We start from the raw sequence: 127,937 nt of genomic DNA on the forward strand, positions 1-127,937 counted from the left end.
GAGTAGCTTGTGGAAGAGGTATGACTTTGTGAGCGGAGTCTTACTGGCACTATTTTTACACCACGGTTGTTGTTGTTCTGGTCAGCCAGTTTGGGCTAGTGGCAACCAGATAAATCTTTTTTTCAGGCACAGTTCAGCCAACTGCAGACTTAAATAAATGTGTTTTCAGAGTTGGTTTTTTAAAGATCATCAGTGTTGAGGTCAAACATATCTCCTTGTTCCAAAGCTGAGAAAGTCCTGTTCTTGTACCCAACAGTCTCATTGCTCTTAGGAGAGGACCAGACAGCAGGGCCTCAAAAGCTTCATGCTTAGGCAGACTCACTTAGGTGTAAGTAGGTCATTAAGATAGCATGGTCTCAAGCCATTTTTGAGGTAGAAATGTCACCACAATATTATTTCTTTCACAAGAGTAGGTGGTATTCTGGAACCGCAGGCAGCCAATTAGCTAAAGTGCTTGGAAACAAAAAAAAAATTGAACTCAAAGACTTGCTCATGAGTATGTGACATGGCTTTGGGGTTTCTCCCACCCACCCACTCCAGTGCACCTGTCCAGCTGGTGTGCTTATAAAAACTAGTACCGTATTGGCCCAAACAGAAGCCACACTTTCCCCCCAAATTCTGATTGTGAAAAGTTAAAGTGTGGCTTATATTTACTACCTTACGGTATCGGTGCTAAAACAGCTGCCCACGAGGGCCGTCAGGGGTGCCGGACAACGGCAACCATCTTGACCGCATCTCCCAAGCCTCCCCCAAGCCACAGTAAGGAAGGGGGAAGGGCAAGAGGCCACCAGCAAAGCAGTGCAGCACCCCCCCCATGAAGCAGCCCAGGAGCATGGGGCAACAGTGCACAGTCCACCTGCTGCTCCCAAGCCTCCCTCGGTGCCAGTTTGGGGAGGTAGTGCCGGGAGGCAGGCGCAGAGCGTGCTCGGAACCAAACACCAGCACCAGCCACCCCCCTGCCCCCCGTTCAGGGTGGCAGTGCCAGGAGGCGGGCCGCACCCACAAATAAGCCTTGAATTTTAAAGATGCCGCTTATTTGCGGATGTGTCTTATATTTGGGGCAATACAAGAACTTCTAAGCTTGTGATTTTACTGTTTGGGGACGCTTTCGCTTCAGGTGATTCCCATACCTCAAATGCTATCATGTGACTGATAGCATTTAATGCAAGTAATGTCCTTGGTTTAAGGCAGTGGTGTTTTTTGGTGATCAGCAAGCAAAAGGTGAACGACAACAATGGGGACTTGAAACTTTAATTTCATCTAAGGGCAAAACTAGATGTTACACTCAGATGAACATGGCATTACTCGGGTTGCCCTCTTTATATTTAAAAGATTATTTCTAGAAATGCAGTCAAGACTGGTGAAATGGAGAAACTCAACTCACACCCCGATTCAAATGATGTCCTCTCTCTACAACTTTCCCAACTGCATCTGTGCCATTGCAAATGGACATTAGAACTTCCACAAGGGGGAAAATCCAAGGTGGAGGTGATCTGCAGCAGCGTAATGGGGCGGGGGAGCAACCTTGTCCAATCCCAACTGCCCTTCGAAAAGCTGCTTTTTCTGCTCAAAAAGGGGCATCAGGGAAAAGGTTAAGGGACCCCTGACCATTAGGTCCAGTCGTGGATGACTCTGGGGTTGCGGCGCTCATCTTGCTTTACTGGCCAAGGGAGCCGGCGTTTGTCTGCAGACAGGTTCTGGGTCATGTGGCCAGCATGACTGGCGAAGCAGATCAGTGCACGGAAACGCTGTTTACCTTCCTGCCAGAGCGATACCTATTTATCTACTTGCACTTGACGTGCTTTTGAACTGCTAGGTTGGCAGGAGCAGGGACTGAGCAACAGGAGCTCACCTCGTCATGGGGATTTGAACCACCAACCTTCTGATTGACAAGCCCGAGGCTCTGTGGTTTAGACCACAGCACCACCTGCATCTGGGTAGGAATGCACAAATTTGCTTGATTTGGCTGCTCTTGGTTTCTAATTTTTCCACTCTTAAATTCAGTTCTCCACACACACACTAGCATTTTTTATTAGTCCTTATGAAAATTCAGCAGTATTTCAGTGTGAATGTATCATAATATACAAATCTTTGTATGCCTAAAATACACACTTTTGCGAAAGTTTCCCAAATATAATCTATTGTGTGCTATTTTCACTATTCCATGCATTTTTTTGCACGTTTTAGTAATGTCGTACCTTTAAACAGAATCAAAGTGCAGCTTCTGATTGACTGCAGGAAGTTCCTGCACCCAATTGGAAGCTGAGGAAGCCCCATCAGACATTCGGCTTCCAAAAATAGTTCGCAAACTGGAGCAGTCACTTCCAGGTTTGCAGCGTTTGGGAGCCAAAACGTTCAAGAACTAAATTGTTCAAAAACCAAGGTACGACTGTACATGCATTTTTGTAAACATAGGTTGGCTAGAGAACCACACTGCAAAATTCAGAGAAGTGCTAATTTCTAAGGAAGGCCACATTTCAGTTTGTGTATTGTTTCAGAAATTGTGGATTAAGATATCTAATTAAGATATTACTACTAATCCAGAATACAGCAGCTAGACTTGTGGCTGGGAGTAGCCACTGGGACCATATAACACCAATCCTAAAGGATATACATTGGCTCCCAGTACATTTCCAAGCACAATTCAAAGTGTTGGTGCTAACCTTTAAAGCTCTAAGCGGCATTGGCCCTGTATACCTGAAGGAGCGTCTGCACCCCCATCATTCAGAGTGGACAGAGATCTAGCTCTGAGGGCCTTCTGGCAGTTCCCTCACTGCAAGAAGTAAAGCTACAGGGAACAAGGCAGAGGGTTTTCTGGGCAGTGGAGCCCTCCCTGTGGAACACCCTCCCATCAGACGTCAAGGAGATAAAGAACTACAACTTTTAGAAGACATCTAAAAGTTGCTTCCTGTATCAGGAAGTTTTATTATGTTTTTATGTGTTGGAAGCTGCAAAGAGTAGTGGGAGAAACCCAGCCAAATGGATGGGGTATAATAATAATAATAATGATAATAATAATAATATCTCACACCCCTACATCAGGCTACTGTTACACATCTGCACACATGTCTTGGCCTTCACAGTCTTGCATTATCTGTTTGGCATAGCCCCAAATTCCTGGACCTTCCTAAAAATCATTTGTTAATGTACCCTGTAGGTCTCTATAGTTCCTGATCAAATTATGTCGAACAGAGGTGATTGCCTTAAGTGAAAGCATCACATGGGTGCTGCTGCCTTGTGGAAGAACTGTTAGTGGACATTTGATAGGAAGGGACTGCTTCAGAGCACTCCAAATGCAGTGGGGTGGTGCTATCTTTGAGTTACACTAAGGGTGGATAGGTAGACTCTAAGAGAGAAAATTGAAGACTTGCTTAAGGGACATTTGTATTCAATGACTGCAGAAGCAGCGAAAAAGGAAATGCTTTATGAATAGAAGCAGGTGAAAGTTATGAGACCTGCTCAAGAAAAGAAATAGCAGCTGCATTGTACCCTGATCTACAAGTCAATTGCCAGAATCTCCCACAGAAATGCTGGGAATTGGGAGAAATTGAAACGGAGTGGTGGGTGTTCCTTTTCCCTTCCTTCTGCATCTTGCTCCCAGTGCCAATGTGGCAAACATCAGCAGGTGCAGAATCATGTGCTGGACAACCAGATGATACGTACCCCACAAACCTGCTTTTGCAAGCATTAATTTCCATTTTGCACACACCAGAAATGCACAACCCATGACCCTTATGACACAGGAGGAAAAGAAGATGAAGCTTCATACCGAGCCAGACCATGTAGCTCAGGATGGTCTACACAGACTGGCAGCAGCTTTCCAGGTTTTCAGGCAGGGAGCCTTTCCCAGCTTTCCCTGGAGATGCTGGAGATAGAACCCAAGACCTCCTACATGCAAAGCAACTGCTCCACCACTGAGCTCTGCCCCCTGGTTGTACGGGTTATTCAGATACAGCAAATGGGGAGTTGGCAAGTGGTTTTTTCTTCTTTAAAAAACTTACTGGATGTTTTTGTGGAAAGAGTAAATCTGGATTAAATGTGGGGAAATCTGGGCTGGCAATGATGTTCATGTGGACACTGAGAAAAACGTGCATGCAAGATAACACTAATCCCACAATAAACCCTTGTCTGGAAGCACTCTTCATTTACGGATAAAAGCCTTTAATTTACTACAGCTGCTAGAGACATTGATTCACTTTGCACATACACTGTAGAACCAACATGCTAAAATCTAGATTATTTCATATTCATATTGTTATTTCTAAGAGAAACTTAGCATTTAACAATGAATAAACAACAGCTAAAACCAGATTTTAAAAAATTGAAAATCTGATCTATTTTTTTAAATTTAAAAACCTTACTTTTTAAAAAAAAACCTGTGATTTTTATTTATTTGTCTTAGCAGAGCTTGCAGGAGGCTTCCATGAAAGGTGCACATATATGCACCCTGTAGTCTCAAAGTTGTGCACTGGGACTGAGTTGGATGTGCTCCTACACGGGCATATTGCTGGTGTAGCACAGTGGCCACTGAATCCTGTAGCCTCCCGAGCTTCAGCACAGAACGGCACAGTTACTTATCCAAAGGTTAGCTTTGTAGCATTACAACTAAATAATATATGATAATTTATTTCCTTTTGTGAATAGCATTCTATTATGAGTAACGGACGTTCTTCCTATTCTTTCCAGGAGGCTGCTTTCCCCCCCTGCAAAAGTGGAGGTTTTTTTCTTTTTAATCAAACCATTAAGCACATTACCTAAGTAAAAGAGGATTTCAACTATTGGGATGGAAAAGTTAATTTTTCACAGATTAGAGGTCAAAGGTTTATGTTTAACTCCTGGTAGTCCTATTATGTACAATAAATTTAAAGGTATTACAGCTGGATCCTGAGTTGCTTTGTAGGTAGAATCCCATTTCAGTGGCTCTCCTCTTTCCCACGGACCAAGGGGTTTTTATTGGGGGTCACTCTGTGTCTCCTCCCTACACTTAGCATTTTGATTCCCCTAACTCTTAGGCTTAAGGAGACAAGTCAATCTGTAAGCCCCTTCTTCCCCAGCAGAAAAAGCAAAAAGACAAAAATAGGAACCCAGACACATGAAAGGGAAACCTTCCCCAACCTGGCGCCCTCCACGTGTTTTGGACTACAACACCCATCAGAGCTGAGTTGTCCACAGCAACTGGAGGCTATCAGGTCAGGGAAGGCTGCTATAGAGTGTGCTCACAATGGAATCCAGAAACTGGCTTCACATACGTACACCCACGCCCCACTGGTATATTGAAGCAAAGGCTTTCTTTGAGACTCCTTTTTAAGCATTATCTCAGAAGTTGTTTACAACGTCATGATTACAAAATGACATGGAATACAATTTGGTAGCATTGCCCTTCACAGTTTACTTTTGCATAACAGTTTTGTGCAATTACATGATCATTTGGCTTTGCATGTCTGGTAATGCTATTTGATATAATATGCAGATGCCTTTCATTGTTTGCCTGTATTCCATCAGCGAAAAACAAATAAAACAAAACCCCAAACCCGGCAACATCATTATGAAGTGATGTGTTAACTAAGCCTTTATCCTTTGTTTCTAGTACTGAAATGATTATCATACAAGTTAATCCAAGAATAATATGGAACTCTCTGAAATGACACCTTTTCTTATCTTTGTGTAAAGCATTTTAAACAAAAAATATATATTAAGCAAGGACTGTATTTTAAAATGTAATAGCATCTTAATAAATTCACATTTTGTTTTTAAAAATTTGTCATGGAAAATCACAACTCACTTTGTTTTCTTAGCTAGATGTTGAAGGGAAGGAAGATAAAAGAGTATATGGAAAAATATATCAAAGTTCTCCAGGCTTCAGGCTAAAAATAGGTGAGGAAGGAGGAAGGAGAGGGCACAGAAGCTGCACTGGCATAAGCTCCCATTGTGGCAGGGAAGACCTTGCTCTCTTCCTGGTGCACATACAGAATCTGGCCAAACTGGTAGAATTTAACAGGGGTGATGGGAGTTCTTCATTCACTGTACCTAAGCACAGCAGGCTAGCTTACAGGAACTAAAGGAGCAAGGGGTAGTGGCTGCCACCCACAGCATCTGCCACCTGAGGTAATTGCCTTCATCTGCTTAATACAGTGGTACCTCTGGTTACGTACTTAATTCATTCCAGAGGTCCGTTCTTAACCTGAAACTGTTCTTAACCTGAAGCACCACTTTGGCTAATGGGGCCTCCCGCTGCTGCCGCGCTGCCGGAGCACGATTTCTGTTCTTATCCTGAAGCAAAGTTCTTAACCCAAGGTACTATTTCTGGGTTAGTGGAGTCTGTAACCTGAAGCGTATGTAACCTGAAGCATATGTAACCCGAGGTACCACTGTAAAACTGACTATTAAGCACAAGTTAAGTTTAACTAGGAAGAAAATGCCTTACCTTCACCCAGGCATGCACACCCACCCTGTGTTTTCTGCCATGTCCCCTCCCACACTTTGTGAAGTACAGCCATAAGAAAAATGCTTCCCCACATGCTACTCTGGAAAGGCTCTGGTAATTCTTTTCTGTGGAATGAGGATCACAACAGCCAGCATTCTTGCAGAGATAATTTTCTCCCCTAAAATAAGAAAAGGTTTGAAGCCTAAAAGGGCAAAGGTTGGAGAAACTGGGAAAGGCATAATTTACCACTGTGTGTTTAAAACTGTTAAACAAAAACTCTTAATGAGAAAACACAGGGTGAAATTGAAGTGCATCTATGAAGGTGAAATGTGGCCTATATGCCAAAGTTTAATCCAAGGAGACCTCCAGTTAACGGTTAAACAGAGGGATGAATTCTGTGCTATCCGCTGTGTTCATACTGACTAATAAGCAACCTGAAAGTGCAATGCTTTTGAAGCCAATATTTGTCTTAACACTACAAAAACAATACATACCAGTAAATTCAAGAAATTCAAGAAAATAAATGTCTAATATGCCAAAAGTACACTTTCCTCAATAAACATAAATGTAATAAAAGAAATGAATAAAAAGGTAGTAAAGGGAATTGTTTCATTTTGCTTCTCTAATGTTTGAAAATTCACCAACATCACAAAGATAAAATTTTGTTGCACCAAATTCAGATACTTAGGGATACATATAACCAAAAACCTCAACAAACTATACATCCACAATTACAAGCCCCTGTGGTGAGAAATTAACAAAGACTTCAGGAAATGGAACACCAACTTCACCCTCTCAGACAAAATAGCCGCGATCAAAATGATCACTCTCCAAAATTAACCTACCTATTCCAAACCTTCCCAATCTGGATTCCCCCAACCCAACTCTGTAAATGGTAGAAAAAACTACACTCGTTTATTTTCTTGCACAAAAAGCCAAGAATAAGCTCCAAATATCTGTACCTCCTTTCTTCAGAAGGAAGATGGGGAATTCCCAGCATAGAACTACATTGCCAAGCAAGTGCACCACATAATCCCATATAAAGAGATAAAACAATGAGTCCACTGTGAGAGAGACATATTCAAAAAGACCCCCATCACAGCATACCCATTCCTCCAAAACAAAGGAAAATCCCCACAACGCTAATCAGGTTTACACAAACTAGGGGACACCCAAATGCCCTGGGCTAACACACCACCAACTGCACGCCTTCTTAAGACAACCCAGCAGTTAAATCAGCTGCCACTAGGCCCTTGACCACCGCCAAAACCTCCTCCTAACAGCAGAGGGACACGGCAAGGGGCTGGTGCAGTCAAACCTCGGTTTTCAAACGTCTCGACTGCCAAATGTTTTGGAAGCTGAATGCCGAAAACCTGGAAGTGAATGCTTCTGTTTTCAAACGCGCCCCGGAAGTTGGAACAGCTCCTGAGGCACCTTTTTCTTTTTTTCCCATTGACTTTGCAGCCAGCCCGTTGATCCTTGGTTTTCGAACGTTTTGGAACGGATTATGTTCAAAAACTGAGGTTCCACTGTATCCACAATATAGAGAATGCTGCCCCAGAATCCAACAAACCCCCTCAACCCAATAAAAAAAACCAATGGGAGTGTGTCCTAGGCTACAAAATAAACCCTAGGCAGTGGACTAGAGGGGAGCTGGCAGGCAGCCCTGCCCCAAGTGAGGGGGCAGAAACTTGCTTTATTTTCTGGATACATTTCCCCCTTAAATTATGGAATAATAAAACATATAATCTATGGATTTAAAATGTTTAAGGTATTTTGTTAAGGTTCAATTTCTTTGATGAATAAAAATGTCTTTTACGATCATTTAATTCAATAAATGTTTGCCTATAAAAATGAAATAATGGAAAATATAAAACCCTTATGATTATTTGGTTCAACAATTTTTTGCTCTAAAAATTAAAATAGTTGAAAATAAAAAAAACCCCCCGAAATTCAATGCATGTGTGCCTTAGCAATGCTTTCCTTGATTGAAAAGGTTTTTTCAACCTCCCGATTATTTTATTCAATAAATGTTTGCTTTTAATTAAAAAAAAAATGAAAAGGAAGCCCTCCAACGGCCAGGCTGACTCCGCAACGCCTTTTGCGGCGCCTCCTGGAATGGCCGCTGGCCGAGCCCGGGGGGGGGGGAGAGAAGCCTCCGTTCTCGCGGAGCGGCCCCACCGCCCGACACCTCCCTCCCTTCACCACGAGCGTTGCTAGGAGACGAGAGGCGAGGGAGGGCGGGGTGGGAGAGGAAGAAGCGGCTGCCCCCCTCCCCCGTCACGCCCCGCCCCGCGGCGTCTGGCTCGTGCCATTGGCCTTCCCCGTGGGCTGCGGCTCCTCCCCTTCCGGGGCGGGGCGCCGGAGCCCCTAACTCCCGCCTTGGTAACCTTCAGCGCGGCGTGAGGATGGCGGAGGCGGGGTCAGGAGGGAGGGAGGAGCAAGCAGCGGCAGCCGACGCGACGACGGCCGCGGAGGGAGCGCGAGCGCGTGACGTCGGGGGCGTGGCTTCTCCGGCGTAGTAGCCGCCGCCGCCGCCGCCGCGGGCGTGAGGTGGGGCCGAGAGGCGAGCCCGGAGCTCCGAGGGAGAAGGAGCCAGCGAGGGGCGAGCGGGGTCGGCCTGGCTCGGGAGTCGCCGCCGCCGCGGTCATGTTTCCTCTCAAGCCCCCCAAGGCCACCTTCAAGTCCTACCTCTTGCCTCAGGTAAGGCGCGCGCGCCCGGGCGGCGGCGTCTGTTCCCCCTCCGAAGTCACTTCGGGTCTGAGGTGCGAGGAAGCCCCTTTCGAGCTCCGGCTTGAGCTGGAGGGAGCCGCCGCCGCCGCCGCCCTCGCCCTCCTGCTGCTGCGCGCGGGGCTCCCCGCGAGTCTGGGGCAGGAGCGAGGGCGCCCCCTCCACCTCCGAGGGGCCCCTAATAGAACAGCGCAGCCCTTGTGTCTTGCGCGGGGGGGGGGGGGTCCTAAGCGGATGACGGACCGTCTGCAAATCCAAGAAATGACAGCGATGATAGTAGGGAGCCTAGATTCATGCATGCGCGTGTTTCGATGTCGTCGCTCGCTCTGGGACCTTGGAGTGGAGGATGGGAAATAAATAATAACAATAAGTGCAATTCGCACTGAGCTCAGTGGGACTTCTTTCAGTGGGTATCATGATTTGGTTTGTTTTTTTACAGCTGAAGTCACCCGCTCCTGTCTTTGCTTGGTGGGACTTGAGGAAACACTGAGTAATACACAAGTTTAATAACAACAACAACAACAACAACAATAAACAACTGCAGAAGTTGCTTAGCTAAACATCCGCACTCTGAAATGTAGCAGGTGCTCCAGTGCAGCAGCATTCTCTGCACTATGGAAGCTTCCTTGGCAGCAAGTCAACTCCATGGGCTGATTTCTGGGAAAACATGTCCTGGAGCAGGGCTGTCACCTTGCAGTCCTAATGCATTACTTTGCAATGAGCCCTCTTCCCTCCTTTCCCTTAGTGCAACTTAACTTTTGAGGAAAGTGTGTCTAGGAAACCAGCTTGCAGTCTTGTGGGATTGACTTTTGCATTAACATGTTTAGGATTGCTTTCTTATGCCCTGGTAAAGAATGCTATCCTACACATACCTCTTCTTGGAATAAGCCCCGTTGGGGTTTGAGTCTGCATAGGCATGCATAGAATGGCCATGTGTGAGGCATGCAGTTTGTTTTACTGTTTCCTCAGAAGCAAGCTCCATTGTGTTCAGTCTGTGTGGGCTTGTTTGTTAATAGCCTGAAGGATCAGAGTACAGTGGTACCTCGGTTTACAAACTTAATCGTTCCAGAAGTCCGTTCTTAAACTGAAAACATTCTTAAACCAAGGCACGCTTTCCCTGATGAGGCCTCTCGCCGCCGGTGCCCTTCCACCGTTCGGATTCCGTTCTTAGACAGAGGTAACGTTCTCAAACCAAGACACTATTTGCGGTTTTGCAGAGTTCGTAAACCAAATCGTTCTTAAACTGGACTGTTCTTAAACCGAAGTACCACTGTATCACAGTCCCACTTTCCCAGAAAGTGGGCTGTGGAGATTCTAAGAACAATTGTGCTAATAATTTTAAATACAATGTTTCAGAAATATATATGGAGCTTGATGGATGACTCTTATTTCAAGCAATACAGTACTATAATCATGCCAAATTTGGAAGAATAGGCTTGTTGGTTCTGTATCATCCCCATGAAAGTGGCAGAATAACACATTCCTTAAAACTCACAACTAACTTCTTTCTCTTTTGTAAAGCTCCAATTTTGCTCCTGTAGTTAGTGAAATGGGACAGCAGCCAAATGGCTCCTTAAACTAAGGTTACAGTCGCCAAAATGGGATGTCTAGTTGCAATTTTTGAGCAGGACGGCTCTAAAGTCTTGTTTTTCAAATAATGCACTGACTGTGCTTGATTATCAGTTAAACATCTGACTAGTTCAGATGACAACCTTGAGCTAGGTTAAGAACTTTGAAAACTGAAAGCAGAAAAATCACTTTATCCAGGGACAGTCCACATATATTCCCACCTCTTTTTCTTAATGGTGACAATCCCATTCACAATGTAAGAATATTCTTCACAACTTTGAGCAGGGCTGTGGGGTGGGGTAAGTGAAGACAAGCTACAACAATTGACTATACTGTTGTTCACTGCTCTTGCTCAGGCTTTACAGAAAAAGCATTTTGGTTCATGAAATTCATTCTGATTGTGCATGTAAAATATAACAGATAGAATTCTACAGGATATGGTGTGAAAACAGTCAAGATCCAATGATCCCTAGACATGCACCTCCAGATGGTAGAGATGTCAGGTGCCATTCTGGCACCCAGGCATCTTCACTTGGTTGCAAGTGGCCAATAGCCAGGTGCAAAATGCGCCTGGTGTCTGGCTAATTTTGAGCACTGACAAGGAGCCAACAGTTGCAGGGTGAAGGTCAGGCAGACTGAAGCTCAGAATGAACACAGACTTTAATCTTTGAGAATTCTTGGAAAAGAAGTGATGTCCCTGCAGACTGGAGGTGTTGTCCCTCTCTTCAAAAGGGCGGGGGGAAACCCAGTAACTAGTGAGCTTGACATCGATTCTAGGAAAGGTCCTAGAACCTATAATTCAACAGTCAATCTGTGAGCACATAGAAAATGAGTCTTTAAGACCCAGCATGAGTTTCTCAAAAACAAGTCATGTTAGACGAATCTCATTTCTTTTTCCCCCTTCTTTTCTTTGATGGAATTACAAGCTTGGTGGATCAGGGAAATGCTGTGGAAATATTGTATCTTGATTTCAGTAAGGCTTTTACTATTATATATTTTTTGTGAGGAAGCTGGTAAAATGAGGATTGAACAAGGTAACTGTTAGGTGGATTTGTAGCTGGTTGATTGACCAAACCCAAAGAGGACTCATTAATGGTTCCTCATCACCCTGGAAAAAGTGACAAGTGGGGTGCCAACAGGGTTCTGTTCAACATCTTTATAAACGACTTGAATGAAGGAACTGAGGGGATGTTCATCAAATTTTCAGATGACATCAAATTGGGATGGGGGAGCTAATGCCACAGAAGACAGAATCAGGATTCAGAATGACCTTAACAGATTGGAGAGGTGACACTAACAAAATAAATTTCAATAGGAACAAATGTCAGGTTCAGCTCTTGGGCAGGAAGAACCAGCTGCACAAATATAAGATGGGAGACACCTGTCTTGTTAGTAGTACATGTGAAAAGTATCTAGGGGTCTTGGTGGACTGCAGTGTGATGCAGCAGCAAAAAAGCTAATGCTGTTCTAGACTGCATAAACAGAATTATAGTGTCCAGAACAAGGTAAGTAATAGTACCACTCTATTCTGCCTTGGTCAGACCACACCTGGAATACTGTGTCCAATTCTGGGCACCACAATTTAAGAAGGATATTGACAAGCTCAAACATGTGCAGAGGAGGGTGACCAAGATAATCAAGGGTCTGGAAACTAAGCAATACGAGGAGAGCTTGAAGGAGCTGGGTGTGTTTAGCCTGGAAAAGAGGAGACTGAGAGGAGATACAATAGCCATCTTCAGATATCTCAAGGGCTGTCACATGGAAGTGGGAAGAAGCTTGTTTTCTTCTGCTCTGGAGGGTAGGGCCCAAACCAATGGCTTAAAGTTGCAAGAAAGGAGATTCCGACTAAATCTATTGGGGGGGGAATTCTGTTAGTTAAGAGCTGTTTGACAGTGGAACAGATTCCCGAGGGAGGTTGTGGACTCTCCTTCCTTGGAGGTTTTTAAGCAGAGGTTGGCTGGCCATCTGTCATGGATGCTTTAGCTGAGATTCCTGCATTGCAGGGGGTTGGACTTGATGACCTTTGGGGTACCTTGCAGCTCTACACTTCTATGATTGTTTGTCACCTCTTTTTGTGTATAATGCCTCTTTGCATACTTCCCTTTCCCCATTATTTGGCAACTAGTTTAAATATGTGGCCTTCTATATACTTGGCAAAATTTGTATTTCAGTGTTACAACAAGAAATAGAGTTGTCTGGCTCTCCTCAGACTATCCCTGCTTCTAAATGTCCAGTTCATAACTTGGAGGAATGGCTAATATGTTTATAGGGATTACTTTAATCACCCTTTTATCATTAGACATTCTTTGCTGTTAGCAACTACTTGCTGTTAATAGCTCAACAGGTACACAATTTTATATCACAGTATCTTGAAGTTTAATAAAACCTGCACCTGTTAAGTGCTGAAGGCACAAACTGTAGCAAGACAAAAAAATATCCACCCTGGAGCTACTTTAAATTGCCTTCAAAGTACAACAATTTGAGTATAACATTGCTTGTATCTTGTATTTCTTACTTATTTTTAAATTTAGCTGTTTGTTAAACGAACTTCAGCCTGGACACTGAGATCCAGCTCTGAAGTGAGAGGTGAGGTTACATTGAACCAGGCCAGAGGCTTTTTTGGTAGTCGCTCCCATCTTCCCACTAGATGTCAAAACAGATACACAGTTATGTGATTTTTTAAAAGACATCTGAAAGCAGCCCTGTTCAGGGAAGTCTTTAGTGTGATGTTGTATTGTGCTTTACTATTTTTTTGTTGGGTGGGGCTGGGGCAACCCAGTCAGATTGGCTGCTGCTGCTGAATAATAATAATAATAATAATAATAATAATAATAATAGTAAATTATCATTATTATTTTCTTATTTATTATTATTATTATATAAAAAACCAGCCTGATTTTTTTTCTTTTTAAAATTCCTGTTTGAAGGATTAAAGTTAAAATGCTACTTGATTCATGTTACTGAGAGATCTGAGGTTAATTTTTTTGGTACATCTAACTCTGATACAACCAATTTTAAACTGTATTTTAAACAGGAGCTTTTTAGCAAATGTGAAATACCCTGCTTTCAAAAATGATTTGCCATTAAACTTAAAAGTTGACTTCCTGAAGCAAAAAGGTGTTGGTTAGTGAAATTAAAGGGCTGGGAGAAGTTACTATTTTTTCACTGTGACATCAGATAAATTGGTGAGTAAAGTAAAAACCCTTGGGGTGGGGGTTGCTCATTTTTAAATAGGGTGAGTCCTGTTTCATACATGCATGGATGGACACAACCAGAAAATGAATGGAAAAAGAAAAGCTGACACATATGTCTGTCAAACCTGCTTACCTACTTTCCCACCCTTAGGAGTGAACAAAAGTCTTCAACAGGGAGGGGATGTTCCCTCCCTTGCTTCCACCACATAGAGAGGGGCCTGGCAGTGTGCTTCATCTGCCTCTGTCACCTGAGTTCTGTTGCATCAGAAAAAAAGCCAATGTAGTTCAACTTAGTTCAACCAGATGATCTGGGAAGCGCCCCCCCCCCAAGAGCATGAAGGCAATAGCTCTCTTTTTCTATTGTTTCCCCGCAAATGGCATTCAGTTGCATGATGCCTCTGAATTGTATGGTACACATAGCAATGACATTCCCTGGAACTCACTCTCATGATGCCATCTCTTCTTGGCAGATGATAGATCTTGTGGAATATTGTTTCTAATTTTGCACCATGCGACAACACCATGTTGCTGTGGCAGAGCTTTTGATGAAAACTCTCCCCTGATATCACAAAAATTGAATCCTGCCAATTACCCATTCCTGGATCAAGGTTAACCATCGTAATTACTTTTTTTAAAAAAAAAATCTGTCCCACTTCTTGACATAAAGCTTCTTCTTTTCTCCATCGTATTGCTAATCAAAATGATTTGTTTTCCTTTTGGCCAAGCACAATTGAAATGCATTTGCTTAGATTTTTACTCAGTTTTGGAATTAAGCTTTTTTAAAAGATAGATTTTTTAAAATCCTTGTAAGAACTGTGGAAGAAAATGCAAAGAAATAGAACATGTGACTAAAAACAGCATGCCAAAAAATCCCAGTAAAAGTAAGGCTGTTCCAAAGGGCTTACACCTTCTTCTTATGCCTGAGAAAGTTTTTTAAAATCTTCATGGCATGCTTTATGCTGCAGCAAGATGTCCAGGAGGGTTACTCACAGTTGCAGCATGTGCAGTTGCACATGCAAAGTTGATAAGACTTCCCATATTAACCCACTTGCATAGAAGCCAGTTGTTCTGATACTGCAGATAGTTGCCAGCCTTGCTGGAAGCATTATGTTTATACAGCAGCGGTCATGCACTGTATTTGCTACAGGCAGTTATGTCTGGGCCATAACAGTCTCAAATTGAGAGCTAAGGGCAGCTACCTATGTTTCTTTTATCTTTCTTTAATATCCTCTCTCCTTCTCTTCATTTGCTGTCTCTCTTGGTCCTTTTCTTTTCTTCTTTCTGCGCGCATACACACACACACACACACACATATCACGAGAGCGAGCTATGGGTTAGGTTAGAATATGTATTTCAGACTAGGATTCCACAAGCAATTTAGATTAGTTCATGTATATTACATCTCTCTTTTATCACTATTGTGTTTCAGACTGAAGACAAGATAGCGCCGGAGCCTAGACTTAAAAAATTGGAGCCAGTTCTTTTGCCAGGTAAGCATTTTCTCTCTCGCTGTGTTTTGGGGCCCATATGGGTATATGCAGGAACATGTTTGTCAATCTTTAAGATACCTCTTCCTTATTCTGACATCTGATCCTTTTCTACTCGGTGTTAGAAACTGGGGTAAAAAGGCTATTTGCCCCAACCTGAGCACTAAAACAGTATGTCTAGTTGCATTTTTAAAAAATTCAGCAATACTTTTTATATGTTTGTTTTATTCATTCAATTATTCATTCAGCCTTTATTGGCATAATTTAGACAATAAAATCATAAGAGAGAGAAATCATGCATGAAACATTGGTAATCCAGACATACTAAACATATAAGACATATAAAAGACTCAGTAGCCACCATAAAGTAAAATCAAGTAGTTTTAAATTTGACTTTAAAAATTTTGGCTAAATATCCTGAATAATGTTGAAGAGAGGGCAACCCAAAATTATATGGTATATTGTATCTGGTGTATTCATACCACAAGAGCAAAGTCTATTCTGGAAGGGTATTTTTTGGAATGTTCCAGACAGTACAAATGGGGGGGTGTTTGAATGGGTTCACAAAAAAAGCTTTATGATACAAAGGGGTATCTAAATTATAAAAGTAGTTGGGTAGCTTTCCATGACAAGGCTGCACACCTAAGTAAGCAGATGTGCATACAGAGGGCTGAATAGGATAGTCTTTGAAATTCATGATCTAACAGCCTCTGCTTAATGATAGAGCAAATATGTAACTCATCCAGTAAGAGGAGAGAATCTATTGCAGTCCCTATTTGTTTTAGCTTAAAGGTAATTGCAGAAAACACGTAAAATTATGTGAATCTCTCAGTAAATAAGTTAGGCTTTCAGAGTGTGTACTAAAATGAATTTTTAACCACATTTAAAAGTCACAACTCAACCCCTAGATTTTAAGAGATGCTGATCTAGCTCAGTACATATTGTTAAAAGAAGGATGCCTTAATACCCTCAACTTTAAAGTCTGTTATCCATAAATGCAGAAACTGATTGATTGATTGATTGATTGATCAATCAATCAATCTTTATTGTGGTCAAAGACCAGACAGCAAAATTAACAGCAGCAACGTACGCTTCATCAGCATCAAGTGGCGGATGTAATTAAAAATTCCCTATTAACTTATTTATCTTAAAAAATAATACTCCTTCAAACTAAAATCAGTGTTCCAAAGTTTTTAAAATCAGTGCTCATTCATCAGCCATCACTGTCACCACACTATCTTGTCCTTGTTGCCATAAAACAGAATTTTGTGACAGGCCTGGTGATACTCAGATAGTTGTCGGCAAGAAAGTATTTAATATAGGTTTCTTCAGAGCAGCCAGGTAATTTTCTTAATAATGGCAAAATTAGCTCTCTTCAGGTATCATGATACAAAGGGCAGTATAGAAGAACATGCACAATGGTTTCAATCTCATCAGAGTTGCATTGGCATAATCATTATTCAGTTGGGATGCTGCGATATCTGCTCTCTAATAATGCTGAAGGGAGAACATTAAAATGGGCTCTGGAAAATGCCCAATGATGTTTAGGGTTGTCCAGGCCACTTAAGTGGGGACGTGGGTGGCGCTGTGGGTTAAACCACAGAGCCTAGGACTTGCCGATCAGAAGGTTGGCGGTTCGAATCCTCGTGACAGGGTGAGCTCCTGTTGCTCAGTCCCTGCTCCTGTCAACCTAGCAGTTCGAAAGCACTTCAGAGTGCAAGTAGATAAATAGGTACCGCTCCAGCGGGAAGGTAAAACAGTGTTTCCGTGCGCTGCTCTGGTTTGCCAGAAGTGGCTTAGTCATGCTGGCCACATGACCCGGAAGCTGTACGCTGGCTCTGTCTGCCAATAAAGCGAGATGAGTTCCGCAACCCCAGAGTCGGTCACGACTGGACCTAATGGTCAGGGGTCCCTTTACCTTTACCTTTTAGGGTACTTAAGTAATTTGCTGGGTGTGATCTTTGAGGTTCATGTAAGGATTTATAAATTTTAGAGGACTGGTTAAGATCATTTTGGTATTCTATATCCCAGATTCGTGCTTTAATTATACCATATTTTTGCTCCATAAGACACACTTTTTTCCTCTTAAAAAGTAAGGGGAAATGTCTGTGCATCTTATGGAGCGAATGCACTGGGCGGCAGAGGGATCCCTCGGCTACAGCTGCAGTCGCGAGCTGAGGGATGCCTCCGCAGCCAGAGCCATGGCTGTGCAGCTATTGCTCTTGCTCTGCTGGCTTCTCAGCACAGCGGGATGGGGGACAGAAGGGGCTCTGTGTAAGGGCTCCCTTGTGTCCCCCATCCCGCTTTGCTGGGAAGCCAGCAAGAGCAAGAGGCACTGCACAGTTATCGCTCTTGCTCTGTTGGCTTCACCAGTTCCAGCAGTTCATTGGTTAAAAAAAAAGATACCAGCCCTAAGAGCCCTGCCTACCCCATCACGTGCATGTGCCTTCCAATCCCACTGTACTTGGAATGGAGGCATGTGTCCCATGAGCCAGTACAGGGTGCATTTGCTTGGAAGTAAGCCCCACCAGGATGCGGGTGGCGCTGTGGGTAAAACCTCAGCGCCTAGGACTTGCCGATCGCATGGCCGGTGGTTCGAATCCCCGCGACGGGGTGCGCTCCCGTCGTTCGGTCCCAGCACCTGCCAACCTAGCAGTTCGAAAGCACCCCCGGGTGCAAGTAGATAAATAGGGACCGCTTACCAGTGGGAAGGTAAACAGTGTTCCATGTGCTGCGCTGGCTCGCCAGATGCAGCTTGTCACGCTGGCCACGTGACCCGGAAGCGTCTGCAGACAGCGCTGGCTCCCGGCCTATAGAGTGAGATGAGCGCACAACCCTAGAGTCCGTCAAGACTGGCCCGTACGGGCAGGGGTATCTTTACCTTTAATCCCCACACAAGATAATGATGCACAAAAAAAGCATATTGAATGGGGCTGCTTGGGGGGCTCCCTCCCACCCCCAGCATTAAGAAAGAAAGGAGAGATGAAGGGTAGGTGGCAAGCCAAGAAGGGCGGAGGGGATGAGGAGGAGAAAAATAGATCAACCTTTTCCCTAAAAAGCAAACTGGGAAGTGGGATGCAGATGAAGGCTGCCTACTTTGTCTCTTCCCACCCCCGACCATACACAGCCTACATTTTTAACAGTTGCTATCATGTGGAGTAGATGAATATTTATTTCCCAGAAGGCTCACTGTGAAGCTCCACTTTTTCTCCAGTCCTATAACTTAATGTGAGATTAAGCAATAACTGATTGCCACACTTGGATGCTGATAAAGCAAGTGATGAAGCTTGCCTCTAAGCATGGATTTTCCTTTTTACTTGGGCTTAAGGGTGAAGAGAGCACTTGAGTAATGGTCCGTGTTTGTTGCTCATGTATTGTGTGGGAAGGGGCCAGAAATTCATGGTAGAGCACCTGTATGTAAATGGTCCCAGGTTCAGTCTGCAGAAAGGGCTGGAAATGCATCCTTTCTGAAACTGTAGAGAGCAGCTGCCTGTCGTTCTGAACAGTCCTGAGCTAGATGGACCGGTAGTCTGCTTCAGTTGAAGGCAGCTTCCTATGATGTTGTTCCTATGTTGTCTGTACAGCACCAGTGACATGCACTCAGTCCAGGACCGCCACTGAATTGTCTAAAACTCTGTATAAAACATGTAACTATTAAATCTGTAAAAGATAACTGGCAGTGCCCCATCTGTGGGTATAGTAATCTAAAGTAACTATGGCCTCTTAATTTGACTAATTCTGTGCTGAACTTTGGTTTACAGCCCAATGGGTCTTTCTTTTATCAGTCAGAAGCACAGAGAGATGCTGGCTTGTCCTGCACACAGCTCAGCTGCATTCTACCATAGTCGTTGCACAAAGCTTAGTTTTCCACACTTCATGATTTATTGGTATTTGAGATTTCTCCACACTTGGCAACGGACTTGCTGTTTCAACCTACTTGAAGGGTAGGAATAGTTGCCGGGTCATGAACTGCAGAGAACATAAATAAATATCATACAGGAGGCAGCACACTGCCCCCCCCCCCCGGGAGCTGCTCCCAGATTATTTAAGCATACATTGCAAACAGATAAAGCAACCCCCTCTGTTAGCTTACAAGCTTAAAAGTGCCTCACATCCAAGTTATCAGAATTCAGTTTTCCAATTAAAATAACAGCATAACTTTCGGTGTGTGTTTTCACTGAAGCTTTGACCCATGGAATATTTTTGTGAAACATTCTAAAACTGCAAGCAACATGGGAGGCAGTTGCTGATGTGGGCTGAAGAATGAGTCATTATTGAGGCCAGCTGATTCTGCAAAGGACAGTCTGACTAAAGAGGAATTAGAATGTCACATCAGAAAATAGAGAATTTAAGTGTAGGGGGACTGAAGATTGATATACTGTTAGGATATATAGTGAATATTTTGCATTCTCTGTATAGTGGGAGTGCGTCCAGAGTACAACAGTGTCTTACTTCCCTGTTAGAGGAGAAAAAAGGAGTTCCACCTCTGTGCGATAGTTCTCTATCCTGTTGAATGCAGCTACAACAGGGGTAGGGGAACGTCCAGCTTGTGGGCATGTAACATTGGCCCTCCTTGAATCCCAGGTTGGCCTGTTAGGCCCTTCCTTGTTGGAGTATGGCACGTTCTCCCCCCCCCCCCCCTTTATGGGCAATGCAACTTACCTTGCTCCAGGATCTTGAAGGAGTGTGCAGTGAAACTAGCTGCAGTGGAGGAGAAAAATTCAATTTTAGCAGAGGTTTCACTTCAAACCCCTTTGTGTTCCTAGAGCAAAGCCTCCTTGAAGCTTCGGAAAGCTGTCGGGACAAACGCTGGCTCCCTTGGCCTGAAGCGAAATGAGCTCTGCAACCCCATAGTCACCTTTGGTTCAGGGGTCATTTACCTTTTACCTTTACAGGCAACAAGCAATTTACTTGTGTCCAATTGACTTGCAACTCTGCACACAAACATTGCGGTGACGCAGAAGTGGCCAGAAAAGGGTGGAGAACAGTGGCTGTGTGGAGCGGAGCATGCAGTTACCCAGAACGCAACACCCACACAAATTGGGGGTTGCCTGTAATGTCAAGTGCTTGGTGGGTGGGTGAATTTTTCAAATTTGGCCCAGAAGGGGTCGGTCAGATATAACTGGCCCACCACACCCAAGGTTCAAGTTTCATTTTTGTCTGTACTAGAAAGAATATCATAGCAATGAGGAAGGTTTTTAATGCTTCAACCCCATTTTCTCCTCACTTTCCAGACAGCAAATTATACAGTGTAAGTTTGGGATTTCCCTCCAGTTGTAGGAAGTACCAGTAGTTATGAGACTTAATTGGTCATCGTTAGTAGGAGCTTACCCTCCAGTGAGTTGATATTGCTGACAGCATAGAAGTGAAATAGGCATATTGACTGTGACTTGTAACAACACAGGTTTCTATTGAATTCTGCAGAAATTTAGGGTGGCATTTCCATGGGAAAGCTATTGCTAAAGTCCTAACAAACTTTGGCCAAAAAGAGGCCTCAGTTATTTTTCATGTTTCATCTTTCACAACCAGTGTACAGAATGCATAGTTAACCAGCTAATTCAGGTTGCAGGCAGGTAGCATTGTTCCCTGCTAGATCTTCTAATTTCGTCCTAGCTACATTCCATTACTTATTCTATGCTTAATTCTCTATCTCTAAATCAGAATATTTGAAGAATAAACTTCGTTAACTTTCTATCTATGAATGTTCTGAAATTTGCCCATTTTATCAGAACTCTGCAACTGCCCTTACTAACATCTTGAAAAGATGTAAACTCTGCTGCTGACACACTTCAGCAAGTTTAGTTGCACCCTGCTTGCTTGTATTACTGTTCTGATCAGAAGTGAGTTAGTCACTGTCCCTATTTAACATGCTCTGTTCTCCTGCTCCCAAAGAGCTAATGTAATTGGGCAGAACCAACTGATGTATGTAGTTTAGTTAATTGGTTAGAATGTCTTGATAGGCAACATTTTGTAAATTCAGATAATAAATGTTCATCTTTTGTTACCCTTTCTTCGCACACTCTACTTCCTTCTGTTGTGTGGGTGGGATCAACGAAATGTCCTTTATTTACTGTTCTCTCACCCCTCTTTTCTTCCCACATTGTCAAGATGGTAGTGCTAGATTCATAACAACAGTGTGGATTCCTGTACGTTAAACACTGAACCCCAAAACATGAAATTTTAAGCCAAGTTGGAGTTGTACTGCTGTAAGTTTTGGGTAGTGTTTTTGTGTGTTGTATGTTTTTAAAAAGCACAGATTTAGAACGTTCTCTCTTTTTATATTCCTTCCCCATCAGTTGCTAGATGCATCATCAAACACAAATCACAGTATTCTAGAAGTATGTATACAGTTGAGTTATGCTATATTTCCAACCACCCCAAACCTGGTTTCTGTGATGCTATTATTATTATTTTTTACATTTATATTAAAACACTTGCATTTAAAGGAGAATTTAGTTTCAGAAGCATTGGCATGGCATGTGTCTAGTTCTATATTAAGCACTAAAATAATTTCTTACATTTGTGGTTCAGTGCAGGAAGTTCAATGACTGCTTTGGTTGTTCTGAGTTAGGAATGATTCATGTGCTAACATTCTACCCCTTACGCTTAAAACTTTTATGCAGGCTCTGTTAGAGGAGGTTGCATTTATGCATAGATGGGTAAAATTATAGGTAGGAGCTATCATCTCTAAACTAAGCTTGGACTAGTACAAATCACTGAATTATCTGAGAATACCCATGTTCCTATTTATTGTATACTTGATATAACTCATTTTTATAGACATACGGGAAATATCCATAACAAAAGTTTTGACTGAAACTGAACCCATTTTCAGATTATTGTGGTTCTTTTCCTTTCTCTACTATTAAACCTGTGAACCTCTTTCTTCAATCAGATGAGAGGAGTCATACATATTTTATGCAACTAATTGTGGTCTGGATTTGGAACTGAGAGGTTCTTTGTGCATATTTATAGTGGAGATCCTGACCTTAAATGACATGCAGATGATGGTTGGTTAATTTACAAGTGCTTGGAAAGGGGCATTTGTTCTCATCTGAGCCAATGAATGGTCAATAGCAGACCAGGTTGGGATACCAGTTAGTGTATGCCATGGTTTGCTTCTTTGGTTGTGCTGGAACAAGCTCTTACTTGGCACAACCAAATGTAGATCAGAGCTTTAGGAGACAAGCAGTTAAAGGACATTCTCAGGGTAACAAAGATGATCATGAAAATCAAGAACAGTGTGTGTAATAGCAAGCCTTCTGGGGCTTTGAACTGGTTTTCTGAGTGGACATTTTAGAAAATGATTATTAATCTTACTATGAGTTTATATCATGTGTATATTTGGCTAATAAAACAATCTGTGGCCTTTTAAACTGTGGGGGGTATTGTTTTTGTTTGTTACTATGCTATGTATTTTTGGGTTTTATGTTGTAAATTGCGCTGTGATCCTAGGATGAAGGGTGGTATAGAAATTTAATAAATAAACAAAATAAAATATCCCACATTTCTCCCAGGTTGGAATTCAAGGTGGCTTCCAACATTTTAAAGTAGTAGTATCAGATACAAAGTTTTTATTTATTTTAAAAAAAACTAGTTAAAAACAGTATTTAAAATATATTAAGACCCATTAGAAAAAGGGTTTGGCCTGATAGCCAAGTGATCAGCATCGTCTGCAGCAGGAAGGTCTTAGCTTGCGGGCAGAAGGATAACAAACTTGGAGCCAATCTAATCTCTCTTTCGAGGGAATCCCACACTATGGGAGCTGCTAAGAAAAGGCTGCTGACTTGTTTTGATCCATTAGGCAGGTGAGGGGATGAGGGAAGAGGAAAGGTTGGGGAGTGGGGAGCCTTGTGGGTGCCTCATTGGGGTATGGCATTATAACTTCAAAGTAGGGGCTTGATGTATGTCTTCTGGTTTGTTGTGTGTTGTGGGAAATGCTTGACTTATCTGGGGCAGCGATCAACATTGCATAATATTAAAAAGTAATTTTTGTGACCAATCTGAAAAGCCCTACTCTTTTGCTCATTCTTATCACTTCCATCGTAATCACTTCTCTCTCTTTCCTGTAAAAATTAAGTCATCATATCAAGAGATCCTACTGAACAATGTAAACTGTTACTCTTTCTGCAATGTCCAAATACTTTGGTTTCCATTCTTAATTATAAAATTACCTCATTTTGAGCCTAGCCCCATGTAATCTGCCATTAGCGTCAGCATCTTAAGCATTAATTCACAGGGAAGGATATTGAATAAAATCTGAACAGGTGGCAACAGTTAAGATAACAGCATGCAATTACTTCTAGATCTCTTGTGGGACCACTAACACATTGTAAGAGCTCATGAAAATTCCCTTAAAGGTTTGTCAAAAAGCACTTCATGAGTTTACAAATAGAATCTCACCAGAATGCAGTTTTTCTCTTTTGAACTTTAAAATAGCTACTGAGCAAGCTGAACAGAAGATTCATTTAAACATGGATTAGAGGAAATTTACATATAAATGCTTGGTGCATGCTAACAAACCCATCCTGTTTTAATATTCCACTCTTCAGTAAGAACTCATGTGACTGAAAATGCTGTGAGACCATAATCAGGTCAGAAAGCAAATTTATTCAAGGTTTTTTTCAGTTTAATATACTAGTTTGCTCTCTGGGTATCTGTTTATGTACAGTGCATGTGTAAACCATTATATGGTTGAGAACTAGTAAAAGGTAAAGGTAAAGGTACCCCTGCCCGTACGGGCCAGTCTTGACAGACTCTGGGGTTGTGCGCCCATCTCACTTAAGAGGCCAGGGGCCAGCGCTGTCCGGAGACACTTCCGGGTCACGTGGCCAGCGTGACATTGCTGCTCTGGCGAGCCAGAGCCGCACACGGAAACGCCGTTTACCTTCCCGCTGGTAAGCGGTCCCTATTTATCTACTTGCACCCGGAGGTGCTTTCGAACTGCTAGGTTGGCAGGCGCTGGGACCGAGCAGCGAGAGCGCACCCCGCAGCAGGGATTCGAACCGCCGACCTTTCGATCAGCAAGTCCTAGGTTGAGAACTACATCCATCTAAATATGCTATAAGCTGCTGCTGCTGCTGTACCATAAGTGCACTAGGTGCTGGGAGAAATTGTGAGAGTTTTCCCTAGAGAAGTCCTGTGCCCGAGGTAAGACTGAATGATTTGCTGGGATGATGTGCTGGAAGTTCCTACTTCAAGTCACTTCACTTCATGGGTGGCCTTAGCAAACCACTATTTCTGATCCTCACTACTTTTTTGCCCGCCCTCCCCCAAGCTACAGCTGTCTTGTGGCAGTAATGGTATACAGGTTGATATATTCTGGATTGTTTTATTTGATGTTTTAATGTGTTGTAAACTGCTTTGAGATGGTTTTCTTTAAAATATTGAGCAATATAGAAATGATGATGATGATGATGATGATAAATAATGTAAATGCCACCACAGAAAGAGTGCCTCGACATTCCGTTGTGGTGACAGCAACCTAGGTTTAAGGTGCCATTTGGAGATAAGCTTAGATATCTGCGTTTCTGATAGTGGCAGGAAGGCATCACAGGGCCCACCTCCAATTCAATACTACAACTTCTTATTTTTCCACGTGCCTATATCCTTTCCCCAGAATATATCCTAGGACATTTCCCATGTCAGCTGAGTGCATGCATTGGTGCTGGATTCCTAAAATGTACTGGAACAAATGAGCTTTTACATCAGAAATAATCCAGTTGTAGAAATGTGCAGTAAAAAAAAATTCTTAGTCAAAGATTTTGAAGTTTTACAGCAAACATAAGCACGTGTTTAAAAGCACAGATACTGCTAATATGACAAGCAATATGGTACCCACCCTTCAGCCTAAAAGAAAATCTTGCCCAGCTTTCAGAAAGACAAGCCATGTTCAGGATGCAGCTGTTGAGTTTTGCTCCTACTTGACTTTCTTGGTTGCATTTCCCTTTGATACTTACATGACTTCCTTCCTGTTTTTGTCACATTAAGTAGACTTATTACATTACAATGCTTTTGGTACCAGTTAATTTTGCTGGCAATTTGCTCAACAAAACCTAAACACAGAACCCTAAAACATCAGAATACAATGCAACATAGACATGGGAAAGGGATCTCCAACAAACAGTTGACGATCAGGTGTGTTTTTTTAAAGGTGTCCCATTCAGTCATTCATAGTACAGTATTTACGTGGCTTCAGTGCTCACTATGTGAAGTAACTTTCAGTGTTATGTCTCTGCTGTTTAATAAACGATAAGCTTTCATACTATTCTTCTATTAGCTGTTAACATGTTGAGAAGGCATAGGATTTATATATCTGTAGTTTACTCTTCAATTTCAAGCCCAAGAGCACACGACAGGTGCCAGGTTCTTCATCTGGCTTTGCCCTATTTGCACTACATCTGAGGACCTTGTTCAGCAAATTCTTCCCATCTGTACAAGTTGCTATGTTCAGTTCAGCAGGTGACTTTATTCTATTTCAAACGAGAGAGAGAGAGAGAGAGAGAGAGAGAGAGGTAGTATATATTGAAAATACCAGATTGAAATAAAAATAAACAAACCTTAACGGTGGACAACATAAAATAAATCTTGATTGAGGTGGAAGCCCAAGTGTTGGGGCTGGTTTCTGGAACCTAAAATCATACTCTCTGCTTTTTCTTCTGGCCTCCCCCCATCCCTCCTCATCTTTTTATAGCATGCTGTTGCATAGTGATATTTCCTGTTTTAGCATTTTATGCTGCCTCACTTCAGAAAAATACAGTGCTCACTTTCATACAGTGAACTGAGGATAAGCTATGTATAAGATTTTGAAAGTTGACATTAGAGCAAGATGCCAGCTAGCAAAGTGTTCATGGGTGTACGTTAAACATAATCTTTTAATGAAATCAAATTGTTGCATGTGTTTTCTAAAAGTATTTGAAATGTAACTCAAATTTGAGAGAATGTAATTTGGATGTAATCCTCTGGCTGGATTAGTGAGCATGGATCTGTGAATGTCTTCACAGTAATGTGGTGGGTGGGTTGTTTTCTAGTTTCTTGGCACTCGTCTCTTGTTTCTGCTCTTTGACTATTCAAGTCACACACAAGTGACTGTCGTTCTGCCCTCAGAACAGCTTATGCCACGGAAAAGGAAAGTGAAGGAAACTGCACTGTTGCTCACTTTAAACATTATAGAGAGCAAATACCAGCTTTGCTGCTTACCTTTCCCTAGTGAAGCCAAACTCCTGAACTGTATTATTTGGCAAATAAATAAGGTTGGTGGGGTTTTTTGAGTGGTTATTGCAAGTCAATTTATCGCTTGCTGGATCATGCAGATTTGGGATGGGAGAGTAGGACAACAAGTGACCTATCTTCTTTCTACCTTTTTGGCCTTGATGGTTGAATAGAAGATCAAACATCTTCCCCCAGCCTTGCAAATAAGGATGGAGGATGACCATACTCCCCTGTCCAGTCTCTTATTGTCATTTTCTGTTGGGGGGGCATAGACACAAAAGCCATTTTTCTTTAGTCTGGCAGCAAGCAATGCAGAGTACTTTTCACTGCCACCTCTGCATACTCTGCTGTGGTCTTGTGGTTGTATCTGTCAGTATATTTCTAAACAAATCTGATGATCTCTTATTTGAAATTGAAGTCTGCAGATCTGGATTAATTAACCCATTAAAAGTGGTGTGATTGTCTAGAGGGATGGAATGATCCAAGGGTTGAAAGGCTTTATAGAATGACCTAAGAGGAACAGTGTTGTGAAAGGAATAGGAACTCTCCTTTTTTTATTAGCTATTGTAAACAGCCATTGAAAGATGATGTATATATTTAAATAAATTTTATATCATGATGAGGATGCAGTTTAAAATATTTGGAGGGCTCTTGGTGTATAGAAGAGAAAAATAGTTTTTAGTAACTGGAGATGAACATCTTGAAATTCAGATTTTGCATTGGATTGAGATGAGGAACCTGTGGCCTTCTAGGTGTTGCTGGACTCCATTTCCCATCATCCCTGACCATTGAATACGTTGACTGGGGCTGATAGAAGCTGGAGACCAACATCTGGAAGACCACAGGTTCCCCAATACCTGTGTAAAGATACTTGGGTATCATAAAGTTTTTTATTCTCCAGATTGGGATTACTTGATTAATAGGTTCTATTTAGTAATTCTTTATGACCCAAGCAATACATGACCCAAGCAATACATACATTGAAGTAAAGCTTAAGCTCCTCACAAAGGAGATTCAGTATTTGCTTCACAGCTAATTCCCCCTCCCCCCAAAAAATTACTTCGTAAAATCACAGATTCATGGGTGTGAATTTTCTCCTTGCAGGTTGCTGTGATTAAGACATTGAGTGAATCTTCTTTTAATCTGCTTTCCCCCCCCTTTTTAAAGGTGAAATTGTGGTGAATGAAGTGAACTTTGTGAGGAAATGCATTGCAACAAATACAAGTCAGTATGATTTGTGGGGAAAGCTGGTTTGCAGCAACTTCAAGATATCCTTCATTACAGATGATCCTTTGCCACTTCAGGTTGGTTTCTACACCTCTTGAGTTCCATAATACAATTGCCCTTGGCTGACAAGAGGACCCAAGAGACAGACATCCATTGTGGAGGTCCTTGTACCCATGACCTCCTGCTTAGATTGTCTGCTGTAGCAGGATTCATCCGTAGCCAGTGCACTTGCAATCCTGAGTCCATACATGTTCCAGGAGTAGGCCTTTTAATTTCCCGAACCCTTCCAGGTTCCTTATCTTGAACCAAGCTTAATACCTTGGCTCAGAATTACCTGCATTTGCTGGGAGGGGTGTGTAGGCAGGGAGTGTGTGTAGGCTCCTCCTGATGTTAGCTACCATATGTTCTCCTGGATTCTTCATTCAGCCCTAATGTGCCAGATTTTGAATGCTTAATATTACGTTGCTTACCCTGACCCCAGTGTGTTAAAGTGGATAGAGTGTTGAATTTGCATGGAGACCAAGGTTCATACGGTAAATCTTGCTAAGTGGTCTTGAATAAGTTGCAATTTCTTGGCCTAACCTACCCCACAGGGCTTCTGTGATGGGAAACTGTGAGTAAAAATATGATAAATGAGTGACCTCAAGGAGTACCCTCACATCCATCCTCTTCTTACTGGCCACTGCCAGCTCATGCCAAAACTGTTGGTGATGCACTTTTCTTGACTTGGCTGCAGCTGCTTTAATGGACAGAAACTTGGCTGTCATTTTAATGGCCTCGGCAGTGTGCAATACCAGGGAAAGACAAGGCTGAAACAGATGGATCTGCTTCCTAGTACTGGGCACTTCCCTTGGTGGGTTTGCACATCCACTGAGAGCTAGGTAGCTCATTGATACCCAGATTCAGGTGGATAGCCATGTTGATCTGTCATAGCCATAATAAATAACAAGATTGATTCTCAGGCATACTTGGCTTCTTTAGATAGCTCTGCTTAGAAGCTGGAGAACAGGGACCTGGCCTGGCAATGAGGGGTGGTGTTGGTTGAGAGATGGGCCACTGCTCGTTCCTGACCTTGATGAAGAATGCTTCTGCTCTGATAATAATAAAGATTAATGTATCTAACATAAGAAGAGCCCTTCTGGTTTACTTAAAAGGCCTCTCTGTAGGCCAGGTTATAGAAGTCTTACCAGGTGAAGCGGCCTTGGAGGGGAAGAGCCAGAGTGCCAGTGGTCCCAACTCTTACTGTGTACCATGTGCTCAGCATCTTAAGAGAGGCACACCCTCTCTGTTTTTTAAAAGAAAAGATAAATAATTGCTAAAGCATCAGTTCTTTCCCACACTCTTTGAATTTGAAAATCCAATCCAAATAACTTCATTGCACTAGCCATTGGCCATGACAAATCTGAATAAAAATTATGAGAGTGCTATTAAAGAATTAGAAATGGTGCAAAACCAATTTCTCGATTTGAAAATCGGTGCAAAACAAAGTGCCTGGAATGAAAATAAATTTGATGTAACTTGCCATGCACTTCAGCAACAATGGTTACCATTCATCAGCTCTTGTGTGCACTGAGGCTTCCTGATTTTCTTACATAAGGAGATAGACATCTGGTGTGTACAAAGTGGGGAATCGCCACATGTGCAAAGAGCATTTTCCTAGAAGAGAACAGCAAGCCCGGGCTTTGATCAAATTTACATTGCTTATTTTGCAAATGTAGTCTTGTTTTGTTTATAAACTTAAAAGTAGACACTGGAGTTTGATAATGATGCAGGTCCTGCTGATTTGCCTACTTGCGTGTTGAAATTTTAGCAGGGAATGTTATTGTCATACATCTAGATTATTGTTTTAGTTTACAAGAAAATAGGAGTAGTTTGGAATGAAATTCCAAAGGCACACAACAATATGATCAGTGCATTATGAATTAAAGTTCTTTTAGGGCACTCCAAATAGTAAACATATCTAGCATAATACAGTAGTACCTCGGGTTACATACGCTTCAGGTTACAGACTTCGCTAACCCAGAAGTAGGCAAATAGTACCTCAGTTTAAGAACTGTTCTTCAGGATGAGAACAGAAATCGTGCCCCAGCGGTGCGGCAGCAGCGGGAGGCCTCATTAGCTAAAGTAGTGCTTCAGGTTAAGAACAGTTTCAGGTTAAGAACGGACCTCCAGAACAAATTAAGTACTTAACCCGAGGTACCAAAGTACTATCAAAACAGTTGCATAGTATAAGTTAAAACTAGTATTAAAATATCAATAAAAGAAGGAAAGAGACAGCAGATATTTTACCAAATGCAGAAAATACTTATATGGACATTAAAAATATACAAATAAGAACTAGACCAAATGAAATTTTAAAACTGCCAGATGATAGTAATGAGATACTGCCCTAAAAAAGCTCACCACCATGTTCTTTGGTGCAGGTTAATTCTGTGTCCAGGACAGCTGTCTACCAGCTCCACTTGGTATGACGGCTAAGACCCTACCTACCTGCACCCTGCCTTGCTAGAGTGGTACTTGCTCTGGGGCTACCTTTGAAGGTGACTTGGAAACTACAACTGCTCCAGAATGTAGCAGCTAGACTGGGAGTGGCTGCCAGGACCATATAATGCTGGTCCTAAAGGCATGAGCACAATTCAAAGTGTTAATGCTGACTTTTAAAGCCCTAAACAGCCCCTGCCCTGTATACCTGAAGGAGCGTTTCTACCCCCATCATTCAGCCTGGACGCTGAGGTCCAGCTTTGAGGGCCTTCTGGCCCACTGCAAAAAGTGAAGTTACAGCGAACCAGGCAGAGGGTCTTCTCAGTTGTGGTGTCCACCCTGTGAAACACCCTCCCACCAGATGCCAAGGAGATAAACAACTCAATGACTTTTAGAAGACATCTGAAGGGAAGTTTTTAATATTTGATGTTTTATTGTGTTTTTAATATTTTGTTGGGAGCTGCTGCTGCTACTGATTGCTGCCCCTCCTTTGGTTTCTCTAATGTAGTTTGCAGGAGAATATTTTTAGCTTAATGTTACGCTGAGTGGCGATAAAATATTGACCCTCAGCCCTCAAGATGATTGCATCTAACCAAACAAAGCATACATCATACTTCATCTTCACAATTATTAGGCCAAAATATAAAGTGAGTTGTGGTATTTATCATGAACTTATCTCCTGTATTCCAGAAATTCCATTACAGGAACCTTCTCCTGGGAGAACATGATGTTGCTCTAACATGCATTGAGCAGATAGTGACAGGTACGTATTAAGGAGCTGGATATGAAAGATAGTATTTTTTGGCTTTGGAGGGGGGTAAATTTATGTTTAGGAAATTAAAACAGAATCGTCAGAATTCCCAGCTTCCAGTTTTGCCTGTGACTATGGTGGCAGCTCTCTGGGGCTCAAGAGAAGCTTTGATGGAGTGGAGGGGGATAACTGAGGTGCTATGCATCCCAAAACGTTTTGAGAAAATTCCAGAGGATCTGTGGTCCCCATTTGTGCCTGCTCCCTGCCTCCACGAGGGACAGGGAGGGTGAGGCACTGGGTCTTAAGCTTTCCATCACAGAGTCAGCCTCCATGTCTGCCCTGGCAAATGACAGATTTCTTTTTCAATTTGGATAATTGGATATAAGTTAAAGGCACCCTATGGAGAAGATGAGAACAGTAAGCTGCAAACAGTTTGGCTGTTAAGACTGAGGTTTTGTGAAGAAGGTAATTCCTGCCGTAGATGAGAGCTGGAAGCGCAGAGGGGTGGATGTTTATATTTTGTATTAAGGTTTGCAAGCTTTTTGTCGCATCTATGCCCTCTTGATTAATAGAATAAAAGTTAACAAGTCTAGTAAACTTCTAGTAAAAGAGAATAAATCTGGGATTTGGTTGGAAAGAAACTGTGTATGTGAGTTGGTGGAGTAATGGCAATGGGGAAGGGACGATCTGCTTTCTTTTTCTTTACCAAGAGAACACTACCTACTTCACCTAAGAATGTTGAAATATAAAGAATTTAAAGTAAATAAGGATCTCAGGACACTGGAGTTGAGCACATTTGCTGTGAACAAGGATTGTTGGAACATACTTAAAACCTGTGAGGAAGGAGTGGATCCATTTGTGCATTTGACCATGAAAGGGGAGAGGTGGGCATGGATTTGTTAAAGTTTTCAAGATATTGCAGTATACCCCCCTCCCCACTTGGCTTCATGGGTCGATGTCTGTCATGATTTTTGTTAGACTGCATGGTGGGCCAGATGGTTGTCCTTGAGAACTCAACTTAATAATTGATAACAGACCACAAGCTTTGTGATATGAAAATATATCTTACACCAGTGATGATTTGGACAGGAAATGGCTTTGGTTAACAAAGATTTCAAGGGCACAATTGAAATTTGGGATGTTGGAGCTGAGTGTATTTACTATAGACAAAGATTGTTGGAATATAATTAACCCTGCAAAGAAGGAGCAGATCTTATTTGCCTAAAAGGTAATCTGGAATTCCTAATGGTAGAGTGCAAGAATTGTGATTTGACTATGAAAGGGGAGAGGTGGGCTTGTACTGGTTATAAAGTTTTCAAGATATTACCATAGCTGTCAACGTTTCCCTTTTTTAAAGGGAAATTCCCTTATTCCGAATAGGAATCCTCGCAAGAAAAGGGAAAAGTTGACAGTTATGGATATTACAGTACATCTCCCTTGGTTCTTTGGGTTGATGTTTGTGATGATGATTGTTGGATTGCCAGATGGTGAGCCAGATGGTTGTCCTTGAGAACTCAACACAATAAGTAACAACAGATTACAAGCCTTGTGATGTGAAAATATACCACACACCAAAGAGGATTCAGACAGGAAAGGACTTTGGTTGAATGGACTGTGGAATTGGAAAGTAAAGGCAAACAACTAGGGAAAGGATAATGCCAGGTTTCTATACATGCAAGATGTAAAGGGATTAGTGACCTCACTTGTTGATATTGGAAATCTAATTGTTAAATAAATATACATTATTTAAATAAATAAAATATATAAATTTATTTAACTGTATATTATAAATAAATTGATAAATGGACAGCTGATGGATAATGAAAAAATATTATTTTTAAGAAATGGAATGTGAATTAGAGTAAATATGCAATATAATGCAGCAACAGGGAAAGCTATGGACTCATCCAGGAAGTAGGGCGGGAAGTCACAAAAAATTGTATTTAATTTTATGTAATTTGATATTGATTTGTAAAAAAATTGGAAAACTAATACAGATAAATTGGCAAAAGAATAGTCAGAATTTCCTTTTTGAATGTCTCTGTGGCCTGTAAAAATGGTAAAAATGTAAAAAAGTTGGGTGGCCATCTGTCATGGATGCTTTAGCTGAGATTCCTGCATTGCAGGGGGTTGGACTAGATGACCCTTGGGTCCCTTCCAACTCCCATTTTCTATGAAAATATGTGTGCCAGTTAATGTGGCAGGCAGCCTGATTTAGATCTGTTCCATGCAGCTTACACCCATGTAAGTGTGCATAGGGGGTGCACCACACCTTAGTGTTCTTCCCAGGCAGTAACCATCGTTCAGCTCAGCAGGACATGTGTTATTAGCACAAGTCTCTAAGAGGCTTGCAAAAGGGGCTTGTATACTGTACAGTGGTGCCCTGCAAGACGAACGCCTCGCAAGACAAAAAACCCGCTAGACGAAAGGGTTTTCCGTTTTGGAGGCGCTTCGCAAAACGAATTTCCCCATGGGCTTGCTCGGGAAGGCAGGCAGGGGGGAGCAAAGACTTTTGCCCCCTGCCAGCCTTCAGAAGAGGTCCAGGACCTCTTCTGAAGGCTGGCAGGGGGCAAAAGTCTTTGCTCCCCCCTGCCTGCCTTCTCTGCTCTCTCGGGAAGGCAGGCAGGGGGGAGCAAAGACTTTTGCCCCCCGCCAGCCTTCAGAAGAGGTCGGGGGACAGACTGTCCCCGGACCTGGTCTGAAGGCGGTTTCCATAGGAACGCATTAATTGATTTTTAATGCATTCCTATGGGAAACCGTGCTTCGCAAGACGAAAAACTCGCAAGACGAAAAGACTTGCGGAACGAATTAATTTCGTCTTGCGAGGCACCACTGTACTAGGACATTTTAGAAGTTGCTATCTCTGGTCAACAGATTTGCATGCCTTCTAAATGAAACTGAACTAAGAAATAGGAAGCATTTGTAACCCAAAGCAACAGGGACACCATGCAAGAGTTACGTGGTTTGGACAGCATGTATAGTTGACTCTTGGGCCTGTAGTTCCAAATTATGCCAAATTATGCCAATAGTACAGAGGTGGGTTAGATTCTGACCAGAGGTGCAGTTGTTAGTGTTGAAATTGAATGAAGGAAACATAAGGGAAAAATTTATTTGTACACCACTTGGAAAACTTTTATCACGTTATTTATACATTTTCTAATTAAATCGAAATAAATGAATAGTAAGCAGGTCAGTGTACTCTTCAGATGGGAGCTGTTGTATATCACTTTGTTTCTGTTAAGCATTCATAACATGGTTATTTGTTATATGCATAACTGTCTCCTTTTTATTTTTAAAAAATCTCTCTCTTGCAGTAAATGACACAAAGAGGAAACAGAAAGTTCTCGGCCCCAACCAAAAGCTTAAATTTAACCCAACAGAATTAATAATTTACTGCAAAGACTTTCGTATCGTCAGATTTCGTTTTGATGAAGCAGGACCCGAAAGTGCAAAAAAGGTATTGCAGCAGGTCTGATATTTGTCTTGAGCATTGCCTAGATGGAGAATTAGCCAACAATTTATGGTTTTTCTTTCAAAATGAAAACCTGCCAAATAATTAAATACCATTCTGGTGTATCTGAAACTGGTTACTTGTGTTTCATCCATGGGTTAATCGTTCCATTTACCACCATAAACATCAGTGAATAACTTTGAAACTATAGAGGTAAGATGATAGTACATGCTAGAATCTTGAAGTTGCTTGAAGTGACAATGGAAATGTGTTTTTACTTAGACCTGGCTCTCATTGAGGTGGTGGATTTGTGTGTGAACTATAACACTTGCCTCTGCAGATGGGGACTTACATAATGGAATGTACCTTTGTATTTTAAAAAATTCCTTCCGCATAGCACATCAGGGAGAAGCTAAGCTTGAACCCTTGGAGGGAATTGGTTTGGGGGAGATTCAGTCTTGTGATCCCCCACCTTCATTCCAACACCAGTGGTGCAGCCCAGACCACAGTGAGAAGGAGGTCATGGGGTCCTACTCCCTTTCACTCACATTTATACACATCTGGCTTACAAGGAGGAATAGTAACTCTTATCATAGGCTGATTCTGAGGAGGAGCTAGCTAGCTCTACTGTATCCCATATAGACATGAAGCAAGTAATTGAGTGGTGAAATCTTGCTTAGCCCATTTAATGTAATGTTATGGCTTATGGCTAAATAAATTTCCTTGTTTATCTTAAATGTAACTTGCGTATCATTTTCATGAATCCTGCAGTTGCTAAGCCAAGTCGCTTAATAGGAGATTAAAGATTTTGGGTAGTGTTTTTAAAAGCTGGTGGCATTTGGAAAAACATATACTGGCTTACTGGCTTATTCAGCCAATATATTTGCAAGCCTTTTGCCTGCATATACAGTCATTTTGCTCCATCTTTCATGGTGTGTAGCAGCCAGACCAATAAGTTTGTGTTATATCCTGGCTTGTTCCAAAGTTGGTAACTATTGTTTGTAAGAAAAGAAGAAACCATGGTTAATTAAAGACTTAATGGTTTGATTGCTGTGCACTGCAAAGGGGTGGTGCACTCGAGCAAAAGACTTGTGTATCCATTTCATAAGCAAACACAAAAATACAGTCATCCAAACCAGGCCTCTGTGTTTTTTCTAACCCTTGAAAAATATTTTTCATCACCACCATATTAGGTTTTTTTCTGGTTCTTGCAGTTGCAGAATGTATTCCTTGCCTGTCTTTGCAGCAACCAGTCTTCTAATATCTTTGTTCCTTAAATGTTTAATACACAGTAAAAGGGGCTTCTGTTTTTTTGGAACCGCAATTCAGGTAAATGAACACTTGTTTCCTCTCACTCAGGCTTGAGTCCACCTTCTAAAATGTCACTCGCACACCTTCTGTGACCTAAGGCCCACCATCTGTTTTGGTGTCTGTTCCCTAAACTGCTGAGAGCCAAACTAGATGCAGTATGAGTTCATGATGGGATTGCCCAGAACCTTCCGCTTTAGTAAAAAATAGCAGTGTTATTTATCTAGGTTTATTTCCCCATTTGTCAAAGCAGTTGCATGGACATGGTAATTTAAAAGAAAGAAAGCAGGTAGGTAATTTGGGTCATAGGTTTCCTACATCTACTTTGACCTCTAGTTTTGGTGCATTAGTCTTCAGCCAATAAAACCCACTTCTGGGTCATCGCCCAATCTAAAATGCACCCCATTTCAAACTACAGTTTGCAAGTGTAGGGATTGAAGACTCAAATACTCTGATGGTTCATTTTAAACCCCCTGAGACTTCACAGTAGAGGTTTTGTTGATACTAGAAATGGAAACCGTTGGCTTTATGCTGACAGTGGCTGTCCTTTGAGCTGCCAGTAGCCAAAGGTTAGGACATGAAAATTTACACGTAGCTCCTGGAAAGTTGAAGTCAGAGTTTTCTCTGGCAGATGCTTAGCATTTTGCACTTGTTTTAAAAACTATTGGATGAATACTTAGGCTTGGTTAAAGAAAGAACAAGAAGTCCATTCAATGTGGCATCTGCTGTTATATTTGCTATTTTGGTTTTAAATTTCTCATAGAGCTTTATGTAGAGCCAAGGGCTTTACTCAAAAACAAATTTCAAGTGAAAACTGTAAATACTTAATATCCAGAAACCAATACAGAGACTGAATCAGCCTTAAGCATGCTTTCTTGTGCGGCACACTGGTATTTTTTGTATATGAAATGCTTAAAATTTCATTTCCATAAGAAGTAACTAGGAGACATTTGGACTTTGAGATCTTTGAAGATCTCAGTATATACATTGCAATATAAACATTGCTTATATTGATAGTATTAGCAGAATCTGTACTTGAAATGCATGATTTGGGACTCAAACTTTGTGCATGTGTGATTGAGGGAGCAACATGACCAGCACATTGATAGTGAGATGCAGAATGCCGAATCTCCTAACCATGATTAGGAGATCAAGAACATGCCAAAGGCTGAAAAGCCACTTATCTATGCCCGTCCCATTCTTCAGCTTGCTTTAACCATAATGTAGCATTATGTTATTTTAGTGCTAAATATGGTATTGTATGTATTCTTTTGTGCCCAAGGCATGTAAGGCCACTTCCAACCCTGGTTTGGCTACAAAAGCAATGCTTGTTAGCGTCAGCCAGCAGAGGTGAGAATTTGTGCTATAAGAAGGAAGCAATGAATGCCCACAGTCTGCTCCTGATACCTTAATCACAGTTCAGGGGGCCAGAAAGGTTAAAATCTGCACCATCTGAGCCTTTACCATCTTTCTTCTGTTTTTTGGGGGGTTTTTTTAAGAAGTTGAGGGGTTGCATAGTACCAATGGTGGGAGCCAGTTCATGCTGCTCTCTTTCTTGGTTGGTTGTATTGATCACAGTTTCTCACTTAAGAGGCAGATGTAGATTTTGGGAACTGGCCGGTGTTTGAGCTGATCTCTACACTTCTGCTTTCGCCATAGTATTTCTCTCTAAGCATTTGTAGCCTTGCGTTTTAAAATCACATTCCTATTTCCTTCTGAAAACGGAGGAAGCCCCCTAGGCTTTTCTCTGTTGCAGAAGAATTCCTGATAAGTTTTGTAGCTGTTTGCATGGGACTAATAAAGTAATCCAAAATATTTATTGGTAATTTTCCTTAGCATTTTTTCTGTTCTGCTGAAACAAACCTAACCGGCCTGGAAGGAGGTCCCTGTTACAATCTGTGGGAAGACAGAAGAGGAATGCTAATGGTTTTTCTTTCCTACAAATAAAGCTGACTGTGTTTGCACACTTGGTTCAAGTCTCCAAAAGTACATCAAATCTTCCATTGCTTCCTTCCTGAGTCTCTCCTCTGGAATGTGACATGGGGAAGAATCCCCGGTAGTAGTTGCCAAGGGAGTGTTATTGTTCCCTGGTCAAATCATAAAGGCTGTATGTAGCAGACTGCATCTTCTGTATCTGGTGGACTTCATATCAAAATGGGTGAGCCTAGTTGCATACCATCTGCATGCTGCAGCTGGGGGGAGGTCTTGCCTCCTCCCTCTCCAGAACCCCTTTATTTAAAAGCAAATTAGAACATGAAGATTTAGAAAATAACTTCTACTATATTTGCTTTTTTTTTCTTTTCTTGTCATACTAAAAGAATTGGAGACAATGTCCCATAACCTACTGAATAATAAAAAAAAATCCATCTGCAGTGAATTAGCCCTTCTGTTTTCAGTTTCCCTGACCATATGTGTACATGTTCATAGTGACTAATTTGCTTGAGCTATAAGGTGGTGACTAAATAGGGGTGGAGGGACAACACAAAACTCTGTGTTGCTTAAGTTTGTTATTCAGTTGTTTTTGCTGTCAAACTACAGCTGAAAATTCTCAAGGAAGACAAATAAGGTGGGTGTGGGAGGAAGTGAAGGGAGGGGAAGGAGAAGATAAGCGGAAGCAACTAGAAGAAGTCAGCAACTTCAAAGGAAATGGTGCATTTTTAAGTTGCACTCCAAAGCAACAGTTTCTATTGAAATTGGGGAGATGGTTATCTGAGATTGGTACTACTGTACAGCTAAAATTTCTGAACCTTGGCATGGGCTAATGATTAATATATCAGAAAACTAGCTTTTATTTTATTCCTTGCATTTTTAATTTTGGGAGCACCTGTATCTGCTTGGGTTATACAGGTTGCTCTATAGAAAGGAAACAAGGGTTGTTCAGTAGCAAAGTGCAAATGTTATTGTACACAGTGCCAGGAAGCTGTGGGTTTTTTGGCTGTGGCCGTTTCTCCAGCGGCCCTGCTTTGCCTGACAAAACTGCCTGTCTTGAGCAGGAAACTCTTTTTAAAAAACAATGTTGCTTGTTATACAGGGTGCTCTTGATCTATTCCCATTCTCTGATGTGAGTGCAGTTGAAGATAAAAACCTTCCTCTGCTAGTTTCTAAGAGGAAGAGCAGAGCATCATTACAAAGAAGAATCAGTTGGGTAGGATGGGAAAGAGTGATTGGCCGACATGCAAAATCTGTATTTAGTTTTTGTGGGGTGTTCGATGGCTGTTCTTCTACTTTTCCCAAAAGCACATTGCCAGTATAAGACATTAAAGCTGGCTTGCATGCAGAAGGTCTCCAAGTAGAGCTGGGAGAGTTTAAAAAGTTTAGACAGTGCTGAGATAGATGGACCATTGGTCTGATTTGGTAATAGGGCTGGGCACCTACCTGGGAGTCAAACCCATTGAACTCAGTGGGGCTTATTTCTCAGCAGACATATATACTGTATAGGATTGCTTGGAAAGTGGTCTTACCAAGAAGAGTTATGACTTCTATATATTTGGCTTTGATCCAAGTGTGTCTTCACCATTTTATCACCCATGCTGCTTCCACACATTTTTAAAGGGTTCCCTCAGGAATGACTTCAGGAGACAGCTGTAGCAAGAAAGGGTAGGGGGTTCTTTGGATCCAACCCTTGCTTATTTTTTGTTTAACAAAATGCTCCCAAGAAAAGGGCGGGCAGTGGTAGCATATATCATCTGCCACATGGCAGTACAGTAAACCTTAAGCGGTGTGGATCAACAAAAGCTAACCTATACGTAGATATCTTATTTGTTCATTGCTACGTGGTGAAGGTAGCTGGATTTAGGGGAAAGAGGGGCCTTTTGTATATGAAAGCAGACCTCAGCACTGCTTTTGCTGCACTGTGAGCTGATTTCAAGAGCTTTAGCTTGTGTATCCTAAAAGTTTATTCTTTGCCCAGTAAGCACTTGGGTGGGGCAGTGTGTGCAATGAAATAGAGAAATGTTTTCTCATGGCAGACAGAAAAATCTTGAACTTTCTCCTTTTCCATGACATTCTGTGTAAGTTCAAGGAATTTGCCATTTGGCATTAAGAAACTGCTTTCATTAAAGCCCTGGACAATGGCACCACTATGTGTAGTTTCTGTTTTAGGCATAAATAGCAAACAAACCAGGCGTTTTGTAGAAAAATAAATCAGGATTTCCAGGTAGATAGTAATTTCTCTAGTCAAAAAATCCATGTGGCCATTGTTTTCAACAAAATCCTGTGGACTGTTTCTGTTCCTTTTCCCCTTGTTAAAATGCAAGTAAGGATTTATAGGGGAAGAAAATGTGCAACACGTGTAATAACAAGGCAGAGGTATTAGGCCTTGCCTATATTTGTCTGTATGTTGCTTTGGTCAAGGTGAGAATGAATGGACTTCGTGCAGATTAGAACTGTTCCATGGGATAAAGTTAGCAATTTGATATTTTTTTAAATCAATGGAAATGTTTTTTTCAGTGCCTGAAATGGAAACTATGGGCAACATTTCTTCTCTTTCAGAATGAGTGGGAATATGTTTAAAGTGGAATTTTAAAATAATATGGTAATGCAGCTAATTCACACAACTACAAATCTATTCAGAGATGATAATAGCATTGCTGCAGCATCTACCTAGGTATCAGTTCTGAGTAGAAAAATAAACTTATGCTGGTATTTTCAAATGGAGATTATATTCTGGGCTGAAACACAGTATAAAACAAATGAACATGGCATCAGGGTAGCTAATATTGTCTACAGGTAATATGAAACATGCAAAACAACCACCACCACCCATATTTGCTTGGAAACAAGTCCCAGAGTGGGGGTTATTCCTAGGTAAGTTCATTGAATTGCAGCTTTACTGCTCATTCACATCATGGCATAGCATGGCCACTTGGTATGCTGGTTATTGCTGAATAAAACCTAGAGACCTATGCATGTTAATTTCATAAATATACTAAACAGTACATTTTCCCCAGGTTATATACATTATATACATGTTCTTGAAGTAACACAGTAAATTTATATTTGAAACATTGTGAATATGTAAACTAGTTCCCCAGATTCCTTAAAAGTTTTTTATTTTCAATTTCCTGCAACTTCAAGCCTTACTGAAACTGTATATCAAGTTGCACAGAAGGCCCTCAGGATAAAGAAGGAGTGATGCTTCCCTCTGAAAAATGTCGAGAGCCAAGAATAAGCCATGGCTGACTCTAGCTGCCTAGCAAAAAAAATAGTCATCTTTCTGTTTAATGAAATTGGAAATTGGATTTTAGAAAGCACATTAGTGACAAAAGCTGGGATTCAGATAACTGTATAAGCATTTTTCTTCACCCAGGGAGGGTTCAGGCTTGTGTCATGGTTTATTTTACGACGCCTGGTGTCCACTGGATATGGCACAGCCCTTGAGTATGCCTAAGGAGCTCTTTTGATTATGATCACTGTTAGTGAAAGCCAAAGTAGGTGATGGCACTTGGAAGTTGGAGGGATACAGCTCGCCCTTCTTTGACAAAATCACATAGTTTTGCTTTCTCTGGTCCGCCATTTCCTCATGCAGTCTAGTCTTTTCTAGTAAAGAGTGCTTGGAAGCAGCTCAATGCACCCCAGTTCTTTTTGTTTTCCTCTGTTCAGGTGTGCCTTGCAATAGCTCATTATTCCCAGCCAGCAGATCTTCAGCTCCTCTTTGCATTTGAATATGTGGGCAAGAAATACCATAATCCAGGTAATGCAGACATTTACTTTCCCTCATAGCCTTTGGAGGGGCCTTTGGAGTTAGAGCATGGCTGCCAACTTTTATGGGAGCTTTTTGGTGAACCCAGGGGTTTGTTTTGGAGGGTGTCATATAAGCAGTCCTACTTGAGTGGTAGTACATGTTTACATGCATAGAAAAGCTCACTAGAAATGTATCTGTGCCTAAGTGTGCTGGGGGGTGATTGCAGTTCTAAAGCTAGAAGAGAGCCCTTTGCTCGTCAAGATGCACCATGAAGGCTGAGCTTTCATCTCCCCTTGCTGTGTTCTGGGTTTGCCAGAGGAGAAACAAGCTATGTTCAACGGAGTTTTGGAGTTCAAGGTAGTTTGGCTGGAAAAGAAGAACCAGCTTGTGTCACGTGGGAGTGTTACAATGGTGCCCTTCCTACCTTTTCTTCCCAGTCTTGGGTCCTTGGCTGCAGTGAGATAATAGATTTGCAACACCAAGCTCTACTAATAAGGCTAGAGTCACTTCCACGTAGACTTTTTGTAGCAAAGTAATCTGTAGGGGGAAATATTTGAAGGTTGCTCATTTAAAGAACCTCTCAAGAATTAAACCGCTGAGGAAAGGAGTGGTAGTTTTCAATATGGTAGTTGGTTTAGCCTCAAAATATTGGGAATCTAATCCTAAATCCATTGAAACTTATGAAAGTTTGCGTTAACAGAAGCATTCCTTAAAATGGCATAACATGTTGTCACAGATAGATTAAACACATTAAATTAATTTGACATATGGTAGGGGTAGATCAGAACTTCTCTTTGTTTCCCCATTTAGTGCAAGTTCATTTCTGTCAAAACTTGGCCAGACACACAATGGAAAATAATATGCTTTGGGGGTGCTCTGGCCCCTACACAGCTGTATTTTCAAGATAACTTCACAGTTTTATATAAAGCAGCATTGGAAGTTTGGAGGTCTGTTTGTTTCCTGCAAGATATTGTACATCTGTTTATTTGCATGGCACAACTTGGAAAGTACTTTTTAAAAAATCACTTCCTTCTAGCAAAAAAAGTGAATGGAATAGATCCTGGAGGAGGAGGCGGTGGTGGCCAGCTGACTCCATTGTTTGAGACATACTCTGACTGGGATAGAGAGATCAAGAGAACAGGAGCATCAGAATGGCGTGTATGTTCAGTGAATGAAGGCTACATGATATCTACCTGGTAAGTTTGCTTTTCTTTTATAGCCAGGAAACCACACTGGCATTGAGAGGCAGAGTTGGCCTCAAGGCACAATTCCATTCTCTAGCAATGAGCCTCTTCTCAGTGATCTTTTGCAACCGGATTTTGATGCAGTTTGTGAAAACAACACTGCCATGGCTGCTGTTATGAATTGCATTGGTACATAGCTAACCACTCTGTCTGTGAGCCACTGGTTGGTAAAACTCTGGTGCTTTTGAAAGAGGAAATAGTTTTTTTCAGATTGCAATTGAAATAATGTAGTTTAGGTTCCATTTCTTAGTAAAGAATAAGCTAGCTCTGCATTGTCATTAGAGATAATAATGACCAGATTAAGATTTCTATGGTTGATTTCTAAACGAAAGTAAAACATTGACACTTCAACTCTTGGCTTTAACATTCTAATCAATGCTGCATATAAAAAGACTTGACTTGTATGACATTTCCCAAGTAACTATTGTGAGTGTATTTTGTCTTGGCTCCAAGTCTTCCAGAATACTTTGTTGTGCCATCATCTTTGGCGGATCAAGATCTCAAGCAGTACTCCTACTCCTTCACTGGAAGACGGATGCCAGTAAGTGTGAAGCTGACATTGCTGCTTAATTGGTAGCGTTGCATCCCTGCTAGAGTGCAGCCCACTCCGCTACACAACTATGCAAAGAGATCTGCAACTATTGAGTTCCAAACCCTTCAGGGTCAGAAAGGAAAGGTTCAAGGAAAGTGTAAGGGCAGCCCCGGTGAATCAGATTGAGGACTCACTGGGCAGCCAGACTCGCTGGAAGCCTAGAGCCCATGACACAAGACCATTACCCTTCCTTGCTATTGCACCCTAGCAACATTCAGAAGTACACTGCCTCTGAATTTGGAGATTTCATATAGCCATCATATCTAACAGCCATGGAAAGTCAGAGTCGAGGAATAAATTTCAACTGTCATCACCACATCTTGTGGCAATTAATTTCATAAATTATTTCTTGGACTAAGAAATCTTTCAGTCTGTCTCAAATCATCTTCCTATCAATTTCATTGGGTGACCCTGAATTCTAGTATTATGGGAGATGGAGGGGGAATCCCCCTTTCCACCCAAATGAAGTGTAGGGAGGGGAGGTGGCAGATGAGGATATCATAGCAGTAAAAGAGCTAACGGAGTGTGATTGTGCTCATGTCCTGCTTGCAGGTTAACCATAGGCATCTAGCTGATGGCTGAGAACAGAATGCTGGATTTGATGGACTCCTGTTCTTAAGATATTGTGCAGGGCAGGAAGGGAATAGAGTTCTGTAGGGTTGTAGGGTGGGTGGTAGTAGCCATAGGGTAGGAGGGACACCCCTAGAAACTATTCCAGATATTTTAGCCTTGTGAAGGCCACACTTCACAATGTATTTCTGGCATTTGCAAAAAGCATGCTTTTTGGGTGGCGCTGTGGGTTAAACCACAGAGCCTAGGACTTGCCGATCAGAAGGTCGGCGGTTCGAATCCCCGCAACAGGGTGAGCTCCCGTTGCTCAGTCCCTGCTCCTGCCAACCTAGCAGTTCGAAAGCATGTCAAAACGCAAGTAGATAAATAGGTACCGCTCCGGCAGGAAGGTAAATGGCGTTTCCGTGCGCTGCTCTGGTTCGCCCGAAGCGGCTTAGTCCTGCTGGCCACATGACCCAGAAGCTGCACGCTGGCTCCCTTGGCCAATAAAGCAAGATGAGCGCCACAGCCCCAGAGTCTGCCACAACTGGACCTAATGGTCAGGGGTCCCTTTACATTTAATAAAGGTAAAGGTACCCCTGCACGTACGGGCCAGTCTTGCCAGACTCTAGGGTTGTGCGCTCATCTCACTCTAGAGGCCGGGAGCCAGCACTGTCCGCAGACACTTTTGGGTCACGTGGCTAGTGTGACAAGCTGCATCTGGCGAGCCAGTGCAGCACACGGAACGCCGTTTACCTTCCCACTAGTAAGGGGTCCCTATTTATCTACTTGCACCTGGGGGTGCTTTCGAACTGCTAGGTTGGCAGGCGCTGGGCCGAACGACGGGAGCGCACCCCACCGCGGGGATTCGAACTGCCGACCAAGCGATCGGCAAGTCCTAGGCACTGAGGTTTTACCCACAGCGCCACCCGCGTCTCGCGGGTACATTTAGTACCCGGTTGTATTTTTCCCTGGCTCCTGAATGCTATCTTTTAAGATATTGTTAATACCACGCTAATTTTATTGTGAACCACCTTTAGGTTTTTTAAAATGAAAGATGGTATAGAAATGCTTTAAATTAAATGCTGAAGATCGTTTTGCTTTCTGGAACTTCAGCAGCTACAACCAGCAGCCTGTGACCTTTCCTTCATGAACACAAAAATAGTGAGCTTCTTATGGTCGTTTAGAGGTGCTGTAGGCTTGTTGAATATAGTCCTTTTCATGACTTGTACCCTGCCTTGTATCCACAATATAAAGGATTCACTTTCTTCTAGATGTGGTGCTGGAATCACTCCAATGGAAGCGCACTTGTGAGAATGGCCAGCATTAAAGACCAGTTGCAACAGCGAAAAATAGACCAACGGTAAAGATGGTAGTATTGTTTGCTTAGTGGGCAAAATCAGATTCCCTTTGACCCTGAGTTTGGAGATTTTTGGAAAATCTGTGTGTTCTTAATGTAGCATAGAAGCAAGTAGGAAATATGTTAAGGTGCAAGTGAAGGGTAAGATGCTTAATCTTTGTGAGAAGTATCTGTGGGGCAGAACCGACGTCCTTTCACCTAACAGTAGGACCTTTGGCAAATGTTGCCTGTGACCCTTAAAAACTCGCCTTTCTGCAGAGAACTTAGTGATCAAATTCTGCACCATGTGCCACATCTACTATCTCATATTCTGTTGACAGAGGAGATGAATATCCCCAAGTGTTGAGTTAGATAAGCTAGTTGCTCTAAAGCATTGTTAACTTAATCCCACTTGAGGGTCGTGATCAGATTCTCTGTTGGTTGTTGAAGGCTATGTGGAGATGGGGAGGTGCTAATATGAAGGTATGTAGTTGTGCTTTCTGGCCCCCATAGGTAAGGGCATCATCGTGCCAGTTGTTCCCTGGTTACAGGGTTCTTTCATACCTCATACCCCCACAAAATAGGAAAGCAGTAGCTTGCCATTGCAAAAAACACTTGCAACCATGCCCAGTCAGCTGGTGAAAATGCTTGTTATCAGTTTTTAGGCCAGAGGATCAGCAGGGGAAGGAAATACTCTTAGGACACAAACTTTCCCTTCATGACCAACTTTGCTTCAGTACTTTTTTTATGCTAGGATTTGCAATGCTGTCACTAGAAGCCATCCACAAAGAAGTGATGTTTACAAATCTGATTTGGACAAGAGTCTGCCAAATATCCAAGAAATCCAGGCTGCCTTTCTCAAACTCAAGCAATTGTGTGTCAATGGTATGTTCTTGGCTGCTGTTTTCTGTGAAAAGTGTGCAGTTGGGTATCTCAAGACAGGAATTCCAACCTTTCAGGGTCTGTGAGCACATCTAAAATTTTAAGAATTGCTTGTAGGTGCAGCCAGAATAGCTGGCTGACATGGGGGGGGGGGGTGACTGGTTTCAAAATGTTCAGAGTGCCTTCTCTATGTCTCCATAAAGTTGAAAGTGTAAGGGAAAAGATGCAGGCAGGAAGATGCCTGTCAAGTGGAGCTCACCCTCCACCAAGGACCCAGTTGCCCAAAGGTCCTTGGCAGCGACACATCCCTCCTTGTCCCCTGCATTTAACCAAGGAGCTCTGTGGCTCCCATCATCTTGAGGAGGTGCACATTTTAATACCCATCCACCCAAAATGCATGACCCGATGTTGGGCTGCATCCTGAAAATAGGAGCCAATGCTCCTATGGTGAAGGACTTGTGCTGCCGTCCACTTGGATGAGGATATCCAGGAGAATACAGAGCCTTGCAGGCCCTGCATTGAGAACACTAGCACTAACTTTTTTCAGAAGAAGCAGTGGGTAGGATGTGTTTCTAAATACATATGGTACAATGTATGTGTCTGAATTCACATGCATGTCCCTCACTAACATGTATTCATTCACACACTATCCAGCTGTTTAGGATCTCTTTCTAGAGTTATAAGATGTTTGTTATGATTGTGTGTTTACCCTTAACACACAAGAAAAGCCCATAAGCAGTTCTCACACAAACGGAATAAAGATTGGTCTATGACATGAAATAAAAGTGACAGAATATATTAATGCTGCTTCAGACAGCAAAATTACAATTAAAGCAGTGTTGAACTTTTACCTAGATGAGCAATTCTTATAATTCCAATATTTCTGTTGTCTCTTCCTAGAGTTTCCTGTCTATTTCCCATTTTGTTTATTCTGCTTGATTGAAAGTTAAAATAATATAATCCTAGTGAGTGATGACTAAACTGATTATCCTTGATTGTTTCCTGTTAAAGATATTTTACTATTATCTGTGTGGAAACCATTCTTTTACAGGTGCTGGTAACTAGATTACATGTGCTGATCTTTACATTACGAGTTCAGGATGTCTCGTCAATGCCTTCTAGAACATGTTTGAGATAGACTAGTACCAAGGTCAAGAAAAGTTCATAATGAGGACCCCCCTTGCATATTAAGCTATATTTACACGTGCCATGATCTACAATAATAAACCACAGAAAAAGTTCAGATTGCCACACACCTATTTACACATTCTCCTTGTTGTTGTTTAGTCGTGTCTGACTCTTCATGACCCCATGGACCAGAGCATGCCAGGCATTTCTGTCTTCCACTGCCTCCTGCAGTTTGGTCAGACTCATTTTAGTCGCTTCGAGAACGCTATCCATCCATCTCGTCCTCTGTCTCCCTCTTCTCCTTGTGCCCTCCATCTTTCCCAACATCAGGGTCTTTTCCAGGTAGTCTTCTCTTCTAATGAGGTGGCCAAAGTATTGGAGCCTCAGCTTCCTAGGGACCTTTAATTCTGAAGACCTGGAGAATACTGTCTGTGCCTAAAAGGCTGTTCATACATTTCTGGAGTAGAATAGGGACTTTAGGCTGGTTTGAAAACCCTAATTAGCAGGGTGATAATTAATGGCAGAGTTAACAAACTGTGGATAAATGGTGGGAGAGGTTGTGCTGTACCTTTGAGGGGAACTAACCCATCCCTGATGCCTTAACCATAGTTAAGAGACATGTGGCATCTCTCCCTACTGTACTAGTCCTGTGGCCCAGCTAGCCTAGTAACCTGTTCTCACAGGAACTACAAGCAGGACCTGAGCAGAACAGTGCACTGCGCTCCTTTGATTCTCAGCAACTGGTTTCCAGAAGTATACTAGTTTGTTCCCAATGAATGGTTCCCTTCTAAGGGGAGTATTTCCCTCTTCAAGAGTGCCACTCTCCTTGCCTAAGACGCTCATTCTCCCTGACAGTAGAGGAGCTATCGTCGTGAAGTAGGATGCAACTATAACAACCCTAACAGGATGTTTGCCTCCCTTAGCTTTTTTAAGTCTACCACCGTGGCCTCAATGGAATGAACTTGTTCCTGCACAGCCAGGCACTCATTGCACCTCAGACACACCCACGGTTTCTCCAACAGGGAGAGTCCTACATGTGACACAGTGCAAAACACTAGAAAGCCTCCAAACCCTCCTGGCACTCAACCCATGTAATTGTTTTTGTCATTTAAGATACTGTATTGAGAGTATGGCTTTTATTAGATCATAGAAAGAAGGGGCAGATCATTGCATCCTGGCCTGCTTGCCCTGCCAGGGAATGCACATATCTCCTTAACACACCTTGGCGTTTTGTCATGGGATTGCATTGGGAGTGAACAGGAGGTGTTGATTAAGTGAGGAGTGGAGAATGGGCAATTGACTTGAGTCTGCTGGGAGTTGACTCCTCTAAAGACAGTAATATCACTATACGACCCTCATCTTTCAAATATGGGGAGCATGATTTCTTACTTTTCTCTTCTGGTCACAGAACCTTTTGAAGAAACGGAGGAGAAATGGTTGTCTTCACTGGATAATTCACACTGGCTAGAGTATGTGAGGTATGTGCAGAAGCTGCAATTAAAAATCTCTGTTGACAGATTTATTTGCATCCCAGATCAGAGGTCGGCAACCTTATCTGAGGATGGGCCAGTCGATGCTCCGTCCGTCAGAAGAGGGTCTGTGCACACACGTGCTCTTCCGGGTCGCAGGAGCGCCAGTGCGCCCATGCTATTTCCGGCGCTCCTCCGACCTGGAAGTGGGCCAGAAATAGCATATGCGCATGGGCGCCTCTACGTCCCACACGTGTGCGCACACACTATTTCCAGTGCACCTCCGGGTCGGCCCGTGTGCATGCATACAGGCGCCATCAACCCGGAAGTCGGTCGCCACACCAGTAAGAGCGGGGGGCGCAGGGGTTACCATGGGCCGGTTAGACAAGCCTCATGGGCCACTACTGGCCCATGGGTCTTAGGTTGCTGACCCCTGTCCTAGATGTACAGAAGATAAAATATTGACAAGCACTGTGTCACTTTGAAGTGAGAGACTCAATGAGATTCTCTACACAGTTTGTAAAAAATGTTGTTCTTGGACATATATGATTCCGGGAAACTAAATTTCACTAGAGATTTAAAGTGAGTTTCCCTCTGCAAATATCTTGCAGTGCACAGCTTATTCCAAAATAAAGCTAATAGTGGACTTGCTTGAGTATTGAATATTTCTAAATAATTTAAATAAATTAATATAGGCTTTTTTTGTCTTGGTCTAGACTTTTCCTGAAACATTCCGCAGAGCTTGTATACATGTTGGACTGTAAGCATGTTTCGGTAGTTTTACATGGTAAGCTGCTCAAGTGTTTTTAAGCATGTTGATGCTGCTGCAGACATTATACCAGTATATTTAGGAATAATTGTAGTAGCTGTTATCCACTACTCAAAGTGTGGACACCATTATTAAATTTATCCTTTCCACTGTGTTTATCTCTGACCTCTTTTTTAAATTATTATTAAATTTGTATACTGCCCTTCATCCATATATCTCAGGGCGGTTCACAGTATAAAAATACAAGATAAAAAAACACAAAATACATAATAAAAATATGAACAAAACAAAACCAATAACCTCCACCCCTTCCTCTTCCCTCCTAGCCAGTTCCCTTCCTGGTGCTTGTCTGGTGTGCCTTGGCCTCGTGGCTTCATGACCTGGGCAGTGCAATAGGTGGGTTGTGCCTGCCAGGCAGCTGTGCAGGCAGACTCCCATTCCCCTCACAAGGAGACCTTTTCTGCTATATTGTCCACAATAGTCTTAAAAAGCTCCCAGAACCCAGTAGCAGGTTAGAATAGGAGGCTTTGCCTTTATGATTTTTGGAAACTTTACTGTTCAGATGTGGTGTTAAAAAGGTAACCCTTCTAATAATAATAATAATAATAATAATAATAATAATAATAATAATAATAATAATAATAATAATAATAATAATTTATTATTTGTACCCCGCCCATCTGGCTGGGTTTCCCCAGCCACTCTGGGCGGCTTCCATAGAAACCAGAAAACACTAAAATATCATACATTAAAAACTTCCCTGAACAGGGCTGCCTTAAGATGTCTTCTGAATGTCAAGTAGTTGTTTATCGTTTTGACATCTGATGGAAGGGCGTTCCACAGGGCGGGCGCCACTACCGAAAAGGCCCTCTGCCTGGTTCCCTGTAGCTTTGCTTCTCGCAATGAGGGAACCACCAGAAGGCCCTCGGCACTGGACCTCAGCGTCCGGGCAGAACAATGGGGGTGGAGACGCTCCTTCAGGTATACTGGGCCAAGGCCGTTTAGGGCTTTAAAGGTCAACACCAACACTTTGAATTGTGCTCGGAAACGTACTGGGAGCCAATGTAGGTCTTTCAAGACCGGTGTTATGTGGTCTCGGCGGCCGCCCCCAGTCACCAGTCTAGCTGCCGCATTCTGGATTAGCTGTAGTTTCTGAGTCACCTTCAAAGGTAGCCCCACGTAGAGCGCATTGCAGTAGTCCAAGCGGGAGATAACTAGAGCCTGCACCACTCTGGCGAGACAGTCCACGGGCAGGTAGGGTCTCAGCCTGCGTACCAGGTGGAGTTGGTAGACAGCTGCCCTGGATACAGAATTGACCTGCGCCTCCATGGACAGCTGTGAGTCCAAAATGACTCCCAGGCTACGCACCTGGTCCTTCAGGGGCACAGTTACCCTATTCAGGACCAGGGAGTCCTCCACACCAGCCCGCCCCCTGTCCCCCCAAAACAGTATGAAGAGGTGCTGGTAATATAGGCAGCCCATTACTGACCTCCTCTTCTACAAAAACAAACACTGTACTGATTAACAACTAAATAAACACAGTTCTGAGCAAGCAGGTGTGTTACCATTTTATTGTAACGTTCAAAAACTGATGCTTATAGGATTGATAATATTTTGTAAGTGGCTTTGAGGTCCGTTCGAAAAGCATTATAAAAACAAAGCACATGACCCTGTGCTATTTGTATTGTTGTTAACATCTCCCCCCCCCCCCACTCACTTCATATTTCTTTTTTTATATCACTGTTACAAATGTCAACTACAGAGGAAGAAGGGCGCGACCTGAGCTGCTGTGTGGCTTCGCTCATTCAAGTGATGCTGGATCCCTATTTCCGGACCATTGCTGGTTTCCAGAGCCTGATTCAGAAGGAGTGGGTCATGGCAGGGTACCCGTTTCTAGATAGGTGTAACCACCTGAAGAAATCTGACAAAGAGGTACTTAAGCTTAATAACGTGTGGCGCTGTGGTCTAAACCACTGAGCCTTGAGCTTGCCGATCAAAAGGTCAGCAGTTCGAATCCCTGCGACGGGGTGAGCTCCCGTTGTTTGGTCCCTGCTCCTGCCAACCTAGCAGTTTGAAAGCACGTCAAAGTGCAAGTAGATAAATAGGTACCGCTCCAGCAGGAAGGTAAATGGCGTTTCCGTGCGCTGCTCTGGTTCGCCAGAAGCGGCTTAGTCATGCTGGCCACATGACCCGGAAGCTCCCTCGGCCAGTAAAGCGAGATGAGCGCCGCAACCCCAGAGTCGTCCGCGACTGGACCTAACGGTCAGGGGTCCTTTTACCTTTACCTTTTTTATACATTTGAAATGGACTATTCCAAGGAAATAACAGGATTTGGGGAAATCTCTGAGGGAATAGAATCATAGAATTGTAGAGTTGGAAGGGACCCCGAGGATCATCTAGTCCAACTCCCTGCAATGCAGGAATACGCAGCTGTCCCATATGGGGATCAAACCTGCTACCTTGGTGTTATCAGCACAATGCTCTAACCAACTGAGCCATCTGGGCTGACAGGAGGGCAGGAGGCCAGAAGAGTGATGGATTGGGAAATGCACAGAGAGATGAGAAGATGCACTTTTCTTTCAGGGCTGTAATTATTTGAGAACTGGTTTTAAGTTTGGGAGATGCTGGAATGTGCTGAAGGGAATTATTTGAATTGTCAAGATTTGGACTGTGCCTTCAGGTCAGGAATACAGTTGAAACCCCAACTACCTTGGGCAGCTCTGGCTGGCAAAAAAAGCAGGGAGAATTGGCCTCCTTTTGGGATGCATAGCACCATGTTAAGAGCATTGTGCTTAATGAAACAAATCCACCCCCCTTTTAAAGATTTTTTAAAATTTATAGTCAGTAGTACAGAACCTTCCCTCCAGTGAGTATGTTGGAAATATATTTAGAAACCCCACAGAGGGGCCAACAACATTTTCTCCCAGTTTTATTCAAGTGAACATTATTATTATCATTATTTATTGTATTGGCATACTACCATCTGAATATCACAGGGCAGTTCACAACGTAAAACTGTAACAGAAAAGGCCCCATTCTTGTGCTGCCACCCTCCAGACCTCTCATGAATGAGGTACACAAAGAAGGGCCTCCAAAGATGATCGCAGGGTCTGGGTCAGCTTCTTTGGCAAGAGACTGTCCTTGAGGGATTGCTCTCCTGAGCTGTTTAAGGCTTTATAGATCAAAACCAGCACTTAGAATTGGGCCTGGAAACTAACTGGCAGCCAGTGCAGTTGGGCCAAGATCAGTGTAATACGCTGAAACAGTCTTGCTTGTCCCAGTGAGCAACCTGGCTGCTGAATTCTGCACCAGCTGAAGTTTCTGGGCCATCTTTAGAGGCAGCCGCATATATAACACATTGCAGTAATCTAACCTAGAGATAGGGAATAAATCATTTGAAGTCCATAATGTGATATCGGATTCATAATTTTTGACCTGGTAATATTGTGACTCATATGTGTGCACGTGCAAAAATCATGATGCAGGAAAAACCATGAAGCCAGCCAATGCCTCTACATAGCTCCATCCTTATTTCAGACATTGTGATATATCAGTGTGTTGTGATCTTTAGCTGGTGATATATCATGGTGTTGAAAACCAGATATCACCCAGCCCTAATTACCAGAGCATAGATGAAAGAAGTTGGTCTATCCTTGTCTAGATATGAGTAGCACCTGGGCCACCAGCCAAAGGGCTGATGGAAAGCGCTCCACACCACTGAGGCCACCTGAACCTCAAGCGACAGCAAAAGATCCAGAAGGCCCCCAAGCTACATACTTGTTCCTTCAGAGGCAGTGTAACCCCATCAAGAGCAGACAGTCTCTCAGCCATCCAGTCTAGGAAATCTCCACATTGAAGCCAAAGAACATTCCCCTCTGGAAATGACATCCATGTAGGATCAGAACCACCGCAAGGCGGTGCCACCCACCCCTAACTTGGACAGCCACTCTAGAAAGATACTGTGGTTGATGGTATCAAAAGCCCTGAACAAGCATTGCTAATTTGAGGTTTGATTTACATAATCAGAAATTATTACCTTCAGGTTGATACTACAGTGGTGCCTCGCAAGACGAAATTAATTCGTTCCGCAAGTTTTTTCTTCTTGCGAGTTTTTCATCTTGCGAAGCACAGTTTCCCATAGAAATGCATTAAAAATCAATTAATGCGTTCCTATGGAGACCGCTTGCCAGGCTGGCAGTGCAGAGAAGGGCTTTTCTCCCCACCGCAAGCCTTCAGCACAGGTACGGGAACAGAGGGGAAGGCGCACAGCGCTTCTCTTCTGTTCCCGGGGCTTGCGGTGGGAGGAGGGTTTTTCCTCCCCACGCCAACATTCAGAACAGCATTCTGAATGTTGGCGGTGGGAAGGAAAACCCTCCTCCCACCGCAAGTCTTCAGAACAGCCTTCCGAAGGCTGGCGGCGGGAGGAGGTCTCTCCACCCCACCGCCAGCCTTCGGACAGGTACGGGAACAGAGGGGAAGGCGTGCAGCGCTTCCCCGCTGTCCCGGAGATTTCCCTATGGGCTTTCGTCTTGCGAAGGAAGCCCATAGGGAAATTCGTTTTGCGAAGCGCCTCCAAAATGGAAAACCCTTTCGGCTAGCGGGTTTTCCGTCTTGCGAGGCGTTCGTCTTGCGGTGCACCACCGTAAAGGGTTTTATCCTAGATGGCCCGTCGACACAAGCAAAGAATTTCAGGATGTTCTCATATTTCTGACTGTCCTGAGTCTTATGGTTTCTCTGTGGGACTACAAATTCCACCCTGTGACTATTGACATGCTCATTGGTGTCTTATCTTACCAAAAGTTTTCAGCTGTTTCATGAAATTTTAAACAAATCTGTTTCAGAAGTGGCTGTGCAGCCCTATGAAGAATCAAAAGTCCTGAAGCTTACAGAATCGTGTGGGATTAGAACTAGACTTTTTGTTCTAATGGAATTGGTAGCTAGGTATAAGCTTTGTTGCAGCTAATCTTAGAGCCATGCAAGACAGAGAATTACAAAATAGAGCCTAAAAGCCCAGTGTTGGCTGAAACAGTGGTTTAGCAGAAATTAAAAAATGCAGCTAGTTAAAATCAGGGGAAGAGTGATTTGGGACCCTAGTACATTGGTGCTTTGAAATAAAATTCTCTCCTCCCAAGCCATGAGAAATCTGACACCACTCCTAGCATAGGCTTCAACAAGCACTATTTTCACAATAAAAATTAATTAAAAAAATTAATTAACAATGACAGACAGAATCTTAATTTAAGGAAACATTTATGTCCTCTAAAGAAATCTGAATGAAGAGCTGTCTGCCAGGCAGAAAACTACATTTCATGGTTCACTATAGTTCAAACTGCTAAGTTACAGACTACTGGCTCTAGTCAGAGGTACTTGAATGTAAAGTAGGCATTTCCATATACAGTGGTGCCTCGCAAGACGAAATTAATTCGTTCCGCAAGTCTCTTCGTCTTGCGAGTTTTTCGTCTTGCGATGCACGGTTTTCCATAGGAATGCATTGAAAATCAATTAATGCGTTCCTATGGAAACCGCCTTCCCCCGACCTCTTCTGGCGGGCGGCATTTTAAAATCGCCCGGGACAGCGGAGGACTTCTCCGCTGTCCGGGGCGATTTAAAAGCCCCTGGGAAGGCAGGCAGGGGGGACAAAGACTTTTGCCCCCCCCCCGCCTGCCTTCAGAAAAGGTCCAGGACAGGCGCGGACCTCTCCGCAAGCAGCGCGCTCCTTGCGGAGAGTTGCAAGAGCGCCCAGGCTTTCCCGCCCCGCCGCCGGGCTTCGGGACATCGTTCCGATGCCGGGCGGCGGGGGGAGGCTTTCTCGCCGTCGCCCGGCATCGGGACGATGCCCCGAAGCCGGGCGGCGGGGGGAGGCTTTCTCGCCCCGTCGCCCGGCATCGGGACATGGTTCCGATGCCAGGCGGCGGGGGGAGGCTTTCTCGCCCCGTCGCCCGGCATCGGGACATGGTTCCGATGCCAGGCGGCGGGGGGAGGCTTTCTCGCCCCGTCGCCCGGCATCGGGACGATGCCCCGAAGCCGGGCGGCGGGGGGAGGCTTTCTCGCCCCGTCGCCCGGCATCGGGACGATGCCCCGAAGCCGGGCGGCGGGGGGAGGCTTTCTCGCCCCGTCGCCCGGCATCGGGACGATGCCCCGAAGCCGGGCGGCGGGGGGAGGCTTTCCCGCCCCGCCGCCGGGCTTCGGGACATGGTTCCGATGCCAGGCGGCGGGGGGAGGCTTTCTCGCCCCGTCGCCCGGCATCGGGACATGGTTCCGATGCCAGTCGGCGGGGGGGAGGCTTTCTCGCCCCGTCGCCCGGCATCGGGACATGGTTCCGATGCCAGGCGGCGGGGGAGGCTTTCTCGCCCCGTCGCCCGGCATCGGGACATGGTTCCGATGCCAGGCGGCGGGGGAGGCTTTCTCGCCCCGTCGCCCGGCATCGGGACGATGCCCCGAAGCCGGGCGGCGGGGGGAGGCTTTCTCGCCCCGTCGCCCGGCATCGGGACGATGCCCCGAAGCCGGGCGGCGGGGGGAGGCTTTCTCGCCCCGTCGCCCGGCATCGGGACGATGCCCCGAAGCCGGGCGGCGGGGGGAGGCTTTCCCGCCCCGCCGCCGGGCTTCGGGACATGGTTCCGATGCCAGGCGGCGGGGGGGAGGCTTTCTCGCCCCGTCGCCCGGCATCGGGACATGGTTCCGATGCCAGGCGGCGGGGGAGGCTTTCTCGCCCCGTCGCCCGGCATCGGGACGATGCCCCGAAGCCGGGCGGCGGGGGGAGGCTTTCTCGCCCCGTCGCCCGGCATCGGGACGATGCCCCAAAGCCGGGCGGCGGGGGGAGGCGTTCCTGCCCCGCCGCCCGGCATCGGGACGATGCCCCGATGCCGGGCGGCGGGGGGAGGCTTCAAAAGCCGTCCGGGGGCTTTTAAATCGCCCCGGACAGTCCCGGGGCGATTTAAAAGCCCCCGGTTAGGCAGGCAGGGGGGGCAAAGACTTTTGCCCCCCGCCCGCCTTGGGAAGAGGTCCAGGACCTCTTCCCAAGGCGGGCGGGGGGGCAAAAGTCTTTGCCCCCCCTGCCTGCCTTCAAAAGCCGTCCGGGATAGCGGGAAGCGCTTCCCTGCTATCCCGGACCGCTTTTAAAATGCTGGCGGTGGGGAGCAAAGCCTTTCGCCCCCGCCGGCCTTCCTGGACCTCTTCTGAAGTCCGGAGGGGGGAAAAAGGCTTTGCTCCCCACCGCCAGCATTTAAAAAAAGGTCCCCGAGATTTCCCTATGGGCTTTCGTCTTGCGATGCAAGCCCATAGGGAAAATCGTCTAGCGAAGCGTCGCAAAACCCGAAAAACCCTTTCGTCTTGCGGGTTTTTCGTCTTGCGAGGCATTCGTCTTGCGGGGCACCACTGTATGTTACTCCAGTTTGTACACTTGCTTTGTAGTGCATTATATTTATGTAATAATAATCTCAGCATTGATTTAATGGTGACTGCAGTAAATGTAGGGCTTGAGCAAATTTGCATAAGTCTTCTGTGTGTAACATCTTCCTATCATTTCCCTCCCACTCCAGTCTCCCTTATTTTTGATGTTCCTGGACTGTGTCTGGCAACTGCTTGAGCAATACCCATCAGCCTTTGAATTTTCTGAAGCTTACTTGACGATATTGTACGACAGCACGCGGATCTCGCTGTTTGGTACCTTCCTCTTCAACTCTCCACATCAGAGAGTGAAGCAAAGCACGGTGGGTGCTAAACATTGTCTGACCTCAAGTAGAAGCTACAACACATGGTTAGGAAGCTGGAAAACCACCTCCAGTAGTCAAGGTGGAAGCCTCTTAACTGTTGTGCCAACAAGGGATTGCAGCTCACAGCTATGAGATGGAAGAGCAGTTGGCACATTAAGGACCAAAAAATAGACTCTGCTGATTTCTTATTTGTATATTGAGTTTTAATTAACAGTAGTGGTATTTGTCATCAACATTGCTAACGCCACATGCGAGGAACAAGTTGCACTTTGGTCCTGTGGTATTCTTGCCCTAAATTGTTAACCATCAACTTGAGAGAAACCTTCAGCAAAACCATCTAGGAGAAAGCCATTGTGATCAATAGATTTCAGTATAGGTAGAAAGTTTGGGTTTTATTTTGCCTTTGTTCCTTACCATTTTTCTAGAATTCTTCGAGCAAAAATAAATGCAAAAATACCTTTTTAAAAAGTTAGGATTCTTATGGGATAGGTTGAGACACAGCCACATTTGTATACTGGGGAACCGTGGAAAATATTTTCTCTGAATAGTTCTGGGGTCTCCAATGCGGAGGCCTGCAAGGCACTTCCTCCCTAATGCTGTGCATGATTTCTGTACTTTTCCTTTTATTCTCGACACACAACACAGTGGGAGGGGGGTATGCAGCTATAGCTGTGCCATTGGAGCTGGGGGAGGAGAAGCAAGGAACAGGCTTTGTCACCTTGCAGTTCCCCTCTGTAACAGACAGGGAAAGGGAAAGTAGCATTCCTCAGGGAGAAGGCTCATTTGACAATATATTGGTCTGGCTCTAGAGGAAGCCAAAAGGGGCTTGTTAGGTTGCCTGCTGTTGATTTCAATGAGGTCATTCAGTTGAACTTAATATCATAAATTAGAAAGAGACTGTTTCAAAGTTGAAGAATTTCATTAACCTACTTCAAGAAGGCTTTTAGCAATTGGAAGAATTGTGTTTAAATTCTGGCAAAACTCTTTTAAGGCATCACCCAGTAACGTGGCTTTCTTCTCTCTCCTCAGATGTCCATAGATGCCACAATGTTTGGCCTCATTCATTTTAATAATATAATATAAATATAACAAAATCTCTAAGCAGTTCACAGAAGCTACAATAATAAATTCACAACGAAAAGAATCAGTTCATATCAAAATCCAATAAATCATTAAGCAAAACATCACAAAAAAATCCTTTGTGTTCCATTACCATAAAGAGAGGGGGGAATGCAGGATCTTATTTTTCTGCAAAGAAAGAGTTTCATATTTATTGGTGAAGTGGGGTTGTGTGTGTATATATGTGAACTTATCTGAATTTTCTTTCTTTCAGGAATTTGCCATAAGCAAAAACATCCAGCTAGGTGATGAGAAAGGCCTCAGATTTCCTTCTGTTTGGGATTGGTCTCTTCAACACACTGTGAGGGATCGTATGCTCTTCCACAACCCCTTGTACATTGGGAAGAGTGCACCGTGTGTGCACAATGGGGCTGTGAAATACTTCAAGCGATCAAAGGTAAGAATGGACCAGTGAGTCAGTCCAGCTATGCCAGTGGTGCTGCAGTTTAGCTGCTGCAAAGATGGTGCCTCATTGCTGTTGGAACGGGATCCATTTTCAGTGCACTGGGCCAGCAGTATCCTGCTGGAGAAAATCAAAGAACTGAAACAGGGGCAACACTTCTAGTCCCAACTCACTGGCCAATGCAGGAAATCCAGAATGAGAGCATTCCCAGCACTGGGCTGCCCAGTCGCCGTTTGAAAATCTCCAGTAAGGGAGATCCCATCTATGTAACTGGCTCAAGAAACTTCTCCCAATGTTCAACTCAAATCCTGTCCTGAAACAAGTCCATTAGATCTTGCCTTGCCCTCTGGGACAAGTGAGAACAAACAAGTCTTTGTCCTCTCGCAGGATCTTCAGGTAATGAAGTGCCGATACTTGCATTTATTTCATACTACATTGTTCATGAGAACTCTGCTTCAACTTTCCAGGTAAAGCAGTTTTCTAGCAGGTGATTCCCCACCCTCAACATGGTTAGTGGTTTTGACCTTAACTACCAAGGAAAGCAGTGTATGCTTGGTTGCCTCCAATCACCACATGATTCAGAGATAGTGAATGAGGGAATCTGAGGGCTGCCTACCTACTGACAATGTCTGATAGGAGAATATAGTTAGAGGAGGGAGAAGGAAACTGATGGGTGGCTTCCCCAAATCATTCAGTCCCAATTGGTGGGATGTCGTAATACATACAGAGCCCATGAGCTGGGTGTTTTGTTGCAGTGTTTCAGTCAGTGCTTTTCTTCTGTTTTTAAGGGCAGGTACTGAGTACCCCCAGGAAAAAACCACTGGTTTCAGTGATTTTTCAGAGCAGTCTTGCCTCTTATGCAGTAGTCCACCAGCCAGAGCTCACACAAAAGCCCATGTCGTAGGTGAATGAGCTTGCGGGGGGGGGGGGGTGGTCTCCCTGCCTCCTCTGCACCCAGCATAGAAACAAAGCAAGCTGCTGGAAGAGAGCCCTAGTCATCCACATCCAGTAGAGAAGTTACTTTTAGGGCCCTATTTTCAAGGTTTCTTTGTGTGAGTACTGCATTTATTGCAAAGTTATTTCTCAGAACTGTTTCTTAGGTCACGGGATAATAGAAAAATAAGGGAGATAATAGTATTGGACCAGTTACTTTTTCAAGTTCACACATATCTTCTGCTGACATAATAAAAGGGTAGCTAGTTTTTACCTTACATGTGTGTGTTTTTAATAATGGAACCATTTTTTTTAGCAAGCAGACAGATTAGACACAGCATTTCAAACACTGACCTGCATGAAATTCCATATTAGTGTGGTTATCTTTTAGAACCCTCTACTAGAAAAAGAATAGTGGAAGTGACTAAAATACTTGCATAGATAATTAGGTTTGCTCTCCATATAACCAGGAATTATCCACTATTTCATCCTACCTAATGAAGGACGTACTGCTGGCGAAGGATTGCATATGCTCTTGCTAATGGAAAGTTTCACATTTCCACATGCAGCTTTGTCTCATTACCTTTTTGGCCCCAGAAAAATACTTCATTATTATATGGCATCTGTTATTGCAAATTGTGCTGATTTTTCCAAAGGAGATTTGACAAATTCATGGAAGAATAGAAGTCCATAATTTTGGGCTATATTAATAGTATCTAGAAGTAATTATTCCAGGGATGGGGGTGGGGTCTACTTAACTGTAACTGGAGCTCCGTGGAGATCAAGTTGAACCTGATGGGAAACTGAAGGTATTTTACTAACTTTTCCCTTCCCAGAAGAACTACAGTTCAACACTCAGGGGCCTCCCGCCCTCCCTGAAGAACGGGATTATCAGCGAGCAAGACTTTCTTCCAAGAAGAAATTCCCTAATACTAAAACTGAAACCAGACTTTCTTCACCACACGGATACCACCACCAATGGCATGGAGCAATATTTCAGAGAGTGGTTTTCTAAGCCAGTCGACCTGCATGGTGTAATCCTGCCCCATCTCTCTGGAACACAAATCAAACTCTGGAAACTCTGCTACTTCCGCTGGATCCCTGAGGCCCAGATCAACAGTGGGGGCTTCATTACTGCCTTCCATAAAATCTCTTTATTAGCAGATGAAGTAGATGTTCTGAACCGGTGTCTGAGGCAACACAGCGGAACCCCACCTTTGCTCACTAACACTTCTGAACTCGATCAAAGCCGGATGTACTTTAGAGCAAATGGGCTCAATGATTCTTCCACAACCCCAGACTTCCTTTCTTCCTCTTTCCCATTTTCTCCTGTAGGGAATCTCTGCCGACGGAGTATTTTGGGAACACCACTGAGCAAGTTCTTAAGTGGTGCCAAAATCTGGTTGTCCACAGAGACACTTGCCAATGAAGACTGATGTCTTTAGAGACATAGAAGGGAGACAAGGAGAAGAGACTGACACACCATTTTTTGCAGCACACCGCTAACCACAGCACCAGAAACTGTAATAGCTTTATATACTAAGGTTACTTATGTTTTGCACAAAGTATTTAAAAGCAGCTGTGTCATGCTTTCAGATCGCACAAATTTTATTTTTATTTGGGTTTTGTTTCATTTTTCTTCAGCAGTCCAATAACTAAGGCACATACCATTTGAGGTTAGTCTCCCCACAAACACACCACAGTCTAAGGTCTGACTGTGTTTTATTTGTGTTCCAAAGCTACTATTCCCTGCTGCTGATTTGAAGCACATCTCTTGTCAGCTTGGATGAATTAACAGATGAAGACAGACATTAGAGTCAAAAAAGTTGCTGCATCAAATTTGATCGCTACAATTGGTTCAAATATAAGAGCCACAAATTTTGTCAGTCATGTTTCAAATTCATGGCATGATTCAGCTGAGGGTAGGGACTTTTAAATCCTATTTATTTCAATGGTACTTTATAAAAGCACCTTTCCCGTTGAAATAAATTAAAGTGTTCATCTTGATCAGGTTGGCTATGGGAATGGTGGAGAGATCTAGTTTAGTCCATGAGCATTTTTCCTCTTTTCATTTAGTATTTGAAACTGCCTTTTAGTTTACAAAATCTGCCTATAGGACGTGTGCTGACCTCACTACCCCAGTCCCTCAACTGGGGTTTGCTTTAACGTATGGTTAAGGCGTACACTGGCAGCCGTGTTAGCTTGGCCTAAAGGATTCCCCCTTCACCTAGGATCAGCAGCTGTGGTTTCAAAGTAGGTGTCAGTTCCATCCGCTAGGATGAAAGGAGTCCTTGGTAGCACTAACCATAGTTAAAGTGGAGAGGAGAATTAGCTGCCAATCGCATTACCATAGTTTGGTGTCATTACAGCTGAACAAACCTCAAAATAATGTCAGTCGATTATAGCCTTAAAAGTGCCTTTTCTTGCATTTGAAGTAAGATTTCTCTCTCTCCATCATGGAATTCAGTTACTCTAATGTGGTAAGCTAATAGGCTACACATTAGTAGTATCCATTTCCAGAATCTCATTCATACCACAATTTATGGATGTTTCCAAAAGCATCTTATTCTTTGACTTTGTGATCAGGAATAGAAAACTTAACGAGAGTACCAGTGAAGTATATATTTAACTCAATGGGTACAGAATATTAGGTGGAAGATCTTAGGCCCAAATTAAGATTGCTGTAAAATGTCTTTCAAAGAAGATGCCTGTACTTGTATTTAAATTTTTCTTTTAAGGTCAAGTTTGGTGCTCAGTGGATGCTGATTTTTTTTGATGGCCAAAACAAAATGGCATGCGGAATGTGTGGGATAGTGGTGTATGAAAGAATTAACTAGAAAACCTTGATATATTAAGAGTTTTTTTGGGCTTTATTCCCATGCCAGTAACATCCCAGTTTACTTACCGAGTACCATACTGTTGCTTCATTTCACACGTGGTCATGAAGGTGGACTAAGATTCACATTCGAAAGTGGTCAGCTAGTTTATGCAGTGTCTTCAGTGGCATGTGCCAACATCCAGAAAGTGGATGTTGTTTTTGTGCAAAATCAGCTCTACAGTAGAGCATCGTGCCCCTTTTCCCCAGCTACCCCTTCCAGGCCTCTTATCTTTTGCACATTCTGCCCCTGATCCAAAGCATGCATGTAAAAGCCAAGTGAAAAACTGCCCTTCTGCTGCTCAATTGTCTGGCAGGGTTTAGGGTTTGTTTAATGCCAGGCAGCCTCACACTGCAGATCAGAAGGCTTCTATGTTTACAGGAGCTGTGTGTGTGTGTGTGAGAGAGAGAGAGAGAGAGAGAGAGCAAAAGACTTGGATCAGACTGGGATGTTGGGCATGCAGTGCCATCTTCAGCATGCCCAGCCCATTGAGCACCTGTAGTCTGCAGTTGCATTGGGTGTCTGTAAAATACTGTAAACACACACCCCTTTGCACACTTGACCAAGCTTCCACTAAGTGAAAGTCAGGTAGACTAGTGTCACTGGAAAACAGGCAAGGGCTGATCAGTATTGGCTACCTGTCCAGGGCGCTTCTCTTCACAAGTTTAGTGTCTTGTTAGAATGGACAAAGTTTTGTTCCCCTAGTGTTAAAATTCATCACATGTCCAGTTTGTATACCAGTTCTCTTTGTACCAGATCATAGACTTTATTAAGGTGACTTTATATTGATTTTTACTTAATGCCTAATAGTCTTAATTACATTTCAGATGTACCAAATTTTGCTAATTAACTGAAAGTGTGATGAATATACTTTGCAAGAATTACTGAGTAAGGTGTTTTAACGTTTGAGACATGTGTCCCTTCCTTACAGGAGTTTTTTTAAAGTGCATTTTTGTAGCCTGTGCCCTTTTTATCCTTTTGATGTTACTGAACTTTGCCTTTAAGAATGCTGCCTATAAACTGTCCATACCCAAATGGCTTTCAGACTAGAGAGTAAACTAAGCCGGGTTTATACGGTTAAGTCCCGGCCAACAGTACCTGGATGGCTGCCCAGGTTCGTACTACTGTAAATGAAAGAGACTGGGAAGGAAGCCTGTTTAGCAGGAGAGCCTGAACTTTGGAGTACCGGGCCTGTGATATTTTTAACTGGGCAAAATGCTGTGAGTCCTACAATCAGAAATCAAGGAAGTAGTGGAGTGGGGCCGGTGAGCAGTGCTTTCTGATCTAGCCTTGCACAGTCTTGTAATCACATAGTTATGGTGGCCTTGTTGCCCCTCCCCCTCCTGCCCCGTCATATGACAACATATAGAGAAGTCTCTGTGGTTTGACTGAAGTGGGCTGGGAGTGGCTACCCACGTTTCTTGATGCAGCGGTACCACAGGGCAGGGTGGAAGACAGGTGACTTGCCTTCTGGGTAGCAAGCAGACATTTAAACCTTCACAAAACCCCGAGGTAAATTGCAGCAAGTCCTTGACTGAGGAAATCCAGGCTCCATTGCTTATCTAAAGGGCTATGAACTGACTGTCAGGCTTCAGCCAGCCCCTCTGCTACATGCAATGCCTTCACTCAGTTCAAAAGGGGGCTTGTAGGTGGGCACAGTCCAAAGGGATTGTACTTTCTAAAACCAGGTACCTTTTTAGGAATTTTTTGTAAGTGTAGAAAAGAATAGATGCTTATTTTTGTATTTTTTTGTTTCACCCTAGCAACAAGCAAAATGCAGCTGCAATTATTAAAGGATATTTTTGTTTAAAAAAGCAGGGGGGGTTGGTGCGTGGAGTTCTAAATGGATTATGGTCCAGGTAGAAATCAATGCCTTTTAGTTACTGCAGAGTGGAAGTTGACTGTTACGTAACTTATCATGGAAGTGCAATTATATTCCTTGTGCAGGTCGTGAACCAAAGAGACGCCACTGAAAAGTGTGCGTTTCACATTGGCAGAAGGAATCCTGTTTCTAGAGTGGTTGTTTTTGTAGATTCTCTTTCAGTTTAGCTGTTAAATCTCCAAAGAAAAGGTATACATTAAAACCAAACCTGTTGTAAAATTTTATTTAATTAAAGGCTGAAGTTGTTAATCAGAAAATTGACTGCAGCAGTCAGGACCCCCTGCAACTCAGAGGGTGAAAGAGCCCCTCCCCCCTTTTGAAACGGAATCTAAAGCCTTGATGCCGAAAACAATGCCTTACTTGAGTAAAGCAAAGCTGACAGGAACACGTACAAAGAGAACCCCAACCTGTCAATGTTGTGAATATGAAGTAAATCAAGACGTAATTAAAAACAAACAAACCTTCCGGTGTAGTCTTTGTTGGTGTGGAATTTGCGACTTTTTAAGAATGGTGTGCATTAATTTACATAGTACAGTTACCATCCATATGTACCTGAGTGATGGGACATATCTATGTGAGAACAAGGTTTAAATATGTTCAGTGCATTTGAAGAACATTTAAGAGGATACTCTTGTGGCCTTTTTGCAACGAATTTATGAAGTGTCACTTTGGCTTAAACATTCCCTACATCCACCAGCATAAAATCCAGTAGTGTTTTTCCGGGGGGGGGGGTATTGGCAGCCAAGCCTTCGTAAATTGGCAGTGACCCATTTACAGTGGGGCAGAGCTGAGAGCTCTGCTCTTGTCACTTGCTTGTCTTTGTAAGAACAGGAAAAAAGACTAAGTGCCGGCAGAGAGAAGGAACAAACATTCTTACAAAGTAGGAAAAAACTTGAGGACTGTTTTCAGTCACATGCTTGAGTATGGAGGGAAAACATCTGAAGTAGGGATTTAGCCGTTTCAGGTTTCTGCACTTCAGAATTCCCTTGCTGTAGTCTAGAACTTAACCCTAGTTCACCAATTCTGCAGATGACCAAACTGGGAGGGGTAGCTGGTGCCGAAGAAGACAGAATCAGAATTCAAAATTACCTCAGCCTTAAATATTTGAGTGAAGGACAACATTTCCCCTCTTCCTCCTTTCCGGCACAGCACTGTACAGCAACCAAAGTTCCATGTTTATGACTTGTACCATGGGTGACTTTGTTTGTCGCAGCATGGTGGGTGGCTTCTTGGTGGCTTTCATCCTTGAACCAAGAGCAGCTCAGGTAAGTGGAGGGGAGAGAGCAGGATGGCAAACCAGTTGGCTGTGCATGCTCACGCAGACCCTTTGGGCTGCTTCTCTGTCATAAGGCACCGTGGATGAACTTTTGTTAAGGCCACATAGGCTGTAATCCCAGGCATGCTTACTCTGGAGTAAGACCCATTGGAATAAATGGGACTTACTCCCTAGTAAACAAGTACAAATTCAATAGGTAACCTTTACAACAACGCTCTCCAAATGTTGCTGGTCTGTCATCCCTACTTATTGTCAGTCCTTGTTGAGGATGCTGGGAAGTGGGGGCAGGAGCATCTGGAGGGCAGCAGGTGGGCAGAGCAGGAGACTGCTGTCCCACAGTGTCTGGCGGGGGCACTGGGGTCACAGTGGCAGCAGGCAACCACTGCTGTTGGTTCTCCTGTTCCTTTCTCCCAGCTTTCCCATAATGGTTGTGTGTTCTGCGGAGGGCAGGGAGGCAGCACATAGCCTTTTACTATAATATTTGCATTAAATTCTCCTTAATAAATTTATCAAATCCATGAATTGTGTCTTTAATTATAAATTTGCAATTAATTGCACATATTACACTTGTAATTTACAATATGGAAATTTAATTCAGTAAGTGACCTGTGGGTTCTTTGTCAAAGTACTCTTGCAGCCCACTTGGTCCGAGAGGTTGGACTGCCCTGCAAGAGTGGGACTGCAAGTCATGGCTATTCCCCCCCCCCCCCCCTAAGCTCAGTCTGACTTTGGCAAAGCTTAATACATAAGATTGCAGAAAAATGCAATCTTTTGGAATTAAGACTCTTTTGGAAGAGTGTCTTTGACTTGTATTTAGGAAAAGGGCAAGGAAGGGTGTTAAACATACCCAAGAGCCCATTGCTGTGGTTGTCCCAGCCAACTGCAAAGGCCAGGGCTTTTGCAGGAGTGGCAATGCACAATCCAGGCTGAAATGAGCCACATGGTGTGACGTCAACGTCACCACTACCACTTTGCATTGAGCTGAGCCACCACCTAGCAGTGTTGTTTCCAGAAAGAAAACACAAGCCTGCTGCATTTTGTCTAAACCCGTGTAGCTGAGACATTTCTCCTAGCATGAGACAGCAGGCAGCTGCCAGGTTTAGCTGAGGCAATGCTTGATTTCTGAGGGCTGTTGGAACAAGGAGAATCAGCCAGGGCTGCTATGTGCAAGAAAGGGTGCAGAAGTTAACCTAATTCAGAGGATTCCCATGAAAATGAAAAGTCACATCCTTTCTCAGAATGACATCTGAATTTGTGTCGTCTTAGCAGCTGCATGCTAAAGGAACGAAAACTGTGAAATGTGTCCCGCTTTTGTTACTCTGGCCTTGAGCCCAGCAACCTCAATAGAGTCTCAGCTCAAGCGTTTACTTTTAGATCCACTTGCAACCACATGGCAAACTTCCACTGCTGCACCCAGCTTCTGCAACTCGGCAAGCCATATCATCTGCTTGTGAGAAAGGCGATCATTGGGGCCTTTGACTTCCACCAGCTGAAAAGATGATTCAGAGAGAGAAGGAGAAGTTTCTCAGTAGGTTTCAAAGAACTGCTTTAAGGGAGTGGGCTGAAGGAGTACTAAGGGTTTGCATCCATTTGGTTTTTTACATCCTATGCCCTGAGCCCTGCCCTCAGCCTTTCCCACTTAAATCACATACATGAAATCTGCCATGTTAAGCTCTAGGTCCCTAGGGAGAGCGAACTCTTTTTAGTTACATTTCCATCCTAAACAGAAGTTGCAGGATGCAAAGATTTGCAGCCAGTGGTAAATCAAACCAGAGCAAATGAGCGCAAGCCAGGTGGCCTGTTGGCTCCAACCAGAGGAAAGCAATGATAAAAACACTTAAAAACACTTTTAGAACAAGGCTGATTCTGATGTAATCTTTTGTAGGCATCACTCATCAGAAAAAATGAGGACATGGTTTCTTTATTTGTGATTTCTGTAGAGAAAAGGAGATGGGATGCAGAACTCAATTACCTGACTGAATTGTTACAGGTGATATCCAAACAGTCCAACTTGGATCTGCATTTTGAATCACTGAAAAATTCAGATGCAATGGCTGCCTGATGAAGCCAGTTTCATAGTATGTGTCTTGTTCTTCCCACAAGGGGAAAATAAAAACAAGTGTGCTTTCCTAAAGGCGCACAAGCTTTGCAACCTGCAAAAAACATTTTTTGGGAGGAGGATTCTTGGGATCTTTAAGTTTGTTTAGCAGAAAAACAACAACCAACAGGATGCAAAATCATTATTCTGAGGATTTTTATTCAAGACTTGCAGGTTCATCCAGAGAATAATGATTGATATCTAATCAACTACTAGTGCTACCCATAATAGTATGCAATGTAAGACCACAGAATCAATAAAATTCCAAAGAAACAAACCCAAGAACACTTTAAAAAAGCCTGCCAAGCGAATTGTGCCTGCCAAACCTCTCTGAGGAGCAAGTAGTTCCACAGCATTGGGGCAACCACTGAAAAGGTTCTGCTAACGCTGCTCCCTCCACATTCAGGAGATGCCACTTGCTCCAAAGCAGCTCATGCTCAACAATAAAACACTCCAGCCTGGCTCCAGCCACCTTCCAACTAGCCTGAGGCAGTCAATGCTCAGAGGCCAGGCAGAACTGCTGCTTATCAGCCTCATTTCTTGATATAAACTGCTCAGATATCATTTACACTGATGACTGCAAGATGGGGGGGGGAGTTATTTGGCTCCACCTGTTGGGCACTCTCATACATCACATCCCTGACCTGTACACTCTGCAACTTTAACAATGCAGCTGGGGTCAAACCTTAAAATGGTGATCTTCCGTTCTCCAAACGACGAGGTCAGGGAGGCCGCCCCTGCAGTGACGCAGATCTCTGCTCAGCTGTCGGCAAACTCCACTCAGGAAAGGACCCCCAAAGCAACGCGCCAGGTGCTACAAAAAGAAAGACCACCTTTTCTCCCAAACTGCAAGGGGCTAGAAGACAGGATGGGAACCTCTGGCTCATGAGCCCCTCTGCCCCCAACTTCACTCTCCAATGATAAGGGTTTTTTGTTGTTTTTTAAAGGTTTGGCACAATGGAAGAATTTTGAGAAACCTTACTACTGCCAAGAGGGTGCCGATGGGAAGGGTTAACCCCTCCCTGTGCACTGCAACCCCCACAAAGATCATCTCCTCCCCTGGGGAGGCTACAGGTTAACTACATAGTAGATGAATGAGCAATGAGCAAATGGATGTGTGTATGTGAAGCAGCATCTATAACAGTTGTAATCGTACACCAATGAGCACTAACTGACTTCTGCAAGAACCTCATTTGTTGTTGTTTTTTGTTTAATTTCATAAAATTTATTCAGGCACCGAAGAGAGTGCGGTGAAGGTGCCTGCCTGATTTCTGACAGGCAGGGAACTCCTCTAAGTGCAATTCTAACAATTCATCAACCAACTGCATTTTCACTGATGTGAACACTGGTAAGACTTCCATACATTCATATTGCCACATTATTACGTTGCTTGCCAAAATCCCCTAGTACAAAACTCCTCAGGCAGTGGCCCCTCCCCACCCTCCTCCAGAAGGGTTTCCTGCCATGCTGGGCTGTTGGGCTTTGCTTGCTTGCTTTCTAGCCTTAAGTTCAGAGCAATTCAAAAACATTGTTTTGTAACTCATATACCTCAAATACCATTTTTTCAGTAAACTATAGAAGAGGCACAACACCTCAAATTAAACTGAAGTATCAAGCAAGATGGACACCTCCCCTTTTCCTGTAAGAAGGGAACCAGGGCAGCTCACAGGGCCTTTGACGCCTACCTGGGCCTGCTGGAGGGAAGAGAATCGGTCCCAGCTGATTAGCGCTGCCGCTTTGCCCTCCTGAGCATTCCAGACATCCGCAATCCACTTTTCCAGGGTTTCAGATGAAGCCTCATGCAGTAAGCGGAGCCTGGGTTCAATGGCCTCCCTCCGGTTCTCATAGAAGCTGTCAGTGTAGAGATCCAGGGGGGAGGTCTGTAGGAAACGGACTGTCAGTGTGGCTCCGTCCCTCACCTACTGCTTCCCCTGCAAGAAAGAGGCTGGCGACACAAACCGCCTTAAGTTGCCAGGGTGCAGTAAAAGGCAGAGAGGTCCTAAACTACCACTTGTGAGCTTATTTGGATACTTAATGCGCTGTCCTCCTCCTAAGTGATATAAGGCAATCCATAAAGTAACACAGTCCTTGAAATACACAACAACTCCTAATGATTTTCTATTAGCAGCGGCAACTTCCGTATATCCAGCTGGGTCTCTCCTCCGCAACCACCCACAGAAAATATGCATCTTAACCAGTCACCTAAAACTATGAAGAGATGGGACCAGACACATCTCAGTTTAGGAGAGAGGTTCACATGTAAAGAGCCACCACCAAAAAGGCCCCCACTGCACACTTCATCCAGGTGGGTTCTTTGCCTTCTGTGGGCTAAAATGGCTGGCTGAAGAACCTCAGGATCTCCACTTCATTTCCTCGGTGACTCCGGCTCGCAACTGTGTGTCTGGATGTCATCAAACTGACCCCAGGACACACTTGAGTTTTGCTCTCTGAAGCCACAGAAGTAATGGTTCCTGGAATATGATTGGGAACATCTGGCAATTATCCTGGTGCAGTGATAAGGAAACAGGAGCTCAGTTTTTGACTCAGCCATGAAACCCACCTGGACATAAAAACGTAAGATGAGCCAGCCCAGCACCCCAACCCCAGAGTGGGCAACAGAGGCCCCTTATGGGAAGCCCAAAAGCAGCACAGGATGGCAATAGTCCACTTGTACTGTTGCTCCCCAGCTCCGCCTCTGATCTTGGATGTAGCTGAGAGCCCTCCTGGCTAGTATGTGCAGCCCCTGCTATAGCCACAGCCTTAGCCTGATCTTCCATGAATGTGAGCATTAAAGCCACCATCTAAGTGGGTGGCAGCAAATTCCACAGGCTAACTACACATTTTGAGGAGACATTCTTTGGTCCTGAATCTCCAACCTTTCAGCTTCATTAAATAAACACAAGGTCCAATGGGATAAGAGATGGGAGTAAAATTTCTCTATCCATTTCCTGCGCATGATGCTTGAACCTAGACACCTCCACTCTGTCTCCCCTTGCTCAGGCTCTTTTCTCACAGGGGAACTGCTCCACCCTCTTGACCTTGGGAAGGTTCCTATCTCTGACCCCATCCTGCCTACTGCATAGGACTGTTTTGAGGATCAAACAAGATGTATGTAACTAAAGAGAGAGGGAGTGAAGGATTGAAGGATAAAAATGATTTTTTTGCAATCTGTTGTGCGAATTAGCCATCACAATTCTGTGGCCCCTGCTCAGCCAATGTGTTCCCATAATTGCCTCTTCCTTATAGTTATTTTAAAGAGAATAATGAAGATGCAACTCAAGGCCACCAGCCCTACTCCAAAAACAGCCAGCAAATGCCAAACCCATTGTGTGCAGGTATGCTCCCCAAAAGCTGTGTATTCTGCAACAAAATTCCCAAAATTGTTTTTGAGGCGTTTCTCTGGGAGAATTCTGTGACTTTAAAAGAAGCTGTTTTGAATATGCTTTTCAAACATCATCCACAAGAATAAAAAGCACTTTAAAAACAAGCAAACATACCTGGTAAGGATTCCTGAAGACATCAGGGATGCCATCCATGAAGAGAATATCCCACATCAAGAGGCCGTAGAGGGTGCTGAACGTAGATCCTTCACCATGAATCCCTGAGGAATTATCACAGCATCACAGTCATGAAAGCCACTGCAGGATATTTAAGCTGCCAACCAAAAATTGCTACCTCTGACACCCAGGTTATCACTAACACTAACTCAAAGATGCATAGAGTACAACTCAAAATGATTTGAAAATTGGCAATGATGGGGATTTCTAGGAGGAAAGATGACTGACTAGATGTCAACTGCAGACTCTCCCATTGGCAGAGATAATTATGTGGTGATTAACGATAACCAAGACATAAATCTTGGTTGTCATGCCCTCCCTTTTGAGATAGTGAGACCTGAGATTATCCTCACATGCTCTGAAGAAAGTCGTTTGTCATACTGGACACAATAAGTTTTTGTGTAATCAATTTTTGTTGAAGGTTTTCCACATAAGATACCATAAAAATAGAGGGGGGGATGAGGAAAGGGAGAGAATAAAAAGGAAAGAAGGGAAAGAAGGGAAAAAGGAAATTACTAAGTCTTCCTCCAGCCTCTCACCCTGGGAGATCCTCTCTGCCCTCTATCTTCAATCCATTACCTTCCTGTGTGTATCTTCCTTGATATAAGATAAGGAACTGCAAATTGCAGAACAAAACATAAGGATAATTGGGGCTGGGGAGGAGGAAGAAGTCATAAGTAAGATATTAAAAGTTTTTTGGTTTTTTTTTAAAAAGGAAAGTCTTCCAGTTCTCTGCCAATTATGTATATTATGGTTTATAACAATTATTCGAAAATGTTGTTAGTATGCACTCCAGGATAATTTTGGGCTCTATTAGTGTCCAGCTATTTCTCCATCTGCTAGGCAATGTTTCCTCAATCTTCATTCCCAGACCTCTCACATTCACCTTCCTCCACCCAAAAGACGACTAAAAGAAGCTCATCAATTTTTATTATCATTAAAAGTCAGTCACAATCCTTCTCCAATCCTATATGATGAATTCTAACAACTCTTGACTGCGCTAGAGGTCTTCTGGCCAACACCCACATTCCATGGTGGCTGTTCTTTCCAGTCCCTCCAAGGGTTGTGAAAAAGTTCAGGCAGAGGGGAGGGAGAGAATGAGGTATGACCTTCTGAGCACGTGAGGCTAACTCTCTTATTTCAAAAGGGAGTTTTGGTAACCAAGATATATAACCGAGTTATCTTAAATTACCACATAATTATCTCTGCTGACAGGAGTGTCAGCAGTTGATGCCTAGTCCGCCATCACCTTCTCCAGAAGTCCCCAGAGACAAAAAGGTTTGGGGTGCAGAGGAGCATCTTAGGAGCAAGGAACCGCCATTGTGCCCAGATGTGACATAATAGCCCTCAAGGTTAGCCTTCAGGGCATCAGGTCTTCAAAACCTACCTCCTTTCAACTACTTTAGAACTTGGAAGCAATTACAACTTGGGTGACCTATCTGCCAGTTAATTTTCAGGACACAAGCTGATTGCTACATAAGAAGAGGCATTAACAAAAGGCTGCAAAACAAAAAGTTTGCCTTATTATTGATGAAGAAAGTTTACGAACAGAAAGCCGGCTATGATTTACCACTTCTTGGTGATTCCATTCTGTGAGGGAATTATCTGTTTCCTAGTATCTGGCAGGGAGCGGGGTTTGTGGAGGAGGAGAAGGAGCTGCACTGAAACCGCGGAATCCACGAAACTGCCTGACTGTAGGGAGTTTTTAACCAGCTTCAGCTGGTGAAACAGTAGCAATGGTTCCTGGACTAGGATAACTTGACCGCAAGTTGTTCATACATTGGTTACCTTCAGGTTTGATAACTGTAAAGCATGCTTAAATGAGGCTGAGGCTAGGGCCCAGTCTGGAAGCTTCATGGAGGAGTGGGAATTTGAACCCTGGTCTTCCAGGTCATAGTCCAACAGTCTAAGCATTAAGCCACACTGGCTGCTTCCTGGTCACATGGCAGTGTGAGAGAGCATTGGGAGGGAGGGGCAGAGTGCTGGCTGATGGCTTTCTATAGCAACGGCCAGCCATTACCTTGATCAAAGCCATGCTGCTTGTAGTGGGCTAATGCCAGCTCCTCGACAGAGCACACCACAGTGGAGGGCTCAAGCTCTTCTCCTGGGTCTTCGGCACCAACATCTTCCATGATAAACATGGACTTCCCCATTCCGGTCTGTGGGCACAGCTTTCCTTTGATGGTAACCTGCAAATCAAAACTACTGGTGTTTTTACTTTGGCTGCTACAACACCATGCTTTTACCCAGTGTGCCACCATGCTAAATTTTCTGTGAGAGTGTGATTTAAAAGTATGTTCAAAATAAACAAAAGGAGACTGCAGAAGGCGACTAGGGCAAGAGGGAAATGGTGAAAACTTTACACAGGCCCCATGGAGAGGGTGGGGGGTCAGGAGGGAGAAGAAGCAAATTAAATCATATCACTATACACAGAGAGAGAGAGAGAGAGAGAGAGACCTTGGGGTGAAGGGTGTGTAATAATAGTGTACTGAGAGAGGGCCATTGCATAGAAAATGGTTAGGGGGACAGGTGGGAAAGGCTGGATTTCACATCCTGATGAAAAATAATCAGTCAGTTTGCACACAGGCTTATGCTAAAATCTGATACATCTTCCATTCCTGGGGGAGGGGGGTGACTTCATATTTGTTTGAAAAAACCTTTAAAAATCTTTTATATAAAAAAACAATCAATCAAAGTGCAGAAATCAATTATTATCCTCTATATACCCCGTATGCAAAAGAGGGAGTATCATCAGCCTTGGGAGAAGTCCAAAGTTTGCAGAATGACAAAGAACCTTTAGGGAAAAGAAAAACCTGCAAAGTGGTAAAAATCCAAAACTAGCCCAATAAATATTGAGCATGCTCAGTAGCAACAGATTGTTGGGTGACCAGGCGGCGAGGGAGGGGAGAGGAGAGGAATGGAGTATTCTGCCATTGGGCACTGCTGACTGGCTGGCACCCTGGACAAGAACACTGTGCACTGCAATGTTTTCTCACTTACAGAACTCTAAATTATAACGAGAGAGAAGTGGGGGGCGAGAGGGAAGAGAGGCTGCTACTTAAACTTTGCTAACACCAGCTAAGTGACAAGCTAAAAATAAGACCACCCAGCGCTTAAGTGCTGTCTCCTTGTCAGCCCTTTGACTCATTTTGGAGACTGACAAACGGGGCTGCTGTCAGGACTGGAAATGTGTTCTCACATTGCACGTCTCATTGAACACGTAGGAAGGAGGCCCCATACGGCTGCTGAAGCAGCTCTCAGGTGGGGACAGCAAAGGAGGAGAACAGCACAGAAGGGAACATAGGCCTCTGAAGCGGATTAAATGAGACATGGGAAGAAGCAAGAGGCTGGTGCTCTGATGGCAGCTCTTGCAGGAGAAAGAATGCAGTTGGGCAATGCATGTTCAGGAAAGTGGCAACTCAAGCATCATTTTGAGAAGTATAAGGATGGTAGGCAGTGAGGAGAAATAGAGGAGTTCAGAAAAAGGATGGTTAGAATTGCTTCAAAAAGAACAACAATTTAAAATGCAATCTGCAAAATGCATCACAATCATTCATGCAGACAAGCATGCAAACAGTGCACACCCAAGACCACACAGGTCAGATGCAGGGAAGCACATTTTCCCAGGTTTTAATAACAATACTGTCCCAACAGACCCCACAAACACCTGAAGCAGCTTTGATGCTATCGGATCTACTGCTCTGATTCTGACTCTAGTGAAGTCACTGCAGGGCACAGAATGGCACCTTTTGGGTGCTTGCTGCAGCTCTGTACATATAGATAGGAGGCCCCAATTGTGCACCTCAGCCACAAAATCCAGCTTCCTAAAAACAGGCCAGCAGCTTATTAATGGTTTGGACTGTCTGACTGATCAGCTGGCACATGCCCACTATGCCAATCAGCTGAAGTGGCTCACCAAGGGAAAAAGTTATTTCCCATCACCTGCGATCTGAGAATGCTCTAATTGGCAGCGCTGAGGACTGCGTGTGGGGCTTCTGCATGAGAAGCTGCTGCTCAGTCTCTGAGCTAGGGCTCCTACATATAGTAAAACTCAATATAACCAGATGGTTTATACCAACTCAGACTATTTGCTCACCCACCTTCCCAGGGAGACTCTTTTTCTAACTGCAGGCACACAAGGGGTTGAACTGGGAACCTTTTGCATGCAAAGAGCAGGTGCTACTCCTGAGTTATCTGAACAGGGCAATATGCCACACACAAAAACACTTCCTCTGGGATTGTGTTAGTTTGCATCAAAGAATTGCTACCACCCTGCATTGTGACAATAAAAGCTCATGAATGGCCGACGTAGAATGTGAACACCTAGTTTGTTCTGATCAGTTTCTACAACCAGCGGCAGACAGGCCAACAAGCCACAGCTTGTTTCGTCAAAGCTTGGTGAACATCCAGGGTGGAGTAGCTCAACAAACCACAGTTAAGCAAGGCTGCTGGATTTGGACATAATGCCCAACCACAGTTAAGACCACCAACAAACCATGGCTTGACACTGTGGCCTGTTGCCAAAAAACAAACCACAGTTAGCCTGCTGTCCTTAACATACCCAGTGCAAGGGGGACAAACAGCTGGTAGTTTAACTTTTTATTGACGAAGCATGCACTTAGGGCAGCTCCTAAGTTGTTCAGAACACGCACACTCTTCTGGAGACCAAGTAGCTGGCACCCCCTCCCCCAGCTTGTGCGCTCAACTGGACTGTTGGAACAACAGCATGACCATGCCTTCACCCAAACTGTAGAACCTTCGTCTAAAGGGGCACACACAAGCAACCTGTGACTTCTGCTACACAGAAGTTGCTGCTGTGCCTGTCTCTTCAAGCCCCTCCTGGTCCTGAGGGACCGTGGTGGAGGGGGTGGAGGGGATTCCACCGCCTCCCTGTCAGGCACTTTTGCTTCCTCCAGGTCTGGCTCCTCCCCTGTATCCTGCATCTCCTCCCCTAGCTCCTCCTGCTCAGACTCTTCCCCTGCCTTCAGCCCTGGCTCCTGCCTTGCAGCAGGCACAAACCCCCACAAACCACTGCCCCCTTCCCCTGGGTCAGTCTCTGGCCCTACAGCCTCAGCCACCCACTCCTCAGTGCCCTGCCAGTCCCTGACACCTGCTAGGTTCACATGTACAAACGCACCACCTTTGGCTAAACAAACCATGGATTAGCATTATGTATGAACTGGGTGTGAACCATTTTAGAAGCCAAGATGAAAAAGGGAAAAAAACAGTCTGGCACCTTTCCACATTCCCAATTTATAAATGTACACCAGACCACAAAAGAGAGGCTTCTCCAGACATCCAATAGCTACTCACATGGGCAACATCTTCCACGGAAAGAAGCGGCAGATCTTGGAGGAGATGCCCTATCTTCTTACACGCTGAGGAATTTTTCATCCTCTGGGCTCGCTGGGACAGGGAGAGTCGATGGCCTGTGCGAACAAATGGGTCCTGGAGACCTTTCCTGATGCACCTTATGGCCTAGCAGACAAGAAAGCATTGCAGAGAGGTGAGCAAACGGACCCCCCCCCCACCAAACCAAGAGGGGCAGGTGGATGTCCTCAAGCACAAGTTGCCCCATCCAGGGCTGACAGCCAGATGGAAGGTGCTTGTGGGAGAGCAAGGAGAGTAGACATCACCCTTCCAAGCAAGGTGCAAAGGGGCAGAGATGGGTGCATTTACCTCCTCTGTGTCTTTCAAGTGCTGGTGCAAGTTAAGAGCCAGGCGATCCCACCACCGTCCTCTGCTGTCAGAACAATAAACGTCTTGGGCCAAAAGATCCTGAAGCTGTTCCACTGCCTCCTAGGGCCAACGGTCAAAAAAAGGTGTGTAGCTTGGTGACCAAGGGACTAAGCCAGGGATAGCTAACCTGTGGCCCTCAAACTACGCTGGACTCCCAGATCTCACCAGCCCTGGTCAGAATGGTCAATGGTCAAAAGATGATGGTAGTTTAGATATCCAGCAACATCTGCAGGGGGGCACATTGACCATTCCTGGACCGTGCTGTGAACTGGGAAACTCCTATCTCACTCCTTGCCTCTGCCACGAGCCCTCTAGGTGGCCCTGGGGAAAGCTGGAACGCCAGCTTTCTATATCTGCATTATGGGTGCACTCAAGTAATAGAGGCCTACCTTACAGGGTCTGTTGTAAGGATTATGGCAAGGGAAAGATTGTGAAGCACTTCAAAGACTTTAAACTGCAATACAGAAATGTTTAGTAGTAAAACGTGACAGTGGCCCTGCAACAAAAATTGCCTGAGTGTTAAGCAGTTTTTTGTTTGTACTTTTAGTAATCTTCAGGGTTTCCACCAAGCCCGTTGACACCTGCCCCCTTTGCATGGATAGTGCCCTTTCGGCCACATACCCTGAACATTGGAGTTCAAAACCATTTGCAGCCAGGACAGGCTGGTCCTTTCAGAGCTTCCAGTCGGCTTTATGACTTTGTTACAGAAGTGCTTGTTGTGCGGCATTCCCTGGCCCCAACACATTGTGCCTGGCGCCTGGCTTCTTCACCACACAGCTTTTCGGGAATGATGAAGACACACCTCTTTGCCCTGGCCTTTTAATAGATATCTGAGACATACATTTTCAGGGCCCACACTATTCCTTGTGAGTACATCTCAATCATTTTTAATTCTGGATTTTTTTAATTGCTGTAACCTGCCCTGGGACCTGCTGGTGAAAGGCAGTTTATTTATTAATTAATTTATTTTTAATTACCTTATACATATGTAGTCTCTGCAAGATCTCAACACCCTGGGAGAAGATTCGTGTGTACACCCACCCAACAGTGAAACGCCTCAAGTATTCCGGGAGGGCTGCATGGTACCTGTAAAGGGGGGGGGGGGACAAAACACACAGGAAGTCTTTGCCATGGAACTACCCACTCCAGCTGCGATTCCTGTACTGCATGGGGTTTGAACAGATGACCCCTTGGGTCCCTTCCAATTCCATGATTCTATGAAAAAGGCTGGAGATGGGCAATTGCTTGGGAGAAGCAAAAGCTGTAAGACAGCCACCATTTCCTGCAATGCACAGGTATCCCTCCCATTGCTATGTCAGGGGAGAGTCACAGCTCAGTGGTAGAGGGCCGGCCCTGCACACAGAAAGTCCCAGGTTCATAAACAAAAAACTAAAGTTCTAGCAAAAAACTTGACAACTACTGAAATAGAGGAGTTCAGAAAAGAAACAGAACTAAATGTGGTTAAAAAAGTAAAGTACCTAGGGGTGCACTTGACCTCCAAAAATTTGAATTTATTTAAGGATAACTATGAGAAATGTTGGTCAGAGATAAAAAGAGATCTGGAAACATGGTCAAGATTAAAACTTTCCTTGCTGGGCAGAATAGCTGCTATAAAGATGAATGTATTGCCGAAAATGCTATTTTTGTTTCAGTCCCTCCAGATCGTGGATAAGGTGGAATGTTTTGGAAAATGGCAGAGGGATTTATCTAAATTTGTCTGGCAGGGCAAAAAGCCCCGAATAAAGTTTAAAATACTAACAGATGCGAAAGAAAGAGGGGGGTTTGCCCTGCCGGACTTGAGGTTATATTATGAAGCTGCAGCCCTCTGCTGGTTGAAGGATTGGATTCTATTGGAGAACACCGACGTCCTTGACCTGGAGGGATTTGATAATGCTTTTGGGTGGCATGCATATTTGTGGTATGACAAGGTTAAAGTTCATAAATTGTTCAAAAACCATATTGTCAGAAGGGCAATTTTCATGGTCTGGTCAAAATATAAAGACTTATTGGAGAGTAAAACTCCGAGGTGGCTCTCACCGATGGAGGCCAAAGCACGTAAAAGACTCAATATGGAGGCCCACTGGCCTAAATATTGGGAAATAATTGAAAAAATTGGAGATAAATGGAGGTTACAGAGTATGGAAAAGTTAAAAAACAAGGTGCGAGATTGGTTGCATTATGCTCAAATCCAGGAAGTTTTTAAAGCAGACAAAAAAGTGGGTTTCCAGGAGGAAAAATCGAAACTAGAAACAGAGTTGCTTGAGCCAAAATCTAAGCTAATTTCGAGAATGTATAACTTGCTGCTTAAATGGAACACACAGGATGAGATTGTCAAATCCTCTATGATAAAGTGGGCACAGGATTTGGGGCATAACATTATGTTTGAAGACTGGGAAAGGTTATGGAACACCGGAATGAAATTCACGGCATGTACTGCCTTGAAGGAAAACATTATGAAAATGATATACCGGTGGTACATGACCCCAGTCAAGCTTGCAAAGATATATCACCTGTCCGATAATAAATGTTGGAAATGTAAGGAAGAGGAAGGGACATTTTTACACCTCTGGTGGACCTGCCCGAAAGTGAAGGCCTTCTGGGAAATGATACATAATGAATTAAAAAAGGTGCTGAGATTCACCTTACCTAAGAAACCGGAGGCCTTCCTTCTGGGCATGGTAGACCAGAGGATGGTCAAGAAAGATAGAACTTTCTTTATGTACGCTACTACAGCAGCGAGGATTCTGTTGGCAAAGCACTGGAAGACACAAAATCTACCCACATTGGAAGAATGGCAGACGCAGCTGATGGACTATATGGAACTGGCTGAAATGACTGGCAGAATTCGAGACTCGGGAGAAGAAGAAACGGAGGAAGTTTGGGAAAAATTTAAGGACTATTTGAAAAAGCATTATAAGTTGTATGAATGTTAAAAAATGCTCCTCTCTAGGAAGGTATAGCTTCAGTATCGGCAAATTTCTGAATTGATAAATAAGACATTATAAGACAGAAGTGAGGTAACGAAATATTTTTATTGTGTGGAAATTAAAAATTAATGCAATTGTATTGAAATGTTCACATCAGATAACACGATAAAATGGAAGATATATTGTTATGTATAAAACAAGTTAACAAATTGCTGAGGTTTTGGTTACACAGGGAATGCAGTGCCCGGGAGATGGGGGGAGTCCATTGGATTTATGGAAGTATGTATTTGAAAGTGGAAATTTGTTTATTAAAAACCTAATAAAATATTTATAAAAAAAAAAAAAGAAAGTCCCAGGTTCAATCCCTGCCATCTCCAGGTGGAAATGGGGAAGACCCCTGCCTGAAATCCTGCCTAGAGTACAGGCATTACTGATCTAGGTAGGCCAACAGCCTGGCACAGTACCACACAGCCTTCCGTGTTTCTAGGAAGGGGTTATAGCTTAGTGCGGGGGTCCTCAACAGGTGAGGCAGGACAGGATGGCATGTGTGGCAGCAAGATTGAGGGACAATCAAAGAAACACTCAACATTTCAGCGTGTAGCATGCCACTGGACTCTTTTTGGATATACAACTAGAAACAGTATCCACGCCTCTCTTCAAGAACCTTGGCTATTCTTCTATAGTTCTCTATGACATATTGTTGTGAACAGGGATTTTCAACTCTGACAAATATGAAAGATCAGAAAAGAGAAAGACTTCTTTGTGGTGATGAGGAGACAAGAGTTTGTCTGTCTCAAATTAGGTCTAATACAAATGAGATTACCTGGCAAAAGCAAGCTCACATACACCTCTCATTGAGTTAAGGTACACATGTAAGAGGCTTTTTAATCATTATATTTTGGGAAGGATTCATGTTCTTACATAGCTGCATTGTTATATATTTTCAGGATGTTCCATGATCATATTATAAAGCAGTAGTTTTCTATGTTACAAATCAAGCACTGCCAGAAGTCATTTCTTTTTTGTTTTCCAAAGTATTTCTTATCAATAAAAAAATGTTAGTGTGGTCTGAGCAATTTTTTATTCTGAAAGTGTGACCCAAAGAAAATATTTTGAGAACCACTGGCTTAATGGTAAGAGCATCTGTTTTAAACACAGAAGATTCCAGGTTCAGTCCCAGGCATCTCCAGGTCAGGCTGAACACGTCCCATCAGAAGCCCCGGAGATTCACTGCCAGAAGCATAGACAAAAGGGAGCAAGATGCAGCACTGGTCTGGCTTGGGCTAAGGCCGCTTCCTGCAGCCGGTCATTCCAGATCAAACAGGCTGGTTCACTATGAAGTCCAGCAAGGGCAGGGGGAGGAGATATTGAATGGGAACAGTGGTGAGATGAAGATGCAAACTACAACAAAATTATCTGAGCCCTGCTGGATCAGAACGAAGGGGCCCCATCTAGTCCAGCAACCTGTTCTTACAGTGGCCAACCAAAGGCTCATTATGGGAAACCAGCAAGTAGAAACTGAGTGCAGCAGCAGCACCCACCGCCCACCGCAATTACCTGCAACTGGGATTCAGAGGCATACGGCCTTCAGCTCTCTAAAATAAAAGACATTAAAGAAATGTCCAGTAGCACTTTAGAGACCAACTAAGTTTGTTCTGGGTATATGCTTTCATGTGATAGCTGAAGAAGTGTGCATGCACACTTATACGCAGAACAAACTTAGTTGGTCTCTAAGGTGCCACTGGACATTAAAAAAAATAAAATTATTTTGACTGCGTCAGACCAACACAGCTGCCTCCCTGAATCTAAAATAAAAGATTTGTCTGTGTTGCGCAAAAAAGTAACAAGGAAGGAAGGCTGGACTACATTTTGAAGGCAGTCGGCCAAATATCCAGAGCAGTTCACTGTAACTCTACAGAATCCTTTTGGAAGCGGAAGAGTCAACATGAGGCTGGTTCCCATATGCACAGGGTAAAGAGGTCTTGCAAAAGGCCTCCCACATGGCCAAATCTCATGACAACAAAGACTCGCCAGTGTACTGAAGAACGCTTATGCCACAGTAGATGTTAGCCTTCTCAAAGGAATCTTCTAAACTATGAACTATAAACTGTAAAATGAGGCCCTTTGTTATTCTCTTGAATTTCTGGCCAGGAATAATACCCTAAGCTATTCAAGGGTTTTACTGTCAATAATAAATTCGCCTGCAAGCTCTTTTTCAGGGAAAAATGAAAACCCACTCTCCAATTCACCTCTGCGGAGCTGAGGAACAAAAACATGGAACTGTGACAAATAAACTCTGATGATCAATGCTTCCTAGAATACCAAAGCTGCAAACAAAACAGACTCTGGTTTTATTTATAGCAGAGAACATGAGCCACTTGTCAAAGGCAGGCTACACCTGTCCTGGATTCAGCCCTGATCCTGGATGCCCAGGTCTCTGCAGTGGCCAGGATTGCCTTTGCAGAATTAAAGCCACTGTACCAGTGGAGATGCCTGATCTGTCCTCAGTGACACTCACCTTAGTTACATCCCATTTGGATTTCTGTAACACGTGGGGCTGCCTTTAAGAGGTCCTCAGAAATTTCAGCTGTCCCAAGGAGCTGTAGCCCGACTGTGGAGCAGGGCTGGTTATAGGGAGCACACGACTCCCTCACTATAGCAGCTCTCCACTGGCTGTTTCTGGGAACAATTCAAAGTGCTGCTTATGACCTATAAAGCCCTTATGGCTTAGGCTATTCGAAGGACTGTATTCTTCCACATGAAGCTGCCCAGCTCTTCAGTCCCACCTCCCTCCCAGGTACATCTGGTGCAAAAATGGGAAGAGGGACTTCTCAGTGGCTGCTCCTAGACTCTGGAATGCCTTTCCAGAGAAACTGGATTGGCTCCCTACTTGTCCTTCCTCCATCAGGTGAAGACTGCTTTAATTCTGCAAGCTTTGGGGAAATGACTCTTTTTAAGGAAATTGTTTTTAATAGTGCTGTGCTATTTTTACATCTTTAAAATGCTATTATAGTTTAACGACTTTTAAACTGTATTTTATATGTTTTGAACTTTTGGTGTTTTATCTATGATTAATCTGGGGGGTGCACCTTGAGTCCTGCTCCTGGCAGAAAGGTGGGATGATAATAATAATAATAATAATAATAATAATAATAATAATAATAATAATAATACACCAGAAATGAGATCACACTTTGTTTCAGCCCCCCTTCCATTTTGAGTACAACTTGCATCAAGCCCTAGCCCACACATGTGTTCACTGCAGATCACCCCCCCCTGCCTCCTCCTGCTCCACTCAGCCTTCATACCACAAAGAAAAGTGTTCCCTCAGCTCCTGCCAGATTTCTTTGGCCACCTCATAGAGTCTGTGCGCCTCCTTCCAGTTCCCATGAGTCACAGCCACAGAGATGTCATTTGACAAGTAAGCAGCACTGGCATACCTAATAAGAAATAAGAATAAGAATTTAAAGCAATGATTTCAAGATGAAGGCCACCATCTCAGAACAGATTATGCTGTAGCATTTGTTTATGCAGTAGATTTATATCCCAGCTTTTAGAGATGAAACCTTTCTTCTAAGGTGCCTCACAATAGCATTATTAAGCAAATTCATACAACATATTTTAAAAGATAGTTTTTAAAAACCTACTTAACAATAAAGATTACTGCTATAGCAGCAGCAGCCAGCAATCGAATTAGAACAGCATTCAGCCTGCTAATTCCTCAGAGTTCCAGAATGATGTGCCACCAAAATAACAGCATCCCAACCAAGATCTGTAAAATCCGCCTTCCCCAGCCAGTTGCCCTTCAGGTGCTTTAGGAAGCAACTTCCATCAGACCTAGCTGACACGGTCTGATCTGCATCTAGAGGGCAGCAGGTTGGGGAAGACTGCCTACAATTATGGTAAAAGTACCACCTGCCAAATCCCAATTAGAAGAGAATTTCTTAAATGTGGAATCATGGCATCATGCCATAACTCCCAAACCTGTGAGCTGAGTCCCCAAATCTTTTTTCAGAGGTCCACAGGTTACCCACTCCAAGTTTAGGGTCTATATTTATATCAAGAGAGGTGGATGGGTAAGTGGACCTCAACTTATGAACCTTCTTTCCTTTTCCACATACCGTGGGTTTCAAATATTTAATGTTTAAATTTGCATGCAGCTTTTTAATTTGCATCACTGTCAGAACAATCAAATACCAAACCATTTCAAATCATAATATAAGAACATATGGATCATGTCAATGGCCCATCTAGCCCAGCATCCTGTTCTCACAGTGGGAAAGCTGCAAGCAGGATCTGAGCAGCAGGGCACTCTTCCCTGACAATCCAAAAACAACCCAGTTGGATTATATGAACATTGTCACATTTTAAACTCATCATAAAGCAAACGTAGCAATTCATTAGAAACATGTCAACAATAATAAGACCAGAAGCCACTGCATGGCAGTACTATACAAAAACTAACAAAATGTATAAAAGCTTTCACAGAGGTTAAAAATCTAAGGTGTGCAGAATTTCAGGTGGGAAGAGGGTGTTGCCCTCAGGTCCTGCTTGCAAGCTTCCCATGGGCACCTGGTTGGGCACTATGAGAACAGGACGCTAGATTAGGTGGGTCTCTGGCCTCGTCCAGCAGGGCTCCTTCTGTGTAAAAAGGAAGAAGAAGAAGAAGAAGAAGAAGAAGAAGAAGAAGAAGAAGAAGAAGAAGAAGAAGAAGAAGAAGAAGAACTACAGTAAAAAGGGGGGGAAACAGTATCCAGGGCCTTCTGGATGCCTCCCTACCGGATGAAATCATCCCGATCCTGGAATATCTGGGTTTTCCTGTTGACTGTGTAACTGGGGAAGATCATGCGGCCCATGTTCACCATGAGGACTGTGGAAAGTTGTCCTTGACCGCCACTTCCAGCTTCTTCATCCTCCACTGGGTCAGTCAGGGAAAAGAGCAGCAGCACCCGTGAGAAGACTGTCCGGGGAACTTTATGAACCCTGACAGATCTGCCAGCCACATCTTTTGCTCTGAGGAGTACGCAGCAACAGCAACAAGAAGGAAAAGGAAAGTCAACATGAACTAAACACCCTCAGGTCTTCTACAGAGACACATGGTCCAACGCTTGTTTAGAATTATGTCCCACAATGTCCAATGGGGCCGACTCTTTCGTAAGGGTGAGGTTCTTTAGAAGGATTTTAGCCCCTAAACCATTTTTTTTCAACTGTTTCTCTGGCAGATTACTAGGCTGCTGGGGATTTTCACAGTTTAGGCCAAGGGTTGCCAACCGTTCTGGGCCTATGGGCCCATCTGCAGATGGGAGGCATTGTCCTGGACCCCACACACTTACCGTCTGCAACCCAGTAAACAGCACACTTTATTTGTTTGCTTGCAACAGGATGCTTCTTTCTAGTCTAATTCCATTGATGGGAGGGTGAGTGTGGATGTGGGTGTAAATGTATTTATCACAAAGCATACATAAGGATAAAAGGAAGCAAGCACTTTCCAAAACGTTAGTGCCTCTTACAGAGTTGAGAAAGACTTGTAGACAAAACAAATCATCATCATCATCATCATCATCACATGCCCCATGGGATTGCAGGAGCTGCACTAGATGACCTGTGGGGTACACATCCAACTCTACAATTCTGTGACTCCAAATATCCATGTTCTCCTGCCTTCTCAAGTGACTCCTCCCTTCCCTCCGTGGCCCCTGAGATCTGTGAACTCCTTCCAAGAATTCTAACATCAGCCATTCTCAACCCACTAGGCGAACATCAGACCCAGGCAACAGGAATGGACAATGTTGAGCTGCAGTCCAAATTATCCAGAAGGCACCAAGGTTGGGAAATGCCAAGTGGCATAGGACAACCTTCTCTCTCTCAGGTCCCTCCCCCCCCCCCTATTTCTGTGAAGCCACTGCCTGATCCCTTAAGCCTTGATGTCAACTGAAACCGGACCAAGTTAACTATCTATTTTTTGAGTCACTGCCCTGTTCCCCCGCTGCTAGAACAGTTACTGCATGCTCCTTGCAAACAGGTTCTTTGGCTTGAGGTGGTCCTTTTCCTAAAGCAAACAGCTCTGCAAACTTTACTTAGCAACAACATAATAATCTCAAATCATGCAACTGGAAGCTGCTGGGCTAACTTCAGCAAGGCAATGGAACACACCACATCTAAATTTACTACACATACATTATCGAGAAATTTGGTTTGCTGCTCTGATGCAAAAAATTAACACACAAGGTGAAAGCGCTAAGAAAAGGAAACCAAACAGACAAATTTGGTGATCTATGGTACCGTTTCATTGAATTTGCATGTAACAAAAATTTTATATCTCCTTAAACACATGGCAATTTATGGCTAACAACTCTTGCTTAAATGCACTATCGTCTATTTTGCTCCTTGTACCATCGTATTGCAATAACCTTGTCCATGCATCAGTGATATTGATTTCTTGTAATTTTCAATCAGAAAGATCCATTTCATTTATGTTCACCCTTTTTATGCGCATGAAAGCGAAATAATTATGTTTAAACAACATCAGCTCAGGAATAGAATGTCCCTTAGCTTTACGTTCTTCCCCTGCCCCCTGCAAAAATAGATGTAACAATGCAGCTGAAGTGCTGAGATGCTCCTCCAAAATCACACACACATCAACCAGGGTAATTCATCTGCTTAGAAACCAGTGCATAGTTCAAGAGTGAATTATAAAAAGGAGAGTCTGCTGAAAGGTGCCTGCTGTGCTTATGGCAGCTGTTGAAAACTGGATTACAGTGGAGCAGAAAGCACAGCATTTTTTGAAGCAAAGAACAGAGGCTTTGCAAAAACCAAATATCCTCTAGCCTCCACCTTTCTAGAGGCTTAAAAAAGTGTGGGAGCAAATCATGGAGACACAGAATACTGGTATGTTTTCCTGTCTCTGTTGGGAACAGAATTCAACTTCCTGAGAAGGAGCAATCTCATTCCTTTTTTTGGAAGAAAAATGCACCAAAAACAGAAATGCAGGAAAGAGATATATCTCACAGGTGCCATTTGAAAGGATGGGCTCTTTATTTCTGCAATACACCAACTGTGTTACGGACAAAAATGCCTTATTTCCTTGTTTCTCGGGGAATCAAATCTCAAAACTTTCTGCTAACGACTGAAAGGACCAGATTTTCATCTATCAGTCTTTAACAACAGAAAGTTTTGCAATGTAGTTAATTGGCATCTTTTACTGAGGTTGCAGAATCTAGCTTTTCCTGGGTGGCCCTGATACAGAATTCTGATGTTTGTATTTCTTCATTTTAGAAGGGAAGGCATTCAAAAGTTAAGTTACCTTTTCAGAATCACATTCCCAATGCCAGCTTGGTTCCTGCTGAAGACTGAGCGCTGCTTTGACAGCTGGAGGAAATCTTCCAGGAGCTGCTGTTTCTGTGCATTTGGGTTTGGCAGGTGGAAGACCTTTGCTAAGGTTTTCAGCTCAGGGGCAGAAAGCAAGTCAAGAGCCTCAGACAGATCTCTTAATTCTGCCTCTGCAGGTACACAGGGAAAAATGCAAGAATATTGAAAGGGACTCCCCATAGATACCCAAGTCCCTTGCTACATGAAATTCCAAAGAATTGTGTAAGTTATTGTGTAAGTTATGACACATCCTCTGCTTAAAGCGTGAGGTTTTACTGCCTCATTACACACACCACACATATTATAAACCACCCTATGAATACCACAAATTTAAAAAGCTATTTGTGGTGGAGAGGCAGGGAGGGACTAATTTACAAAGGATAAGTCGACCGAGAGATGCTAACAATGACAGAGTAGAAGCTGCAGGGGCTGTTTTGGGGAAAGCTTTAAAGGTCTCTCCTGATCCTCTGAGGAGCCTGTGGCCCAGTCATTCAAGTCTGGTGGCAGAGGCACCTGATTGGTGTGCAGGGCATGAGATGCAGGCTGTGAAGCGAGCAGATCCCACATGGGAAAGACCAGGCAGCAGATCTGCCTCCTCATCAGGGCTACTGTTGTACTCACACCCCTCTCCCCAGCTATCTGATCCTTCAGTGGGAGATACCAGGGACTGAACCCAAGATGCTATGCATACAAAGTATGCAGAGTCTCCTGCCTATAATTTAAGCTGAAACCCAGCAAACTGCAAAGGGGCATTCTACATTTACTTGTGTCCGTGTCCTTCCCACCTTGTAGATTTGGGGCAGGTAACAAGACCCTGAGGAATATCAAGGAGAGAAAATACAGGCAACTCTCAACTTACACAGGGATTATGTTCCAGGGATCGCGCCTAAAGCAAAAATTGCATGTAGCAAAAACACCCTGAGTTCAATGGTGGGTGAGATTGCCAAAGTCTTTTTTTTCCCCAGACGTCTGTTCCCTTTCCATTCCTATTTATTTATTTACCAACCACACAAAGTTGCAAGTTACCTGCAGTACAAAACTGAAGGCACAAATCATCCAAGGCCTACGCTATCTCTACAAGTGAGCAGGAGTGGTTGAGATCTTCCTCGATTGTACCATTCCAGAGTGTATGCAGGGAGGTCAACTTTTTGAATGCTGCCCATGTTTAAAACAACCCCCAAAACTCCTATCTTACGGAAAGCATTATTACCTCTCCCTCTCCCTGATATGCTACTTACAACAATATTTTGTTTTTCCTTTTCATATGGGGCTACTTTTTTTATCTACTCCCACCCCCATCAAAAAAACCCCACCCACAGTGGTGCAGTTCAGAAATGGAACTATCACATTATTTTATTCCACATAACTGTCATGCAAACTTTTAACAGACATACCTGACTGCAAGAATCCTGTTCCAACAAGCTCATTGATGTATGATGAGAGATCCTCAGCAATCTCCAAGTAGACTATCTTGTTCGCTTTTATCCAACTCAGCTTGCGTTGGAAAAGTCTGACGTATAACTTCTGAGCGCTAGCTGCAGTAGCATCATAAACCAGGAGAAGGGCAGAGAAAATTCTAAAGGTTCTTTCTAGGTCTGGAATTGAATCCACATCTACACCAGTGGTTCCCAAAGCTTTTCAGGCTCCTGCCCCCTTAGCTCCATAAACTCATCCCCAATGCCTCCCACCCTACCCTATAGAAAGCATTATTCAGAACATATAATAGTTCAATAAAATTCAAAACAGTAATAATCAATGGCACATTTAGTCAAAATCCAATCAAAACTATTTAGTTAAATTAATCCAACGAAACAGATGAACTTGATGCAGTGGTCCTAGCTCTTCTTCTGGTGGTCATTTGCAGTTTCACCGCTGCCCTAACATCCACTTCCTCTTAGTGCCCCTCTAGGTAATTCCACTTCCACAGGGGGAGACACCACCCACTTTGGGAACCACTGCAAAATACTTGGAAGACACACGGCAGCTTTGCTGTCAAACGCACATCAGCTGGCCCTGATCAAAGTCCAAACTCATCCCCAACTCTTTTGATATGTGACTTTAAAAAAATGCTGAACAAGGGTGGCTGCAAAGCACACTGGGACTGGCCCTGCTCAGGAGTTCGGAAAGCGGGAATCACATCACTGCTGATCAGCTGCAAATCCTGATTGGCTACACCACACCAAGAACTTCTGAATGGGAGCTTTTGAGAGGAGCCTAGCCTAGCGGAGGCTGCACCTGGCGCCAAATGTAAAAGGCACCCAATACAAGCCCTGCTTGCAACGCAACAACCAGGAGTGCACTCTGAGGTTCCTGGTTCCAGCCCAGGATGCAGAAGGAGAAAGAAAAGAATCGGGATTCCAATTATTGCCTTTCAAGTCAGGCCATCTGACATCACGCAAACATCTGTAACTGACAAGTGGGAGGCCCTTACCATCTGTCAAACTGATCAGCAAGGGGTGAGGAGCTCAGGATCTAATCTGCCATTGCATCCTGTTCCGCATCCCTGATTTATTTAGGTTGCTTTATTCACTTACACCTGGGGTTTTGTTATGTCTTGCCATTCTTATCCGTCTGCTCCTTGGTTTTATATGAGATTGCGTGGGCGGGGGGGTTAAGTCAGAAAATGACTACTAATTCATTTTCCCTTCTGGTTCTTAAACTTTCTTCACTTTCCCCCGACATTTTCCTCCACCCCAGGGTGTCACAATAAAGAGAATTTCATGCAACCTTCTACCAAGAGGAAGAATATACTCAAAGCCCAGGTTGTCATTTTCCCAGTGGGGATGAGGATTCTTTGATGTTCTCCCTCTGATACTTCCCAAGTCAAAAAGCCAGAAATAATGCTGATTTTACAGATCATCATCCCTCTTTCTTACTTCTCCCTTCAGCGGTGGTGGATAGGTGTGGGAGACACTTAAGATTTAATATACTATTATGTCCTGCTATTCTGAAAAAGCAAACTCAGTGCCAATATTACAGTAAAGCAAAACATCCTTTTCTAATTTGTGAAAGCACCCTGCTGGAGCAGATTCCTGCTCATCACGGGAGACCAAATGACTGAAGTTGCAATCAGAATACATGCTTACCCGAGAGGAAGACATACCAAAAACATACAGAAAGTCACCAGCTTACAAGGATCAGGCCTGCTTCCCAAAGTCATCCAGGTGCCTCTAGGAAGCCCACAAACTGGGAAGCTAAGTCTGAGTCAGACCATCTAGCTCTATATTATCTACGCTGATTCTTTGTGGTTCTCCAGGATTCCAGACTGGGGTATTCCCCAGCCCTACCTGGAGATTTCAGGATTGAGCCCGCAACCTTCTGCATTCCAAGCAAATGCACTTTCACCTTTCCTCAGATCTCACCTTGGGACATGAACTCACTTAGATAGCTTTTAGATTATCCCGTCTCCCTGAGCCTCAGTTTTCCTTATATGTAACATGGGGAAAATATTATTTGCATACCTAAGAGGGAGTACTGGAAGACAGGCAGTGATCATGAACTGCTTTGAAAGCTCTAAAGCAGTGTTTCTTATAAGTACCTCACATTATAATCACCTGAGAAGGGATACGACTCAACTCTCCAAAGGGGTAAGCGATTTTTCTTAAGTTTGGGAAGTGCTCCTCTCTACAGCATCATCCTTCTACCTTGGGTCCCTGGACATTAGTGGACTACAACTCCCATTATCCTTGCGAATTGGCCTCTCTGGTGAGTGACGATGGGGGCTGCAGTCCAATAACATCCGGGCATCCAAGATTGGGAACAACATCTTTAGGGCAACATGAAAGTATAGCAAGGTTATTAAGTGAAGGGCTAATTACAAACTCTCACTGAGATTTTATTTAAAACATTTCAGGTCACGGTTCCAAAAAGTTCAAAGTGGCTGTCAAAAAGATGAAGTACATTAAAAATGCTGAAACATCAAGATGGAAGTGGACAATGGACGCAAGAGATGAGGGACCCTGCAGAGAGAGAGACAGTCCTTCAGCTGATAAAATCCATGTGGGCCAGGTAACAAAAGACATTGGCAAATCGGTTCCAACTGCATTTCAAAACACACGGCTTAGAAAACAGCCATTCGCTTTATCACCTGAGTGGAGCAAGGCTCGCCTCCAGGGGATCAGATACAGAAGACTTACAAAAAGCTTTATTTTTAGGCCACAGAAGGCTAATTTGAGCTATGAAGAGAAAAATGTTGTGGCCCAGCAGTTTATCAAAGATTAGGCTTGATGAAGAGGCGAGATTTCATGGGTGGGGGGAGAGAACTGGATGCCCATTTTATCCAAAATCAACTTCACTCTCCTATAGCTCAAATAGGTCCCTGTGGATCACGCAGAAGCCCTGCTTCCCAGGAGCCCAGACTTGCAAAGCAGAAATTATTGCTCAAGCAGAGTGATCATGCCCCGGTGCAGCCTCTTTCCCAGGTGCTTATCATCAGCCCAACATCAAAGGCTCATAGAGCTGTAAAAAATTGTATCTGCCTCTTAGCAGAAGCCAACCAATTGGGGAGCATGTAAGTTATGCAAAGAGCTCATCTAATGGCATGGCTTAACATCTCTGCATACAGAAACCAAACAGAAGCTGTCTGCTTGGCAAATTAATGTGCTCTGCTTACTGTCTTAAATCCAAATCCCACTAGATGTGCAGGGCATGAAGGGTTGCCCCTCTTCCCTCTCAAGTAACAAAGAAAATCAGGACAAGTGGGGAGGCCAACCTGTCCCCATCGATCAGCTAGGGAGGGGCAGGACCAGTGTTAGAAACTGAGATATAAAAGCTATTTGCCATATGGCCCCTTAAACCTGGGTTACGGTCAGGTACATTAACAGAATGCTTAGGTGTGTGTTTGGGTTGTTGTTTTTTTGTAAGATTGCAAAACTGAAAATGAACTGTGTATATTGTCAGCTCCAGCTAAAATCTGACTCATGCCAGAGCAGCGCAGGGAGAAAAAGCTGCTGTGTGTCAGGCGCCAATCTGGCACCCAAGCATCTTCACTTGGTCACAAATGACTGATAGCCAGGTGCAAAATGTGCCTGGCTAATTTCAAAAACTGCAGGTGCCCCAGTGCTGGCTTCCTCCTTCCTCCTCTTCATTTTGCCTATTAAGATTGTGAACCTGTGAGAAAGAACTGCCTCACACTTTAACAAATGTGCAGAGCTTAGAAAACAGCAATTGCTTTTTAAAATGGTGTATAATATTATTGTTTATTACTCTATGTGCATGTAGTCATCTCCCCGCATCCCAACCCAAGAGGATAGTCATCACCTGTCGCTATATTACTTCAGAGGTTAGCTGCTGCAACCTCCAACTACCCAAAGGTGGGGCACAGGAGACCAGGCAAGATTGTTTGTCCATCCAGCCCAGGATTAAATAAATGACACGGTGTAATATGTCATGTGCTGTTGTTCATCTGAGGTTGTATTTACCTAATTTTAAGACATGCTAAAGAACAGATTATTGTTATTATGTCCTGAAATGTAAAACCACAGAATTCAAATAGGGTGTACTTTCTTTTTCCCATGACTGTACATGTGAGGGTCACCCCTGGAGATTGTTATACTTCTGCAAATCTTGGGTTTACCTCTGGTCTGCTGAGACTGACTTTTCTTGTGCAGTGTGGTTTTGATTCTTGATACGCAAAAACCCTTGAGGGCTTGATAGAGATCAACATTAGAATATGGAATATAATATTAGCTACCTGAGAGTTGGTAGAACTTTGCAATGGTGTCCAAATCATGCTCATCAAACAGCCTCTGATCATCCTCATTCTCTAGCACAGCCTGCAGGACCATCAGAAAATTCTGAAGATAATATGGTTGCCCTCCTGGGTCTTCTCCACGGCTGAGTCCATTGAGAACCGTCTCTAAAATGTTGCTGCTTGGACTCTGAGAATTCATGTTTTCCAAAGGTCCCAAACCAACACAATCAACCACTTCATTTTTTAAGTCTGTATGATCTTCCATAGGAAATACTTCCATGTCACCCCCCACAAAAGAGATATTTTGTGTCTGATTGCAACAAATACCTTTCACATTGGGCAAAAGAGCCTGTTCACCAGAAGAGAGGTCTGTGGTTTCCAAGTTTGAGGGTGCTTCTTTACTATAAGCTGTTGAACATACTACAAGCTTGCAAATATCAGAATCCAAGTCCTCCTTAGGAGTATTTTGCTCTTTGTTGTCCTCTGTTAGCAGCCCATCTTCACCGCAAGCAAGATGATCAGATGGAAACAATCCAGGAGCAGAACCATCACCACCCAAGAGTGTCCGTGTGTCACCTTCCCATGTGGGGTCCAGGGTTTCTCGTTTGCCTCTGAATCCTTCTTTTGGACTAGTTTGTCTCTGAATCCTTGAAAAGGGCAACCAGTTTTCTTTCTGGGAAGAAGTGGTGCCTTCTGGATTCTCCTCTCTAGAGCTGTCAGACACATCTTGAGCGGGTCGAGACTTAGCATCCCAAGTAAAGATGCTGCCACCTTCAGCACGACGCTTCCTGGACAATTTGGTTGACAGCCTTCCCAGGGAGATCTTCCCAACTGCCTGAACCTCTGGCTCACCATTGCCCAACAGGAGACTGCTGCCCTTCTTAAAGTATGGGCTCACCTGTCCTCCCACCTCAGGTTTTGTTTCAGAGTTGTCACCTACTAACTTCTCTGGAGTCGAGGCATTATTTGCAAAGTACAGACTGCAACTACCAGGCACATTTTCAACTGATGGGCCTGCACCCGCGTCAGGCGCCGAACCATCTAGAATCCTATCATCCCGGCTCTTTTGACACGCTTCATCAATGTGCTGGTTGATTCCATATCTTGCTACCATCTGCCCACACAAAGGACAGGCGACTCTGGCAGGGGGAACATTATTGAAAAATGAAGCAATTGAGAAAGAGGATGCAGATAAAGGCTGTGTCCCTTCCACACCCCTCCCTTGCTTCCTCCTGGCAGGTTTTATCCTCTTCCTATTGAGGGCTGAGCTTCTGCAAGGCCTTTTATTTCCTGGGAGCTCTTCTTCTGCCATTGCAGGAACCCAAGATAAGGTGAATGTGGGAGCCGCCTCATGCAAATGGAAAAAAGACTCTTCACATCAAGTTATCAAGAGCATTTTTCATGGCCTTGCCTGCAATGAATAAACGGCAGAAGTGATGGCTTAAGTTTTGCATCAACAATAACAACAATAAATTCATAGGTGGTAAGCTTATGAAAAAGTTAAAAATGTTTTGTCATTTTAATTATCAATCACATGCACACCTCACATTTCCTCCCAGGAGCTCAAGGAGGCATATATGATCCTTTCCCCCCAATTTATCAATACAACAACCCTGTGAGGTAAGCTTGGCTGAGAACTGCTGATTGGTCTAAGGTCAACAAGTGAGTTATATCACCAAGTGGGGATTGAACCCAGGTCTCCCTAATCAAGCATTCTAACCACTACACAACACTGGCTCTACTTAAGGACATGGAGTGATATCCAAGTAAGTCATAACCAGATGCAATCAACTTACTTAAGTAAAGAGTCAATGGGACTACTCTGAGTATCTTATCATTGGGTATCACCTAGATTCTGGAACAATTTGCCATTGAAGCTACTGGTACTATTGATATTAGGGTATCTTAAGGGATTTAGTAGTGATACAAAATTTAAACTTGGCTATTAGTTTCTTCCAGATTTTATTCCAAACTGGATTTAATGTAGAAAGTGCCCAAGTTAGTAAAAGCAAGTACACTTAATAAGGAGATTAGAAAGTATCAAATTAGTAATAAAATTTTTTTAATATGATCTCTGGTTGCTTAAGCTGCCTTTTTGTTTTTGACTCAACCTCTTAGTTGTTTTCCCATCAATAATACACCAGAAATTTGCAATTCTTTCTTCCATATTCTTCCACTGCTGCCCTTGCCTTCTTTTTTCTTGGTCCACTCTCCCAAAAAATAATTTGTAAGCATCTTGGGACAAGGAACCATATTTTTAGTCATGTTAGCATTTTGTAAAGTACACAGGGGTGGACAGACTTCAGGCTTGACGGATCTATTTGGCTTCTGCAAAAGTACCTTGAGACTCATCAGTCAGGGCCAGATGTAAGCATTTAGAATTAAGGGCCAGGGTGCCTCTGAGCACAAGCCCAGCCCAGGAATTTGTTTTCAGGATTAGAAGCAATTTTACATTTCCATGCCTAAGTCCACTCCTGGTTTTCCCAAAAAGCATTTTTCCTTTCAGCAACGAAATTACATAACCAGAGACACCACTTTAAAGCTTCTTTGTTGCAGCCTTTGTCAAGTAACTGAGCTCTCCTTGCCATTCTCCTCCAAATCAGCTGAACCTGATCTACCTTTTCTGCTCACTCCGACTGTAAAACACAAGACCCCTTAAATGCTTCTGTGATACCCTAATGATTCCAATATAAGCAGATGAAAACATGTTAAGTTTTGAATATGCTATTAAGAAAGTGATCAATCTTAGAACTATTTTTTTTAAGAAGTACAGTACTATCCCATTTCCCACTCATGTCAATAATTAAGAGGAAAATGAGTAAACTGATTTATTTTAACATAACTGGGTGCATTCATTCACATTTGCCTTTTCATTTTTTAACCTCTCACAATTTGTTACAGCCCTGCAATGAGTTAGTTGCAAAAAGTGCCTGAGAATCCCCATTTCAGAAACCAATTGATGGGCCTGTGCACCAGATTAGTGGATTCTCTCCCACCACTAGTGGCTTATAATAAGCCAATTATTTATCCTTGTATTTCAAAGGGGGACACTACTGCTCCACAGCATTCAAGACACTCCATCAAAGCGAGACAGAAGGGAAAGATGCAGACTGCCATGATTTTTTAAATAAGAGACACGAATTAATTCAGTGAAGGGTTTGAACCCAGGTTCAGATTCTGGTTTAATCATGACACACACTGGATTGACAGGACTAGGAATTAGGATCAGTCTAATCTACCTCAACAGGGATGCAGGTGGCGCTGTGGGTTAAAGCCTCAGCGCCTAGGACTTGCCGATCGAAAGGTCGGCGGTTCGAATCCCCGCGGCGGGGTGCGCTCCCGCTGCTCGGTCCCAGCGCCTGCCAACCTAGCAGTTCGAAAGCACCCCCGGGTGCAAGTAGATAAATAGGGACCGCTTACCAGCGGGAAGGTAAACGGCGTTTCCGTGTGCAGCTCTGGCTCGCCAGAGCAGCGATGTCACACTGGCCACGTGACCCGGAAGTGTCTCCGGACAGCGCTGGCCCCTGGCCTCTTAAGTGAGATGGGCGCACAACCCCAGAGTCTGTCAAGACTGGCCTGTACGGGCAGGGGTACCTTTACCTTTACCTTTTAATCTACCTCAATTGGGACGCGGGTGGTGCTGTGGGTTAAACCACAGAGCCTAGGACTTGCTGATCAGAAGGTCAGCAGACCGAATCCCCGCGACGGGGTGAGCTCCCGTTGCTCAGTCCCTGCTCCTGCCAACCAACCTAGCAGTTCAAAAGCACGTCAAGTACAAGTAGATAAATAGGTACCGCTCTGGCGGGAAGGTAAATGGCGTTTCCGTGCGCTGCTCTGGTTCACCAGAAGCGGCTTAGTCCTGCTGGCCACATGACCCGGAAGCTGTACTCCGGCTCCCTCGGCCAATAAAGCAAGATGAGTGCTGCAACCCCACAGTCGGTCACGACTGGACCTAATGGTCAGGGATCCCTTTACCTTTAGCTAATCTACCTGAAAGGGCTCTTGTGAGGATAAAGCACGAGGAGAGCGTATAATACCAAAGGGACCAGGGCTGAATTCAAAGACGAACAAGGGGCAGGAAAGCACCTCGTCTTCTTATCCTGCGAGCCGCGGGAGGAATGCAGCGCCAGTCAAATAAATACAGGCCTGCGGCCCTCCTCTCCCAAGGCCGCGAAGCGAGAACTGGCTGCTCCCCAACCTGAGCGGCTGCGGCGGGGAAGGATCCGGGGCGGCCCGAGGCCGAGAAGCGGAGAAGCGGAGAAGAGCAGAGGCCCCGCCCACCCCCTCCTCCGCGCGCCCTTCTTCCGCCGCCAGGCAAATGCAATCCATCCCCGCGCCAGGCCTGCGCGGCCGATGTCGGAGCCATGGATCGAAGCGCGGGCCGGCACTCCCAGTTCCAGCGAGGACGCGACTGGGGGGGGGGCAGAGAGGGGGGGCCCTTTCCTCATCTAGCCCTCGGGGGCCTTTTGTTTGCCCGAGTCGTGCGGTGCAAGGCAGGGCCGCCCTCTTTCTCCACTTTTTATAACAGATCTTCACGTTTATTTCTATACTTCCAAACGGAGCGTGATGCCAGCGCTATGAGTCTATGATTCCGTGTGTGCGCAGGGTGCAAGCTGTGCTTGTGCGGTTATAGATTTTATTATATTTTAGTTGAAAGCCTCATTGGGAAGGTTTCCATCGTTTAATGGCAATGATAACAGTGGCCTAGAAGCGTCATCATAAGCAAATAAAGACAACTACCATTCCTAGTAGAAATAATAGGACCTTTTCCAAACATGGTATCATCAGTGAGAGCAGTTAAATTAATCATACAATGTGTACATCATTTTAAATTAAGGCTGAAGAATTTGCATGCACTTACCAGAGAGTAAGTCCCATTGAACTAAATGGAGCTTACTTCTGAGTAGATATGCCAATTAATTTACTCACAGGATGTAAGCACCCAACCCACACACTGTAAGTATAATTAGCTAGGTTTTAATATTTTTGGAGACCACTTGGTTTCACCTGAAAAGTGGTGTATAAATACAGTACTTTAATACATATCCCAAATCAACATTAAACTGTTAAATGTTGTGAAGTAAACATATTGTTATAGGATTTGTGGGCAAGGAGCAGGGTTGGTCTGGATGGCATCTGGGAGTCTTTTCTAGGCTTGGCAGTTGGAATCTAGTAGAAGAAGCTGTTGAACTGGTCAGACCAGCTTCTCTGTACACTTATCAGCATCCGAAGGAGGGAGATGTACTGCCATAGTGACAACTGAGGATACTTCCAGAAGGAGGGGAGTGGACCTTTTCCCACCTCACCCGGCTGGATGAGACTGCATGTGAGCTTTTTACTAGGATGGAAGCTGGACAGAGGAGTTTGTCTTGCTTTGTGGTCAATCCCAAAGCTATATTTTATCTCTTGTGCTCGTAAAATGAATACCTGAAAAAATGTCAGGTTGCTGCCACCCCCCACCCCCCAATAGCTGGTGGTTGTGCTCATGAACCAAATGGGAACTCTTGATGCATTCTCCAGTGCTGTGCTGATGGCAGCAGTGAATACACACAAACACACACACCCTAACTAGTGACAGATCAATTGCCCTCCATGAGCTGGAAATAATTGTACAAGTGGTTCAGTTCTGCTACTGTGCACATTTGACAGCTACACAGCACAATCCTATGCACAGTTCCAAGGAAGCAGTTCCCATTAATCTGAGTGGTGAATGCAGAACTGTGCTGTTGAATTCCTGACCTGTTTGACGTGCCCCATTTGCTGTGCTGTTTTTGCCTGCATAAGCAGGAGAAGAACCACTAGATGGGGAAGCTTACACAATTGTGTTTGTGGACCAGGTGGGCCTTTCACCCTGGTGAAATCCCTCTAAATTCCACTTTCCCATAAACTTTCCTCCCCTCTCAAACAACACTGGAATAAGGTTATCCAATGAAATTTACTGCCAGCAGACTCTGGCCAAACAAAATATAAGACTTCAACTATAACATAAGAGCATCTAAAGGAGGGATAGTTCTTTTGTGCCCTCCAGAGGTTGATGCTCTCCAGCTCCCATTGCCAAACAACTTATGGAAGGCACCACATTGGTGATCCCTGATCTGAAAGGATCCCTGCTCTCCCACACACCCATACCTGCCCATTGAGCTCATTAGTGGCAGTTCCACTGCATGTAGAACATGGATAGGCAACCTAAGGCCCGGGGGCCAGATCTGGCTCAATCGCCTTCTCAATCTGGCCTGCGGACAGTCCAGGAACCAACATGTTTTCGCATGAGTAGAATGTGTGCTTTTATTCAAAATGCATCTCTGTGTTATTTGTGGGGCATAGGAATTTGTTCATATTTTCCCCAAAAAATATAGTCCGGCCCTCACAAGGTCTGAGGGACAGTGGACCAGCCCACGGCTCAAAACGTTTGCTGACCCCTGATGTAGAATCATTGAATTGTAGAGTTGGAAGGGACCCCGAGGGTCATCAAGTACAACTCCCTGCAATGCATTAATATTTTGCCCAACGTGGAGCTCAAACCCACAACCCAGAGATCAAGAGTCTCATTCTGTCTCATACTGAGCTATGCCAGTAATCCAATGAACTACCACCTGAGGTTCAGATCATGGAGATGACAGGGCCTTTCCAATAATGGCACCCAAACTCTGGAGCACCTTTCCTTGAGTCCTGGTCCTTGTTGACCATTAGAAAGCCAGGTAATATCTCCTTCTTCCAGGAGGAGACAGGATTAACATTGGTCAAGAAAGTGAAATATTTAGGGGTTAACATGACTGCCAAGAATGTGAACTTATTTAAGGATAACTATGAAAAATGTTGGATTGAAGTGAAAAGGGACTTAGAAATATGGTCAAATTTGAAGTTATTGCTAGGTCGAATTGCTGTGATAAAAATGAATGTATTGCAAGGATGTTGTTTTTGTTTCAAACATTGCAAATTTTGGACAAGATGGAGTGTTTCAAGAAGTGGCAGAGATATATTTCCAGATTTGTCTGGCAGGGCAAGAAGCCTCGAATAAAATTTAAGATATTAACTGATGCTAAAGAAAGAGGTGGATTTGCCCTGCCAGACCTTAAACTTTACTATGAATCAGCTGCTTTTTGCTGGCTGAGAGAATGGCTGCTTCTTGAAAACACTGATGTGCTGGACTTATTGAAGGTTTCAATAGTGTATTTGGTTGGCATGCATATTTGTGGTATGATAATCGTTGAGACGGCTAGAGCGCCGGTGGCGGAAAACTCATTCTGAATCAGACCGGACACGGTTTAGAGCTCAACGTCGAGCCTACCAAGAGGGCCTTCTTCGCCGCCTCCATTGCATCTGCAGAAAACAGCAGCAGGAGACTTTTTCAGGTGGTTCGCAATCTATCGGAACCACCTGTACCACCGGGGCCTGGTAGGGACCCCAAGATCTCCTGCAATGCTTTTGCAAAGTTTTTTGCAGATAAAATCGCTCAGATTCAGAAGGAGGTAGACTCCACCATGGGAGCAGGGCCAGGGCGGGAGAGTGCTAGAGTTCTGTCTGGTCCTGTTACATGGGATCAATTCCAATCTGTTACCTCCGAGGATGTGGACAGGCTGCTTGGACGAGTGAAACCAACCACCTGTCTCCTTGATCCTTGCCCATCCTGGCTGATAAAAGCGAGCCGGGAAGGGCTGGGCGATGGGCTCTGCGGGGTGGTGAATGCTTCCCTCTGTGAGGGAGCCTTCCCAGACCCGCTGAAAGAGGCGGTCATTAAACCGCTTCTTAAAAAAACATCTTTAGACCCGGCCAATTTGGCCAACTATCGCCCAGTCTCAAATCTGCCATTCTTGGGCAAGGTGATTGAGCGGGTGGTTGCTGAACAACTCCAAGCATGCCTGGAGGAAACGGACCATTTGGATCCCTTCCAATCGGGATTCAGGCCTCACCATGGGACTGAAATTGCCTTGGTCGCGCTGGTTGATGATCTCCGGCGGGCTAGGGACAAAGGTGAGAGCTGTTTCCTAGTTCTGCTGGATCTCTCAGCGGCCTTTGACACCATCGACCATAACATCCTTCTGGACCGTCTAGAGGGGCTGGGAGCTGGGGGCACTGTCATACAGTGGTTCCGCTCCTTCCTCCTGGGCCGTGTCCAGAAAGTGGTGGGGGGGGTGAGTGTTCAGACCCCTGGGCTCTCACTTGTGGGGTGCCTCAGGGTTCTGTCCTCTCCCCCATGCTTTTTAATATCTATATGAAGCCGCTGGGAGAGATCATCAGGGGGTTTGGACTGGGTGTTCATCAGTATGCAGATGACACCCAGCTCTACCTCTCCTTTAAATCAGAACCAGTGAAGGCGGTGAAGGTCCTGTGTGAGTGCCTGGAGGCGGTTGGAGGTTGGAAGGCGGCTAACAGATTGAGGTTGAATCCTGACAAGACAGAAGTACTGTTTTTGGGGGACAGGAGGCGGGCAGGTGTGGAGGATTCCCTGGTCCTGAATGGGGTAACTGTGCCCCTGAAGGACCAGGTGCGCAGCCTGGGAGTCATTTTGGACTCACAGCTGTCCATGGAGGCGCAGGTTAACTCTGTGTCCAGGGCAGCTGTCTACCAGCTCTACCTGGTACGCAGGCTAAGACCCTACCTCCCCGCGGACTGTCTCGCCAGAGTGGTGCATGCTCTAGTTATCTCACGCTTGGACTACTGCAACGCGCTCTACGTGGGGCTACCTTTGAAGGTGACCCGGAAACTGCAATTAATCCAGAATGCGGCAGCTAGACTGGTGACTGGGAGTGGCCGCCGGGACTACATAACACCGGTTCTGAGAGATCTGCATTGGCTCCCAGTATGTTTCCGAGCACGATTCAAAGTGTTGGTGCTGACCTTTAAAGCCCTAACCGGCCTTGGTCCTGTATACCTGAAGGAGCGTCTCCACCCCCATTGTTCAGCCCGGACACTGAGATCCAGCGCCGAGGGCCTTCTGGCGGTTCCCTCGTTGCGAGAAGTGAGGCTACAGGGAACCAGACAGAGGGCCTTCTCGGTAGTGGCGCCCGCCCTGTGGAACGCCCTCCCATCAAATGTCAAGGAGATAAAGAATTACCTGACATTCAGAAGACATCTTAAGGCAGCCCTGTTCAGGGAAGTTTTTAATATGCAATGCTGTACTGTTTCTAACACTGATTGGGAGCCGCCCAGAGTGGCTGGGGAAACTCAGCCAGATGGGTGGGGTATAAATAATAAATTATTATTATTATTATTATTATTATTATTATTATTATTATTAGGTAAAAGCACATAAAGCATTCAAAAACCATATTGTTAGAAAAGCACTGTTTAATGTTTGGATTTAATGTTTGGATATAAGGATTTGTTAGAAAATAAAACCCCAAGATGGTTATCACCAATGGAAGCGAAGGCACAGAAAAAGCTCAATATGGAGGCCAAATGGCTGAAATATTGGGAAATTCTGGAACAAGATGGAGACAGAATAAAACTGCAGAGCTTTGAAAAATTGAAAAACAAAGTGCGAGATTGGCTCCATTATTATCAAATAATGGAGGCTTACAATTTCGACAAAAAAGTTGGTTTCCAGGTGGAAAAATCAAAATTGGAAACAGAATTGTTAGACTCAAAAATTAAGAATTTGTCAAGAATGTATAACTTGCTGTTGAAATGGAACACTCAGGATGAAACGGTGAAATCTGCTATGATAAAATGGGCACAAGACGTTGGACATAACATTATGATGGCTGACTGGGAACAGTTGTGGACCACAGGTATGAAATTTACAGCATGTAATGCCCTAAGAGAGAATTTAATGAAAATTATTTATAGGTGGTACATGACACCAGTCAAGCTTGCAAAAATTTATAATTTACCCACCCAACAATAAATGTTGGAAATGTAATGAGACTGAAGGTACATTCTTTCACCTTTGGTGGACATGCCCAAGGATTAAGACATTCTGGCAGATGATCTATAATGAAATGAAAAAGGTATTTAAATATACCTTCCTGAAGAAACCAGAGGCCTTTCACCTGGGCATGGTTGGCCAATTGGTGCCAAAGAAGGACAGAACTTTTTTTATGTATGCAACAACAGCAGCAAGAATACTCGTCGCAAAGTATTGGAAGACACAAGATTTACCCACCCGGGAAGAATGGCAGATGAAGTTGATGGACTGCATGGAACTGGCGGAAATGACTGGCAGAATCCGAGACCAGGGAGAAGAGTTGGTGGAAGAAGACTGGAAAAAGTTTAAAAACTATCTACAGAAATACTGTAAAATTAATGAATGTTAGAAAAATGTTGGAATGAACTTACATGGCTTTAGTAGAAATGTTATAAGGAACTAAGTAAAAATAGATACTAATGTATTAAACGGAAAAAATAAGGTTAGAACATGTTAAGAAAAATTACAGGACAGAAAACAGAGGAAGATGGAAAGGAATTGCTGAAACAGTTAATTGAAATGGAATACAAAAAGGGAGGTGTGAGGAGGTGTTGTTGTTTTGTTATGTTAATTCAATGTTTTAGTGTTATTGTTATGTAGTGTCTTTGTTTTTGTATTGTATTGTTTTGTTTAATTCTTTTGCTTTCTTCTGTAATCTTTAAACTGTTAATATATATATATATATATATATATGCTTTCGTAGATTTTCACGGGTACAGGAATGCAGGTTTTGGTGTCCTCGGGTGTCTTCCCGTGTAAAAGTTGGGGTGTCTAGGCGACGTTTCGACGAGGTCTCACTCGTCATCTTCAGGCTGGTGCTTTCGGCTTCTTGTTACTGGAACAGAGCTCTGTTCCAGTAACAAGAAGCCGAAAGCACCAGCCTGAAGATGACGAGTGAGACCTCGTCAAAACGTCGCCTAGACACCCCAACTTTTACACGGGAAGACACCCGAGGACACCAAAACCTGCATATATATATATATATATATATATATATATATATATATATATATATATATATCCTTCTTCCAGCAGGACTTTCACACTGGACAGCTGTTCCCTGGCATTCTTAACATTATTAAACAGTTACGTGGCATGCTGCCTTGGTGGCCTTTTGAGTAGAAAGGCAGCATATGCATTTTAATATAAATTGATGCATATATTGCCAAAAGATGTGATGATGATTGCTGTCTTAGACAGCTTTAAGAGGGATTTAAAAAATCATGGGGGAGAATTGGTTAAGCAATGGCTTTTAGCCATGATGGCTAGATGGACCCTCCCTGGTGAGAGGCAGTCTACCTTTGAATATCAGGACTGGGATATCCCCCTGCCCGTGGGCTGCCTAGAAGCATCAGGTTGATCACTGTGTGAAGCACGATGCTGGATGATCCTTTGGTCTGATGCAGCGGGACTCTTCTGATGTTTCTAAGCAAGGATTGAAATCCTATTGCTGTCCTTTGTTCTCTTGCTATTAATGCATGGCACCATGCAGTGTTCTGCAGGCAAGATTGGGTGGGGGGGGGCAAGAGAAAAACTTTGAATAGCTGCTCCTCTGTCACACTAAATCAACTGAATTTACCTTCTATTTCCATTAACTGTTGTGACCGTGCCCTCGATCACTCTCTTAAGTAGAGTCTTTTAATTTATTTTTCAGATAGTGACCTTAAGGCCTCTCTCTATTAACCATAATTGTGGTCTCTTGCGTTCGCTTGAAACTTTTTTTGAACGAATGCAGTTCTCCCCTCTATGTGACTTTAATTAACTGTGACAAATTCCGCCCAAAGCACATTTGCAAATAACACATAATTTATGAGGTCAGAGAAGAAGAAATATTTAGTGCCCTATTAAATCAACCGACAGGCATTTGTTTCAGGTACTTAATGGCATCATTTGATGGGCAGCCCACCCCCATCTTTCCCAACACTCTGCGGTAATGCATTTAGAGTACATACATTTCTTGGGAACCTTAAAAGGGGCAATTAAGGCAAACTATAGATCTGAAAGGTAATTTTGCAGGCAGGGAATGGGTGCCATGAATTCCCAAGCAATTTTGCCGAACTCCAGCCTTAAGGTGGGATGACAGTGGTTTAACCATCACAGCATGATAGAAACACCAGCTGTGAGGGTTAATCAAATATCTATTATGGGACGGCTCTTTGGGGGAAGTTCTTTGCTCAGAGGTGCAGCAGCCACTGTTTCTCCCAGACATTTGCTGGAATCAAGAGGGCTTGTGAAAGAAAACAGGAGACGGGCCATCGCTCAGGGGTAGAGCATCTCCTCTACATGCAGAATAATAATAATAATAATAATAAAAATAATAAAAAAAAATTATTTATATCCCGCCCTCCCCAGCCGAAGCCGGGCTCAGGGCAGCTAACAACAATAAAATAATACAACATTCTAAAATCATTCCATTATAAAATTAATTCAAATCAAATTGATGGCAACCATTGGGCTAGAGAAGGGGCTAGGTTCAGTCCCCAGCATCTCTGGGTGGGGATGGGCGAGACTCCTGCCTGAAACCTTGGACAGCTTTGCAATCCTTCCTGGCCAGGCATGAACGTATGGCCCTGCCTGCTATAATTTTCAGAGCGCGGAATGGAGGGGACTGCTTATGAACAACATTGCATTTTACAGGAAACTAATTCTCAACAACCATATAAAGCAAGTCATTACTCTGAGCTAGATCTCACTCCACTCACCATGCAAATTTATTCCCAGGCCAGCCCGATAAATGCATATAGCCAAAGCACACTCCTTTTCACTGCTCATGGTACAGTATGCTTTCGACAAGGGTTACACAGAACCCAAAACAGATTTTGACAGATTGCAAGGATCCTGAGGATTCGCAAAACAGCTGGCTGCTTCCAAATGGGGTTACACTCTGCTTGTGGGGACTTCAGGGTTTTATTCGTTTTAGTGTCAGGAGCGTTCACATCCCACTGCCCTCTGCAAGCGTCCTACTTCAAACAGCAAGCTGGAGTGCCCGCCTACAAGCAAAGGCACTCAAAAGAAGGCTGAGGTACTTACTTCTAAGGACCTTTGCTACACGTGCAGCACTGTTTGGAATCAGGTTTTACCAAGAGGGAATTTAACTGTCCTCTAGGAGTCAGAGTAGCAGCAGCAGCTAGGCCAAAAGTCAAAAGGATGACATATTATATATGCAGGACTACAAAAGGGCATATGGATACTATGAAGGCAGGCAGAGAAATCAACAAAAAGCAAGTAAAGCACAGCTATAGCGTTGGGAAAGGGATCTGCTGACATCTCTGACTGAGGCTCTGATGAAATGAATATAGTAATCAATGCCCAATATCCAAAAAGCCAACTGTGCCAGACTTCCCTTAAGATTGCAAAACATAGACCAGCCTACTACTTTTTAAAAAGTTGAAGAAAGTGCTTCATGGTGTCCCAGCACTGAAAGGGGGATGGAGTGACATCTAGTCTGTTCCTCTGTGCAGGAAGTCCCAAGTTTAGCATCCCTGAAAGATGGCTGTCCAGCCTCTGCCTCAAGACTAGCAAGCAAGGGAGAGCCCACCACCCCACTAGGTAAATTTATCTCCTGTATGTCAAGCCAATTAGATCTGGTCCTTCTCTCTGAGGCAGCAGCAAATGTATTGCTGCCCTCTTCTATGATGCCTGTGCGTGAATTTGTTTCATGTGTGTAGATCAGTCCACACTGACCAACGCACAGTCTTTGAAGTAAGGCTCTGTTCCGATGGCATGAGTAGTCCTGGTGGATGAAAAAAGCTCAAGAGATCCAGCACTTAGCCGACACTCATGATGCACAGAGTTTCTTTAAAGCCACAAAGACCATCTATGGGCCAATAAAGCATGGGATATGCCCCCTCTGCTCAGGAGACGGTACCACACTTCTAAAAGATAAAGAAGCTATTGCACTGCGTTGGAAAGAGCATTACCAACATCTCCTTAACCGCAACTCCCCCGTAGCTGCTGAGGTCCTCTCTCAAATTCCACGAAACCAAGTTAGAGATCAGCTTGCCGTATCTCCAAATCTGGGAGAGCTGTGTACGGCTATTAACCAAATAAAAAACAACAAAGCTAGCAGACCTGATGGGATACCTGCCAAAATCTTCAAAGTGGGTGGAATTGAATTTAAACAACAACTTCACAAGCTCAATGAAAAAATCAGGGGGAAAGAAGAAATCCCAGCAGACTTTAGGGATGCCAAAATTATCAATCTCTTTTAAAAAGGTGACAGAACTGATTGCGGAAACTATTGAGGCATCTCTCTATTAGCTGCGGCTGGCAAAATTCTTGCAAGGATCTTAGCCAACTGTCTCTTAACAATATCAGAGGTGACCCTTCCTGAATCCCAAAATGGTTTTCAGCCTTCTAGGGGGATAGTGGACATGATTTTCACCACTTGACAGCTTCAAGAAAAATGCAGAGAGCAAAATCAACCCCTGTATATGGCGTTTATTGACCTGACTAAGGCTTTCAACACCAAAATTGTAATGCCCTGTGGACTGTCCTTCTGAAAATTGGCTGCCCAAATAAATTTGTAAACATCATTCGGCTCCTCCATGATAATATGACAGCAACAATCACAGATAACAATGGCTCTCAAAATGAACCATTCACAGTGGGATCAGGAGTTAAACAGGGTTGTGTTATTGCCCCAACTCTATTCATTGCTTTCATTGCCATGATCCTACACTTTGTCGAAGGGAAACTCCCCACCGGAATAGAAATCATGTATCGAACAGATGGAAAACTCTTCAATCTGCGCAGGCTGAAAGCAAAGAGTAAGGTTACCGTAACTTCTGTCATTGAGCTTCAGTATGCCGATGACAACGTAGTGTGTGCACGCTCAGAGGATGACCTCCAAACCATCCTAAATATCTTCGCAGAAGCTTATGAACAGCTTGGCCTATCACTCAACATCCAAAAAACCAAAGTGCTGCACCAACAAGTACAAAATAACCCCTCTGCAGCGCCACAAATCCAACTCCATGGTGTAACGTTGGAAAATGTTGATCACTTTTCCTACCTGGGCAGTTATCTTTCCACAAGGGCCGAAATTGATGCTGAAATCCAGCATCACCTGAGCTCTGCGAGTGCAGTTTTCTCCTGTTTGAAGTGCAGAGTGTTTGAGGACCGGGACATTCGCAGGGAAACCAAAATGCTTGTTTACAAATCTATTGTAATACCAACCTTCCTGTGTGCTTGTGAAACATGGACCACTTATAAATGCCATCTTCAACTAAAAGATTCCACCAACGGTATCTCCGAAAAAATTTACACATTACTTGGGAAGACAGGGGAACTAATACCAGTGTACTGGAAGAAGCAAAGATCACCAGTGTTGAAGCAATGATTCTTCAACATCACCTTCGTTGGACTGGTCATGTTGTGCCTGAACTTAAAAATGGGAAGCATAATGCTGGTGATCAACAAAAGAGGTTTAAAGACTGTCTCAAGGCAAACCTCAAAAAGGTAGTATAAACACCAACAATTGGGAAACACTGGCCTGCGAGTGCTCCAGTTGGAGAACAGCCTTTACCAAAGATGTCATGGACTTTGAAGACACTCAAATTCAGAACGCAAGGGAGAAAAGTGCTAAGAGGAAGGCACACTTGGCAAATCCACACCGTGATCAACTCCCGCCCGGAAACTAATGTCCCCAATGTGGAAAGACGTGTGGGTCCAGAATTGGCCTCCACTGTCACTTACAGACTCATTGTTAAAATCGTGTTTATGGAAAACAATCATACTTGACAATGAGTGATCGCCAAAGAAGCAGCAGCCCTCTTTTATGTGGCAGCCCTGAGTAACTGAAGAGATGTTTCATGTCTCATTCCCCTGCTCATCTCAGTTCCTTCATAGTGTGTTTTCCAGGCTCCTGGCCATCTTCACTGCCCTCATCTGAAGTTGCTCATTTGTCTTTCTCCCCCCCCCCTTTTTTTTAGAAATCATTTTTATTGGTTTTAGAAATACAAATAAACACAAACTAATAAAAGCATATCTATATAAAGAGATTCTCTGAATCTCAGGACTTCCCCCCATCCCCTCTGTGGGGTCTCATTTTAAACCTCTACAACTGCATATTCATCCATACTCCAATTTTTATATCAAACCATATTGTCCATAGTAATTTATACACTACACGTGAATCAAAATCTTGCTCGTTTCCATCTACTTACAGTGGTCTCCAAGGTAACTTATGAATTTTCCCCATTCTTTTATAAAGTTTTTATTCTCTTGGTTTCCAAGTTTTCCATCTCAGCTTTGCCACCTCGGCATAGTCCATCAACTTCTCTGGTAGGCGAAGTTGCTCATTTGTCTTTCATGCCTTGTCCATGAAGCCCAAAGCCAACACATGGAAGCAGGAGGCAGTACAACCCTGCTGGCCCTGCTCTCCGGTGCGTCAACCAGAAGCCGTGAAAAAGAGCACTTGACTGTGCAAGATTCCTGACCACATACGTAGAGCATCTGCAGCCAAGTCTGGGTAGGGGCTTTACTCAAAATTCCTGCCTACATGAAAATTTTGGCGGTGGAGTCAGAAGTGCAAATGATGTCAGGGGCTTGGCCCTCCTCCATGTGTTTACCATTCCAGAATGGAAGTAAAGTGCAAACTATAGCTTACACATCTGACTATAATGGCAAACTATGGTTTATTATAAATTGAGGGAGTATTTAAAGTACCCAAATGCTTGTTCGTGCAGTGTGAAACTACAAATTGGAATTGCATGTCAACAAAGTTAGTGTCCCCTTAAAAATGGTGGGCATTAAAAAAGGTAAAAGATGCGTCTCTGTGTACATGAGCAAAAATAATGATTACAGTGGTACCTCTGGTTGCGAACAGGATCTGTTCTGGAGGCCCGTTCGCAACATGAAAAGAGCGCAACCTGAAGCACCGGATCTGCACAGGTGTGCGGTGCAATTTGGCACTTGTGCGCATGCGCGAAGTGCGATTTAGTGCTTGTGTGCATGCGCGAGCGGCGAAACCCAGAAGTAACCCTTTCCGGTACTTCCGGGTCGCTGCGGGACATAACCTGAAAGAACGTAACATGAAGCAAACGTAACATGAGGTATGACTGTACCTGAAAGTGCCTCTGCAACAGTGGAGCCTGTCGTCTGATAATTACCAGCGTGCCTGTGTAACCCATGCCCAATGGACTCTTTTAAGTGGGCTTGCTTTGAGTAATGGAAGAGTTATTTTCAATGTAACTTGTCCTTTTAAACAGCTTTATGCAAAGCAGAGAATAAAAACAGGCTTAAAATAGAAAAACAGAACCCTGGTTTTTAATTTATATAAAATACAACATGCATAATATATTACAGTTTCAGCTTCTGGGCAGAGAGTTCTCGTTTCTTAGGTTTCTTCTGGATTTTCTTTGCATCCTTAATTTGCATTTTTACTTGATCTTGCAGCTGAGAAAAGAAGGCTTGGGAGGACTTCAAAGCCTTGTCTTTGCCATCATCCTGTAGCAGAGCAACATTTATTTCAGAACAAATGGAAACATGCACATGTAAAGTAAAATAATGCCCCACAGTTTCAGCCAATTAATTGTTCCAGCAGAATGCATAATAGAAAGACCCCATTTGTATTCCGATTGATAACTAAATGGCAAACAGCAGCTGTTATGTTATGCAATACCCTTTTTCTGGCAGCATAATAAATCCAGAAAGCGGAAGGGAGGCTTGGCGTTATCTACACTCTCATGCTTAATGCATGTTAATGAGAGATAAGCATGCAGCACTAGGAAAGCATCCCTTTATAATCGAGGACTAAGAGCAATGGGAGCCCCAGTGGAATTTTAAACATTATTCCTTCAAGTCACTCCACCATAATCACTCTATCCTTTAAAAAGGGTCTTATGTTTCACCAACAAAGCATAGCAGAAGGTAGGTTTGTTTGCCATAATATACTTCATTTAAACAATGCCCAAGTTGTTTTGCGGTTCCACTGGGCTGAAGGTGCAGAGAATTATCAGAAATCCATCTCAGATATCATATTCAGAATACTATTATGCTTGTAACAGAAACACACCAGCCCCCAGATGAGTGAAGGACCTGCCTTCTCTGGCATCGGCTTGCTTGCCTGCCTGGGTCCTGCTCCACCACTTTTCATCACCTCAGCACCACCACCCCAGAGCCTCATTACCCGACCTCCAGTTTGCCCATGATGCTGTTTTTCAGGATTTTTTTAATTAAAAAAAAAAGGCTGCTGAGGTGTGTGTGTGTGTGTGTGTGTGTGTGTGTGTATAGAGAATCAAGGGTGGATTTTTGTGTGACAGGATTGTCAGCTCAGTTTTGGTACTGAAAACAAATACCTGACCTGGGCTAAGCACGTGCTCAGAGGCACTCTGTTTCTTAACTATTCCACCCCTACCCCATCCTCAAGCACTATTTATTTTACACCTGGCTCCGTTGGGTGGATCTCAGCATTTCTAGCAAAAACAAACAACAAACTTGATCCTGCAAACCAAATATGCCTAATAAGCAAGTTGTAGTACATCAGCCTTTGCTCCCCCACCCCAGTTCCCTGCAGATGTTTTGTACGCTTGAAGTCCAAAACATCTGAAGGGAACCAGGATAGCCTAGGCAAACACACACACACACACACACACACACACACACACCCCAAGTTCAGGAGCAGAACACACAAAGGCCTTGGACTAAAGTCTGCTTCTCTAGAAAGAAGAATAGATTGATTTATCCAGTCGTTTATTTAGTAACCTTACCTTGAGCAAGGAGGTTCTACCTTCCTTGGTTAGCTTCTTCAGTTTCTCAGCCGAAGCCTTCTTGCTCAGTCTAGCCCCTGGCACCAAATTCTTCTCCAGGAGTTTTTGCCGCTTCTCCCTCTCCTTCAGCTTCAGGCGTTTAACAAGCTTCTTTTTCCTCCGTTCCCTTTTTTTGTCAGTGGGGTTTTTTTCAGCATTTGTTTTCACATCCCCACCTTTGTTCTTCTCCTAAAAATAAGAACAGACTGAGAGTGGGATCCAAAAGCAACATAGAAAACTCTCTTTCACACAAATATACAAAATCAAAGTACCAGCTATCGGGCTGCAGCTTTCCCCAAGCTGGCACCCCACTCCACAATTCTCTGGCCTGCAACTCCCCCCAGGCCCTGACTTAGGTCTTCAGCAGCTCAGCAGCTCACTCTTTCTGCCTATGAATATTAGGTGGTTGAGTACACACCAGGGCTTTTTTCACCACTGCAGTCAAATTTTGGTACTCTGTCCCCAGTATGCTTCCCTGGCCCCTCCCTCCTAACTCTTTACCCTTTCTCCAGCCTTGTAAATAAGCCCACAACATTTACTAGCCTGCTGATGGACGGAATGAAAATGCAGGCAGTTTACCCAGAAGTCAGTCTCACTGTATTCAGGGGACTAATGCCTGGGTGGCAATGGTTAAGTCACCAGCAGCCAAGTTGGCACCAGCTCCACCACAGCCAGGCAAAACACTACAGGAAAGGGACAAAAGGGGGAACTAGGCAGCTAGCCTCATGCAGGTGGCCAACAGAAGCAGTTCCTTCTCATCTGTGCACAATTTGTTGCCTACAGCTACCGTGAAAATGCTTAAAAACAAGATTGCCCTTGTCTTCCAGAGGGACTTGAGGTGTGGGTGCATTTTTTTATTATGTTCCTGCTCTGGCTCCACTGTTGCGATTATGTTCATTGCATTTGATAAAAATGTGTAAGTTAGCTTTTTATCCGCTGCTTTGGACACTCAGGTAAGGTGAAAAAAACAGGTCACAAGTGTCTAATATTAATAATAAACATTAAGATTCTGTTGAAAGAGCACGAGAGGGGGAAAGCACCAGATTTTGAGAAAAACCTACATAAACGAAGCCAAATCAAACTGCATTTGTTTCCTCCGATTTCAGAGACCCTGGAATGAAACTGGGTTCCCAAGAATGGAGTGTACTTTGCTGCCCAGCAAATGATGGGCCAAGTGGAAAGCTACTGGGAGCTGTGAATTAGTGCCTTACCTTGATCTCTTCCGGTGCAAGGAGGGCAGCATCACTAACACTCACTGGTGCAACTTCTTCCATGGTTATTGCTGGGAGATTGGATACAATTTTAACCTCTGGGACAGGCTAAGGGAAATAAAAAAGGCTATGCATGTTAGATAACAGCGTTAAATGACTTCTACTGCAATCTTACACACACTTACCTGGGCGTAGACAAACCCTAACCCTAAAAGCCTGGTCTTGAATTCCATTAATCCAGGGAGGGGGAAGTTGTGGCTTTGTTGGTGAATTACAATTCCCAACATCCCTGAGCATTGGCCATGTTGTTGGAGGATGAGGGAGTCAAAAAACATTTGCAAGGCAAGAGGCTCCATATCCCAGAGTTAAGAAGTGATTCCGTTCCACTTAGGTCAATGGGGCTATACGGATTTGACAAGGCTCCCTAGACTTCATAATGGGTATAGTGGTTAGAAGACTGGACTAGGGCCTGGGGACCTGGATTCAAATCCCCACTCAGCCATGAAATTCACTGGGTCAGCCATTGGCTCTTAGCCTAACCTAACCTTAATAGGTTGGGTAATTTCTTACAGCGACCATCCAGGAAGGCAGCGGGCATAACACCAAGTCTTAATTTTGTAAAAGTAACTATACACAAAGCCAAAATAATTAACTCCAAATAGTTCACTTTCTAACCAATCAAAGACTTGCTCATACACAAAGAGGTTTACCCACAATTTAGACATTGACTGGGTTGCAATCAGCTTTCTAGCAAGTTTTCTAGCAAGTGTATGTAAAGCAGTAACTTGCTTTTGAGAAGTTATAGGTAATCCCATAACCTATGGAAATTAGATGTGAAGATGGCAGAGTTAGCATTCTGTTACAGAGGTTTAAGAGCCAAACTTGTATTCCAGCCTGGACAGAAAGACAGGGACATGTGCAGCAGAAATACAAACAGGCATGGCCAGGAATATCTTTTTTTATTTGTTACAGCTTCTCTGTTGCTGTTACTATGTTATTAGAACAAAACAGGGAGAGAGTGAACCATGTAGGCCACTTGAGATACTTGCAGGAAAGAGGATGTACACTTAGTAACAAGGGAAAATATCTGGACCATCCAGCTAGCGCAGAAAAACAGCTTTCAACCCTTTTCTACAAAGATCGTTTCTTATGCACAATCCTGCAAACAAAGTTGCATTACCATACTTACTGGTTTAGGTGTGAAGTGGAAATTAGAAAGGGCATCGAGTCTAAGGAAGAGCGAGTCCATCATTTTCTGTATTTCTGCATGCTCAGGTTTTTCTTCCTCTTCCGTTTTTTTCTGGATTAAGAGCAATGTGGGATTAGACAAGAGCAACTTCCAAGCAAGATTTTTCATTCAAAAGAAAGCAAATGCTACCTTTGGCCTTTTAGAGGCCAGGAAAGGGGAAGTTTATTTATTTACTTTTAAATGCACCCCCTTTTCTGGGTCCCTAAGAGTTACCAATTTATAGGCTCACTCGCCCTTGGCTAAACCCAGATGCTATGGGCTTTCTTCACAAAATACACAAGGTCAAAAAAAAATCCCCCCAACCATTCCTAATTGCCAAATGGTGAGTTTTTCAAGTCCTGATTTATATTTCAGATATTACAAGTTTCATCTGCATAATTCAGCTGCAAAGGAAACAAGAGACTATTTCAAATGGAATCAGCATTGAAGGGGAGGAAGGAGAAAATACAAAATGACTTGCACTTCCCCTCCCTCTGCTTATTTCTCAGGACCAAAATGGCTCCCTGGCAGCATCGTGCAGGGCCTAAATGATGCACTGTGGTGCAGGATCTTTCAACAACGGGATTGCCATGGAATGTGAATTACAGAAAATTTCTAAAGCCCATTTTTAAAAAAAATAAAAGAAACAAACAATTGATTTAGAAAGGCTTGGAAGAGTAGAGTTGCAGTTATGAGTTGAGAAGTTGAGAAGGAAGCCACATGCAAATTCACTCTAGAGCAACTCTCCTCCTCCTCCTCATCTTCCCTGACTCCTGGCCACGCTAGCTGGGACTGATGGGAACTGATGTCCCACAACACCTGGAGGATATCATGTTCCCCATTTCTGTCCTAAAAGCTTCTGCTCCTTTCAGGTCTGAGAAAACAAGGCTGAAGCTCTCAAGTGCCACAAAATGCAAACCATGTCAAGGGAAGCTCATTACTTCTACATCTGCCCACTGCCACAGATAACGTTGGGCCCTCAAGCACCCTTAACAACCAATACAACCTCCCTCAAAAGGCACCTGATTAAGTTTCAAATATTCTTGCTCATAAATTTCTGCAAGACTCAGCTTGCTTTTCTCGTGATCTAGAGTCAACCGCTTCTTATATTCATAGGGATCTTCTTTCGGTTTTTCTTTACGAACGACATCGTCCCAAGCCTAAAACAAAGGTTTTTTTTAAAAAAACAACAACAACACCACAGCCATATTAAAAACAATGCAGAACCATGAGCAGCTTTTTCTGTAGGTAACAAGGAATTTAGCCATTCACATTCATTTGCCTTAACATTTCTATTCTGTCTTTTGTTTTAGAGAAGGGTAGTCAATGAGATTGCATTCTGCTTAAGACAGTTGCAAATCTACACATCACAGAATACTAAATCTTACATGGATGGCTCTTTAAGGAAAAATGTTTTAAGTTTTTGATGGCAGTCCTGAAGCAATGACTGGCTTCCCTGGGGAGGAGATTTCATAAAATGGGAGCCACAGTAGTGAAGACTCTGCACCCCATTATGTGACAGAAGGCTTTTTTGTGTGGCAACCTCTTAAACTGCAGAATTCCCTTCCCACAGAGCTGACTCTGAAACCTTCATTATGTAGCTTTCATCATATACTGAAGAGATGCCTCTTCAGTCTAATTGATAACAATATAATAAGCAGATGGCAGACTACAGATATTCAATAGTAAGGGAGACAATAAGGAACTCCCAAGCATTTATCAGACCCTTTGAGAAGTGGGGGATACAGAAAGGGCATTGTTTAAAGCTTAAGCAACATTAGCTGTGTTCTTGTTCTTTTTCAATGTACGTTTTCAATGCAAATGTAAAATCTGCTGGGTTCTCTTTCCCATTCTCCCTCCAATAGCAACAAAGACATGAAAACAAATCTATTAACCTGATCTTTTATCCTTCTCTTGATAATCTCTTCAAGCTCCAGAGTTGTTTCTTCTGTGATCACAGGAGCTAAGAATACAAAAGCAGCAAACTCAGGATTTTTTTTAATGAAATGCATTTGTAAATAACCTTATGGGTTAAGAGCAGGCTTCTCTCTCTATTGCCAGCTGCCACTTGAAAAGACATGTAACCATTATCACTTCAGCAGCAGCAGCACCCAAACCTAAGGGTCATAATGAACTGGGTGCACACAGGTACAGCTGTTTGAGGGCAGCAGTGTAACCTGAGATGATCCTGGCTGCAAATGCAGATGAGCTCCTGGGACAGACTAGGATCAGTCTCTGCTTGAGACTGGGAGACATACACAATTAATGTCCCCCTTAGCCATGGCCTGACCGATTCTAGGAAGTCTGCATCATGCTAAGAACCATGGATGGAAAGCAGAGGGTCTGGGAAGAGGTTGCCCACCTTAGAAGGTTGATTTCATAATTTGCAGCTATTAAAGGTACAAAATTACAGTATCTCTACATAAAACATAAGCCTGGAGGCTTATAAAAATTCCAGGAAGAGGAAAAAGACAAAGGTCTGGCCCCCGTGCTACAGCTATATAAAAGGTTACCAGAATCTGCATGACTGCAGAAGGAAATGGCACAGCTGCCACACAGAAGTGTCGGTGCCTCTACATCAGTGACTTCTCCTGGCCCAGAGCTCATAGGCACCCCCAACATAGTTCCCAGCTCTTCATGCAGGGGGTCACCTGCTGCTGCAAGCCCTGCCCTATAAGGAACATTTAAGTGAAAGCGCTGCTATAAAGTGCAATGTTTACCCATTTTGACTGCATGGTCAAAAATAACCATTTCCTCCAGAAGGCTGTTCTCAGGCCGCTTTTGTCCCGTCACTTCACCTCTCAGCTGCCAAGGCTTCTCCATCAGCAGTTCCTTTTCTAGCGATTTAATTTTTTCGCTCATCTGCAAAAAAAAAAAAAGTTCTTAAGACACTTCGTCTCCCATGGCTTCAATCCCACTTTATTTCCCCTGGCTTCAATCTTACATGTTTACTTAAGGACATTCGCAGAAGGACAGCTGATATCCCCTTCTCCCACTGCAGCCACCTGTGACCTTCCCCCCACCCTCTCACTTGAAAACGACTCGAGAGAGAGCCTAGGGAACCTCCTAAAAATGTCAAATTGAGGGGTGGGGGCTGCTGTTGGAAGGAGGAAAAGAAGAGAAACTTCCATTCTGTGAACTTCCTTATCTTAGGCTCCAAGATCAATTTTGGGTGATGCCACCCCCCTTTCCCCATCAGTCTCCTACACCCCATCCCCCAATGTTCAGGAGCCCCAATCCTACAAAAAGCTTTTTAGGATGCATGGGGTCTGCCAGAGGCAAGGGAAACATGAAACTTTCCTTCTGTAAACCTCCTTAAGTTAACTTATCTTAGGATCCCAAACACTGCCTTATTCTCTTTTCTGTTTTTTCATGCTTGAAGTTCTTATTTTTTGCTATAAACATGCTAGTTTCAGATGGCATGAGATAAACACATTTGGTTTGGTGGGATGCAACAGAAAGTTTACCTTTTCCTGTCTTTTCTCAAAGGACGACTTTGTTTCAGCGGAACTATTTCTCTTTGCCTGGAACATATCTATCTCCTCTTCTATGTCGCTGTCATTTGGCAAGCTGAACGTCACTCTTTTAGAAGGTTCTTTGCTTTTTTCATTCCCTCCTTTCTGTTTGATTTCATCCATTTCCTCAGCTCTGTAGTTAAACAGCATTACATGAAAAAGAGACCTTTAAAGGACTTTCATTAAGCTTTTGATTCATTCATAAACACATGAGCCTGCTGGAACACCACACGCCTGGACACGCCTGCAAACTGGAAAACCTGTCATGGACACTACACACACACACACACACACACACACACAAACACACACACACAGAGAGAGAAAGAGAGAGAGAGAGAGAGAGAGAGAGAGAGAGAGAGAGAGAGAGAGAGAGAGAAGCCTATTCTGCTGGCTATAAGAGAAGGCTTATTTCAAACCTAATTTGGGGATCAGAGTGAGGAAAGAAGAGCCATGTGGGAACCAGGGAAGGCCTTAATGAGTACGTCTCCAGACACCATGTTGATGACCCTTTTACTATTCATACATGACTCTGCAAGCAGTATAGCTCTCCAGATAGGAAAGATGCTATTGTATTGACAACACAACAATATTTATCTCCTCACAGATTACCTCTTCTCCCCAAAAAACTTTGGGATGCAATTCTATGCACACTTACCAGAGAGAAAACCACACTGAGTACAAAGAAACTAACATCTGAGTAAACATGAACTGGTCATTTCATTTTATCATCCACTTAGCACTGCCCTCAAAATATAAGCCACATACTCATCATCTATGTCGCCTTCTTCCTCTTCTTCCTTTCCCTCAATCTGGTCACTGTCACTATCCTTGTGTTCACTTGTGAAGTCTTCATAATCACCCACAGGATCAAAGTAGTCCTGATATTTAAGATCACGAGCACTTTTGATGATCTGCTGGGAAGAAGAAGAGAGAAACCAGCAAGAGGTTACAAAGAGGCTCCTGAAGTTTCAACGTAACATTTGAACAAGATAAATGAGTAAAGGGGCTATATTAAATAGGCTTATTAAATAAACTGGATAGTTTACAGTTTTTTCCTGAAGAAGCATGAACCAAAGTCTTAAAATACTTTATTAACAATCAATTCTATTTTCAGGACCTGCAAGCATGGATGTGGCCAAAGTGACCCATGTGATTTAATGTTAAAAAGTACTTTGAGAATATTTTTCAACATGTTCTCATGCATCGCTTTTCTTCCTACTCTGCTTTCAGATGCCTCAGGGATTCAGATACACCTTTGCTCCAGCTAGATCAATGAAAAGTTCAGCTGCCATTTTGCTGTTCTCCATTTAGTCCATTCTTAGTGGCAGTCAATGCAAATTGTGAGTCCCTTTTCCAATTAACGAACACAATGCAAATAGTTAGCCTGTTATTTACCGACAGTTACAGGCAGCATGTGAGAAGGTAACTTTTCAAAAATACAAGATGGGAAGTTCTCTGATATATGGACTCCTTATACAGATCTATTACTTGAACGTTGAGCAATGGGTTGATCTGAACCACCAGCTCCCTCACTACTTCCCTGCTCTTACCCCTTACTTGTACACATGGAGCATGTCGTCTTGATTTATTATGATTTTGTTTGTATTGTTATTATGATTTTGTTTGTAATGTTCAACTGCATTTGTTTCCACAAAATGCTATTAATAAAAAGGACAGTTGCATTATGAAGTCATTACTAAACCCTCTGAGTGTTTAGCTTTTAACATATGATGTTTTACACCTTTTTATGCAGTTACCTTCGTTTTGGAGTCTCCAAATTCCTCTTCATCCTCACTCTCATCATCTTCAGAAAAAATGTCCTCAAAGTAATTTATTCCTTCTTCTTCTTCTTCATCACCCTTCTCTCCGATTTGTCTTTTCTCTACTGCATCCAAACAAGCCTCCATCTCAGCCAGTTTGAAAAATCTGTCATCCACTATGGACTTTTCTCCTGTTTTTTTCACAGTGCTCTTTGATGTTCGGGTTTGCTGCTCCAACTTATCAATGTCAAAGTCCATATTGGAATCATCGTCACTAAATGCATCGTCTTCCATGGCCCCAAGCCAATTTCTCTTTCCTTCAAGTTCACTTTCCTCTTCAAGATGATCGCTGTTGAAATCTGCCTCTACTTCCATCTGGTCCTCATTACCCGCCTGATCCTCATTGTCTTCTGAGACAGACCCATCCTTGTCTGAAGCTGGAAGAAGGCATAGATCCTCCTCTCCCTCCACATCTCTAGCAACAGCTCTCTTGAAGTAGCCTAAAACTGCATTATTCTGGAGTTCTAGCTGTTGCCAAATCTGCTCTTCATCAAAGTTCTCTATCACCAGTTCCTTTAAAGGACTTCCAGAAATAACATCAGCTCCAAGCATTTTGTGGAAATCGTATAATGTTTTTGTTAGAGAGATGAAGTCATCTGCAAGTCCATCCTGAATGCTGGAGTCAAAACAAATTGTAAGACATCGTACATTTTAAAAGTCATAAAGTTTTGGTCTTTGTCAGATCAAGACGCAGAAACAGGAAAAGTATGTGAATATACAGGCATATCTCAGCGATATTGCAGGTTCAGTTCCGGACCACCACAAAAAAACAAATATCACAATAAAGCAAGTCACACAAATTTACACTATATTATAGTCTATTAAGCCAGGTCCCCATGGCTGCAGGGGTGGGAGGGGGAAAACCTGGCCCCAGCCCTAGCCAGCTCCACTCCTGTGGCCAGAAGGGGAGCAGCAGCAGGGGAGTGGGAGGCTGGACTGCATGCAGCTGCACCCATGTCCTCATAAGGAGCAATATCTGTGGAATAAAATTAGGTATGCTTATATACACCATTACTGCTGGTACAGAATGCACGCAAGTTGGCCATGCAACATCAGTTCTGAACAAACTGCAGTTTGCTAATACACTAACAATACTCAAGGTTTTGAGGTTAATGCAGAAAGCCTTCAATGACATGGGTCCCCAAAACTCAAAGGAGAACTTCTCTCTATATCTCACACACCGTGCTTTGAGATCTGCTGAAGAAGCCCTTCTAAATGGTCCCTCTGACAGGCCCTGTCCCTTGTCCGCCTTCCTAGTGGTGACACCCTACCTGTGGAAACCCCCCTGGCTACAGTAACTGAGGGTATTCTTCCAAGATCCATAGCAAAGTTACCTGGACTGCTGTTTGATGCTTAAAAACATTCTCTCTCCTCCTCCTCCTCCTCCTCTCTCTGTATACACATATAACACTGTGTGTGTGTGTGTGTGTGTGTACAGTGCCAGATTTAAGGTGAAGTGGCTGGTTCCAACGTAAAGGTTGGCCCCTCCAAGCCAAGGGGGTGCAAAATAACAATAATAATAAAACCCATATTTATGGGTACCTACTGAGATCCATTTTAAAACAACTGTACCAAAATGAATTATGATTCTGTTGTGAAAATAAGAAATATTTTTGGGAGGGCACCAAATTTTGTCTTCACTGAGGGCACCCTATTATCCCAGTCTGCCCCTGATGTGAAGTGGGTGGCTCTTAAGTCGTTGCTGGACTCTCCTGCCCCAGACAGCAGTGCCAACAGTCTGGGATGGAGGGAACTGTAGCCCAGCAACGACCTACAGCCTGGACGACCACAGGCTCCCCCCGCCTGGAATGACCCCCCCCCCATAATGCCTGCAACCCCCCGCGCCAAGGGGGAGGGCGACATCCCGCGCCAGGCGTCCTCGAGAGGAAGCCTCCCTGCGGCGCCCGGGGCCAGCATGGCGGGGGTGGGCTAGATGCCCCTCGGAGGTCCCTTCGCTGGGGACCCAAGTTTGAGAAACACTGGAAGATGATGGTTTCCTACAGTCCTCAGTCAAAAGAGCCCTTCCAACTCTACGATTCTCGGTTTCCATGAAACCAACTAACTCGGCTCCAAGGACCTCAGTGGGGCCGACTCTGGCCGGGTTTCACTCGCCCGCGTGCTTCGGGACGCTGAAGACACGCGTTCTTCTTTTTCAAAAATGGCCCTTTACCTGAGGAACCGCTCGGGGTGGGCCGTGGCGGCGCCCAGCCTCTCCAAGCAGGCGCCCAGCCTTCCGCCCGCAGCCAGCGCCGCGCCCGCCATGTCCTCCTCGTCCTCTTCGCCGCCTCCGCTGCGCCGCCGGCCCGGCCGCGTCCCTCAGCCCGCCGAGGAAGGTTCCGCCTCTCGGTCGAGCGCCGAAGGTTCCGCGTGCGGGGAAGGCGAAGGAGGCGGCCCGGGCGGCGCGGGGGCTGAGCTCCTCCTTCCTCGGGGGCCGGGAGACGAAGAGCGAGCGAGCGAGCGAGCTCGGGGCGGAGGAGGCGCCGCGGCCTCTCCTCGCGGGCCAGGCTGCAGCGCCGCCGGGAACACGCGCAGAGACACCATTGATTTCATAAACCCCCCGCGCCTCTTGATTGCTACGCGGTTTAAAAAGAGAATAAAACAATAAAATGATCGGTTTAAAAACAACAAGAGAAGACAAGTCTGAATCATGGGACGCCTAAAGCATGCGGAAAGGGGCCCCAGAGGACAAGTAGTCCAGCCCCAGAAATGCCCGATTCTCCACGCGATCCTGCGCGCCAGGTGGCCTTCTGCGAGGGACGGGAAACAGATGGCAACATAAATCCTCTTAGCACTCTAAGGCCTTTTAAATGTGTTTGTGGAAGGGGGAGTTGTGGGTTTGATTTCTGGTTCTTATTCTGTCTTTTGTGTTTTGTATTTTTATGCTGTGAAATAAAATTAAAACTTAACTGTTTCTCTATAGATAGATATATACACACACCCCTTTCCTCCATGGAGCTCGAGGTGGTGTGCATAACCCCCACTTTATCCCCACAAACAACCCAACGAGCCACACTGCTCTTTGCATGCCTACTCAGGAGTAAGCTCCATTGATTTCAAGCAGGACTTGCTCCCAGTTAAGTGTGCATAGGATTCCTGCATTGCAGAGGGTTGGACTAGATGACCCTTGGGATCCCTCCCAACTCTACATTCTGAGCTAATGCATCCCAGGGGTGGGGAGCGGGGACAGGGTGCCCTCCAGATGGTGATGGACCGCATCTTCCAATATGACCGTTGGACATGCTGGCTGGGGCTCTTGGTGGCTAGACTCCAACGGGATCCGGAAGACGACTAGTTTTAAATTCCTGGTGCATGCAGAGCATGCAGGCCAAGCATCATTTTATGCCACTCTATCATGTCTCCTGGGACGGGGGTGGTGCTGTGGTGTAAACCTCTGAGCTTTGGGCTTGCTGATCAGAAGGTCGGTGGTTCGAATCGCAGTGATGGGGTGAGCTCCTGGTCGGTCCCTGCTCCTGCCAACCTAGCAGTTTGAAAGCACGCCAAAATGCGAGTAGGTCAATAGGTACCGCTCTGGCGGGAAGGTAAACGGCGTTTCCATGCACTGCTCTGGTTCGCCAGAAGCGGCTTAGTCACGCTGGCCACATGACCCAGAAAAACTGTCTGTGGACAAACGTTGGCTCCCTCAGCCAGTAAAGCGAGATGAGCGCCGCAACCCGAGTTGTTCACGACTGGACTTAACTGTCAGGGGTCCTTTACCTTTATCATGTCTCCTGCTAGGAGTTGTTTCTTTTTGCTTTGTTTTATCAGTTAAAAAAACTCAGTGTGGCATGAGCAATTTATTATTCTGAAAGTGTGACCCAGAGAAAATAGTTTGAGAACCACTGATCTATATGATGGCCGGAGACTTGGTTTCTGCTGCCCCTCCTGACTTTCTGCAGCCTTCAACGTGCTCCAGAGAACTGGGGGCACACACCCCCAGCAGTATAGCCTGGGGGCTTAATAACAGTTGAGGAGGGCAACATGTACAGTGGGAAGCATCTTGCCTTTAAGGTGCCCCATGGGTCTCTTAGTGTGCTTGCAGCAACAGACTAACATGACTATCCTTCTGCAGCTTAATATTAAGGCCACAGGTGATCCTGGGTCTTTAGTCCCAAGCATCTGGTATTCAGAGGTAGACTGCACCTGCAGATAGAGACTTACTCTCTGTTTGGTAATGCACCAAAGTACATATATTTAAATAATAATAATAATAATAATAATAATAATAATAATAATAATAATAATAATTTATTATTTATACCCCGCCCATCTGGCAGGGTTTCCCCAACCACTCTGGGCTAAACAGGACTGCCTTCGATGTCTTGTAAAAGTCAGATAGTTGTTTATTTCCTTGACATCTGACGGGAGGGTGTTCCACGGGGCGGGTGCCACTACCGAGAAGGCCCTCTGCCTGATTCCCTGTAACTTTGCTTCTCACAGTGAGGGAACCACCAGAAGGCCCGTGGAGCTGGACCTCCGTGTCTGGGCTGGACAATAGGTGTGGAGACGCTCCTTCAGGTATACTGGGCCAAGGCCATTTAGGACTTTAAAGTTCAGCATCAACACTTTGAATTGTGCTCGGAAATGTCCTGGGAGCCAACATAGATCTTTCAGGACCGGTGTTATGTGGTCCCGGTGGCCGCTCCCAGTCACCAATCTAGCTGCTGCATTCTGGATTTCTACGGTTTATTTGTATGCTGCCTTCCGTAGTTCAGCCCATGCTCAAGGCAGCTTACAACATGAAAAACACACATAACTACAACATAACAAACATAGTAATAAACAATAAATAAAATACACATAAAAAATACCCAGCCCAGCTGAGTGGTGCTGGTGGTGCTGCCTCAGATGCCAGAGTCAGGTAGAGCCTACCTTCTAGGGAGGTTTGATCATGGGCAGGTAAACTAAGGCCTGGGGGCCGGATGCAGCCCAATTGCCCGCAGATGAGTAGAATGTGTGCTTTTATTTAAAATGCATCTCTATTATTTGTGGGTCATAGGAATTCGTTGATTCCCCCCCCCCAAAAAAAAACAGTCCGGCCCCCCACAAGGTCTGAGGGGCAGTGGACCGGCCCCCTGCTGAAAAGGTTTGCTGACCCCTGGGTTTCATCCTTTATGCTTCTCATTAAACACACACACACACCAGATGCTGGGCACAAACCAGGGAAGGATGTTGGATTTAGCTCTGACTTTCGAGCTTCTTAGACCAGAAGTCTCCCCTCTCCCCTTCCAGTCAAACGGGAGTATTTGGCTAAAGCCATTAGAAAAAAGAGTCGCGCTAGGACCGCGCGGCGGCTCCTTTCTGCGGCTCTCCCCGGCGAAGGCCGCCTCGCCATCTTTTCGCGAGCGCCGCTTCCCTTCCCTTTTTGAGCCTGCGGCGGTGCCGTTGCCAGCGCTCTCTCGCCTTCGCTCTGGCTTCATGGAAGCGGGTTCTCCGTTACAGCTGCTCTGCCGGGCGTGCCAGGTTCAAAGATGGCGGCCCTCTCGCGACCCCTGACAGCAGGTAGGGGTTCCCAGGCTCCGGGGAGGCGGGGCTCCGAGGCGGAGACCCCTGTGGGGCGGGGGGGGGGCAGGCTGCACTTTGCAGGCGACGAGGGAAGGGACCTGGAGAGAAGCTTTGCTTTGCACACCTTGATTTGTCCCTCTTTTTGCAGCCTCCTGGAGAAGGCAGGGTCTCTTCCATGGGGTCCCACCACGGCCACGTCCGCACCAGGCGCTGTGATGCCACTTTAAACAGGCCTGGCTCCCCCGCCAAGAAATAGTTTGCTAGAGGGGCAGAGAGCTACAATTCCGAGAGTGGCTTAACAACCATAGAATAAGAGAATTGGAGAGTAGAGTTGGAAGGGAACCCGAGGGTCCTCTAGTCCAACCCCCAGCATTGCAGGAATCTCAGCTAAAGCAACCATGAGAGATGGCCACCCAAGCTTTGCTCCAAGGAAGCGGAGTTCACAACCTCCTGAGGGAGTCCATTCCAAACAGCTCATATAGTCAGAAAGTTTTTCCTGATGTTTAGTCGGAATCTTCTTTCTTGCAATTTGAACCCATTGGTTCAAGTTCTGCCCTGTGAAGTAGGGGGAAACAAGCTTGCTCCTTTAGTACCCTTGGGTGCAGCTCATCAGGCCCTGGAGATTAAATTCATTTAAATAGCTTAGGTGTTCCCTGACCACCTCTCTTGCTGCTTTGGGCTGCAGCTCCTCCTTGCAGCGTTTATTCTATTGTTGCCAGATTGGGCACTGCTTTCCTTTTGGGTGAAGGTGAGTTCCCTGGGGAACTCTGGAAGGGGAATAGGGGAGTCAGCACCTTCAACAAACTACAGTTCCCAGGATTCTTTGGGAGAAGCCACAACGGATTCAGTGGCATGATACTGCTTTAAATGTATCGTGCAGATGGGGCCTCCCTCTCCGATGTCAAGTTCTACTTAAATATCCCCCTCCCAGAGCTACAATTCTCAGAGTGGTTTAACGAACTGTTATGTTTAGCTGCTAGGGATTGCCCACCCGCCGGATCTCCAAGGCTGACTGCTCTATGCCCACACGCCCAATCTCAACACACACACACACCCCACAGATCTCCATGGCTGCTCCTTCACACCCACCCACCCACCCTACATACTTCCATGTTTCAGACATCGTGATATTTAGGCATATCACAATGTTTAGCTGGTGATGTATCATGATGTTGAGAACTGGATATTCCACAGCCCTAGTTGGAGGGGACCCACTGCAATGCAGGAATATGCAGCTGTCCTATACAGGGATCAAACTGCAACCGTGGCATTACCAGCACCAGGCTCTAAGGAACTGAGCTATTCAGTTGCTCATGGACCATCCCCCCACCTCTTGAATTTCTGAGGGAGGTGGAATTGCCAAGAGACTCCTGGGAGGGTCTGAGGGAAGGAGGCAATCTTTTCAGTATTGGAGGCCTATATCCTTCCTCCACAATCTCACCATCTGTTCTAATGTGCTCATGCACCCTGATGTGGTCTGTATCCTGCCAAGCCCCTTGGCTGCAAGGAGGGTGGATTGTTTCCCATGTCATTTGACAGCCTTACATTGGAAAAGGATCTAGGCACCAGAAAGCTTGACATGAGTCCACAGTGTGATGCAGCAGGGGGGGGGGGAGGGAGCTAAGGCTATTCAAGGCTGCATCAAGAGAAGTCTAGTGTCCAGATCAAGGGAAGTAATAGTCCCACTCTATTCTGCCTTGGTCAAACCACATCTGGAATACTGCGTTCAATTCTGGACACCACAATTTAAGGAGGATATTGACAAGCTCAAACATGTGCAGAGAAGGGCAACCAAGATGATCAAGTGTCTGGAAGTCATGTCTTATGAGGAACTGTTGAAGGAGCTGGGTATGTTTATCCTGGAAAAGAGGATACTGAGAGGACTAATAGATTCAAATTACAAGGAAGGAGATTCTGACTAAACATTAAAAAGAACTTTCTGACGGTAAGTGTGCAACGGACTCCCTTGGAAGCTGGTGGTCTCTTCTTTATTGGAGGTTTTTAAGCAGTGGTCAGATGGCCATCGATCTTAGATTCTTTAACTGTGATTCTGGCATTGGAAGGGGTTGGACTGGATGACCCTTGGGGGTCCCTTCCAACCCTACAATTCTATGATTTTGCCTTGAATTTCTACAGATAATGACTGTGTGTGTGTGTGCTGCCAGGGTGCCCATGGGGGAACTAGCAAGTGCCCCACCTTCCACCACTAATTGAGAAAGCTTTCACTATGCATTGAAAATGGGACACTTGGGAACTCTCCAGAAGAAACAGAATGGAGAACACAAGAGCAAATGCCAAAGCATTCTAGGAAGTGCTGGATTGCCTTCTTTCTCTTCAAGTGCTAATTCCAAATGCTCGTTGTTTTGCTTATGAGGAGGAAAAGGTATAGAAAGGAGAATTCCTGGATGCTAAGATCCAAGTGTGGGGCAAGTACTCTTTGATGAGAAAACCACAAGGGAGATTTAAAGTCACAAAATATGCAGCAAAGTAAGGGGTGGAAATATAGGCTGTTAGGCCTTTAAAATAAGGTTAACCATAATGCTAAGCAAACAAAAGAACCAGAGTCTGCTTCATTTGTTGCACCTGAGACAAGAGCTCTGGTGGAAAGCGCGGAGTGCCGGTCCTGTATTATTACCGGAGCTGGTATTAATGGTCAGGAAATGCCCAGATAAGCAGGTGCATTTTTAGCTGCTGGCAGAAGCACCCCACAATTGATGCCTGCTTGATCTCCCACTCCTTTCTAATGGAATAGAGCTCTTCTCCAACATGGAGAATATGACCTTTCTGATTGTCACATCCAGACAACAAGTTAACACGGAGTACTTGTAGGTACAGAGCCTCGGTTTGGGACCAAGGTATTGCTGCCATCATTGCATAAACTGGTCTAATCCCCTTGTAGAAGCACCAGCCATCACAACCTCTTGTAGTACC

General features: G+C 44.1%; 3 protein-coding genes and 1 long non-coding RNA gene across 9 annotated transcripts; 1 reads left to right on the top strand and 3 right to left on the bottom strand.

The window, feature by feature from the left end:
- The first annotated feature begins 8,957 nt into the window (after positions 1-8,957).
- MTMR10 (myotubularin related protein 10) lies at positions 8,958-64,878 on the top strand. Of its 2 annotated transcripts, none has more exons than XM_081887645.1 (16): positions 8,958-9,127; positions 15,347-15,407; positions 27,783-27,919; positions 31,014-31,086; positions 34,389-34,543; positions 41,435-41,525; positions 42,553-42,712; positions 43,214-43,301; positions 45,176-45,264; positions 45,995-46,125; positions 48,659-48,728; positions 49,436-49,506; positions 51,251-51,420; positions 57,027-57,197; positions 58,534-58,716; positions 60,492-64,878. In XM_081887645.1, exons 1-16 carry the CDS (start codon positions 9,074-9,076, stop codon positions 61,089-61,091), a joined length of 2,304 nt encoding a protein of 767 aa, XP_081743771.1. In that variant the 5' UTR covers positions 8,958-9,073; the 3' UTR covers positions 61,092-64,878. The 2 variants fall into 2 exon arrangements, with proteins under 2 accessions (XP_081743771.1, XP_081743772.1); XM_081887646.1 differs by having other exon boundaries at positions 34,389-34,531.
- A 1,325-nt stretch (positions 64,879-66,203) lies between these two features.
- Positions 66,204-96,308, bottom strand: FAN1 (FANCD2 and FANCI associated nuclease 1). Of its 3 annotated transcripts, XR_014162702.1 has the most exons (14): positions 93,071-96,304; positions 88,773-88,913; positions 87,314-87,509; positions 84,790-85,023; positions 83,319-83,450; positions 78,061-78,169; positions 77,024-77,143; positions 76,658-76,822; positions 73,365-73,533; positions 71,285-71,388; positions 69,473-69,667; positions 68,473-68,601; positions 66,571-67,178; positions 66,204-66,474 (listed from the first exon to the last, which is right to left on the bottom strand). XR_014162702.1 is itself a non-coding variant. In XM_081887617.1 (13 exons), exons 1-13 carry the CDS (start codon positions 94,380-94,382, stop codon positions 67,041-67,043), a joined length of 3,144 nt encoding a protein of 1,047 aa, XP_081743743.1. In that variant the 5' UTR covers positions 94,383-96,308; the 3' UTR covers positions 66,204-67,040. The 3 variants fall into 3 exon arrangements, 2 of the variants coding, with proteins under 2 accessions (XP_081743743.1, XP_081743744.1); XM_081887617.1 differs by having other exon boundaries at positions 66,204-67,178; positions 93,071-96,308; XM_081887618.1 differs by lacking the exons at positions 66,204-66,474; positions 66,571-67,178; positions 68,473-68,601 and having other exon boundaries at positions 69,602-69,732; positions 93,071-96,307.
- Positions 73,981-76,231, bottom strand: LOC309356388. The gene is made up of 2 exons (XR_014162750.1): positions 75,562-76,231; positions 73,981-75,529 (listed from the first exon to the last, which is right to left on the bottom strand). It is a non-coding gene; the product is annotated as an uncharacterized lncRNA (long non-coding RNA).
- Positions 96,309-110,218: 13,910 nt separating the features above from the next.
- Positions 110,219-121,800, bottom strand: MPHOSPH10 (M-phase phosphoprotein 10). Of its 3 annotated transcripts, none has more exons than XM_081888949.1 (11): positions 121,675-121,800; positions 119,442-120,120; positions 118,450-118,598; positions 117,634-117,814; positions 116,887-117,028; positions 116,062-116,129; positions 115,189-115,326; positions 114,128-114,238; positions 112,939-113,046; positions 111,689-111,916; positions 110,219-110,426 (listed from the first exon to the last, which is right to left on the bottom strand). In XM_081888949.1, the coding sequence occupies exons 1-11, from the start codon at positions 121,764-121,766 to the stop codon at positions 110,280-110,282; spliced, it is 2,043 nt and encodes a 680-aa protein (XP_081745075.1). In that variant the 5' UTR covers positions 121,767-121,800; the 3' UTR covers positions 110,219-110,279. The 3 variants fall into 3 exon arrangements, with proteins under 3 accessions (XP_081745075.1, XP_081745076.1, XP_081745077.1); XM_081888950.1 differs by having other exon boundaries at positions 118,450-118,595; positions 121,675-121,799; XM_081888951.1 differs by lacking the exon at positions 121,675-121,800 and adding an exon at positions 120,839-120,882.
- Positions 121,801-127,937: the final 6,137 nt, after the last annotated feature.

The sequence above is a fragment of the Podarcis melisellensis genome, assembly GCF_964234715.1.
Source record: "Podarcis melisellensis genome assembly, chromosome: 14".
NCBI lineage: Eukaryota > Metazoa > Chordata > Lepidosauria > Squamata > Lacertidae > Podarcis > Podarcis melisellensis.

Coding starts and splice junctions, on each gene's coding strand:
- MTMR10 (XM_081887645.1), top strand. CDS start 9,074: ATGTTTCCTCTCAAGCCCCCCAAGGCCACCTTCAAGTCCTACCTCTTG. Junction 48,729..49,435: donor CACTGGCTAGAGTATGTGAG/GTATGTGCAGAA, acceptor GTCTTGGTCTAG/ACTTTTCCTGAAACATTCCG. Junction 51,421..57,026: donor TGAAGAAATCTGACAAAGAG/GTACTTAAGCTT, acceptor CTCCCACTCCAG/TCTCCCTTATTTTTGATGTT.
- FAN1 (XM_081887617.1), bottom strand. CDS start 94,382: ATGGCAGAAGAAGAGCTCCCAGGAAATAAAAGGCCTTGCAGAAGCTCA. Junction 83,451..84,789: donor GATCGGGATGATTTCATCCG/GTAGGGAGGCAT, acceptor ATTTCTTATTAG/GTATGCCAGTGCTGCTTACT. Junction 67,179..68,472: donor CGGAAGATCACCATTTTAAG/GTTTGACCCCAG, acceptor TCATCTTTTCAG/CTGGTGGAAGTCAAAGGCCC.
- MPHOSPH10 (XM_081888949.1), bottom strand. CDS start 121,766: ATGGCGGGCGCGGCGCTGGCTGCGGGCGGAAGGCTGGGCGCCTGCTTG. Junction 120,121..121,674: donor CACCCCGAGCGGTTCCTCAG/GTAAAGGGCCAT, acceptor TTTTGACTCCAG/CATTCAGGATGGACTTGCAG. Junction 117,815..118,449: donor GAAGGCGACATAGATGATGA/GTATGTGGCTTA, acceptor GTTTAACTACAG/AGCTGAGGAAATGGATGAAA.